The sequence below is a fragment of the Anser cygnoides genome, chromosome 5 (genome assembly GCF_040182565.1).
Source record: "Anser cygnoides isolate HZ-2024a breed goose chromosome 5, Taihu_goose_T2T_genome, whole genome shotgun sequence".
Classification (NCBI taxonomy): domain Eukaryota; kingdom Metazoa; phylum Chordata; class Aves; order Anseriformes; family Anatidae; genus Anser; species Anser cygnoides.
The window spans coordinates 59033685-59176097 of NC_089877.1; the positions used below are offsets into that span (position 1 = coordinate 59033685).

The following is a 142413-nucleotide window of genomic DNA, read 5'->3' on the forward strand; positions in this document are numbered from 1 at the left end:
TTTATTCTCCAGAAAAATCATAGTCCTGTTAAAAAAAAAAAAAAAAAAAAAGAGATATTTTAGAGAGTGGATGCATGGTTTTCAGGCACGTAAACCAGCACACCCCATGGCACCACCGTCAGGGGACCCCTCTGCAGCAGGGCTGAGTTCAGAAGCTTCCAGCACAGCTCTGCAGTGCTGGTGGGGCCACCAGGCCTGGGGCTTGGACCCAGACAGTCTCCCTTGCCCTACAGAACTTGTAAGCTCTGTGCCCACAGCCTCTCAGGTTGCCGTCTTTGATCCTACATAGCTTATGAACCCTTTTTGCAGCCTACATGAAAGCCCTGGAGGTGCATTTAGATCTCTCCAGGCACAGACTGTCATTGGGCAGCCTGAAGCAGTGGGTCTGGCTCGTTCGGAGACAGCACTTACTTCTCTTCAAAAAGGCACACGAAGCGCTTTTGGGATGGCCTCTAAACAGGAACGGCTGACACCACAAGCCTGTATTTTAAACCACTTCAGATCAAACGCTAAGGAAATGCCAAACCAAAGAGCTTTCCATTTCCTCTGCTTCCCCTGTAATCCACCCGACTGTCTCCCAGGGCCTGGGAGCGCTACAGGCCTAAAAGTTACCAGCCTCCTTTCACGCTCGGGAGAGTTGTTTTTATCTGTCCCATCCCTGATGGCCTCCAGCTCTAAAGCTTCCTGCATGACCCACCTTTAATAATTAGGACAATTACTCTGGGCTTCTCAAGGATAATTGCTAATAAAATTCAGCAAATTTTCCTCAAAAGACATGAAAGGGTTGGAAGCAGAAACAGATAGAAACTAAGGGGGGAAGAAAATGCAGGACAGAAATAATAGCCCATGTTCCATTCATGTCTCATTCACTACTGCTTAGTTTTTGTTCTTAGAGTCACATATTTCAGAGGTGAATACTCCCAGGCTGTCTCCAGTGGGGCAATGCTTCATGCCCACTGCTTTGGAAAACTGTTTTGTTGCTTTAGAGGTTGTCTACAAGATCTTCCTGAATCTAGAGCAAGCCAGGAAAACCCAAATCTTGGATTTACCCAGAATCAGAATAGCATCAAGGGAAGATAAGGTCACAAGAAGCCAAAGATGTCCAGATTCATGCTGTTTTTCTCTTATAGGAACTCCTTCTGACATAAGAAAGTTTAATGCACAGAAGCAATGACTTCATAAGCAAAGATGGTCTTAGATGTTTTCTTGAGGCTCTGTGCACATGAGTACTTCTACACTGCCTAGGTTCAAGACAGTTGAGCTATTCAGCCCATCAAGCCCTGTGAACAAAGCAGTCACAACAGATGAGTTGGGCATCTCTCACAGGCAGCCCAAATGGCAGGAACTCCAAAAACACCAACTAGGAGCAGGAATGAATGTTTTTTCTGCATTACTACATTAGCACACAGGGTCTGCAAGAAGAGCAGCTCAAGGACTGCACAGTCGTTGGATGTGTCCACCATACAGGAACATCAGGCTGCTAAAGGACTAGGCAGGTCACCAAGCCCAGTCTCCAAGCAATCTGTCTGTCAGCTTAACTCTGAGCAAATTATAGGTGTCACTAACCAGACACATGAAATGGTACCAGCGTGTCTTGCCTGCAGTCTGTCTCTACCTGTGGCACATAGCCAGTACTACACAGGAAAGCGAAAAAGCCTCTGAAATTAAATTACATCTAGGAGGAAGGGGAGGGAGTTTTCTTCCTGAAGAAACAACTAGCAACAGCCTTGAGCATGGGATTTAAGTGGGATAAGTACAGGAAAACAAATGGCTATGCAATCTTCTTTCACATCCTCTCAAATACATCAGCATATCACATACCCAAGGATTCTTATCACAAGTGTAATTTTCTGTCATTATGATTTTATTATGTGGTTAAAAAATCCCTTTCACAAGCTCACAGAGCTCCACCTTCAGAAAAAAAGTAGTTTTCTCCCCTGCCCCCATTACTTTCTAGTAGAAGACTATTCCAGAACTTTAGTCCACAGAAGGAAAAAAACAGTCCTTGCTACTACATTTGATTTGAAATATAACATATACCAATTTCAGAATTAGACAGAAACAAGGGGGTCTTGAACAGAGAATGAAGATGCAAAAATTTTTGGTAAATTTTAACATTAAGTAAGATCTAAAATTGACTTTTGTCATTTTATTTTCCTTCCTCGTATTTATACTTTGGTAGATCAACATCCTGACTTCCTCCTTCTGCATGGTAAATGTCTCTTCTTTAAGCTTCTCTGATGTTACACTGCATGCAGCTAATCCTGGCAAGCAAGCCACTTCCCTTCAGGGGAGGCAATGAATCTAAATAAAACACTGTTACAGAATTTTTCTTTGGGAAGCTCAGAGATGGTATATATTTCCCACCAAAAGGCAGCAGTCACTCTGTGAGCACTGCATGCCATAACACAGCAAAATGTCTCTTCTGGCAGAGTTTAACCAGTGTTTATAGCTGGTAGCTACTAATCAGAGCCCTCTTGACCCAGGAAACATAAATCTGTATGGCAATAGATCCAAACTCTTCTTTGTTTCAGTCTGTTTCTGTATTTGCCACACCAGCTGATGATACGAACCATGCTGAGATGCCACGGCCAGTGCAGAGTCCTCCTTGTCCTTTACCAGCCAAGAACAAGGGGATCATTCTGCAAATTTCAGCCCAGATCACTTCAACTGGATCTAGAACCTTTGTGTTCCAAATTATGTTTTTGGTGTTCTTTATTTATGAAATATTCCTTGCACAATGAGAACCTGTCAATCTATAGGTGTGGAACAAATCAGTTCCTTAAGGCCAGCAATCCTCCAGCAGTCTTTTCTTCAATCCAGATAAATCAGCCCCTGTGTATATCAAGGCTTCATGAATTGTGAAGTAAGTAATTATCAGGTGTTTTAATAAAATAGTCAATCAATTCTCAGAGACTATTAAAGAGTCCAGCAAATCATTAAGGTTTCTTATAATCATGGTTTGTAACTCAGTAACACTTTCTCCCAAGGCATAAAACTCTCTAACACAGCAGCTCCTAAACTGTTCCTCTGGCATCCCCACTTCCACTTTGCAAGGTAGCAAGTGTGGTCACACACCCTTGCTTGGAAACTGCTTTCCTAGCATATATTTCTCATGCTGTAACATGTCTCTAGCACTGAAGAGTCATCTGAGCCTGCCTTGCAAAGTATTTAGAAATGGAATCTTGGAGCAATGTGACCCACAGCCCAACTAAACGCCCAGCACACTCAGCTGTGATTCGGAGGTGCTCTGTATTGCAAGCAGAAATGACGGGATGCTAATGCTGTTATTGGGAAATGGAAACAGGGGATGGTTATTCGATCCAGGGCACCCACACAGATTTAACATTTGGGTAGTAGTAATGATTTATTCAGACTGCAGTATTATCCTGAGGAGATAAATACCCAGGGCAAAGCCTGGGTATTTACACACTTAAAGTCGGGCAAGCTCTGGGGACTCACAACCCTAATGTCTTGTACTCACGAAATCAAGGATGTGGTTTCCTTTTCCAGGGCAATTTTTTCCAGGTAAAAAGATAAGTAGAAAAGCAGGGCCATGAGGAACTCATCTAGTTTCTTATTCCTAAATGAAAGGTAGAAATGTCACTGGGAAGTCTGTAGGTCTGTAGATATAGACACCACCAGACCATTACAACAAAGAACAAAGTCTCTGCTCAAGGGCCTGCATTATACCAAATATCAGCTGTGTGGTTAAGACCCATTCAGAGTAAACACTCCACTCCACAATGGGACTTTGGAGGCTTTTAGAGAAATACTAGCAGTGTCCAAGAAACATGCTGAACAGTGGATTGAACTGGGTATTATCAGACTTACTTTCTGCAAGCACATTTTCTGCACTGAACATGCTGAAAAAGCAGCATTTGCATTCAGAGGAAGACAGGAAAACTGGGACAACTGGGACACCTCTCCCCTTGTCAAAGGACAGTATGACTAAGGTCCAACAAAGTCTACAGATACATTTCTAAATGAAAGGCAATGCAGCCAGTGTTTGGCCCTGGCAATCTCAGGGATACGCCTGAGATGTGATGCTCTGCCGGCTGCCTCCTTGCTTTTAGCATGTAGAGAAGTACCACTGATAAGCAGCGGCAGCAGTTAATGAGCTCTGCAGCTCTGAGTGGAACCGCAGCTGCACAAGAAGGTAGCCCAGATGCCCAGTCGTGTTAGGGACTCACAGTGCATGCAGTGTTGCGGATGCTCTGGCAAACGTGGAATTTATCTCAGTGTAAGATGAATAACAACCTTTGGACATTTAGGCCCAAGTTCTTGGCTCTCTTTAGCTAACAGAGTGGAAGGCTTCCAAACAAGCGATGGGATTATTTCTCTGAATGCCAAGGTTAAAATTTGGTGTTATTTCACACTAAACTCCTCTTCTAAGCCTCTGATATTTCATACTCTACTTCTCATAGACCGTAGTCTGTCCACTACCGGACACACACACATAATTCTTGAAACAAATTGTACATAACATACCCCATAACTGCTGCAAAAGGTAGCATGCGCTCTGACTTTCTTTCTTCTTCTTTCAAAAGTAAAGCAACATCTGAAAACACAGAGGAGAAAATAGTATATCCTCCAAAAAAATGCTAGCTGCTAGTAGAAATAGTTTTCTGATTTCTGTGGGCAATGCCTTGCTGATACAAGATACCAACATTTACTCACATTTGACATCATCCAACGTCACGTATTCATGTTGTACCCACTTTGAGAGCTTATGGATTTTTTCCTCTTTGTCAGCCAGCCTTTTTTCAGGGAGCGTTGCACTGCATTCGTCTTGGAAGATGCTAGTAGTTGACCAATACGTAGCATTTAAGGACACTATTAATTCCAGTCACAGAACAGTCACATTATCTACCTGGTATGCACTTTCCTCATTGCACACAATTTCAAAGGGCCAGGCAGTGAAATGTGTTTGGCAGATAGCCTGAACTAACTTTCAGCTATTATAACCACAAAACAGGCTGGGAATGTTAGGAGAAATAGGACATTTCACCTCCAAGCTTGCTTCTGAAGTTGCCCTTTTAGTTGCTAATATAATAAATTGCGACTATATTATTTAGATCAAAGAGGTTTTAAGTAATGGATGAAAGTCAGCTACACCGTGTTGTGAATTTATAAAATTAATAATAATAATAATACTTTAATCTTTGAAGTACCTTACAAAGATGAATTAATTACCTCACAATACTCTTCAGAGCAGATGAGAATTATTACCTCTTTCTGAGTGATCTGGAAACAGCAACAAAGATGCAGAACGACTTTACCAAACTCACAGCAGGCTAGTGCCTGAGCTAGCATTCAACACCAGGCATGTCTGGCCCTGTTTTTGTGTTCAGACCACTCATCCGCCCTATTGAAATGACAGGTGGCTCCCTGTTTCACGTGTTTTGTTCAGACATGATCCTCAGACAATGGATAAAAATATTCCCACCCAAATAATCTTGTTCCTTCTTGAGCTAAGTCAGTCGGCTTGACATACCTCTTTAATGTCTTGACACATATTTCCCGAAAGCAAGTATTTTTTCCTTCCTTAAGGTTTTCCTGAGATGTTGGACTGGAGCTGAAATAGAGAGTGTGAGCATGCAGTGGCATGAATTTACATTTTTAGCAGCAGTGCAAAAAGGTCAACATGCCATGATACACAAGGAATATATATTTCATCCTCTAACTGACACTAAGAAAACATCTGGGTCGTGCTGAGGTCCGCATGAGACATTGCTTTCAAGAACAGAGAAGCAAAAAGAATGGAAGGTTCCTCCTGCTCTGCCTCCTGCCATCATAAGCACTGCATCATGTAAACCCTTCAAGTCACCCATGTCTCAAGTGGCTTCACCCTCCTGCTCTTGTCCTGACAACGCCAATGAATAGGGACTTTCTTCTAGTTTCCAGCCTAAATGTATTCACAGTAGCTTAATGTATATACGCTCCTGACCTTCAGCTCAACTACTTCTTTCTCTTCTTGTAGGGAGACGGAAGAGGGTTTTATCTCAGAAAAGAGATTTTAAATGCAAACTGCTGAGTCCCAAAGCTTGTCTTTGGGTTCACCAAGGGCAGAGGCAGCAGACGTGGCTGGGAAACTCATTCCTGTCCCGGAGAGCACTGGGCAGAGTCAGCAGCATCCCCAAGCCCATGAGAGAAGCTGGCTGATGCTGCTGAGACTCAGACCATGAAAGGCAGCCACAACAGCCGTGTGGTCAGGGAAGAGGTGAGCAGCCCAGCTCTGCCGTGACGAAGGCTTGGAAAATGACAGCAGGGCAGGGAGGCAGCAGCAGGGAGAGGGCGACTGACCCAGCTGCCCCACGCTGCGCTGCACCGTGCACTGCCTGCCCTGCGTCTGGGCAGAGGGCAGCAGAGGATATTGTTTCTCCCCGGTGCTTAAATGTATGGAAATTTTTCAGGCCAGATGAAGTCTGAATCCACAGCTGCCACACAAATTCAAACTGCAGGTACATGAGCTTTCTCCCCTGCAGAGCTGTGGGTTCCCAAAAGGTTTGCAGTCCTACAGTGCTCACTGCCATGCGGGGCCAAACATAATGCAGACAGCTTCAGTCTGCGGACTTAGTGGACCTCCACCTATAGATGCCAGGGATGGCATTTAGCCCTCACTTTCAGCACTGCTGCTGCACTGCATGGCTTTCTGGCACAGGGCAGGACTTGCCACACACTTTTAGCAGTCCCTCTGAAGTGAATTCATCTTGAAAGCAGTACAGAACAAATACATATTTCTGTTTTTCTCCATTACCATGATGGGATAAATGCCACAGAGTAACATTTAAGAGCTCCAGTCTCGATAAATATATATATATATATACAAATACATATTTGTCATGGAGTTGATTTTCAGCCAAAGCGATGTTAGACTGATTTTGCCTTACTTGGAACAGCTGAATCAAGGCCTTAAACCTGCACAATCTGAAACCAAATAGAATTCTTTTACCTTGCAAATTCAAGTGTATTAGTATCATCTTTCCAGTACCACACGCCTGAAGTTAGTTTTATGGTCTGCAAGAAAACAGCACGCAGGTTACATGTCAGAAACACAATGCTCTTGTTCTCAGCCCGGCTCGACAAAATATTTAGAAAACGAGCATTGTGTATGTTGCCCATTACGTATCTTTCTTAAAACTGCTTTATAAATAAGATAAACACTTATAAATTTTATCTTATAAATAAGATAAAACACACACACACACACACACATACACACACAAAAGATCTATCCTTTTTATGTCTTTCAGGTTATTAATTAATAAAAATAATAATAATAATAAATACTTGAAAGTTTGCTAAGGAACATCAGTTCTTTGATTGCCAGCGAATTAATAAAGACTGAGAAATCAAATGGAGCCATGCATTACACAACACATCACTTTTATTTGGTTTTGATAACATTTATGTAATTATAGTGACTAAGCACCAGGAGAAAGGAAATCTTTGTTTAAAAATAAAGAAATGAATAAATGAGTTATGCACTTCACTGATGTCCTGAGAACTTTAAGTCAACACCAGATAGACCCGGCAGGAGACACTGAACAAAACCACCAATAACAGGATTTTACAGTATCCATACATTCAAAAAAATCTATACAAAACCAAAAATCCCCTAAAAAATAAATAGAGATTAATTAGCACCTTTCTTAATTAACAAAAGACACTTGCAAACTCCTAACTGTTTTTTTGCAGGTCACCTTTAAAGTAAAATCCATCTTATTGCTGAAATCCTTCTGCCTAAAACTTAAACCAGGTGAAAGCAGGCTTTCTGTGAACTTTTGCCTGGTGTCATTCAGACAGACAGCAATGCAAGTCTCAGCTTCTTGCTCAATCTCATTTGGTAGTAGAACGCCAAAATAATTTTATGTCAGCAGCCAGCAGCCCGAGCAATGGTTAAACCACAGAGAGGAATATTAGGAAACCGTGGCCATAATCCTTTGACAGAGTGGTTATTTAAACTTGTCAGTTTTAGTCTTCAGTTCCAGCTTTCGAATACTGGTTTACAACTCGCAGAAGAAAAGGCCCACACAAATGCAACACCTTTACATTAGACACAAGGGGTTATGAACTGTGAACGAAAAACAGAAAATGTGGTAGCACAGCAGAGCAGTGCCTACCACAGCAGGACAGCAGGAGGAGATACCACCCCCACGTCTTACAAATACAGCTCGGTTCTCACTGACATGATGGCTGAAGGGCTGCCCTGCCCACCCTGCTCCCTCCGCGGCCATCTCAGGGGGTTTCCCGCTGTCCCCAGGACCTGCTGCAGAGGCAGAAGTGGGCCGCAGGAACAACGTGGAGCTGGGCGAGGTGGGGACACTCACCGAGATCATGGTGCTTGCCTGGGATGTGGCCGGGGCGCTCAGGCCGGCTCTGTTTACAGCAGCGTCCCGGTGACGCCCGGCCGTCCCCTGGGAGCTGCAGATCCCAGCACACAAAGTGCCCTCCGGCCTGCTCCGTGCGCGGGGACTCAAGGTCCACATGCTCAGCTCCTTCTCACCAAGCATCTTCCCTGGGTAAATTTTCAGTCAAAACAGAGAAAGGAAGTGTTTCCTGTGCAGCGCCACCTCAGTGGCCGCTCGTTTGGGCCTACAGTGTCCTTTGAAGGCAGCGAGCTGCAGAGGTGCTCCTGATCACTGGCACAGGATGGCACCCATTCCCCCCGCTGTGGGCATGGATGTCTGCACCACACCTGGAGCATTACACATCCTTTAGCTTGGGCCTTTACAAGATAAAAAAGTGTATCTGCTAAGTCACAAGTCTCCAGTGACATGTCTCAAGTCCCTGTGCAAGCAGGCAGCTCCAGATTTGTGAGTTCCCCCTGCAAATAATTCCCATATGGTAAGCCAGGACGCTGAAGGTCTGAGGGAGGGTTTTTGATCTTTGGGATTCTTTGAAGCACTGCTGGGCAAGCAGAAAATCTCTCATACTAGACATTCACAGTGGAAAAGTGTTGTGTATAACTGGTACCGCTTAGCTAGCACCCAAAATTGGTATGAGTTATATCAACAAAAGTACTTCCTGCTGGTAGAAGGCAAGTCCCCAAGAAGGGTGAGGTTTTGTGTCCCCAAGAAGGGTGAGGTTTTGTGTTACAGCTAAGCCAGCCTAAAAGCTCGTTGTTGATGGGAGAGGCATTCTTGCTCCCATCTAACTTTTCCCATCATTTATCTTTGTGTTTATTCTATACCTTCTCAGGCCCCACAGCAAGGCGGCTACCTAAACTGTCAAAAGAGTAATCCAGCAAAAATAAACGAGAAGTTTTCTGTTGGGTTAGTGCTTCGCATCGGTTCAGTGCAGTCAGAGAGGGCCAGAGGAGATGCAGATAAAGGTAAAGGGGCAGGAGCACAGCTCTCAGTAGATCAGATCAGCTATGAGGTGAAAACCAGTCACAGTCTATGAAAATTTTCCCGGTACAGCTACGCTAAGTATGTACTTGGAAGCAATGAAAATACCTGATCTAGGACTTTTAGACAAATCAGCTCTGTAAGACAGAAATAACATTTCCTATGCTTTCAGCTCTTACAGGTGGCCTCATTCTTTTTTGTGATAGTTTCTAGCTATGGAAAATACTCCTGAAAGCAGCACTAAGATGTTTGTGAGCACATGGAAGAGCACAGGGACAATACAACGTGGGGGAAGAGAATTTCCATGAAACAATCTGCTTCCTGTCCCTAGCTGCCCCCCATTGCCACAGCTGTCCAGACACTGCATCTTTTCTCCTGTAGGTACTCTTTAAAGGCTTATCCATGCTAACAAAATTAGTCCATGAATAGCTAAGCAAGAATCTCAAATCATCCTGAAAATTCAGCTGACTCTGTTCTCTGCAGTCACCCCCCCATTATATATTTTTTTTGACAATCATATTGTGTATGTTGTGTTTCCAGTTGCTATTGCAGGCTGCCAAGTACATATCCATGACTTGGCAGCCAAGTTACATATTTAAGAGGATGAGAGAAGCAGGTTTGAGAGCGACCTCAGATCTCACTCACAGCAGCCAGACAGCACTGCAGAAATAGGCTCTCATCAGGGGACAGTGGGAGGTATGGAATTAATGGCTCATCATCAGACTGCTTGATAGAGTGGGGCTGTCATCTGCCTCAGGGGACCATCAGCCCACCTCTGTTCCAGTACAAGTCCTGACAAAAGAACCACCCAAAGTAACGGACAAGTAGAAGATTCTCAGGAGACAGGACTACTGCTTTACCAGGGTTGGGAGCAAATTGGCACAAAAAGCCCAGAGTAAATACAGGAATAAACTAAAACTGAGAACAACCTACAGGGAGCACAACTCTGAATGGGAAGTCTGGGGCTGAGAGCTAAAGAAAGAACTGGCTAGGCAGGCAAGGAAGGCTTGGGAATTGGAGAGGCAGACAGGTGAGGTAGGGGAGATGAAGACATCCAGGAGGGATTTGTGGGCAGTGGGACAGAACTGGCTCTGGACAAGCTATGAGGCTAGAACAGACAACAGTGCTGGGGGGACCCCGAGACTGACGGCGTTCCCTGGACAGGAGACTTGGCATATTCAGACACAGCACTCTACTTAATTGAGTGCTCACTGGAGGAGATCAGTTCACTGCAGCTACTTAATGCAGAGCTGAGCACCAAACATCCCACCCATGCTGATGGCCCAAATGGATATCAGTCTAAAAAAAATTAAAAGCCTGGCATCGTGTCGCAAAGGAGATTAGTGTCTGCTGGATCCCTGCTTCGGCTGTTGCAAAAGTTGGAAGCTATAAAGTGGGTGAGCCAGAAGATTACAAGAAGTGAAATTAAGGTGTAATGGTTGAAGCAGTTGAAGGCTATGTGGGAAACTGATTTCCATATGGGCTTCAGTCACAAAATTCCAGGCAAATCACTTCAACCCGCATTTAAAGCTAATGACCATTATTTGCATGCTCTTTTCTTTCTGAGCAAAGGGCCTTGGCAGGACTGAGTATCCACAGCTGTGACCAAAGCCAATGGGAACTGTACTTAAACCTACAAAAAATGTACTGAGCTGAGTGCCTTGGCATTTCCAGTGGAAGAGCCCATAATAGGAAGAAGGTGTTCTGCTTTTATAGCTTTATTTTATCCCGTGTCACATCTCAGGGATGAAAGCATGAAGCAGTCACATGTGATGGCGATGAGCTTCACAGGACACTCCTTCAGAGGTGGGGCTGGCCAACATATGGTAAAAAAGGTGTGCATTGAATTGGGAAATATTACTTTTTTAGAGAGCCCATGCTGCCCGTCCTGCACACTGACTGAGGTGCCCTATAAAAAACATAAATAAATATGTTACCATGTAATTAAAAACTGGGTTATGATACATAAGCAGAAAGAAAGCAAGAAATAGGATTGCTCAGATGGTCATAATTCCAGCACTTCATACTTTCTGAGCAACTGACTTTGCAGTCTTAATAGCCCTTCTTTTAATGTTGTTTCTTGTGGTGTTTGTGTCCATGTGCGTCTCAGTAGCTGCAAACACTCAACAGTACGCATATGTAACCATTCCTTAGGTATATCTAATGTTTAATTCAGATATCACACCCAGAAAATAAACACATGCATAAACTCAAGAAAAAAATCACTGACTCACCAGCCATTCAGAGTCATTCACCTCTTTTCTGCCTCTTTTTTTTTTCTTCTCGCTGTGTCAAGTCTCTGTCTTCCATAGCCACCATATTAATTTCCTCCTCTCTTCCCAGGGGCAGGTAAATGTCAGCCCTGGTTTCCCTGGGAATATTAGACTCTGTGTATGTGCAAGGCTGTTTGCATTAGACACAAAAGCATAGAATTCAATTTCACAGAAGGTAATACTTATTCCATGACTATGCCATTTACCTGCCAACTACTTTTGCCTGCTCATTAAAAAGATGATCATGCTATATGAATGGAATAATGTCCCTAGGCATAACACTGTTAGCACTGGTGTGCTTTTTCACGTCGTATTTGTGCAAAATTGAAGCTCCTGTTCCTTGTTTTCAGCAATTTGCAATGCCCCCCTCTATCAACGCTGCAGCCTTTAGTTCCGTAATTCAGACAACCAAAGCAAAAGGTGGTTAAAGGGCTATCCCGCAGCTCCTGGCGAGATGCTGTGTCCCCCTAACGTCCTGCTACACCACTGCCAGCCCTGCCCCAGGTTCCCAGCCCTGTGGCCCAGCTGCCTGCCGTGTTTGGCAGCGACCACATCCACAGACACAACCCTGCTGATGGTCAGAGTAAGAACTAGCTGTCAAAGCCAGGATGAACTTCTGAGGGAAATCAGACCACAATGACTGCCTAGCACGGCGTATGGGAATAGAGCCTGCACTTGGGAAGCCAGAAAAACCAGCTGCACATTCTTTTAATGAAATCCTCCTGCAATTACTCCCTCCGCGTGGTTTTATCAGATGAGATTATTGAACATTAGCACTTGTCAGCTATTTTCATGCAGCTAGACATTTGCCTTGTGCTCCTAACAATCAACCTTTTGTTACGAACACGCCTCTTACAGAAAGGAAGAAGTATTTAAATGTGCCTCATATCCAACAGGTATTTTCATAAATTTGATTTAGATTCAGTATTCTGAGGTGCTCAGAAATCTACGGAACTAAACAAAAACGTCAATAGCCCACTTTCTATTTCTTCTCCAGATTATGATAACCATCTCACTGCTATGCAAGGAGGAAAATATAGTGAAAATTGAATACAGTCTAACTACAGACAAGATCTTCTCTATTCAATACTGTGAGCCTTGAAATAATTATAATAGAGCACATTATTTTTAGTTTTTAGTTTATTACTAAGAATTTTTATTTCATTTAGAATTTTTAGTTTACTTCTCTTCCACATACAGAGCTGGGGACAGGACTAAGGGCTCGCTAGCATCGGTTGTCTTTAAACAGGCTGTCTTAGTACACTTGCAAACATGGTGTGAATGAGATCTGTAGGAAAACAAGGAGTCTGCCAAATGAGAAATAAACATGGTTTTGAAAGAAATATGTTTACATTTTTGGATACAGCCTAGCAAAAAGAAATGCTACTTTCAGCTATGACATATGATTGCTAAACTGTCAGCTCAGACTTGCAAGAGCTCTTACAGGGACTGATATTTAACGAATATTTCATGATGCTAGCCAGTGAAAAACAAAGAAACCAGGACCAGTAAACCCATGTGCTTTTTTTTTTTTTTTTTTAAATAGATTTTTGTCTGAGATACAGAGGTACAAAGTATTAGCACTTCTGGAAGTGTTCTTATTGCTATTCAAAACAGAGCAGTGGCATTTTAGCCTGTTCCAACAGATAAGGTACAGCTGTGTTGCTGCTAACTGCTGCCTTGGCACGAGCATAAATGAGTTCATGCCTTTTTGTCCAGGACACAACAGTGACCTGGCACTTTCTATACAGGCCAACGCACAAAAAGTAGTTCCTGAACAGTGGGAGAGAGTATCTTCAGCAATGGAAAAGGAACAAAAATTTCCTATACTACTTTTGATTTTCCTTTCAAAAAAAAAAAGAAAAAAAGACTTCAAAAATGTCCTGGTTCCCCTCTCTAAAATGGTGCTGTTATTGGGATGACCAGAGGAACCAGCTTTTCTGTGTCTCCACCCTACTGATGCAGGAGAGAGTAAAGACAAATGGGTCATGCAAGGGCGGATCAGGGGGTTTTAAATACTGCTGCTTCATATGTGGAAGTGAAGTATGTTGCTGCATCTGGAAATGCTGGCCTGCCCAACTATATAATCACCACACTGCTACAAGCAAAATCTACTCGAGAGGCAGGTCTATGCTATAGGCTGCTGCCTGCATAAATATGTGGATGAGAGTGGTGGAGAGATGTGATACCTGACCCACATAGGTGTGCTGGAGAAGCCTTACTAGCATAACTCGTTTTGCTGTGGGGTAGGGAGGGGTGGTAACTTTCCTGTGATGAACAACTACAGAGCGTAATTTTGCTGCTGTAAGAGCATCCACGTGCTTTGCTGGTTTAATATCACAGGATTCCCATCTACCAAGGTGCCAGCTTCCTAATGGAGGCAGAGATTACACCACTGTGTATTTTCCAAAGGGACAAAGCAGGAGAACCTCACACCAGGTGCAGGGTTGGGTAAAGAAGGAGAAATTTGGAATACCTTTTAAATCATTAGAGCTTGAAATGCTATTACGTTACAATGCTTTGGCAAGACTGAAGAAAAAAAAAAAGGCGCTTTAATGCTAAGTATGCAGGCTGAGAGTAAGTGCAAGCTTTTTAACGTCATACAGTGCATATACACACAGAAAAATGCCGAGGCTGGAGATGTGAATTCCCTGAGCACACTTGCCTTCTCTTCCTGTCCCTCCTATGCACCTGGGGGAGCGGCTGGCAATGTGGAAGATGAGATTTGCAGCGCAGTCCTGCAATGTCACATCTTCAGAGCTGTCACCCCTCGGCTGCGACCCACGGTGCCGCAGACCTTCAAGGAGAACCTCTCAAACAAATGACAGGCAGCTCCCGAGAGCAAAGCTGCCCAGCCTGCGGGGCTCTACGCGGTGTCTCCCGCGAGATAAAAGGCAGGCTGCTGGGGTATATTCACTCTGGTCTTTAAGATGCTATCACAAGGGATGAGCAGGGCTGCAGCCTGTCTGCTAAGCCCTCTGTGCTTCAGAACTTCAAACAGATGCTACAGAGGCGGCGGGGCATGGGGCTGAGTCACCAGTCACCAACCCGGCTGGGGGGACGCAGCCAGCCCCAGCACGTCCCAGCTTCCCTGCTCCCAAATGGGTTGTCTCAGGCATCCCCGATGTCCTCAGCTCCCTCGCAGCTCTCTTTCATGGCACGTTAGTTTAGTAATTTTTTTTTTTGGTTTTACTTTGGCTCTTTTGGCTCTTCCCATTCCTCTGCAGAGTGAGGGTGGGGCATTGCAGGATTCCCTGCATGGCACACGGGAGGGATTGCTTCACATTGCTACACACCTGGCTGCATGGCCAGTGAAGTGCTAAAGCGCTTAGGGATTTTAATTTGGGTGATTAAATTCTCCAGTATTAAGGCTACGGGTGTTCCTCTATATAAAATAGCGCCATTCATATAAACTCGATCAGCAAATACAAGGAGCCATCAGAAGTTAACACTGTAGTTGCACAAGTGCTACTAAGTTATAGCCACTTTATAACCTTCCCATGGGCTTGGTCTTTTGCACAGCCCTATTTAAGAATAAGCAAAATTCAGAAAGGCAAAGCCACAATTTTGGCAAAAGGAGGCGGCTTTCCCTGCGAGTCAGGACAGTACCGAGGATGAGGCACGCTGAGTGTGGAAGCAATGAAACTGCAGATTTTAGACCAGATTATTTTCCTGGCTTTGGCAAACTCATTTCAAATGCGCAACTACTCCACGGAACTACCTGTACAGATCAAATACTCCTATTTGCAAACGAGGAGAAGCATTTCCCCCCCCCCCGACACCTACTTTATTTCTTCAAGAAACCAGGTGGAAAAATTATACACACTGGAGTCAGTGGGGAGTTGCCACTAACTTCAGCAGGAAAAGTTTCTGCGGTAAGTTCAATACACTGAAAACCAACTCAAAATTCTTCTTTGTTTTATAAACCAAGTAGACCAAGGACGAGGAATCCAGCCCTGAGCTCTTCAAGTTTTCTGCCTCTTGCATTTTGGGGAGCTGTTTACATATTTGAAAGGTTACTTTGTGCCTTGAGACTTCCAATCTTTCCAGTTGTGCAAGCAAGCAGAAGTTCCTCATCCTTAAAACGTGCCCCACAATCTGTCCAGGCTAAAAAGTATCCCTTTTTCAGAAAAAAAAAAAAAAAAAAAAAAAAAACACAATTACTCCAGTGTTAGCCTGTGCACGTCCTCGGCCGCTTGGGTGCTTTAACTCCCAGCGTTTGGAGAGGTGCCTTGCTCCCGTGGTCCCTGTTACTCCTGCCTGCCCCTCCACCGAAATGCAGCCACCAGCACAGAGCAGCAGTGACCGAGGTGAGCGAAAGGACAGGTGACAAACAACCTGCTGCCTGCATTTAGCCAAATTAGCTCTGCAATACCTTTAAATAGACGCTTGGGAGAAACAACAAGAAATTGTATTTAATAACTGGGAAGCGACACTGAAGAACGCACACCAAGAACTGGAGAGCAAAGGAAACTATGTGGCAAGGACGATTACAAGTCAGTCAACAGAAAAAATAGTTAACCTTAATTTACAGCAACCACGGGTGCTACCTGACCCTTATCGGCGCCCCGTAGCAGTGGGTCCTGGGTTAGGAAGCACACATCTGATGCAGTATGACAGTTTGCAGCAACAACTTGTCTCTTACCGATGACCTATTGCTATTCATAAATGTATTTGTCTATTAGCTCCTAGGAAAAACTAATCAAAAAGCCATGGTGTCTTTTACATTCTTGGGGTCCTGTATTTGCTACAGTCTGGAAATCCAGGGGTTGAATGCCAGGAAAATGCTGTGTACCTAAACATCAAAAACACCCAGCCTGATTACAGCCTTCCGAGATTTTGCTTAAGTAGTCAGCAGGTGCTTAAGTTGCAGTAATGGACTTTTCAAGTCCTACTGTGATTGTACTGCCATTTACATATGAACCGTTCAATAAACTTTAAGTGGTTTTGAGTAATTTAAGCCAACAGCTGATCAAACAAGCTTTTTACAAGCCTCGCATTCCAGTAGCGACTGTAACCCCTCTCTGTAGCCACGCGATAGTGCGCACGAACCAGCAGCCTGCGCTTGGCAAGCCAGCCGAGAGAAATCCGCCTCGTAAACCAGCCTTTCACATCTCCGCTGGTATTAAACACTACGCAAGTTTATTTTAGCCTGCCCTCTTATAACAAAACGTCCCACAGAGGTGTTTTCTCTATCACCTGCAAGCTCACGGGATTTGAGCCCGGAAAGCTGTTGGAGCTGCAGAAGGCGCAGCGCCTGCCCCGCTCACCCAAACAAGAGCAAGCCTGCTGATTTCCTGCAACTGCCCGCTGCCGAGCAGTTTTTTCCCTTAAAGGACAAGGCAGCCCGAAATGTGCATGTCATCAGGCTCTTTCCACTACAGCTAATTAGCTCTCGGCTCCTCTGACTCCAAACACTGCTGTTTTGCTTTCTGAAACAAATCAAGAGCTCCAGAGACTGTTTGGAGAAGAGCTGGGCAAGTTTAACTACTACAGAATTTGCCTATTCTATCAGCTTCGGCATCCTGACTCATTATTCAGCATTTACTGCGCTCAGGATCCTTGGCAGCCTTACTTTCGATCAACTTAGGAAGCGAAAAACACTTTCAATATAAAAAAAAAAAGCTCAGCTTGCACGCAAGCAACCCAAGAATAACTCAGCAGTTTATATAGCTGGCCACGCACTGCATTGCCAAGCCCAGCTGTCCCCGAAGCAGAACTGCCTAATTGTGCTCATTTCCATGCCGCTCCACTCGGGGGGCACTTGCACAACAAGGGGCCCTGTGCCCCACACTCCACAGCTGGAGGGAGTCCAGCCCAATCCCCCCACACCAGCCTGAAGCTGGAAGCTCAGCCCCCCAGGGCAGCTCCGTGCCTGTCAGGAAAGGCACCCGCAGGGCTGCTTGGGGCTCCCTGTCACCACCCCAGCCCCGCTCAGGAGGTTGGGGGCATCTACTCACCCCTCCACCCCCCACCCACAAAATGAAGGAAGCTGAAAGACTTATGCTTTAAATACATTTTATTTATTACCAAAATTTCCAGAAGCCAAGTTTGGCATTTCTCATCTTCCATAAAGATATTTTTTTTTCCCCATGCATAACTTGAAACTTGTCAACTGCAACAGTTGCGTGGTTACTTTAGAAGAGACACTTAAACAGAGACAAACATCCAGAATACAAGTAGCTGTATCTGAATTAACAAAATTTCTCTATTACTAACCTTATAAAGCAGGACGTGCCTTCCCTTTTATCAAAACCAAGCTGATAGATCTGCCTTTATACACACCCAACAGAATAAACTCTGTTATTGGCAATGACGTTTTTCTTAAACGTTAGAAAAATATAAAGCAAAGAATGGAGTGACTGTCCATAAACCAGTCTATACTCAGTCCTTTTAATCTACTTCTTCGATAGTTGGGCCACCAGAGCCACCTGCCCCAGCTCCTCCAGCTCCCTGGTACAATTTTGTGACGATCGGGTTGCAGAGTTTCTCCAGCTCTTTCTGCTTGTGCTCGTACTCTTCTTTCTCAGCCATCTGGTTGCGATCGAGCCAAGAGATCACCTCCCGACACTTGTCAAGCACTTTCTGCTTGTCCTGGTCACTGATCTTTCCCTTCAGTTTATCATCCTCCACCGTCTGCTTCATGTTGTAAGTGTAGGACTCGAGCGAGTTCTTGGCTCCCACCCGATCTCTGTTGGCTTCGTCCTCTGCTTTGTATTTCTCTGCTTCTTGCACCATACGGTCAATGTCATCCTTGCTAAGGCGACCCTTGTCATTGGTGATTGTTATCTTGTTCTCCTTACCCGTGCTCTTGTCCACCGCACTGACGTTCAGGATACCATTGGCATCTATGTCGAAAGTAACCTCGATCTGGGGGACTCCGCGGGGCGCTGGGGGGATGCCTGTTAGATCAAACTTGCCCAGCAAGTTGTTGTCCTTGGTCATAGCCCTCTCACCCTCGTACACCTGGACCAGGACACTGCTCTGGTTGTCTGAGTAGGTGGTGAAGGTCTGAGTTTGTTTGGTGGGAATGGTGGTGTTACGCTTGATGAGGGCAGTCATCACTCCACCGGCTGTCTCGATGCCCAGGGACAGGGGGGTGACATCCAGCAGAAGCAGATCCTGCACATTCTCGGACTTGTCTCCCATGAGGATAGCTGCTTGCACTGCAGCACCGTAAGCAACAGCCTCATCAGGATTGATGCTCTTGTTGAGCTCTTTGCCATTGAAGAAGTCCTGTAGTAGTTTTTGGATCTTGGGGATACGGGTGGAGCCTCCAACCAGCACGATCTCCTGGATCTGGCCCTTGTCTAGCTTGGCATCACGCAGGGCCTTTTCTACTGGCTCCAGGGTGCCACGGAAGAGGTCGGCATTGAGCTCCTCAAAGCGGGCACGAGTAATGGAAGTGTAGAAGTCAATGCCCTCGTACAGGGAGTCGATCTCAATGCTAGCTTGCGTGGAAGAGCTGAGAGTGCGCTTTGCCCTCTCACAAGCCGTACGCAGCCGCCTCACCGCACGCTTATTGCCAGCAATGTCACGCTTGTGCTTACGCTTGAATTCTTCCACAAAATGGTTCACCATGCGGTTGTCAAAGTCCTCCCCCCCCAGGTGGGTGTCCCCAGCTGTGGACTTCACCTCAAAGATGCCATCCTCAATGGTAAGGATGGAAACATCGAAAGTGCCCCCTCCCAAGTCAAAGATGAGCACGTTCTTCTCGCCAGCCCGAGTACCTTTCTTGTCCAAGCCATAAGCTATCGCAGCTGCTGTGGGCTCGTTGATAATACGCATCACATTCAGGCCAGTGATGGTGCCAGCGTCTTTGGTGGCCTGGCGCTGGGAGTCATTGAAGTAAGCAGGCACTGTGATGACAGCATTCTGCACCTTGCGCCCCAGATAGGCCTCGGCAATCTCCTTCATCTTGGTAAGCACCATGGAGCTGATCTCCTCGGGGAAGAAGGTCTTCATCTCACCCTTGTACTCCACCTGCACCTTGGGCTTGCCACCCTCGTTCACCACACGGAAGGGCCAGTGCTTCATGTCTGACTGCACCGTGGGGTCATCATACTTGCGGCCGATGAGGCGCTTGGCATCAAAGATGGTGTTGGTGGGGTTCATCGCCACCTGGTTCTTGGCAGCATCGCCGATGAGCCGCTCAGTATCGGTGAAGGCCACATAGCTGGGCGTGGTGCGGTTGCCCTGGTCGTTGGCGATGATCTCCACTTTGCCATGCTGGAAGACGCCCACGCATGAGTACGTGGTGCCCAGGTCGATGCCGATCGCCGGCCCTTTGCCAGACATGACGGCGGCTTTCTGCGATCAGCTGCTCGTTCGCTCCCGGTTACGTCCCCGCCACCCGCTCCCGCTGCCTTCTGCGGCACGTTCTGCCGTTGCAGCGCCGTCCGCGCCCCTTTTATAGCCCTCTCAGCCTCCTTCTGGAACCTGCCAGAACCCCCCGGACCAATCCAGACACCCGCCTGCCGCGAGCGACCAATCGCCGCCGCGCCTCCACGAGGAGCGCCCGCCCCCTGCCTCCTAGCCAATCAGAAGCGCGCCGCCCCCCTGCCAGCCCCGCCCCTCCCCGCCGCGCGGCGGTGGCCGGCCTTCTTCCTGTTGTTTCTCGATCCGTCTCGCTTGCCAGCGTGCGCCACGGCCGCGGGCCAATCACAGCGCGCGCTCCCCGCTCGCCCCGCCCCCCCCGCCCCGAAACTCTGCTAGAAAGTTCCAGTGGACGTTAGACGCGAGGGCCGGGGATCGACGTCAGCGTTATCCAATAGGAAGCGGGCAGGAGGGCGAGGGGGCGGGGCAAGCGGGGGCGGGGCGTGGTCGCTACGCAACTCGCGCCGCGCTGCCAAGGGGCTGGGCGCGCCCCCCCCCCCCCCCCCCCCCCCCCCCCCCCCGAATCCCGAGCCCCTGAGGGGCGCCAGGGGAGGGGGGCCGGGGGGGCAGCAGCTCGCCTCGCAGTGTTTGTAATTCCTGAAAGTTCCGTCAAACGCTGCGTGTCACCTCCCAGCGGCCGGCTGGTGGCGAATTTACCCTTATTTGGTCGCAAGGCGGCAGTTCCCCCCCCCCCCCTCCTCGTCCCTCTCACGCCGCCCTCCTGCCAGCCCGCCCCCGTCTCGTCAGGGAGCTGCGGCCGCTGAGGCGCCCCCCCCCCCATACCCCCCCGCCCCGTTCCTGAGGAGAATTTTCCTCAGAGCTCGGCTCGTTCCCTCTATGGCAGAGGGACAGTCCCGCCGCCAGCGGGGCCGAGGCAATTTTTAGCCTTATTTCGGCTTAACTTGGCGGGCTGACAGCCGCCGCGGCCGGGCAGACGGACGGACAGACGGACAAACTGCCCGCCGCTTCTCCCCTCAGCCCGCCGCCCCGAGCAGCCCGCCCGCGGGGGGCTGTCACCTCCGGTGGCCGCCGAGGCACCTCGCTGTCCCCCTCTGGAAAAGAGCAGCGTGGGCGGCTGGGGAGCCCTGTTGCTGCCTGTTGGCCATTCTTGAAACGTCTCCAAATTTTTGTCGGTTGTGCTAATGTAAAATGTCGTCACGCCTACATTTAGCAAAGGCTTTGGGGCTATTAACTCGGAGCGAGGCGAGGGCTTTGATGAAAATATATTAAACATGAAAATCTGCCGCGGTTGCTCCAAGTTATTCCTCCTAAGTTTGAGGCAAACACTTCAAAATATTCCAATTATAGTCAGGAGACCAAAATGCCGCGTTCAGATCTCTCTTCCCCTGAGCAACTTGTGGATAGCTGCTTTAAAAGTGCAGCTGAAAGTCTGCTACACACAGACTTTTGTGTTACGTGAAGGAAGGATTAAACGCACTGTATGTTTAAATCATCTTTCGTTAATGTTGTCCCCAGCCTTTAGCGTTATGTTATAGCAGCCCTCATAGAAAATGTTACAGCTTTTACCAGTATGGCTTATGCTCATGCAGTTATTACACCCTCTCAGAAACATCCTTGTTTCAATTAGTTTGTTTTTGAAAACGTTTTTACATGACATGAAAATTCTGCCTCTTATGTAGCGTGCATGTATGTAGTTTGGGGACAGAAGGGCTTCCATTTCTGATGGTAAATAATGAACATTCTTAGGTAACTATTGCTCTTCCACACAACCCGGTCCTTTTTAACACAGCGGTTCTGACCTTGGAGAAATCCAGCAGTGAATGGAAAATGGAAGGTGTCAGCCTCCCTACCTCCAGCAGGAGGTTCTCTGTACCTCTCGTGTGCATATTTCTTTGATGGGAAGGGTGTTGATTTCTCTTGTAGTCAGACCAGTGACTGATTCATCACTGAAGTATCTCTTCCTGTAATTCCCTGCTACTTCATTCAGTTGATTGTATCATAGGGAGCAAAGAGAAATGCTGGAGAAATACAAAGAGAGTTGGCTGATAGATTCAGCTTCAGGTGAAAAATAGATGTAATTTGTTATTTGTATCCTTGTGAGGATTGTCTCGGAGGAACATGCATGAAGAATGCATGAGGACCCTTTTTTGGTAGATGCAATATAAACTCAGACACTGTTATTTCAGAGTAAAAAGAGGGTTCTGGCCTCTGTAGAAAGAGATGGAAAGAACAAATGGACCAGGAAATAATACAGAAATCTTGATCAGCACAATAAGCACATAATAATGATGTCTTTACATCAAAATTAATTCAATATCTCATTTAGATGTAGTTGTAATCAAACAGGTTCTATCAGCTTCAGAAAGGCAATTTCATGAATTTGGCCCAAAGCTTTTAGCTGTGAGTTTTGTCAGCCCAGGCACAGAATATGCACAGCTTCTCCAGACAAAACTTGTTTGGGGTGATGGTTGCCTTGGCCTAATAACTAATATGGCCCTGGTGTAGTTGTGCAGATATCCAGATGCGCTGATAACCCGCTAAAGAGCTGTTTGCACTGATTGGGATGACTGCTTACCCTAATAGTACTCCTTCAGTCCTATTTATTTAATTTTTTTAATTGTAGTTTTGCTATCATGAATTTGGAGAAAATAGCTGGGAGGAATGCATAAGCATACCATTTTAATGCTAATGGTGTAAATTATGGACAATCATGGACAATGTCAGGAAAAATCAAAAGGCCTGTAGACTCAGGCTACCAAATATTTCATTTAGCCTCCCTCTTGCAGAAGAATTTCTTTTCCAGCTGAGCACACAGGTACGGTTTTCTTCTTGTACAACAACACACATAGGTCTGAGCTTCTTTTTAAACTTTTGTTCCCAATCAAAATTTGACGTGATTTTCTTGCCGTCATCTCTCGTCTCCTACACATGTCCTTAGAGAAAGTCCAGTCTAACTCGAGGGAACAACCTCTAAAGCCTCATTAGACTTATTCTCTTTCCTCAGCAGAGCTATTACACGCCTGCTTTTTGTCAGCAGTTCTCTTAAGACTTGCAGCACAATTTGTGCACCAGCTCATCTCTACAGTCATCCTCTCATATGGGAAGAGCCACATGATTTTCTTTTATGTTGCTTCATATGCAGTCATGTTACAGGTGAGCCAAACAGACTGGTTCAGAAATTAGAGAGCGCGCTTTACGCTGAGGACTTTAGCACAAGTCTGATTTTCCCTTTAAAGAAAACATTTGCTGGTATTCCCTCATCCCGAATCTGTAAGACATAATTTGATACTTCCAGAACAGCGGGTCGGCACCTCTGGAAGCATGCGGGGCTCTTTCTGATGCATTTATTTGTGCTTAGGATCGATCCCATGTCTCCTGTTTGGCAGTTATGCAATACGCTGTAGGCTATTCTCCATTACACCACCCAGCCAGAACTGCAGATGATATTTAGATCTCTTCAGTGAAGCAAGAGCTCAGTATCTGGAGCAGAACTCAGCACTCAGCCCATATCTTTATCTTGATAAAAGTATGATTATTTTTTTTTTCCAACGTATGTCATAAAGCAATGTAGTATGGAAATAGGAGTGAACACTAGTTACTGTTTAATCAGATATCAGCTGCTTGGTTCATTGAGATGATAAAGTTAAAATGTAATGGCCTGTCATATACAGGAGTTCAGGTCATCTGATGATAAGAAGATCTTAGACCTTAAATTCTGGAGATTAGTAGCCACTTCCTTATCAAAACTGTCCAAAAATAGCATAAATCAGATTGTATTGGTGAGGGTAAATGAATTATTTTACAATACCCAGTTCAGAAAAATCTAAGCAACAGTTGTTCCAAGAACAAATAACGCATTATCTTACTACCCTTCCATTGCTGAAACTCTTCATCTCATTCCTATTTGTGAATATATATACAGGAATTGGAGTTCAGACAAGAATACCAGTGTTTGAAATGGCAACAGATTCTTCTGACAAGTTGCTGCTGTGTTAAAAACTGTAGTTTTAACTTTGTAACTTTTTCTGTTATTTTTCTAACTTGTTGTGTTATTTTGTCTTCAGATACTTCCACTTTTGCATGCAGACACTACTTGTTTTGAAAGGCAGCAATAATATATGTGTTTTTCTTAAATAAATGTTACTTTTTTGTGTGTGAAAAAAAAAAGAATCTGCAAGTCATTATAATGTGCTTTCTGCAAATTACACAAATGCATGATCAGTAATATGGAAATATTCAGAATAGCAGAATATAGGGCACAGTAATTTAGTATTGCCAAACCAGAAGTTCAAAAATCATGACTCAGATCTCCTAAAATTATAAACTTGTTTAAAATTATGAGCCTAAAAAACACGTAACTTTATTCACCTCTGGCTTTTTAATCTTTAGCATACGTTCTGATTACACTTTAAGGATTTTCCATGTAATTTTTAGAGTTTTGTTGGTGGTGGTGGTGGTGGTGGTTTGGTTTGGTTTTATTTTATAATTTAAGAAATAAACTATCTGATTACACCATTTCACAACTAAAAGCAGACTGTATCAGATTGATTAGACTCAATAAAATCAAGAACACTGGTAACACTGATTAAACTAACTCTTGATGTTTCAAGGAATAATGATTTTGTAATTAAGTGGTTTTAGAGCATCTTATTTACATATACTTCTGACAGTTTCTGAGGCATGATTAAAAGCTGAGGTTAGTATCACTAATGCTAAGTAGATAAACTGGTGTGCTGTGCATCTTAGGCATTCCTTTCTTGACTTTTTATAACTGCAACCTCTGTTTCTAACAGACAGTGCCAGCCCTACTGAAAGCAACAAATAAGGGACTTTAAAGCAGCTAGTTTGCAATTAATCATAGAATCACATCAGAAAAAGACCTCAGCAGGTCACTTGTGCCTAACCAAAGTCTCCTTTCTTGCAATTTATGCCAATTATTTTCTATTCCTATCAATTGTGGATATGAGAAAACATTATTCCATTTTTCTTTGCTGGCAGTTTTTATAGGTATGAAGATCATATTTCCTCTCTGCCATCTCTTCTGTAAGACCTAAAATCATTCGATCTATCCTCAAAGGCAATGTTTTCTAGACATTCACATTGCTTTCTCTTGCATTCTCTGCATGTGACCTGTATATATATATTTTTTTTCCAAGTTCCATAATCAAAACTGGAGACATTGGTAGCTCACACCCTAGTAGTTCTGAAGGAGCAGATTATGCTACAGTTTATACATCAAAATTTTCACCTTTACTTGCAACAGCGTAATGTTGCAGAGTCATTTTTGGAATTTGATCCAAAATAACACACATTCTTTTCAATGGAAATTAAGCAGCTGTTCCTTAACTTACACTGCTAATGATTCCAACTTGCAGTTGTTCCTATTAAATAACACCTTATGTTTTCAGATCATATCTGCACCTTGCCAAAATTATTTTGAATTCTAATGTTATCTTCTAGTACACTTAAAGACTAAATCTGCTTGGTCTTGTTTGAAGATAATAAAACAATACTGTATCTTAGGGGTGGTTAATAAATGAAAACAGAGAATTTTATGTAGAACAGCTATGAATGGCATTAAACATACTGTAATTATTGGCTGTAACTATAAAGCTGAACAAATGATGTCTTAAACAAGGAAAATGGTATACTGTAAACACAGGAAAGACCAATACTTCATACTCACAGGTCGATATCATTTGATCAATCTCTCTGATTCACTTAAATGCTTAGTGTGAAGAATTCTGGTGATAATTCAACTACAACAGTGCTATGGATTGCATGTATTTTTTCATTCCTGTGATTGATTTTTACTCATCTCGGTTTTCAACACTGTCACTCTTATCAGGTGAATGGGCAAAATGCAGGAGCAGATGAAGCAGGTGGTAACTGGAACTTCACCCTGTTGCTGCGACTGTTATGAACTTAGGTATAAGATGGAATTAAAAAAAAATAATAAGCAGACTTGTAAGAACATTTTATTTAAGATACTGTATCAAAGCACAGATTAAGCTTTAAAGGTGATGAAAACTAACCTGGAATGTCTTCACTGGTAGTCTAAATAGGCTACAAATAATTGCTAAGTTACAGAACAGTAACAGCCTGTTCTAGATGTCCTATGCTTAAGGATAAAAAAAGAAGAAGAAAAAAAAAAAAAAAAAAGGAAAAAGAAAAAGCAATATTTGTCTCAATACTTCCAGGCCTATCTTTAGGTGATGTTATAAACATAGGTCCCTTCTCTCCTCTGCTTAGTGGTGGTCCTACTGCAAGGGTGCTTCCTGTTCTCTATGGAAAGGATATCAGATTTTCTGTTAGAGTTCACAGCTGTGCTGAGCCTTCTCCCTGAGGACTCCCCAGTGGTATCTTGCATGTTCTAGATATTCACTGTCCTCCCCGTTGCTCTAGCACCACAACTGGGACAGAAGGGTCAGCGTTCCACTATTGTACTGAAGGCTTTTAAAATTCCTGTTTATGTTTAAGATGTTTTTTGTTAATACTGCTGATAACTTCAACACCTAAATGCTGAAATGTCTGGGGCTTCGTAATCAGATTAAGCAACCACATTCAAAGATATCTGAACATCTTTTCTTGCATTTGTATAGCAACTTTATAAACTCAAAAAGAGTAAAGCAAGCACAGACATATGCCCTATACAAGCTGCAATACAGACAATATTGTACACACTTCATAACAACAGTAATGAAAATAATGCTGATTATAAATAAAATTGTAGACAGACTTATTGAGATAACAGTTGTACTGAACAATGAAACATCCTTTTATAGTCATGAGTAGAATTAGTAAGATGCATAACTACAGCAGAATATAGATCAGCATGTTTAGTCTGCTTACATGTCTCAAACTGTCGTTTGGAGGAGCAAAAAAAAAATTTAATATTTTTTAAGCCATTCTGGCCCTAATTTGAAACATTCGCTGCCTTGTTTTGTTTTGTTTGCCTGTTTGTTTTCCATAAATTTGGCTGGAAATACTAGTGTTCCTACAATACTCAAATCTGAACACGAATGCCTGATTTTCTTCTTCAAACCAGCTTTTGCAAGGCTTAGATCCAGAACATTGTGCACACTGTGCCCTGTGAAGGTTATTTCCCGTTTACTCATCTCCTTGTTGGTCACAATTTTTCACCATTCTTGTAATAAGACCAGAGCACCATTTCTTTACTCTCCACATACAAGCACTGAGCTCCAGGGAAGGTCCTCTTCAGCTTGCAAATGATGATCATGGCAGCAAGGGGAATCTGGTCAGCTGGATCTTTCTCAACATCCTGGCCTTCCTCAGGGGCCCTTTGTGCTCAGTTTTTAAGTTTTTTTTTTGACCTTGTAGTTCAGACTAAAACATTTTTTCTCTCTTCTAACACTTGATAGTTTAGCATTGTAACTGTCTGAAAATGCGTAAGTTTTAGTTCGTGAGTATATACTTTTAATGTTTAAGCTAAGTCTAAACAGCTTTTGACAGAAATTCTAATAAGCCGCGTTTCGTATAAGCAGTGCTGCAGCATAAGAATAGCAAATTCTGCAAGCTCATTTCAGTGCAGCCCTCAATACCTGGCATCTGTCTCTTTTGACTGTCTGCTCCATGAAAGAGACTTCAAATTTGTTTTTGACAGGTGTAAGTAATAGTCACAAGGAAGTAATTTTTGTAACACAGAGAAGAGTCCAAAACAACTTTTACTGAATGTTCTAATTTGACTGCTTTGGTGCCTTTTGCGACTGCTGCAGTATGTCAAAAAAGCAAAGGTGGTGCCAATGCAGATCTGGCACACGTGGTTCTGAGTTTTTATGAAATCTTTTGCCGACCAGTTCTTCCTCATGTCTTCTTCAAACCTGGTTCTCTCAGTTGTTCAGAAGCTTAGAAGTCCCTATTTCACTACTGCCATGCAGAAAAGAAATGCAAGAAAAATATTAAAAGTCAGAAGCCCACACTCTAGTACTATATTTGCTAGCATGATGTGGTCCCTCCCACCTCACTGTGGTGTGGTTTTGCTCTAAATACCATCCTTCAGTTATATTCAGAGCACCCACCACAGTAGGGAACTCTGTTTAAAAGCCATATGGTTCCTTTACTTCAATCCCTACCCCACCAAAACACGACTTAACCTTAAACAATGTTCTGATCTTGTTTCAGAAACTTTTCGTTTGTTTGTTTCCTTCTCCTTTGCTTTTCATTTTCAAAACAAGTAAAGATTTTCTGAAGAAAAACTTCAGTTCCTAAGCCTCCCAGAGGTTATTTTTGCTGCTGTATGTGTAACTTTCCAGCAGTGGTTTACGGCTTGGCTTAGTGGATGCTTGAAAAGTTACATGAGTATTATTTCCCTTCAGCCTACGCTTCTCATAGCTTGGAACACCCACCGCTCTGGAACACATCTTACTGCTTCATATTTGCCTCTTCATTCATTTTCATTGCTTTTACTTGCCTCGTTCAGGGATGACTATTACGTATTTACTCAACCTCCCCAGTAGTATTATTTTGGGTTAAATGCAGCTAAATGATATAAATATTTGCAATTCCTGTGATATTTTTGGACCGCACTAATTTATGACACATGTGAGCAGCTTTGTATCCGATATGAACAGTCAAGAAATTGGAAACACGTGGATGTAACTCTTAAAGACAATCCTCTGGGGTTTTTTTCTTGGTATCAACTGACTTCTTTCTCTGGGTAGGTAAATCACGTTGTACAAAGTATACGATTGTCCCACTTTCACATAACCACCGGCTAATTAACACCTGACGTTCTAAGTGCACGATGACAGCACTGGACCCAGTGGTTGCATCTAAACTGCAGAGCAGGACGGGCTTCAAGGCTGCACAGGAAGCCAGGTTTATCAGCACTGCATACCTGCCAGAGCATCCCGAAGGCTGAATTTCCTGGCACACCTCTGTGCAAACTGCTAGCTTCCACAGGCTGCTGGTTCTGGCAGCAAGTACGAGTATAGTCAATGCCGCTACCCACTACACGCTTTGAATCTCGGGGAGAATTCATTGGACTGGTGCTGTTATCTCAGAGTGGCTCTTATGGGACTAGCTCGAAGGTCAGGAAATGCATTTTTTTGTTTATAAATTAACAAAGGAGAAAAAATATTGTAATTACGATATGCATACGAACATTATTTTTACCCAGGCAATATCAATGCTTAATATCAACGTTTATTAAGATGCTGGCCTACATTTTCCAGTCAAAGATCCCTGTTACTTGCAGATCACACACAAGTCGTGCGGCATGACTGAGCTTCTTTACACCACCACCCTCAAATACACCAACTGTGCTGTGTGGGACCACCCCTGAGTGTGGGAAGGTGGGTTGCCCGTGAATATTAAATTACATTTTTCCAATGAAACTGCAAAAATACTGTTAATTAGTGCCAACTGTGGTCGTGTGGTGTATGTACAGAGCTATGAATACCAAAGCACTGCTGGCATTGGTGATAGCTTGTAGCCCACAGTGAGCTACATTAGAGGTAAAATGTTGTGCCCTCCTCCCAGACTCTAAAATCTTCTAGCTACCCTAAAAACAGAAGTTGTTTTAGGAATACACAGAGGATCTTCTACACTCTTCACATATTAAACTCCGCTAAACTGCAGAAATAGTCTGCCTTTTAGGTAGAAATGTGCATGTTTTAAGTTAGCCACCAGATGGAGCTCATACCTCCCATCGCACAAGTCCATGAACATCTGCAAAGTTAACACACTGCATAGATGTTACAAAGGATGCAGTTTTTTCCACTTCATAAAAGTCAGAGGAAGTCTGTGATTAGCTGGATGTTTACAAATAAAAGGGGGATCTGGAGATAGATCAAAGATAACTCTCCAGATTTGGCATGATACCAGGTTCCTGTACTACTAGCATCTGCATGGGTTTCACTGTTAGATTAAGTGGTTGAACTCGGCCTATCTCATCACATACCAATAATGCTTTTTTAATGCTTAGCATATTTATTAGAAATCTGAATATTCAGCCAACTAAGGACCTGAAGAAGAAAGAAAAAAAATAAGCCACCACCACCCCAACTAACAATATCCTCCTGGCTCCATTTAAAACAGAAGCATCTACAGGGTTCTTCCTCACCCCGCTTTCTTTAACGTAAAGGGGATCAGGAAGGGAAGATAAGCCCTGTTCTAAAATCCGAAGGATGTAGTACTTCAAGCTCAGTAAACAGGAGCAGTAGCTCTCAAAGCCTGCTCTCTAATAATCTAAGTTAGACAGCCCATTCATACACGGTATGTTTTTTGCTGAGTAGTCTATAGCTCATCGAGGATCTCAGCGATTTTGGCACAGCCATAGCGAGTGGGGAGGAAAGCTGATCTGAGATAAAAGGTTGTGGTATATGAAAGACACTGAGTTAATGTACATGTGTTTTAAGGGACATCTTTGTTTTGACTCTGTGTAACAAACCAACATAGTTTATGAGGTCTAGAAGGCCACAGACTATTTCTACTTTTATAGTAGTGCGCTGTTTGAAACTAGTATTTTTATTTGGGGTCCAAGCCACACTGAACTCAATTAAATAAACATTCTACAAAGAAAAATGCCTTTGAACTATTTAACTGTTTGTTTGCACAGCAAAATAAAGCAGAAAGAACTGTAATAATTACTGTGAGATTTCTTGTGTCTTAACGCATTTTTCAGTTTTTAAGTTACTGTTCATCAGGAACTGTCTCTTGTGGCAGAATGACAATGTTAGCATCAGCCAGTGAAAGTTATGTGAAACACAACCTCACCTGAAAGCAGACTAGGTGGGGCTTACCCTCATATGTCCAGGCACCCAGACCGTAAATGGTGCTGGGCTTTACAGCACATGTAAGTGTACAAAAAAATAGGTTTAATCTATCTGATAGCAATGCAGCTCAGAGATCTGAGCTCTCTCCTGGGCTGTGGGAGGTACTAAGAGGTCCCAGGGACACTACCCTATATTTCCTCCTACAATACTACTGTATCTTTCCTTCTCCTGAGGGAAGGATATTCTAGATTTCATCTCAAAATACTTCTCCTTTGTATAAGTAATTAAATAACCAATGGCTAGAAACCAGAATCTCAGCAGGTTGTTAGTTGGAACTCTCTCATAGGATGTAGAAACCCTGTAGGCAGGGACAGAAGAGAAGCACCGTCTTTCACACCCCGAGTAAGTGCTCTAACAATGACTTTTACAAAAGAAAGGAGCATGGCAGACACCACAGGCATGGTATATCTATTGCCAAAACCAAAATTAATCTATGATATTCAGAACCCCCTATTTTTAGTCAATGTATTGGTATTTCCACAAACTTTCATGGTCTTGTGTTTTGTTTTGTTTTCCATGGAGAGAGCATCACATTATTTTTCCTAATCGTTTTCTGGGGACTCAGAAGCAGATGCTCCACTGGTAACCATCCCCAATGTAGTGGGGGGACAGTTACCTAAAAACGGAGAGAATAGGTATCGCTGAGTCACCAACTTGCACTACTTTTATCATTTATTTTTTAAAGCAGTAGGTTCAAATGAACATGTAAGAAAAAGGCAAAATTTCAGGCCTTGTCTTCGCAAACAGAAAAGCTGAAAGGATGACTCTAACATAGCAACCTTGTAACGGGAGAAAGTGAACAAGCCCAAGGGAAGGGCTGATTTTTGCATCTGTCATGCTGGCAACACTACTGCTGCAGAGACCTTGGCAATGCATTGAAATTGATGGCACTTTGCCTTACAGACAGGTTAGGAAACCAAGGATTTACAGATAGCCCTGGATTTCCCAGTGGATTTCCGACAGTCCACCCAGCTTCCAGGATTTTGAGACCTTTGAGGAATGCTCTCTTCTCATCCCCTCTCAGGAGTCTTGGGATGTCTATGGAACCACAAGGCATACTTGTCTGAGATCATCTCATTTACAATATATATATATATTTTATATATATATATATACACACACACACACACAAAATCTCATTGATGCAAATCACAGTTTGAGTAAAAACAACACCAGCATCAAGACTTAGTCATTGAGAGGGAAGTTCTTGAACAGCTCTGAACAGGCTCAATTTTTTTTTTCTCCCACAGGAAATGCTAGAAACAGCATTGTTTTTGTGGTTGTAGTTGCAGGAAGATTTACTATAGTTTTAATATGCCAGAAGGCATAGGAAAGGATTCAACTTTTTTTGTTTTCTCTGAATGGTAAAAGTTAAAGTTGTACTTTTTAATTCATCATGAGACAGATGTGTATTTTAGAAAACAATTATTAATATGGGGCACAAGACCATACTGCGCAACAGAGGTATCCCTCTGACTTGCAAGAAAATCAGAGATACTGGACACTTCTGAAATTCTAGGTTCTTGGGATGAGGCGTGGCAGGCTAGCTATGTGAAACAAAGGGGCAGTTAAAATCTGGTCTTTGTTTGCCCTTCTTATAATTTCAGTATGTTCCCTTACATACACTAATCTGAAACTTTAAAAATACATTTTCAACTACTTTTTAATAGGAAATGTATACTGGAAACAGCTTCTCTAAAAGCATGATGCCAGTATTGACTTCAATTAAAAAGATAGAAGACATTTGAGGACAAAAATGACCCAAAGAAAGATCTGATAGCATCTCTCCTGTTAAGTTGGCAGTGGTCCTTGTAGCACACAAGAAGGAACACGGGCTGTTTGTTTCAGGGCTGAACATTTATAGTCATGACAAGCTGACTCCTGAGTCATGCGGTCGGTTGCCCTGTATCAAATTAGGATTTGTCTTTCTTCATGAAAACATAAAATCACAGTTAGTTCCAGAATTGTAAAGTAACTCTGTAAAAAGTGTCAGAAGACATAATTTATAAAACGTGTCCTGGTTTTTTGGCATCTTACACCTTCAAAAACTCAGCCTACTAACTTGTCTCAAGAGCACATTGCACAGGAATTTTTTAGGAGGTATTTTGAAAGTTGGATGATAATGCAGAAAACTGGTTTATAGCCACTGAGAACTACAGAAATGTCAGCTTTTAAAAACATGTTCCTAATTTCTAGCCCTCGGCAGACTTTTATAAAGTCAAATTAGTCATGCTCCATCTTTTAAGTCGGTGACAAGCTTCAAACCAATTGAGAATATTTGATTTTTAACCCTTTCAGACCAGGAAGCACCTAAAATTCAGAAGCAGGCACATTGGGATATGAACAGATACTGCCAGCATCTCCTTAGCTTTAAAAGGAATTATCCCAATCTCTCAACATTAGACCAAACCAGACAACTGTCTCCCATTATCACAAGATACAGAAAAGCGTGGCAGCATGAGAGCAGGGTCCAGCTGCAGCCGGAGGGCACAGAGAGCAGAGGAAGGTGGGAGCAGTTCCTGGTGCTTGGCTGGCCAAGGGGCCCAGCTCATTCCTGGCCTCGGGCCCGGGCCAACCACACTAACCCAGCGCGGAGCGCTACGTCGTCTATTTCAAGAAAGACGAAGAAAGCTCCAGAGCATATTTGAGGGGTGAGCTGAACGCAGGAAGGTTTCCAATCCTCATAAAGAGGGCAGATAGCATAGATGTGTCTCATCTGCATGCAAGAGGCTGGGCTGCCTTTTTTCCTTATCAGGAAATAGGAGATGAGTTAAGAGTGCAGCTTCCACGAAGATGCTGGGGGGAGACAGAGACTTAGTTAAGCTCCAGCCACACTGCGAGTTCTGCCATAGATCGTGTAAGCAAACAAGCCCCCTCCCTGCCACTCGTTTCTCCCCTCGTGCCACCCCTTCTGTTGTGCTCGCACAAGGCTTGAGACAGAGGCGGAGAGGAAAGCGTAATGGGGAACCGGTCCAGCCAAAAAAAAATCCCCACAGGGAAAAAACCAAAAAAAGTCCATTGTCTACACAGCTCATCGTTAAGCGACATAGACACATGCTCTATGACAATGGAGAAGGTGGCACGCAAGGGTATGAGAGCTGAAACTAGGGGGGAGGAGGAAGGGGCCTGCCAGTGCCCGGGCTGGCACTGCCAGCAGGAACTAACTTGTATCCTCAGCAATAGCTGAGATGCTCACGATGTTTTTAGCACTACTGTGTTCAAATACAGTAGTGTACTCAAAGTATTCACTTTTCTGTATCTTTTTTCTATTGTATAACAATATTTGTTATACATTCTCCAAAACAGTAGTCTTCAGAACAGTGTCTTCAGCTCTGAATAAAAATATGCTGAACTGTATTTTCTCCATTAACTATGTTAAATAAAGTCCCCTAGCAGAAGTATAAATTCTTACAATTCTGTGATATTCTAATCTATTCAAATCAAGGTTTCTCCATGGACCTACTAGCTACAAATATTATTCTACACAAATGTAAATACTCTTTGAATTAGCAAGTTGCCAATAAGCATTTACAAGTATTTTACAAGTGTGTATACATGTATGTGTATTAAACATCCTCTAATATGAATAAGAAGCTTGGCAGCTTATGTTATATCCAAGGTCTTTATGAATTCCCTTTAAGTTTCAGTAAATCCTGAAATCTAAGAGCTATGCAAGCTGCTAATAAATTATTTTTCAGGGTTGCAACCCACCCCACTGCCAAAATGAGGAAAATAACAGAAAAGAGAGAAAACCTCTAGAAATAAGAATAGTAAATCACTTTAAAATATAAGACAGAACAACCAGCAAGCCCTTGTTCCTTTCTGGCTATGCTCTGTCCAATGTGATACGTTCACATGTCCACACTCAAGGACCCTTAAGTGCTTTAAGGGTTCTACACTCTGACACTCCACATGGTTCCTTTGCATCCCCTTCCTGCACTATGTTAACATGACTGAGAAGTACAAATTTGTTAGAGGAAACAGAACTCTAAATGAAGTATTTTTGCTTCCCCTTCATTATCTTTCAAGTAACAGTAAGACTTCTAGGATATTGTTACTGCAATTGTTTTTTCAGGTCTGCTTTCATTCTGTCTACACAGTGAGTGATTTTTCTCACAGCAGAAGGGCTGAAACACATCACTTCACTTTCCTGTGGACATTATTCCATTCTGGGGAGAACACCCCTGTCCCCAGGAGCAAACACCTGCCGGTGAGCTTGGCACCCACCCCTTCTCCCTGTTCAGGGCACCTAAGGTCCTCCTGGCACTCCAGACATTTTCTTCAATAGTCCAATGCTGTTCCTCTGCATACCTTCACATGTCACCATAAACGTTCTCCCCATCTATTTGGGAGCAAGGCTGTCTTGTTTTTGCCTTATTACTTTTGATTTGTTCTCATATACTGCCCAATCACTTTTTGGGCTATTTCAGTCACTCTTTTTTTCCTCTGCTTGCATACAAGTAGATCTCCTCTAAGCTTCCCTGCACTGCAATTCATGCTCTTTTTGAGCCTCAATCTAGGCATTCATACGTGTGAACTCCAAGGCACTGTTTTTGTTTCATAAGAAAAGGAAAAAACATCAATTCAAGTTCAGTAGGAAAGTTTTAACAAACTTTCCTTTGAAAGGATAGTACAACACAACTTATATTTGAAAAACAAAGGTATTTCAGAGTGTTTGTAGAGTTAGATATTACAAAAATATTCGCAATTCCTAGATTTAACTTCTGTAATTGACATTCTACCCAAATTAGGAAGTTGGGTTTGTTTGTTGGGTTTTTATTGTAGTTGTTGTTGAAGTATTTTTGGGTCAAGTTCAGATTTTAAAGGGCTCTTGACCCTGAGCAGGAGTGTCCACAAATTACCGTTAGACTTCCCCTGTATTCTGGAACGATCTTTTAGTTTGCACAAGTCACCTCCTCCTTTTCAACAAGATCCTTAATCTGCTCTTTGCTGCGCCGCTGCAGTCCTTCCAGCACAGGGCCTGGCCGTCCTTAGCATACGATCCACACTATGAGTTTGTGCCGTAGTGAGCTAATCATACAGGCCAATAGCTCTCCCAGCCAAGCTGAGTCATACTCACTTTGGTCTCACAGGCATCTACAGGACATTTTATCCACCCACTCCTCCAGGCTCCCCCTCCATGCCACCTTTGGGATGTTTTCCCCTCTGCTTGCCACTGTACGACTAACTGCTGAGCCCTTCCAGACTTTGCCAGTCCCTCCTCTCCCACTGAGCCTTCCCACTCCTGCAGCTCACCCCATACCACAAGGCTCCTCTGTCAACTCCCGTAGCACCTTCCAGCTCTCCCTCACTTCCCTCAGCTGCTTTTCCCGGTTCAGCCATATCTTTAGAAAGAACCTGCATGTCAGAGAAATTTTGTGTGCACCGCATTAGGCCCCCAACCCTCCTACAGCACTTGACTGACTGCTTTGTCTCTCAGATGATCATTACAGACAGTTAAATATTTTAATATCCTGCTAATCACCTGCTTGCCACTGATCCATAGCTACAATTGTTATAAGTGGCTATTTTAATTCTTATACACTGAGCTTCAGTCCAGCTTAGAAGCGTGGAACAAATCCCAGGAAAAGAGAAGCTCGGAATTAATTGAAACGCTGGAGTGCATTAACATCAGCAGTGTTTTTTGTCCCAGTGCTATTCAGGACTTGGTTGGCTTCAGATCTGTACAAGAAATGGCAAGATTGAGCAGTCACAGCAAAAATGCAAAAGGCCTACGCTGCAACTGAAGCAGCGTCCTGGGAGCCAGCTGCGAGCTCAGGGCTGCGGCCTGGTGGCTGGGCCCGTCGCCATCACCGTGCCTTAGGAGAAATGCTCATTAAACACCCGAGAGAAATTCTGATGCACACTTAAAACTGAGTAAATGCAAGACGATTGATACTCAGTTACAGTAGAGATTCTGAACTGTATTAGTTTCTCTGAATAGTCTAACATTAAAGCTGGATACCCCTCCTAATCTCCAAGAAACAACTCTGACAGCAACACGAGCATGGAAGCCCTGGACTAGGCCATCAGCTCCTGCTCTCAGCCCCAGCACTGACACACAAGGTGGTCAAAATCGCTTTCTTCTCTCCATGGTTCAGTGGGAGATAGTACTATTACCCTCTTCGATAAAGTGAGATCTGCTGGGAGAAAGTCCAGGTAGCCTTTCTTTTGTAACAGTTTTCTCTACCATTTCATATTACGATCCTATTCCCCCACAATTAAAAAACATGCACTTAATATTTAGACAGCTGATGCCTAAGAGTTAAAGCTGGTTGCTCTCTCAAAGGCCAAACTGCCTCACTGAATCATTGCCAGCTGATACTTAGTAGGATTTTTAAATTCAACTGAATTAAGAAACAAGCTACACAGATTGGGCTATACTAGAATCAAAAAGAAATCTTAAAAGGCATTAAATGTCTTTGCATTTATTAAGCAAACTCTGCAGTCTTTTCTTGTTATATTCTCATTGAAAAACAGAACATTCAGAAAATTTCATGAAAACAAGAAACAAAAAAAATCTAAGATAAACATGAGCCACGCTCCCCCTTCCCGCCCAAGCAATGGGACTATCTTCACGCCCATCCCACTTAACTTCCCAACAAAAGCAGCAAGGCACCCATGTACAGCCAGGCTGAGAAATGCAGTCTTCAATGCACATCACAATTCCACATTCCTAGCAATCCACCATAGCCAGTCTTCCCTTGTATATTACGATAAGCAGGTTATATAGACCCACGTGGGTACAGATAGACAACGCAAGGTCAACATGAGTTGTACAGCAGAAGTGCCCGTTACAGTTCTGCTAGGATTTCAAGTCTGGAAAATGACCACTCTGCAGGGAACTCCTCAGTTATCACAAGTCATCAACTCCCTTTCGCTTTGCGCACGCCAGTCCAACTCTGCAAGGTTTAACTGAGCCTATGCGCTCTGACCACTGGGATGCAAATTTCAACAAAGCCAAGAAGCAGAGGATCAGGACAGCCAGCTCTGCCCTTACAGCAGGGTCAGAGAGCAAAGGATTATTTCTTGTCGTTGTTTTTTTCATTTTGAAAATTAATTTGGGGAGCATGAACAATTATGCTCTTGCATGTTAATCACTGTGATCTAAAATTTTCACATGAAGAAACAACACATGGAAATATTGAAGCACTCATCTTATGGACATGGATCCGAGAACTGTTTAATAGCAGTCAGTGAAGGGGTAACATTGTGCTTTTAATCTACAGTTTAAAAATAATGATTTGTATATCTACTTAGTAAAACAACAAAATTAAGAACAGAAACTGGTATTAGGAAACAGTGAAAATGTAATAATTAAACACATGATGCTTTTCAAAGCTATATACTTAATGAGCCTAAATAGACACCTATGATTAAGAGGGTCTTAAAAAAAATAATAAAAAAGACTTATTTTCAAATTTTTTTTTTTTAATAATTTTTGTCTACTATACTGTATGCCTTGCTTTGGTGTTCTCTCTGCTGCCAACTTAATGCTTTAACAGTATGGTTACGCTTATGTTCTTTTCAAATGCTTGGCATTATAGTGGGATCTCATATCTTTTCTCAAGTTAAATTTTGCTCCACATACTCCACATGTATACAGATGAACATCCATGTGCTGCTCCAGTTGCTCATTATTTGGGAATATCTGAAAGCAGACCTGGCATATAGTCTCTCCAGCTGATAAGTGAGATATCATATGCCGTACATGGTCATGTTTTCTGAAGTTTCCTTGATCACAAATGGAACAGACATACCTGGCCATTCCTTTGTGCATATCATTGTGGAGCCGCAACTGGCGCTCTCTTAAGAACTGCTTCCCACATGTCTGACAAACAAACTGTTTTTCCTTGGTATGAACAGTATAGTGTTCCCTCAAGTGACAACGCTGATAAAATCCTTTCCCACAAAGATTGCAGAAATGCTTACGTCTGTGATCTCTCTCATTCTCTTCCATCATGGAATTCTTGAACAGATCTTGCTCTAGGCAGTTTGACATATGTTCAACCACTAGGTTTTCAGTTTCAAAACGTTGACCGCAATTAGGACATCGGAAAGGACAGGCAGAATGCTTATATAACTGTTTTTTTTGAAGGCTGTTCATTTGGAAATGACTGTCCCTGAAGTCCTCTAGCATCTCTGCAAACATCATGTCCCTTATTTCCGACTGCTCCTCAGGGTTTTCTTCCAAGTCCATTTTTTCCTCAGAATTTCTGATACCATTCATGGTCAGATCCTGGGGTTCTCCACAGGTCTGTGCATGATCTTGTAACTGTTTGCCTTTGACCAGTATTTGACCACACTTGCCACAGGCACATATATTTTCTATGTGTTTGGATAAATAATGAGAGGACAAATCTTCCTCGGTGATTGTTAGCCCACAAAGTTCACAGGGAGCGTTCTCCACGTCTTCCTGTACTGAAGGAGCTTTCCTGTTAAGGTGCCGTGGACTCTGTAAACACTTTCTCTCATCGTCATCCATGGATAAACGGGGTTTTAAAGTCTTCCGAGCATTTCTTTTCTCTCTGATCTCTTCCTCAACATAGTACCTGTAAAGCGGCTCTTCCTGATCATCATCTAGGTCATCGTTGTCAGAAGACTCATTGCAGTCTTTATCTGTCACTTTAATAATATTAAAATCTTTCAGCTCGTCTGCAGGACTGTCCTCTGGTTCCATCTTGATAATAATCCTCTTCCTCTCAGAGGCTCTACTTCCTTCTTCACCTGAGGTCTCTGACGCAACCGTGCTGCTTTTCCTACTTGTAACGTTGGACACAGGAGACGAAGAATCGTCAGCAGCTTGGCTCGAGTCCCCTTTGTATTTTTCTGTTTGCATAGAAATTATTTTGGAAGTAGAGTCCTTTTCATTAAAGTCTAGTTTTTCAGCACCGTAGTACCTGGCACTTTGGTACGAATGCCTGTTAGTGCACGTTAACACATGCTCATCCAGTAACTTTTCACAGCTAAAACTAAACCCACAGCTGTCACAGGTGAAGCTTCTTCCAAAACGGCGCGAGTGGGACACACGCTCTTTTGTGTGAGAGAATTTGGAGGTGGTGCTTTTTTTGCAGACATCAAACAGTTGTTCGGGGAAACTGCCTAGCTGCAAAGCTTCTTCATCGGGCTCTTTGTTATGGGATGTATTGACTGTTGAACTTGGCGGCTCCATGCCCCACCTGTTTGCTTCGCTGCCATTTCTAGTGAGCGTGTCTTCATACATTCTCACGCCAAATATCATTTTACTATTCTGGGTGCTAGAAGCAGAAGATGAGCACTTTAAACTAGATGAGTCTGTATCCTGTATATCTTCTAGACACTCAGGTACATTATACAGCTGTAAATAGTTCATGGCCACTTTAAATTGCTCAAAATTAGCAGGGGCTGTCATAATTTTTCCTAAATACATGAACTGTAAAATAAGATCAAAGCATTCAGCACTAATCTTCATGTTGCTTAGATTCAGCTGGGCTGTAGTGTGTTGGTGGTTCATAAAAAACATCCTAAAATAGGAGCTGCATGCAGCAAGGACTGCCTTATGTGCTTGAAAATAAATATCATCAATAGCAATACAGCAGTCACACAGAAAACCCCACTCTCTTTGGTTGTTTAGCTGCTGAAGGACATAGTTGCTGTGGCTGGTTCTTGCCATCTTGCACTTCGATTATAGCCCTGCATAGAGAAGAAGACATCTGTTAAACCATGAGCACAAAAAGCAGAATGTATTTAAATGCAGGGACGAACTGCCATCTCTTTCCTCTCCCGATCTTCCTATTCTCACACTGTTTGTGGTATAATTTCCTGTCTGGAGATCTTTGCTGGTAACTATTGTTGATGCCAGTGAAAACATCCATAATTCCACGTTCTCACCACTAGACTTACAAGACTAGCAAACTAATAAACATAACCACCACACGTCAGTCAGAGCAACGCTGCTAGAATATAAATTAGCAAATATATCTCAAAGTCCTCCAGCCAAGATTTTCAGATATGAATTCTGGATGCAGAACTTCAAAAACTTCATAGGGCAGACTTCTGTAAGATGGCCCCAGGACAACAGCTATACGAGGTAAGCCGACTGTAAGAAACCACCTGTTCAGTCTCAACTTGCCTTTTTCACCTGTCAGTCCAAGGGACATATGATGCAACGCATTACTGGAAACCAGGCTGGGCTCAAACTGGTCTTTCCCTCCCCATTAAAAGGCGGCTGAGAAGAGACACCAGCGCAATACCCACACTGGCTTCATCTGCACACTGTTTGCTCTTTAGGGCAGCCCAGGGATCTTCTCAACCTTATCTGCGAGGCATCTTGCAAACCAGGAACTGTAAAACTGAAGCGGGTTCTCAGAAGCGCGGGGCTGGCTAGGCCCCGCAGGCCCGCTGCCGACGGTCACTAGGCTGGCTGTGCGGCAGCACGGGGACGGCACAGGGGCAGGAAGTGGTGCACGCTGTGCCTCCAGCTCCTCTCAGAACCGCTCTTTCAGAGCAGTATAATGCAGCCAAAACATTTAGATTGGAGACCGGACAAAGTAAAAAAAAAAAAAACTCAGCTAATGGAGAACTGTAAAGGCCAGCAAGCCAGAGATGGAGCCTCTGAGAGATGAAGCCTCAATGAGGAACTGCGAACACTTGAGGGAAAGTTCTGTGAGTGCTAAAAGCTGGTTTAAATGAAAGGACTAATAGGTCTTAAACAGAAAAGAGGAAGAAAACGCGCTGTTTTATGTTAACACAAACATCCAGAAGAAATATATTGCACACAGGAGGTGCGCATTCAATTTACAGAAGATAAACTGTAACCAAGTAAGGCCAAATTCAATGGCTAGTCACTACTGACTTTGGAAAAACCGATACACAAAATCAGTAATAAATACACAGAGAGCAGGGTGGGACAGATTGAGAAAGCAAAAAAGTATAAAGAATACCCTAACTGAAAAGAAAAACCTAAAGCAATAATGAGCACTCTTAACATCTTGAAAGATTATTGCAAGCAATAGAAATAACTGCAAGAGATTTGTATACACAAAGTACAGGCTAGCAAACAATATAAATCAATCCATGCATTTCATTGAGTCATAAACTGAAGTTTAATATGTTACTGTTGTTTCAACTGTTCAACATTTAAACAAAATACACGCAAAAACACTCCCTGGTTTCTTCTTATTCCCTCCCCATCATCTGCCTGACAGCTTACAACTCCCAGAGGCTGCAAAATGAGCAGAGAAATTAAATTCCACAATTAGCATTGAATTCACAAATCAGAGGTGTTGCCTGGGTTGTTAAGTAGCAGACCTAATGTTTGTCACTGCTCTCCTTCATTCCACGAAGCACTGCCACAGAAGAAATGCATTCACGCTCTCTAGATGAGGAAAGGCTCACACCTGGCCAGCAATATTCCCTGCTGCCACTTCTACCGCCGCGCTCATGGATCGCTGCCAGCAGAAGACTGTCTGGCAACAGGAACCTTAAGATCTGGGTTGCAGTACACTGATGAAGAGCACCTGAATGACAGCTGCTCCTCTCCCCTCAACCCAGTCCTCCAATCCCAAAACTCAAGGTAAGCACCCTGCCATAACAATTCTCTGACCAGTTTGGCCCACTGACATCCACTACAGAAACGCAACTTGTAACATTAAATTCCTTTGATGGTTTTCTCACTAACTAGCAAAAGGGTGGCTGTAAAAGTAGAATCTCTGAAACAACTTCACGTCTTTTCTACAGAAATTTGATTATTGCCTAAGTCACTGGGTAACTTCAGTTATTACTGAGAAAAAAAAAAAAAGCTCTCAACATCAAGAACTATCAAAGGGCACTTCATTCTTCCAAGTGCTAAGGTGTTTTGTATTTGAAGTAATTCATTACATACTTGATACTTGATGAAGTATGCTTTATTATATTCAAGAACAGCAGCTGCATAATGACAAAGAACTGACTTCAACCTCCATATTATGAGACTGACCACCAACAAGAGACAGCGAGAAGATGCAGCCTAAGACACCACTAGCCTCTAGGTGTGAATTGCCATCAAGACAAGAAAAGGCTCAGGACTGCTAGAGGAACGTGTTTTAATCTCCTCATCCTCATAAAGTTGCAAGTTTAAACTTCTCACTTAAATTTGAGAGGTTTTGTGCACTATAAGTATTCCACTGTGTTTTGCAACAAAAAAAGTAGTGCAGGTAGCAAGCCTGTACCAAGAAGTTCACAAATATCTGCACACACCTGCAAAGAGAGGCATTGCAAAACAGTGGGAGTGATCCAGCAGTCACTGGAGCGATGGCACAGACTCGACTTCTCTAAGTTTCTTTCTTCTGTGAAAAAGGTGAAAGGTATCTCCTCTTTTGACAGGGGAACTATTGCAGAGCTTTCAGCACTTAAGTCCTGATATGCAAAAACAACCCTTTGGCAATGCCTGTCTCCTACCACCGCTCTGTAAGAAACCAGCCTGAGCATGAGTTTGCTTGATCAGAACAGCAAGGTGTTCAGGTGTGTACACAGCCTCTATCACTGTAGTACTATATGTAGGTATTAAAATAGAGAGCGTTTGAAGTTATCTATGTTAATGAAAGTACTGGCAGACTTCCTCTGGATGCTGTATTAACCTGCTGTATATAACTATATATTTACAGCTGCCAACACTTCCCACTACGAGAGCCTGTGTTGGTCTATTTAAAACTTCAGCACATCTCAACCAGCAAAGGCAGAACTTTCATTGTGAATTGCCTGCTCTGGCTTTTTTTTTTTTGCCAGAAAATTTCAGCTGAAACGGTTACAAAAAATGAGGTTAAGAAAAAGTTTCGTATATCTAAATTACTACTCTTTAAAATTCAAAAAAGTTTCTCTTTCAAAATCTTTAAATAGAGACTTCACACTGGAGAAAGCAGTATGTCTTGGACAAGTTCTTTGTCACAATACAAAAATCTACCCGAATTTAGCCAAACTAGAAGCTTATAGGGGAAGAAGGGGGAAAAGATGGTAGAAACGATAAATTTGTTCACACTTCAGACAGTTGTGAGTTACTAAGATGTCAGATTATAGCCTTGCTGAAAACATTTCATCCTCAGGTAGCTCCTTTGTATACGGGGGCCTGCTGGAACCATCCCACCCAGAGCAAGGACACCCTTTTGCTGCTGCATGTCACCTCCACAATGCCACAAACTGGCAGCAGGGCTTGCTGCAGTTTGCTCCCCACCACGACTCTCCACTGGGTTTTAGAATCCCACCTGGCAGCCATAAGGGAAAGATACCTGGTTTTGGTTGAGGAGAGCCAGGGCAAGGAGCAGGTTTAGTGGAACTGTTTGGAAATTGGGAACTATAAGAAGGAAGCGAGGGGAAAGAGTGAGGGTGAAGCCCTGGGAGTAGGGAAGGCAGGGTGAGACAGGCTGGGAGGGAAATGCTGAGCTGAGAGAAGGGGATTAGGAACAGCAGTGGGAGGAAAAGATGGTGCAATGAGGATCTAAATGGGGGAGGGAAGCTGCTTGGGCAAGAGACTGGGAAGAGCCAAATAGGTGGGGGGGGGGGGATATGCTTATGCAGGGGAACAGACAGGAAATTATCATCGCATGCACCCGTTCAGAGCTGAAATTCAACCCTGGATTCCTGATTCTGCTATTCCTTTGCCACCTGCAATTATCACAGGTTTGCTGACAAGCTCCCTCCCAATCAAGAGCAAGCACTGAGAAAGTCATTTATTATTTTATTTTAATTGCTAAAACGTCAGGGATCTGCATTTATCACCCACATGAATGATTCGATGCTGAAAACTATTTTTCTAGTTTTCTCTGGAAAGAAAGCAGGCATTAGAATAAAAACATCTTTTTTAAAGGAAAGCCAAGGTTTCAAAGTTAAGCGCATACACAAGAAATGAGATAATTAAGCTGAATTCCAATGCAGTATTAATTCAGTAGCCTTTTATGTATATATTGTAGTCTTCCAGCCTTCCCCTCACCAAAGGTTCCTTTCCTTACTCAGCACACCCAGGGATCTGTCCAGGGATAGATCCAAGCAGCAGCGCTCTTCGTGCAACACCACAAGATCCCTGCTCATTTGGCATAGGATTTGGAGGATGTGAAGCGAATGAAAATGGGGGAAGAGGAGAATCTCGCGACAAAGAACACCGCTTTGGAGAACAGCACCCCAGCTCTCTCAGTGGCAGGACAAGTCGTGCTAACCTCCCTCCCCCCAGCCTTTGGTAAGCCTGGCATGTATTTTTTTGGATGCCCAACTTCTTCACACAAGGAAAACCGATCATCAACAGCTGATACCAACTGGAGCTACCCTCTGTGTATTAAACACTAAGTATCTTGGCAAATTAAAGCTCTAGGCATGTGAGTTTGCCCATCCAAGATTTGTGGGTTTGATCCTCTCTGACTCCATTTCCTATTTCAAAAAGAGGAGAAACGCGACCACTTGCCTGACTAGCACACTGCATTTGTGAAGCACCCAAATACTGCAGTCACAAGGATCGCAGCGAAGTCCACGAGGAACCTAAGCATCTCCATCTTCAGCAACAATTGATTTGTGCAGTCAGCACAGCAATAGGCCTCGCCATGAGCAATACTGAACGATGCAAGAGGTGTTCTGAAAAAATACACTAGAAAAGAATCTGATACAAAAGCAAAAAGCGTAGGTATTTTAGTCAGGTAATTTCAGTCTGATCTTCAAACTCACAGTCTCCATAGCCATCTTATATTTCCAGTAAATGTTTAAATTTACACTGCAAGGCTTTGATTCAAGTTGTTTGTATGCTATCAGGTTTTTTTCTTCTTTTTGAGTCACCACTCAGGTACAATTACAACTCAGATGTTATCAAGAACGAGGTGAATTGCACCACTACGCTAACCAAATATGTTGTTTAGAAGTCTAGAGCCAGAAAGAACAGGCATTTACTAGAGCTCCATACTTTCTGTCATTTCCTCAAGTTCAAAATTTTTGCTTTAGTTTTAAAAGATTTCAGAAAAAGTCCTCAAGCTTTTCCTTTCCAAACCTTTTAGAGACACTGGTAAAGTTCTTTTGCTAACTTCTCCGTTTTTAAAAAAGAAGTACCACAAGGTTCACGATTTAGGAGCCTCTCGGCTCCTAAAATTAGTAGGTGGTTTTCAAAACCCAGCATTTCCACTGCTGAGCAGGCAAAAACAGAGTGCTTACACGCTTAGTCGCTGGCTGCTTTTCTTTGGAAACCAAGAGCGGGCTGGACAAAAGTATAATAAATGAGTGGAGAATTCGGTGCTAATAGAAAATGAGACTGAAAAAACCTCAAGAACACAACGCCCAGTTATCCAAAGAAACAGGAGCGTGGGCAGCAGAAAGCAAATTCCACATCCCATTCTCACAACGCATCTCGCTCTAATACAGGTTGCCAAGAACTCTCCTCTCCAAAGTTAAATTATTTTGCCACCATGGGTCAGATCCACCAAAGAATCCAGATTCCTAGCTGGCAGCATCTAGATGCTCCGGAGAAAATCCTACATGACAAGTCCAAGCTCTGCATACGATGCCTGAGAAAACTGCGCACTCAGCTAGTGCACTGACCATGGATGTAGTGGTCAAATAGCAAGGATTTTATCTAGACATTATCAAGAGGGAGCCACCGAGGTTGCTCTAGCACTGTAGAGTCCAAGAAAGTGCTCAGCTTACCCAAAACTTGCAAAAAAAAAAAGCAGGAGCCAGGTGACCCCATTCACCTCAACAGCAGGTATGGGTAAGCTACAGTTTGTGTTGTAAGAGTAGGCTACACAATCATGAATTAACAGTGATGGGAATTCCACATACTGCCAATGAAAATCTAATTAAGCTCCATTATTCGGACTATGAAGGACTGACAGTATAATTTATCCTCCCATGGTCCTTCCAATCAGCTGCCTTCAGGCATGCTAGTTGTGAAGCTGCTCGAGACGATGTAGATACTCATCTGCATACACATCCTGATGGCTGAATCAACTAATTTGAAACAGCCTCGTTGCCAATGCATAGAAACAATTTTCAGCTGATACCTGGGCTTGACCTGAACCAGGGAAAGCTAAGATGCTCCAGCCCCCAAGTGAGAGCCGTCAGAGCCATTTGCTCCGTCTGTGCACAGAGCTCTCCATTGATTCAGCATCCACGTGCACAAATGAGGAACAGCCGTGGAAAGTTAACAAGTTACAATTCTCAGCTGCTAACCCAGAATCAGTTAAGGTGCATTACACATTCATAGGTAAGAACACTCCTCAAAAGATAGGGAATAAAACATCAGGAAAACATGAGTGGCCAAATGAAGAAAACAGCAACTTTTGGAGCTTTAGTTCAAACTACCTCAACTTCAACTTTAGAACTGGTCTATGAAGTAAGAAGTATTACAGAGAGCTTTGTGCAGTCTTTTAAAGTAACTTGCTAGCCACAAAAGATTACTCTACAAGTTCAGAGTCATCATTTATCTGACACCTCTGCAGTTGTAAGAAGTGGTCAGGCAAAGTGGTAATGACATGTTTATAAGATTTGTGGAAAAACATCCTGACACCAGATTTAAGCCTTGCAGCTGAACGATGAGTCTTCCTACCTGGCCTCTCCAACTCACCCCCTTAAAACTTCAAGAGGCATCTTAGTGGTTTCTGGTCATCTCCTGAGACCCTCAAAGATAAGCACGCCTTCCAGAAAAGCATCTTTGGCTAAATGCAAGCTGTGCTCCAGTGTGAACAGGTAGGGTACGCATGAATGAAGCGGAGTAACTTATGACACACGGGTCAGGCTACATATTTCTTTGACGCTTTCCTGTCCTAGCTGCTTCAAAATTTACTTGCAGCACATAACAAAACAATAAGCTGCTAAGATCTCCAATAAATGAGGCAGGCTTACGATGGAAAAAAAGGCAACTGCTAGCTAACTCTAGAGAGTTTTGCAATGGCAAAACATGCACAAAGAAAAAATTGCCAGACAAATTTGAGGATATAAATGGTCTTCATGCAAATTATGTCAGCTGTTGTGCCCACATACTGTGTCTGCAGCAGAACTCTGTGTGTGGTGGTGTTTACCATGCCTAAGCAGAGGCAGGGAAGATAACCCAACTGCTGGGAAACCACTAGTCAAGCTTTTTAAAAAACACACACTGTTTCTCACACTATGTGCATGCAAGGTTCGGAATAACCCTAGAGAGAGGGCTAGCTGAAACCACCGAGGGGAAGGACTCCAGGACTTTTAATCAGGAAACTTTCATTATCTCAGGTCTGAGCAGCTTTCTTTTTCCCCATACAGCAGATAAGTAGCTACTAAGGCTTTGTCCACCCCAGATTTTCAGAGCTTTCCACCATCAGCAACAATGGAAATCTGTGAATAAAGCAATTAACCTCACACACGCAAGCAAGAAAGCATCTAAAACCCCAAGTCACTCCCTGATACGAGTACTCTCATCACGATCACTGCAAATCCCCATGCCAGTGACAATGCTGGCTGATTCTGATGAAGAAAAGCCTCGTGCCAGCAGAGCTGAAGCATCTGTTAAGCCTGCGATGTTGCCCCACACAACTCCAAGCTTTCTGGCTGGGTGGAAAAGGGGGTTTCCACTTCTCCTCCTAGCTCCTCGAGCTGCACCACCTCACGTGTTTGCTCCCTAAACCCTCCTGCAGCCGTCCCTCACCCATCCAAACACCCAGGTGTATCCCAGAGCGGACCGAAGCGACTTCTTGTTACTCCTTAGGTTTTCTGGCCGGTCCCCCAGAAATCACTCCTCAATCTCACCAACTCAGTGCCTGGGAAAGCCTCTGCCCGCACTGCAACGGGGCGCGTTTGGCCAGTTTTCTCCGTGGCCATATGGTTTCAACGCCTCTCCCCCGCTCGCCACGCGAGCTCCAGCTCTAATTCGGTAAGAACGAGAAGCCCATGGCCCCCCTGCTCACGACTGCCGTGTGGGTTTTTCCAAGAGCTGTAATGAGGAATGTTAAACAAACACCTTTAATTAAAGGAATGTTTGTTTAATGTAATTAAATGCCTACAGAACGCAAGACTGCTTTAGCCCCAGAGAGTTTTGCAGTATGCGCTGTACCTTGCGAGCGCGTAGCGCGGGGGGAATAACATGAGCAGACGATACAATCTGGCAGTAAACATCCCAATGCTCGGCAGCATCCAACCCGTGCTATCCCTCTACCCATGCCTACGTGTCAGGAGGAGCAGGCGCTCGCTATCAGCCGACAGACGGGCCAAACTTCGGATGCGAGTTACGAGAGAGGAATAAAAACCCAGCCCCAAACCCCCGGCGTTTTCAGTCCCGGTTCCTTCGCTCCTTTCGCTACCTTTCTATCCAAGGAGGAGAGAGGAGTCCTTTGAGGAACGAGCCTTTCAGCACCGCTCCCCGAGCAACAGAGGGCTTGTTTTTTGCGACTGAGCTATTCCTTCCTTCCCCGCCGCCTCCAGAGCGAGCCCGAGCGGTGCCAGCCCGGGGTGAAACCCAAGTCTCCCGCCTGGCAGGGTGGAGCATTCCCTTCGGGCTCCAGCTCCCCTCCGGTTTTTCACCGAACTACCGCAACTCGCTCCAAGTTTGGCTTTTAAAAAAAAAAAATCTTTTAAAAAAAAAATCTTAAAAAAAAAAAATAGAATAAAGGGAAAAACAAATAAATAGCTCGGAAGGCTTGAGGCACAAGGCGCTGCGAGCACGGCGCGTTGCACATCCGACGTGACCCCAACCCCCCCCCCCCCCCCGCAGAGCGATCGCAGCAGCGCCCAGCCTCGGCACCTCCCCGGGCCCCCGCAGCCCCCCGCCCGCTTCCGCACCGCGCCGTGCCGAGCCGTGCCGAGCCGAGCGAGCCGTGCCGAGCCGTGCCACAGCCGAGCCGGGGCAGGCCGCCCGCCCAGCGCAAGGTCACCGCGGCGGCTGCTGGCCGAGAGCCGTGCCGAGCCGTGCCCAACCGAGCCGTGCCCAACCGAGCCGTGCCGAGCCCCCCCCCTACCTCGCAGCGCCGCTCCCCCCGCCCCACTATGGCGGGCCGTGCCGGGCCATGCCGCGCCGGGCCACGCCGGCCGCCCGGCACTTCCCACCTCCCGCCGGCGGCGGAGCTGCGGCCGCCGCGCTGCCTGCCTGCCTTCCTCCCCTTCCTCCTCATCCTCCTCCTCCTCCTTCCCCCAACCCCGACAACGCCGGGCCGGGGGCCCGCTTACCCGCGGGGCGAGGCGGCGGCGGCGGCCGAAGGGGAGCTACCCCTCCTGCTGCTGCTGCTCCCACTGCTAGTACTAGCGCTGGTAGTGCTGCTGGCAGCGCTGCTGCTGCAACAAAGGACTTCCGCCCCGCCGCGCCTGCTGCTGCCGCAGCGCCGGCTCCGCCGCGACCGCACGGGGCCGGACCCCTCCCTCCCTCCCCTCGGCCCCGCCGCCGCCAGCGCTGCTGCGCCGCCGCCGACAGCGCCGGGGCCCGGCGGGCGGCTCCCTGCCGCGCTGCCCTCTCCTCCCATGCCGCCGGGGATGCTGCGGCCGGGGGCGCCCCCTCCCCATGTGCCGCAAGCCTCGCCCCCTCCTCCCCCCTCCTCCTCCTCCTCCCCCTCCTCCCCTCGCATGAGGCGTCCTCCCGCCCCGCAGCCCCCCCCCCCCGGCCCCAAGGGCAGAGCTGGGGGATGTCTCCACGCCGTGTCCCCATCCCACGTTGTCCCGTCCCTCACCCCGCAGGATGCCCAAGCTTCGCCCCCGCTTCCCCCTCCCAGGACGAGCCGTGAGGTCCCCGGGGGATGGCCCATGTGGGCGGCCGGAGATGGGGTCGGGCAGCCGCGGCCTCCTCCTGCGTGGGGGCAGCTTCGTTACGAGGTGGGAGGAGGGGAAAAAAAAAGAAAAAAACAAAGAAAAAAAGCACCAAGAAAAAAAGCAACTCCAAGTTGCACGAGGAAGTATTTGCTCTCTGCTGAAATTTCACATGTCCATGTCCCTGCCGCCCCACTTTATGCATTGATGCAGAGAGCGCAGGAGCTGGCAGCCGCTACCACGTTTAATCACAGATCCCGAGCAGAGCACTTTTTTTTTCTTCTTCTCTCTTTCTCCCTCTGAGCTTTCCCAGGCCCTCCTCCCATCACTCTCCCTGAACCTCTCCAGCTCCACTTGAACTGTCCCGGGTGAGCAAATGGGATTTCCCAAAGCTGCGGGCGGCCGCTCTGCTACCTGCCACAGGGCTGCTAGGAAACATCTGCCAGGTCAGGCTTTTCTCCCGGGCCTGCCACTTGACTTTTCCACCTCTAAACTGACATCGGTTGTTCCCTGCATGCATCATAAGCGTTAATTTGCAGAGCTCCTTCGTTTGGACACGTTGTCTAGAGACGCCATCAGTTTTGTGTCAAATGCAAGTATCCAAGATCCCTTCTAGCTCTAGACAAGCCGAAGGGAAAAACCGAGTGGTAGCCAAGTTAAAAGATGTGATTGCAGGTTTGAAAATGGCAAAAGCTACAAAAGAAACAACAGAAAGAATGCACCAAAATAGCCCCCTACAATGTTTACGTGTATCGGCATTGCTCCCTGCTCCAATGACCCCAAAGTTTCCCCAAGGCATCTTACAATGGGACAAACCAAGTTAATAGAGCCCTGATTTCCACATGGGACACCGCCCCTTCCCCCACGCACGTTTGGGGATTTTCTAACCACAGCTGAATAAAAGTGGAGCTTTCAAAATGGGTCCCAAAGATGCCCTCATTTCTCTCCTCGCCACATTGCAGCCTGGCTCCGGGGGGTGATGCCCGGAGCGGTGCTAAGGGCGAACCCGCACACCTCAGTCGGCCTTTTTCCTGCCTCATAGGCCAAATGGCCTCCATAAGCCAACCCTGTCATGTTTTTCAAATCACACTGAAAAGTTTTTCTTCGTTTGTTTGTTTTTTCCATAGTTGACCAGTCTTTTTCCTTGCAGCTCCTTGCACAGGGCAACACAAAAGGCACCCATGCAGCGCTGCTGCGCCCCAGCCCTCCCCACACGAGTCACTCCAGGAACCTCTGCCACCTCTGGCTGACACTTGGCACATGTCACCCTGTTTTTCACTCCATCCCCAGGCTCTCAGCGACCTCCCACGACATTTGCCTTCCCGATGTATTTTTTTACTATTATTTTCTGGCCACGGAGGAACAGCGAGCGCACACGACCATGGAGACAGCTGCGATCACGTCCTGCTTCACATCCCAACCCAGCAGCACGGGCTGTGTCGCCTCATACCCACAGGGCCCTGGGATGTTACAGCCGAACACCAGCTTCCGTTTCCCATCGTCGCTCCCATCATTTTGGCTCCAGCTTCTCCAGAGCTCTTCAAAGCCCTCTTTGGGCCGGAGTCAACCTAGATAACACGTAAATTATTAATCATTTAAATAAATAGCATGCCGTCTGCAAATAGCCACTCGCTCTGCACATGGCTTGATAAATATGTTAAACAACACGAGAGCGGGGCCCGAAACCGCCAACCACTTTCTGCCAGCTTTTTTTGGGGGGGGTTGGGGAAGAAAAGCGGGTGTTGCTGCACGGGAGGCAGCAGGAGCGCAGCTCCGTCACACCTCGCCCCGGCTGCTGTACGAGGGAACGGCGGGCCCTTTTCTTTCACCACAAGAAGCCAAGCACGGGCTGATGGCTCAGGGAACTTTTCAGCCAAGGGCACAGCTCGAGGCTGGGGCTGCGTGGTTGCTGTTGCGCTCAGCTCCGGGCCGCGCAACAACCGCGCAGCCCCCGCGGTCATTTTTTCCACCCGGAGCCGCCGCAGCGAGGCGGGGGCGGCCCGTCCCGCCTTGGCCCGGCTCGGCCCGGCTCTGCCCGGCCCGGCCCGGGGGCAGGAAGCACGGGGGGGAGCAGCGCCCACCCCATCCGCCGCGCAGGGAGCGGGCGGAGCCGCGCAGAGCCGGGGCTGCGCTTCCGCGGGTAAGAGGTTGCGCGGGGGGGGGGGGGAGGCTGCCCAGCAAGCGCTGCCACCTCCTCATCCTCCTGCTCCTCCTCGTCCTCCCCTCCTCCTCCTCCCCCCCCCCTCCCCCGGGTGTGATTTTCGGGGGAAACAATAGGGAATATCAGCGTTTGTTTGCACAGGGGCCGTCGGCGCGGCGCTGCACAATGAGGGCTTTGTTGGGCGGCACAGGGCTCCCTCTGTGTGCGCGCTGCCGGGCCCCTCTCCTCCGCTCCGGGCCGCGGGTGTAGCCGGCTCCTGAATGGCACCGGTCGTGCCCAGCCGAAGGTGTGTGCTGGGGGGGGGGGGGCGAAGCGGGCACCTGCACGCTGTCCCCGTGGGAGAAGCCGCCGTGCTCGTGGCAGCAGCGTGGCAAAGCCGGGGAGAGTTGGTCAGCCCCGGGACGTGGGATTTGGGGTGTCGGTGGGAAAGGACGGGGCTCCCCAGAGCTCTGCCCCCGTGTTCAGCATCGTTTCGGCGCTGAGAGACCCGCGGCCGAGCCTGCGGGAGCCCAGAGGTTTCTTGCAGAGATGAACGCCTTGTGCTCTTCCCCGCAGACACGCCATGGACACGAGCGGCCACAGCGTCCTCCTCCTCCAGCAGCTGAACATGCAGCGGGAGTTTGGCTTCCTGTGCGACTGCACAGTTGCCATCGGAGATGTTTACTTCAAAGCCCACAGAGCGGTGCTAGCTGCTTTTTCGAACTATTTTAAGATGATATTTATCCATCAGACAAGGTAAGGATGTGCACATCTCTCCCTACCCTTTAACCACTCCTACCCTCTCACCTCTCTGCTCAACTTTTTCGGCTTTTTCCCCTTTCTAAAGGTGTCGTGCAGCCCATAAAACCACCCTTGTTATCCAGCGTATGCCGACGTTCAGGCCCTGCATCTCAAAAATGAGAAATTTGTGTGAGCAGAAGGATTAAATGCGTGGGTGCCCTGGTCCTCACGCAGTGACACCTCGCAGGCTGGCGTTGCAGGGATACGCATCGCCTTGTGGCGACGCATCTGTCACTTTACATTGGCCTTTGTGCAGTCCCCTTGCCCGGCTCCGGTGGGTCCAGACTTTGCGTGTGATGGCCGTTCGGCTGCCTGGAGCCAGACGCTGCAGTTGGCTGCAGAATAAGCCCAGTGACAGGACGCTGCTCCTCCGCGTGCTCGCTGGAGCGCGGAGGCTTCATGCCTTTCCAGAGAGACCAGCAAAGCCCAGTTTCGGGTCCCGCTCAGCAGGTGTCCGTGCCGCAGGCACCGCCGCGAGGCTGAGCACTCATCCTGCGCTTTCATAGCCGCCGCGGGCCGGGAGGGAGGCGCAGCCCTGCCCGCGCTCTGGCCACGCGTTCCCACGCAGCCTCCCTGGCACCAGCGTTGGTGTGGCCTCAGGAGTTACCCCAGCAAAGAGAGCAAAACACATTTGGTTAGATGGCTTTTCCGGCCCGGCTTGCTGGGTGGGACTGTCCCTTTTGGCAGGATCCGCGAGCTTGAAGCAATCAGGGAGCCGTAGCCTTATCACAGGTCTGCGCCTCAGACTCGTGCAGATAAGGGCCGGGACTGCGATCACCCGCTTATTTCAAGCTGCTGCTCAGATGTTTCACCTGGCCGGGTCCTAAGTGGTTCTGCAGGTATAACGACGTCGGTGCTGAGTTCTAATCTCACCTCAGAGCTGGAGTTTGCTGCTTGTAACTGATTAATCCTTTCTCTGTTCCCCTTCCTGCCTGTGCTGGTGAGGGTCGCGGCCTCCAGCACCTTCACCAGACAATCATCATCCACCTGCACGCAGCCCTTCGGCTGGGCGTGAGATGAACGAACTTCCTGGGTGATAGACGTTGTTTGCTGACACTTAAGTGCAAAGCTCATAAAGATTACGCAGTGATGGCAGCTGAATTTATTACTTTAACACACAGACGCTCTGTGCCTCCTGTCGTTGGAGCGGCGCACATGGGCGAGGCGCAGCTCGCACAGCACCGCTGCAGGTACGCGCCCTCACAGCTGGCTGTGCATGCGAGCAAGGGGGTAGATGGAGGCTAGCTCCTCGCTGCACTTGTGCACGCAGTCGTTACAGTCCCACAGGTAAATATATGCTCAGGCACTCTGCTCTACGGACAAGGCATATGCGCTTCCGCAGGTCTTGGCAAGGAGTGCTGCTCGCCCTGATTCTGGAGCCAGGCAGCAGTGCCCACGCTCTAAAAGCAAACAGCGGTGCAAATGAATGGGCAGATAATGGATCAGGGCTGTAATTGGGAGTCGAGTATGTACTTAATCATCTGTCTTGTTTCAGTGAATGCATAAAGATTCAGCCTGCAGACATCCAGCCTGACATTTTCAGTTACTTGCTGCATATCATGTACACTGGGAAGGGGCCAAAGCAGACTGTCAACCAGAGCCGGCTGGAGGAGGGCATTCGGTTTCTCCACGCAGACCACCTCTCCCATATTGCCATCGAGATGAACCAGGTGTTCCCCTCAGAAGCCGTGCAGTCTTCAAACCTGTACGGGATCCAGATCTCAACTGCCCACAAAACAGCCAAGGAACATCTGGGAGCGAAGGAGACGCTGGCCAAGCCGGGCAGCAGGTCTTCTGCCCAGGGCGATCACCCGCAGCTGCAGCTCTCCCTCGCCATCGGGCTCGACGACAGCTCCCTCGACCAGCAGGTTGCTCGCCCCGCCGCGCAGCCGGCTGCTCTGGTCAAGCCAGCAGAAGAGCTGCCAAAGCTCTCCGTCTCCGTAAAGCAGGAGAAGTGTGACTCGGAGCCCGTGGTGTCCCAGAGCTGCACCCCTCCTTCTCCGGACGTGGCCAGCCCCATCTTTGCCAAGGCCAACCTCAGGGTGCACTTGTGTCACTACTGCGGGGAGCGCTTCGACTCCCGAGGGGGGCTGCGGGAGCACCTGCACACCCACGTCTCGGGCTCGCTGCCCTTCGGCGTGCCGGCCTCCATCCTGGAGAGCAGCGACCTCGGCGAGGTGCAGCCTCTGGCGGAGAGCAGGGAGGCCGGGGAGGGTCACCGCCTTGGGGCCTTCCTCCTCAAAGAGGACGAGCATCAGCTGGAGCATCCGAGCTGCGGCGACCTCGAGCCGCTGCAGATCGGCCAGCTCTCCCTCATCTCCAAGGACCACGAGCCGGTGGAGCTGAACTGCAATTTCTCTTTCTCGAGAAAGAGAAAAATCAGTTGCACCATCTGTGGCCGCGCGTTTTTCCGGAAGAGCCAGTTGCTGGAACACATGTACACACACAGAGGGAAGCAACCCAAGTACGGCCGCTGCCAGCGGCTGGAGAGCCCCGCCACCCCCAGGTTTCGACCTTACGGTGACAGTGAGAGCGTGGGGAAGAGCCCCAGTTTATCTCAAGACCACCTGGACGAATGTATATTGGAGTCTGATCTTATCCAAGAAAGCGTGGATACGATCCTGGTAGAGTAGTCCTTCCTCCCCCTTCAGGCGCTGGATATGTGGGCATTTTCAGTGCAGTGGGTGGCTGCTCTCTAGAACTGTCTTCAGCCATCGTTCCCGTCACCACTGAGCTAGTGAAGAACTGTGTTTGGCCTGTGTGTGTACTTTTTTACTTCTCTAACTTTTAAACTCAAGGTAATTCAAATCTAAGTCCTTCTTGGAAGCCTCCATGTAACTCGGTTACATTTTGATAAATGTGAATTTATTCTTGCTGTGCTTTACTCCAGTTCTTATTGTGGGCGTGAGGTTTATACATCCCCTAATACACTGAGTGGCATCAAGGGATATTTGTATCCCCTAGAATTGCTCTTCTGAAGCTAGTTGAGGGAAGTGTAGAGGGACATATATATTGCTCTTTCCCAAATAGTTTGTTTTTAATTTAAATAAATATCTCAAGGAGATAAATCCTGAAGTTTGTGCTGTATAATTGCAGTTAATAAATCTCTATATAAATACATGTGGGAGCCCTAAGACTGATCTTTTCAAGGGAATTGGTTGTGGTGTTGCTGCAGGGCTGGCAACCTTGTATTCAACCAGCCCCAGAGTCCTCGTCAGTAGAATCGTTTACATTTACTTCGAGACATGAGCTCAAGGGCTTTGCATGCATTTTTCCTCTTTCCTGCTCCCCCTTTGTCAAGGGCTAGTGCATGAACGGAGACGTGTGGATGCCCCTCTAGGGTTGCCTCCCAGTATTGGGCTGTCTTCTCTGCACCGAGGGATGAAAGCTGCAAGGAAGTGTCCGCTCCTCACTGAGCTTCTCTAGGGACCACATCCTGACCTGAGTCAGGGGATTAAATAGTGCACAACGTTTTGCTAGGAGCAAGTAAATGATGTGCTATTTCTTCTCCGCTTCTGGAGCCACCTTAAAATGGTAAAATGGACTCTCTTTACCTTTCATTTATCATGACTTGATTTCTGAAAAGTAATCTCATCCAAGAGGGATTTAAAATTGAACGTGTTCCTCTTGGATTGACGTTTCACCCCTACGTAGTTTTCCACCCGAGGTACCCATGCCTCCTGCCAGACGGGCTCCATCTCATCCATCCCTCAAGAGCAGGCTCGTGAGCAGAGGGTCCCAGCCAGACTCACGGCGCTCTTGTGACACAGATTTCTTCTGCAGCGAAGGGCTGAGGCTCCCTCCCTGCCCAGTAATCCCATTATCCAGCTCAGGGGGAGCAGCAGTGTGCTGGGGGCGTCCTGCCAGCCCCTGGGGACTTGAGTCATTGTCTTAGGAGAGGGGCATCTGAACAATGGTGAGAACAGCTCGCTGTCAAAACACCAGGTCCTCATCTCTTTGTAGCCAGGCCCCTTGAGCTGTGGTCTTTGAAACAGTCCTGGAGCAAGATGTGCAATTAAACCACAGCCAAACTAAAAGCCCAGCCAAGCTCTTTGTGCGGGCGGCCGCTGCCTCTGCCGGGCGGGGAGCTGCACGCTGCAGGGGACAGAGCGGCCACTGAGGGTTGCCAGCTTGTGTTTTAAGACAAAGGGAAAAACCAAACAGCCTCTGAGCCTGCACGGACGATGTCAGGCAACGCAGGTTGCCGTTCGCTATGTGCTTGCCTGGTAGGCGAGCGCTCTGCTCGCTGTGCGCGCCCTTTAGAGCTGCTCCGGCTGCTCTCGTGTGACTGCACCCAAGCTGTGGAGCCGGGCTTCAAAAGCCTTTTTTTACGGCTGGCAGACAAACGCAGCCTGACCCGCGGGGCTGCTAGCTCCTGCCAAGCCCCTGGCACATCAGCGGGGCCGCAGGCGGCATGCAGCTGGGGCCTCGGGCTCCCCTGGGGCTCCCCCAGCTTCCCTTTCTGCAGGACGGCTAAAAAAATGATATTTTATAACAGCCCACCTTTGTGTGTGACACCGTTGAGTGTTGCTTGCTTCAGTAGTCTTCCTATACTTGATTTAAGCCCCCGTAGCATCACCCGGGGGGGTCAGCTGGGTAGGGACAGAGCTGCAGGGAAGAAGTAAAAGCTGCAGAAAAGAACTAAAAGTGGCAGCTTTCAGACTCTTCAGGGGGAGATGGGCACCTCGCTAACTTAGCTGCGTGCCTCAAGTGCCTGAACTCATTCGTATTGGCAGTGAAATGGCCCCTGGTGCCTCTGCAAACCCCTCCGAGATCAACGAGACATAAACATATGGCAGGCATGTTTCAAGCAAAGGACAGTAAACAAAGGACTCGCTATTGAGGACAGCAGGAAATGGGTTTGTTCGCTTTTTGGCCATTAAAAGGGAGCTGTAACGACAGCGGTGACCGCGGGCAGAAGTCAGGTTCAGGCAGGTACCTGCTGGCTGCCACAGGCACATACAGGTCCTAGGGTGCAGGTCCTAGGGGTGATCCTGATCTGCAAATAATGCCAACAGCCGAAACATATTGTGACCAGCACCGTGGGGTGCAAGTCTTTGAAAACCTAGGAGTGTAAGCGACTTTTTTTCACCAGTTCACTCCTTTTTAGTGTATTGTGGCTCATCTTTGTGGTGCCAAGCATCTGTGTCATCAAACATCTGGGAGAGGCATTTTTTTTCATCATTTGCAATACAAGAAATGTATTTTCAGCATTTTTCTTCTGAAAGTGTTAAAGCGCTGTTATAATTAAAGCGGTAGAAGAAGCCTGAGACAGAAGCCTTGTCAACGCAGAGCTATGCTAACTGGAACCACCCCTCGCAAGCATCATTCGCTCTCAGCCTTGTGAATAGGAAATAATTTTAGAAGGCAGTTATATTTTCTAAGCAAGGACAGCAGCTGCTCCTGGATACAGCAAGAAGTTTTAGCCCTGCATGTAGAAGGCACTCGGATTACTTAACGTGAGGCAGGAGCATGCTCGAAAAATCTGCCTGACGTGCAGCTGGGCTTGAAAACTATTCTTTTTTTTTTTTTTTTTTTTTCCATGAAAACAAGAAAGTTTTGTCCCAGTATGCAGAATAATGATCCTGGTAATTCCTTTCGGACATCTGCCATTGGTTGGTCAATGCCCATGGGCATAGGCAAAGAAAAACCCAGGGTGATGCCACCTCTAGCTTAGGGCTTACCGCCCAATGCATGCTACACAGTTCCCAGGTGGGCACTCTGAAATACTTTTCCCCTGCCAGAGCTCACACACAAATGTCGCCTTCTCCCTCTTCCACCCTGAATTTCTGGGAGGCTGGCAGGGAGTGGTGCCAGCTGCCCAGGTGATGGTGCTGGCGGGCAGATGGCCTCTCCTGGCTCCTTGATTCCAGGCAGAATAATAATTAAAAAAAACAACAACAACAACAAAAAAAAACCAACACCCCAAACCATCAACTCTCTGGGGGCGGCAATTCAAGGTCATCTTCCATTTCAGCCTTCCCATGAAGGAGAAGCAGGCCTGGACCATTCGCTACCAGTGGCCAAGGAGGGAGGTTTACCCCGGGCTTGTCACAGCCCCCCCGGGAATCTACCAGCAGCAGGTAGTGACACACTGCTGCACTCATCTTCAGCTTTGCTGCTGGATAAAAAGCAGACAGGCTTTTCTTTCCTGCTCCTGTCTGGGTATGCCAAAAAGGAGCGCTCTACGTGGGCGTCCCAGCAGTCCAGCACTAGGAAAATCTATTCTGACTGGTGAGAAAAGGGGAGGATGGACCTGCCCTGAATTACATGCCGGCGAGGTATTTACAGTTGGAGCTGTGTCAGGGCTGAATTCCCTGAAACGCAATCACAGCGCGTACTGGATTTGCATGTTTCATTAAGAAAAAGTAATGACACAACTTCAAAAGCAGCCTAATAGAGGAAATGCTCCCACTGAATATTCCAAACCAGGCACCTCAGCCCTCAAAACCCAGGCGCAGCAAAGCTCAGCACCTTGCCTCCTGAATTTCACCTGAGATGAAACACCCTGGGGAAGCCGAGCAGCCGCCCCCCAGCCCGGCTGCCGGGGCTGCTGGTCCATGCCCCCCCAGCCCCGCAGCCTTCATCCCACCCAATTTGGATCGCAAAGTGGGCTTTCTTAACATCTACTCCTCTCTTTTATATCCAGCATGTTTATCACTTCTCTCTTACGTGATAAAACAACCCCTGGTTTGGGGCATTTTTTGCTGAAAGCCACTTTTCAGCTAAATGTACTCTAAAAAATCCCAACGTTTAGCAAAGAATTTCACTCTTCGCAGCGTGCTGCAAAAAGAAAGAAACATGCAAGTGGTGGCTCCTGAAAATGCTAATCTATATTGTTCCTTAAATAACCGTATAAGCAATAACATCCTCTCATTAGTTAAACAAAAACACATTTAATGTAAAGATTTTTATCTGGCTGCAAATTAAAATATTTCATTACTTTAATACCACCCAACAAGAGCTAACAAGAACCATTTCTCTGGGAAATAAGACTGCAGATGTAAAATGATATTAAAGCAAATTGTTTAAATCAATCTGTTCTCTTGGAGCATTTCATTATTTTGAATTACAGAGGTTGAAGCCCTGTATCTATAAGACAAGCAGCATTACGGCTTTGCTACCGCTAACACGTGAGTCCACCAGCAGGGTCCCACTTCCATCCATCACTCCCCAGCACAGAACGGAAAGGTTTCCATGTATTTCACAACTTTTCCCAATTTCTTCTATGCATGTGTGAAATCTCTCTCAGATTTTTAGTTTATACGTAAGCACGCATGAAAATATCCATCATTTATTTTTCAGGGAAAGCATCTTAAATTCAAATGCTGGCTTCCTGCTTGCTGTAGATTTGGTCGATTGAAGTCTGTGTGGCAGCAGCAACCTCCAGCAGCTGGAGGTCTGGCCCTCAGCAGCCTGAGCATCTCAATGCTCTTCGGGTGCCGCAGGGCAGGAAAGAAAATGCAATATTTGTTTGAGCCATCATTGTCGACCAGCCATTTTCACAAGGAATGTTTCAGCAAATACACTTGTTTTCTGCTGGGCTCGGTGTTGACATAACAGAAAAGCTTTTTATCCCTCTGGAAGTGTTCCTGGGCACGAGTTACACTATTTAAACACTCTCTTCTTTGCTGCTAATAATAAAAAAAAAAAAAAAAAAAAAAAAAGCTGTGGGAAATGAAAATACTTAAAGTGACATGGCAAAGCACGGAGAGGGGACTTGTTGAATAGAAAGCTGGATAGTCCCTGCCAAGAGGAGCACTGGAAACATCTGGGAAAAAAAGCAGCGGCGCATACTGTGGGGTGAGCAGAACAAATTAATTCATTACGATGCTGCTACAAAGCAACACTTCTGTAACCAAGAGGTGCAGCAGAGCAACGAACTCCTGGATGAGAGGGCAGGTGGCCCAGGAGCAGCCTGAACTGGTCTGTAGGAGACCAAGGTTACGCACCATTCCCGTTTCTTGCAGCTGCCCATGAAGAAAACAGTCCTAAACCCAACCTGCCCGTCGGTGCTCTCGCGCAGCCAGGCAGTCACATGCTTCTCCAAAAATTTATTCTCCAAAAGAATAAAGTCCTTATGTTTTATTAATGTCCAATTCTCTAATCATAATGAAGGAGTGAAGAGTCTTAATTAAGTCATTAGTGGCTGTTAGAAGTGTATATTTTGTTCTGCAAATAACACTATTAAAAATGTATTTTTTTTTCCCAATTTTTTTATATTGTATAAAGTGCCTGGAGTCCTTGCATGAAAGATGTTACGCAAAAAAAATAAAAACAATTAGGGTGTGGGACCCCCCTGATGGTAGCAGAAAGGTCTGGGACACGGCGGTTGCTGCTCTCCCCTCTGCCTCCCGTCAGCGCGGAGCCGCCGGCCGGGAGATCGCGGACCCGAGGCCTGCCAGCAGGAATCCTGAAGCCAGCAGCCTCGAGAGACAAAGCCCTTCGTGCTACATCGACAACAGCTGTCCTGAGCCATGCTCTGCAGGGCTGGGCTCTCCTCAGCCCGCAGATGCTCTGACGAATCTGTGAGTGGAAGCGACTGACCAACAACCAAAAGGAAGCCTTATAAAAAAGAGCAAGCCTCAAAACATTTCAAGTCTGTTAACAACATTGCGATCTCTCTCTGCTCACCGTACGGCCACCTGAAAAGGCTGGACACAACCAGGTGCCATCAGGTGGGTTCATCTCCTCACGTACAAATCTCTCCACAGCTGCCCAGTCAATCACAAGGCCAGAAAACAAGAGGTACACTCAAATTTAATGAAGCAACTGCCTGTTATATGTACATCTTTTGCATTTCTTGATGAGAGTCCAGGCTTCCCCCTCCGCAGCACATTACGGGGCTGCCGCTGCCCTTCGCCAGGCGCTGCCCGTCCCGGGCCTAGCAGGGCCCCGCGCGGCCTCCATCATGGGCACGGCTCCTGCGGGCACTGCGGCAGTTCCAGAGGTATGTGCCACCCTAAAACAGCCCCTTTCAAAGTTATGGCAAAATGCCTGAAAGGCGTGGTATGAAGTACAAAGCCATTAATATTGTACACTCTGAATTATCGATAGATTATTAAATAAATTCACAGAAAAAGACGACACTTTTTTTTTAAACACCCTCTGATTTTTCCTGTTGTACTTGTGCAGAAACAAGTTGTGGCACCCACTGCTAGCAGTCCTCTAATAACGACGGAGATCCTTTATCAAAGTTTAAAACGTGGTTGTGCACCGGGTACCAGGAAGGTTGTCAGCCCTTGTGTTTTAACAGGAACCCAGATACTGCACCGGGGAGAGAAACCTCCGTGTTCCCACTGTGGTCAATGAGCAATCGCCAGGGGAGGCTGCTATTTCTGTACAGGCTGAGAAACAGGCAGGAGAATTTTCTCAGCAGAACAGGCGAACGTTCACGCAGCCGTACGTAAATCACAACCACACAGCTGCACTCCAGAATTATCAAAAGGCCCCTTTCTTTCTGAGGGCTGGCAGTGAGAGGTGACGCATGCCCACACGCACCACGCGTGTGCACACACGCTGCAAGCAAGCCCTCTCGTAGCGGAGCAGCTTGTATTTTTGGACAGCACCTGGCCTCTTTGGGCATTTCATGGCAGTGTCCCCAGGCCCTGGTGTCTGGGTTTTCCCTGAGGACTTTGGTGGGGTTGCTCCGGCGTTTCACCACCACGGAGCCAGCAGGGAGCCCGGGGGAACAAGAGGGGCACGATGCCAGGTTCGCTGCAGTCAGGTCAGGAGGGATTTGCAGCCAGGAGAAGGGACAGACTGCTGCCCGCACACAGGGACGCCGCCAGCAGCCTGACCAAATCTGCTCCTGACTTAGAGCGATTTCACCACCTGCAGCGCATCACTGCTGCCGAGCTATTTCAACACCGAGGCAAGAGTCGCATGCAGCTCACTGCTATTTATATTACATGCCACATATCAGAAGTATGCTACATCCACGGACAGCTTCACCATGACAGACAAAGAAAGGCAAAGTTGAGGGGCTCCCTGCGGCAGGCACGCTCCAGACTGGCCACGGGCAATCCTGCGTGCTGCTCCTGGCAGTGCAGGAGCAGCCCCCGGCAAACCAAGCACTGGCATTTTCTTGGCATTCACACAGCCTGGGGTCAGCAAGGGGAGCTGACAGTGTGCTGTGCCATGCCTGGCTGTGCACAGGCTGCTTCTGGCAGGGGATCAGGAGGGACAAGAAGCGCCGCTCGCTGCAGCCACATGGTTTCATCTGACGTGACCGCAGTTTCTAACCCCTGCGTGCAGGAGTGCCTGCGTGCAACGCTGAACACCAGCCCCGGCCTGCTCAGCATTGATACCTTCATTGCACATCGCAGTCCCGTATCCCTCCTGTGATCCCACTGAGCCCCATGCACCCAACTGAACCCAGGGCAGGAAGGTGCTCGCTGCCCCTCAGACCTTTCCCTAAACGTACATACACCACTAACAGCGGGGAAATATGGAATGGATGGAGGCAGAAACGTAGCCTCAACGTAAAGATGCCAATAAACGAAAACTCTGTAACGCCTTAATTTTCCTGCAGCTATGCGCAGTCGTGCTGCCTGAAGCCCCAGGCCCAGGGGACGCGCTGTGCACAGCAGGGCCTGCCACATGTCCCAGGACCCGTTTCACACACACATATACACACAACTTCACGGGCATGCAGAGCTAACTACACCATGGCCCCGGGAGCCCTCCTTGCTCTCCCCCTCAGGCCACAGCAGCTTGAAAACGCTCCCCCTACTCCTGTATTGGAGGCGTCACCACCGTCACAGGAAACTGTTGTGTTTGTTCTGTTCCAGAGCCATCTCGTTGACCAGCTGCTCTATGGATGACTGGATGGCCGCCTTCACGAGGGAAGACGCTGTTTCTATGAGGAGCAACTCGTACTGATCCGAAGTCCTGTGCCCCTGGTCACCCAGGCCTTTCTCCTCTGCCAGAGCACTGCTGCCAGCCTCAGGGCCCTCTTTTTGACCAAAATCAAAGCTCCCACTTGATTTTTTATTCCCTTTTTGCTTATTGTGGTGCAAAACCAGGGTCGGCTCATAGTCCTGGTCAGAGTCGTTGTTGTCAGAGTCCACGGCTTCGGTGACGGTGATGACGATGCCGACGCAGGTGCCCATGTTGACTTCGGGTTTCTCCTGGTGGCTGGAGCTGCTCTGCACGCTCGCTGCCTCATCTTTAAATGCTGACTGACTGAAATCCATTACGGTCTCTTCAGCTTTGCACTCCTCGGGAAGATTTGTGTTCCTCTCTGATTCATCCCCTTCAGGCAGCTCTTTGCAGATATTAGCTATTTCCTGCACCTCAGTGATTTCAGGGGTGCTGTTGGGCTGCTCTGTGGAAACCGGTGCTTCGGCAGGGACTTCCCTCTCTTCCACGTGCACTGCAGTTTGCTGCGGACTCCCCTCAGGCAGCTGTTCCTGGACGGGTTCATCAACTGCCACTGAACTGGTGATTTCTGACTGAGTGGTGTGTTCTGCATGTTCATCGACTGCCTCTGAACTGGTGATTTCCAACTGAGTGGTGTGTTCTGCGTGTTCATCAGCTGCCTCTGAACTGGTGATTTCCAACTGAGTGGTGTGCTCTGCATGTTCATCGACTGCCTCTGAACTGGTGATTTCTGACTGAGTGGTGTGTTCTGCATGTTCATCGACTGCCACTGAACTGGTGATTTCTGACTGAGTGGTGTGTTCTGCCTGTTCATCAGCTGCCTCTGAACTGGTGATTTGGGACTGAGTGGTGTGCTGTGCGTGTTCATCAACTGCCTCTGAACTGGTGATTTCCAACTGAGTGGTGTGCTCTGCGTGTTCATCCATGTCAGGCCTGGACTCTGCCAAGGGCTCACTCTTCCTACCAGCATCAGCCCCTTCTTCTACCGTACCCTTGTCCTCCCGGTCCTCCTCCGCAGGGAGTGGGCTGGAAGGCTCAGCTCTGCTTGGCTCCTCTGCCGGCGCCAGCTCCTCTGTCTCCTCAATGGCTTTATTCGAAATGCCCATCTCTTCGTTTGCCTGGACACTGCCCTCTGACTCCTCCACTACCTCAGAGGGGCTACGCTTTTTCTTGCCTCTTGAAAACCGTACGCAGGGCATCTTCACACCTGAGCTTGCCTTTTTCCTTGGGAAACCTTGTGTGCAGCCCTCCTCGGCATCTACCTCCAGCTGCACCTGGGAATCAGAGGGCACCTTCTTCCGTGAAGAGGATTTTTGCTTTCTTCGAGGTCTTGTGAGACTTTTTATAGCTGCCCAGGCTCCCCTGGAAGATCGTGGTTGAGCAGAAACTTTTGCCTCCCCTGGGTCTGTGCCGATGCATTGGCTTTTCTCCTCCGAGGCCGCAGAAGCTCCTTCACATGCATCCTTTGAGGTCAGACCCTTCTTACAGGACTTCTTCCGCTTCTTGAAACAGAGCATGGAGGGTTTTTCTGCCTGTTCTTCTGACGGGGAACACGTTGTCCCTGCGCTCTGGGTCTCCAGTTCTTTTGGGTTCTCCATTTGAATTTCCTTAGCTGCCTTCGCCATATTTGCACCTCTCTTTGTCTGTGCTGTATTATCGGTTTTCTTGGTTAATGCATCAGACATAAGAGCTGCAGAGATGCTCAAAGGGCTTTTTTTTCCATACTGTTCTCAAAACAATGGTAGTTGTTTTTTAATGAGCTGATGTGGCAGTGTACAGAGAGAAGTTCTGATAAAGCTATTGCATCCACTTTATAACTCCCATTTGTCTTCTTACTCACTTTATCGCCTCTCCAAGGAGTTCTGGGCAGACTTTAAGAACCAGCTCTCCTTTGCTTCGCTGGCCAGAGTCACTCTCACCTCCAGGATAACCCACTTCAAGTTGTGCGTGGTCTAACAATATGACCATGTAACAGACAGTCTGACACTGTTTTTTATTCCCCCAAAGGATGACAAATCAAGCCAAGAGTTAACAATTTTTATTCACCCCACGGACTTGGGAAGAACTGGCGTTGGCTGAGCCACCTGCAATTCACATTGCACAAGGAACTTGCTTGAAGCAACAGTAAAACGGCGGCGGTGCTCTGCCCCCCAGTGACAAGGTCAGCTGCTACTTTGCCTCTGCTTTCTGCTTCAGTTCCCACCGCAGGTTAGGTGAGCTTTGCCTCGAAGTGCAGCCGATGCTTCCATCTCTGATCTGTAACATAACAAACAAATGTTAAGAACCACAGGGCAAAAATGAAAGTATTGAAAAGTATTTTTTAGCATAATATTTTAGTCTGAGATGCAGACGAGGGATGGAAAAGCAGTTCTACCTCAGGATGCACCACAGCATTTTTTTCCACTAATGAGCATCGGTACGCACAGGCAAAATAAAGCCACTATTATGCCAACCTAGTGATGTTCCACCACAGAAAATACTATTTTGCGTGGCAGAAGCAGCTATATTTTTTTAATTGCCCACATTATGGCAAATATATTACACACGCACGCATATATTTTCTTCTCCTACGGTTAGCTAAATCTTTCCCCCACAGCTCCATATGCACTCATAGTTCCAGCTAGGGAAATTACACTCTGAGACAGCAGATATTTTTATCTTTAATGCAACATATGACAATATGCAAAACACAGAATACAAGAAGAGGCTGGTGGAATACAAAAGAGAAATCACATGGCTATAAGGAAGCATATTTATACTACGTGCATGCCTTCCATGGCAACCTCAATTAACACTGCATGTGTTCATCAAAAGAAAAATGTATGTAACCGTTAAAAAAAAAAAAAAAGCCTCAAACCGCCATCAGAACGCTTTTGGAGGTAAAAACGCATATTACAGCGAGCAGCCCAACTTCTCGGAGGCTGTCTCGACTACTTGGGGAAATTGTTGACGAGCGTTTCGCGCCCCGCCGCGGGTAGCGGAACAATTCCCGCGGCCGCTCCTGGCGGCGCCGTCCGGGCGCTGGGGCCGCGGCTGCCGGAGCGATGCCGGGGCCGGGGCCCCGCCGCCGACCCCATCGCGGGTTCCGGGCTCCCTCCGGGGCTTTCCCCACCGCGCCGCTTTTCCTTTCCCCCGCTCGTTCCGAAGCGGAAAAGGCATCCAGCGGCCAGAAGCACGTGTGAAGGACAGCAGCCCGGTGCTCCCGGCACAGCCCGGCTCATCCCGGGAAGTTTTTTTTCCTTTTTTTTTTTTTATATAGGTGGGGGATTTTCAGCAGGGACCAGGAACCGCCGTGCACCGCCGCATCCCCGCCAGCCCCCCTGTCCCTAAACCCCTCGGAGGGGACGTGAGGATGCTCCTCGGGGCTGCAGCGGCCCCCAGCGGGGGGGGTTCCCCCCCGGGACCCCCGCTCCCCGTCCCCGTCGCGGTGCTCGCCCCCCGGCCGCCCTCACGCCCCTCACCTGCTGCGCGGCCCGGCCGCGGCTCCTGCGCGGCTCCTGCGCGGCTGCGCTGCCGCCGCCTCCCGCTGCAGCCGCGCCCCCCGGACCGGCGGGGAGGGCGCTGCCGGCAGCCCCCCGCCCCCCGGCCCCCGCCCCAGCGGCCGCCGGCAGCCCCCGACCCGCCCTCGGTACCGGGGGTGCTCGGGGGGAGCCCCCTCGCAGCCTCCCCGGGAGCGTGGGGATGGGGAAAAGGGGACAGCATCCCTCCTCACACCGGGCAGCGCCCTGATCTCCTGGCAGGCGGCGTCCCTGGCTCTTATGGGAAGCATGCCCTCGTCTTACGGGGAGACATCCCTCCCTTCTGGAGAGGCAGCATCCTGACGCTTGCAGGGCAGCAGCCCTCACCCTCTCCCCGAGCATCCCTTCTTCCCCTCCCAGGTCGCGCACAGCAGCAGCAGATGCACAAACCGCAAACTACACCGAGGCCAAGGTCCTCCCAGCGCCTGAGCTGCGGTTTCCAGCTCGGAGCCCAAGAGCAGCAAAAGGCTCGGTGGGAGCAGAGCATGCCCAGGAAGAAGGGGCTGCTGGCGTTTGCAGAGCAGGTACGTCCTGACAACGTAGGAAGGAAAGGACTCTTGCTCCTGGCAGCTGTTTTTGTCCCACCTGAAACCTTTGCTGGCATCAAGCCCTTGCTGTTAGGGTCACTGCACATTTAGGGCTGGTGGTAAGGGCGGCGAGGTCTAGATTTAGGCCAATCCTTGCCCCAAAATTGACAGATAAGTACCTCTTTCACATGGGCCTTTTTTCTTCACAGCTACTGAGATCTGACTTTAAAAAATTGCATCTCCAGCTGTTATGATTGATGGGAGGGCCTCTGGAAAAAGGACTACCCAGTGCAGTGGAAGAACTACATGAAACCATAGTTTGAGATGCTTGAATGTCCCCATTCATCTCAACGGGGAGCTAACTGACGCCCACAAATGTTTCAAGGATGTTAACTGCTTCACAGCATGCTTGCACATAAGAAACCAGGCGAGGCAGCGTACTTGGAACCTGCAAGTGGCTTCCAGTGTAGGCTAGCCTTAGAAAAATATACGTGGCCTCCCCCTTCCCTAGCGTGCTCATAGAAAAAAAAGTAGAAGGGGTTCTTCTGGCTGAAATTTCAGCCAGTAGGACAGAAGTGTGTATCACGTAACCACGAGGAATTGACATTTTAAAAGCTCCCCTACGAGATGTGTTTGCTTGCGTTCACTCAGGATAATAATCTTCATTTGGAAACAGCTCCTCTCCACGGGGTGCGCAGTGGGTTCTAATTACAATACACTTCTGCGTTAAAGCTGAGCAAGGCCCCTCAGCGTGAGGATATTTCCCCTGGTTCCAGGCGGAGGCAGGCAGCGGTAATGAGGATTGCTAACGTGCATGCACTACCTCCGGGGTGGCGCGAAGGAGGCAGGTTCTAAACAATCGCCTTTGAAACTACCTCACACAGAATTCAATCATTCCTGTCGTTTCAGGGGAAGATGGTAGCACTGAAGGGTATGAGACAAGGGAAATAGGTAACAGGTTCAGCAGCAAAGGCAGAGGATCTGCTCAGTAAGCTTTCATACTTGAAAGAACCTAGCCCCTCTGTAGGCTATGATGGTCTTTCTGGGTGCACACCAAAGCACCAGTGATGTGCAGCAAGCCAGCCAAGTAACACCTCCTCCTTTTGTCCTTACTGCTAGTCAAAAAATCTGTGTTGTTTCTTACATGAAGTGATGCAAGACTCTCATTACAGTACAGCTAGGGGAATGGACAGTCATACCACCAGCTAAGGGCTCTGGGCCCACAAATAGCCTACAGAAAACAAATTTGTACATAATTAGTTTTTTCTCTAGGCAACAGGAAGAGAAGACAACCTTTCAATATTCAGTTAAAAGAGATTTAAGTATTCTTTGTGTCCAATTTGATAGGGCAAGAACGAACTGCCATACTTAGTCACAAAGGAAAGAGTTAAAAACTATTTATGAAACAGTCCTGCAAGATGTAGGGTAGGGACAGTGGGGAATACACTTCCTACTAGGCTTAAAGTGCAGGTTAGAAAAGCATCTGCCACTCACCTCTAGAGATGCTGAGGGCTGTTTTCCATTATTTGCTGCTGGCCCTTACACTTTGTCGCCACCTGTCCCCCCATGCGTAGCAAACCCTCCAACAGTTCTGTGCCTGAGCCGCTGCTTTGCCTCCCTGCAGGATGCAGACTAGCGACCTCTTGAACCGTCTCTCTCAAGCACATGTCTGTGATCTCATGCTGAACTAAAAGGAGGCTAATCTTCGCATAAATTTGCACTTATCCCATCTTTCATAAGCATCAAACGAAGGTGGAACAGAGCACTTGCAGGAAAGCAGTGCAACAGGGAAGCCTCTGCAAGATGAGAGAAGGAAGATGAAACGTAGGAACTGACAGCAGTCTTGGCAGCATCAGCTGCGGCAATCTGCTGCAAAGGAAGGCTTCGCCAAGGTGCTGCAGGTGAAGAGGCACTTTCAGCCAGGCAGTTGGACTGGTGCAATAACTGGGGAATGTCCCCTCTGACCCCAGGGCCTTTATGCACTCTAGAAAACCTGACTGCCAGTAACTTCTCAGCTGAACACCATCAAAAAGGAGATTTTAGGGGGCTGTGAATGTCTCTCAAATGCTCTTACGACAGTTTAAATTACTCTGTCTCTGCTTCTGTGACAACCAGGTAATTTTTATATAATTATTCTCCCCTCTTGAATAACTTGCTCTCTCTATATATAGCATCTGTGTACTACAGATGCACCCTTACATTGGTGCACACCTACACCACTAATCTCTCAGTTCTCACCAAAATCCAAACGCTTTTAGATTCACTCCTGATCAAAGTAGATGGACCTGGCAAGTCTATAAAGAAAGGGGAAACCAAAAATATTTAGCTGCAAGCAGGGCAGTCAATAAAAATAGCATCTTAATTCAGATATTTTGCAGTCAACTGCGAGTAACTCAAATCCACTGAATAATTCAGGTAGTTTATTTCCTATAGATGACACACGCCATATAGGAAAAGAAACAAAAATAAACACAGAAAAATAAACACACAGTGCTGCATTGCAGGCAACTTATTGCTGCAATAATCACTTATAATTGTCAATACTGGGACTGCCGCGGTATGCAGTTAATCACAGAAATAAATTCTCCTCATTAATCTCAGCGCGTACATTAAAACCCAAGAAGCACTGGAAGTATTTACCAATTTATTTGTATTAGTTAAAAATCTGGCAGCAACTATATTTTTGTTACAAAATGATTTTTGGCCTGCTGACAAAGCCTACTACAAATGACTTGATCACTACTCACATTGTCTTTGTTCACCAAAAAGGTACCTTAGGAAACAAGGCCTGTCGATGGTGTAACCGTACTTACTGTTGAGCATAAAACGGTTCAACAGACACATTTGGTCAAAGCCACAGACATGGCCTAGAGATCCAGTCTCTACAGATCTGATATCCAGGGATTCAATTTCCAGTAAAAATACAATCTGGTAGTCATAGCTGGGCTTTCTTAAAGAGAAATTTGATATAGCTCGGGTGTCTGCAGAAATAATTCACAGCAGAAGCCAGGGCGAGCACTTCTGGAGAGAGTTGACATGCAGAAGTATTCTTCCTTGTTCCCTCTTTTAAATGAAATTGGTGCAATTTCATAACACGGCCAATTCTCTCACAGTGTGAGACAGGGATATAGAATTCAGTACAGCAAGTAGGAATATTACAGTGCACAAGACTTCCAAAGATAATACATTCCACAAAAACCCTACCGCTAAGGCAACTAAGTCGCAAGACTGTTCCAAAAAGCACCAGAGCTTTATGATTTTTAATTATTAAAATCATCTCACTGAATCAAGAGGTCACTAAACCCAAGTTTCTGTATTCTGCTTCAGCTACAATTATGAAGCAGGAAGGTTGTACAGGAAGTATATTTTATATACTTAGTTTCAGCTAGCTTGGAACACAGTAGTTTAAAAATTATTATGGATTAAAAATAAGTGTTTGATCGTTCAGTACTCCTCCTTCCAGTCACTTCTTGCACTGTAAGCTCAGTCATATCTTGTTTTGACTTAAAGATCAGGGCATAGTTCCGTTTACATGACTCATCAGGTGTTCTTCTGGGAGCTAAAAAGAAAAATAAATTTAATTACTATTATATAGTCTGCAGGCAACTTTCAGGCTGAATTATAATCACATGTCATTTGGAAACATATGGCATAATATGAGATTGGCTTAACTCCATTATCTCAAGTTGAGAAATAAGCACAAACACTGAAAGCCTTCTAACCTGAAGGTGGCACCTACCTTTGGTTTAACAATTCCTTTCAAAAGAGACCATTTACTTCTCCTGACAATGGGTCCAAGTCTATATCATAAAAACAGGGTCTTGTAGGAAGTCCTGGCATAGTGCTCATCTGGACAACAAAAGATAAACTGTTAAAACAGAACCAGCGTAGCTTTACACAGATCTAATACTTAATCTCTGCTGAGAACTGTGTTGGCGACAGCTCCTTGCACACCTACATACTAGCTGGGTGATGCTCATATACCATTCTGAAGCATACTGCAAGAACCAGGAACTGGCTTAGTAGACAGATGTGGTATACAGTTCAACCTCTGCCAGGGATTGTGTCCAGGATTTGGCAAACCACTTAAGCATCCAGCTGACCAACCGTTACATGACTGTTCAGGGACTTTGCTGCGAGGAGACAATAATTGCTTGTGGCAGCTTGCTGGTTATTGAAATGATGCATCTTCTAATAAACTTTGCAGACTGTAAAGTCTCAATTGATTAAAACTCTAAGATTCTAGAACTTTAACTGTAAAATAATTAGGGATAATTATTGTTGAGACAAGAGCTTTAATTTTTACTTTTTTAAACTGCAATAAAGCTTAAGTAGAAATGGACAGGTCAGCTTTCTTGATTGGAACATTTCTGAGGTATGCAAGTCAGAGTGGTTGTGCAATGGCAGAACCAAAGCTAGCAGAACAGCTGCCTGCACTATGCCTGCCTCAGGCCAGTCCTTTCAAGTTGTCCCACTGTTGAATACCCACTTTCAGAGCTGCAAAATGCGAAGCCAGCAGGGACTATGCTTGGCCTGATTTACTAATGCAGATGACAATTTTGCCTTCCCTAACTCAGTGTTTAGCCCAGCAGCGCATGCAGCGCTAACATGGGCGTCCTACAAAGGTGGACAATTCGTGACCATGCTTGACAGTTCGTGCCAGTGGTCATTTACCCCATAAATAAAAATTCAATGTCTCACTTTCCATTTACATCACCCAGCCTCAGCTTTCACAACCAGTAATTGTTATGCCTGTCTCCATTAGGTTAAAGATCTCTTTAGCAACCTGGTATTTTCTCCCTGAGCAAGCATTTTGCACACCAATCAAATTTTGATAATAAGCTCAGCAGCAAGGTTAGGCATTTTCTGCAGATCTCAAAACTCTGGGAGTTTTTGGAATCCCATCCCATTTTCCTAAGCCATTTAAAAGTGCTAATACAGTCCCATATGTACTATACCACTGCAGGATGTACATGCCTTATGCAAAGGTAAAAGCCACTTCAAGGTTACCTTTTGTAATGAATTCTAGGACTGCACTGACTTTTTGTCATAGCTGTTCCATTCCAGGACAGGGAAGAGTGGACCACAGAGAGGAGTGGACCTCATACATGGCTCTCATTTCTAGTTGTACGAATACGTCACTCTCAAGAGCCAAAGCATTAAGAGATCCAAAGTGTCTAGAAGGGTTTTTCTGTTCTCACCACACCTTCTCACCTTGAAATTATATTTCCTTTTAAACCTCAAACTATTTAATTAAAGAACAACAGATTCAACTCTGAGCCAGAAAGGAAAGAAAAACACAAAGCTCAGAAGTTGAGAAAATTTAGAAGTATGATATACCTTTGCAATTAACTTCAGAATAACAAGAATATGCATGCACTGTTGATTAATTTCACCTCAAATTTCACATAGATCTTCCAGAGAGCAGTGTTTTTACTGTGTTTTCAGCTCACAGTTCAATGGCTGCTGCCAAAAAATTACTCTGAGGCTAACACATCTCCTGTTGAATGGGCTTAAAATAGTGATCTGATTCAAAATGCCCTGGGTTGCTTCTCAAAATGACATCTCTTCCCTGGCTTAGTAGACACCACAGAAGAGTGATCTTCATGTCCCTAACCAGAAGGCTTACTGTTAATTCCGGCAGAATTAACATCATGATTAACTGCATGTCCAAGAAAACACTACAAATTTGTGAAGGGAGCAGAGAGGAGACTCCAACTTCATAGAAATGGAAGACGTCAGAAAAAAAAAGTCAAAACATTAATTTCTCTGTCTGTAAACATCTTTCTATTGTGTATCTCATTAGTGCTGTGTACTCTTTCCTTCTCTAGTACTTATAAATACCCAAAACATCATCGTTTGGATTAGATCTTGGCTTGCAAAAAAGTCATTAATAACAGGAATGAGCACACTCTCTCTCATTTTATCCCAACACACAGAGTACTTCTTAAAAAGATGTATGAGCCAGACTTTACTCAGGATGTGGTTATTTTATTTATGTTGGGTAATCTGGAAACCCCTTATTTTTCTTACTAAAAAAAGAATTAAAAAAAAAAGATATTCAGTATTTGGCTCTTGGAGAGCTAGCACTTGAAGGAGGAAAGAATCCAGCTCTTAAATCAACAAATTTCAGCATCTGAGCCATTTGCCCTTAATGGTTTTGAAACAAAGCTCATTAAAACAAACACGTTGCCAAAAAAAAAAAAGGGGGTTAGGCTCAAGAATAATAAGAGAAAGACAAGGCTAGTTGCTCCAACTGCTCCTGCAATAACCTAACAAGTTAGTTAGCATTTACCCAGAACAGATTGTGCAGGTAAGATATCCAGTGGAGCCTTTCATCCTAACATTCCTTCTTTGGACACAAACCTGAATGTTAGTTCATTTTGCAGGTAGCTCCTCTTTCTGCCAGCCCATTCATATCAAAGCTATTCCAGGATCCTGCTTCCATTGTAGCTACTCTCTCTCCTCTTGGCTGACATTATGCCAATCATCTCAAAGAACAGAAACTAAAAACTCAAGGGCATAGGGAAATAAATTGTTGGAACAGATGGTCAGCAAAAAATCAGCAAAAAAACCAAAACAAAACAAATGCAAGGGGAGACTGAAAAATTATTAATAGTACAGGTCAGCTTTGCTTTGGAGGTGTCTCAACAAAAACTGTTTGCTTTGTAAGCTCTGGAAGAGTTGTTTTGTTCTACACTGACCTGCAGATGCACACTGCTGCAATACTGCAAAGTGCATCCATCAGGAATGCCAAGTCACACAGGCAGTTAGGGGGGCGAGGATTTCTCCTATCCCCTCCATCAGTCTGTAGTACCTAGAATTCCTTAGATAGAGAGCTCGCTCACTCCTCAAAATCCAGGAAGACAGAGATGTGGGACCTGGGAAATACACTGGGGGCTTGCTAAATATCTGAAGGGTCTATTTTAGCTTCCCTCTTCCCCCTGGAAAACCCCTATTAAGGGCATTTAATACACTGGACTGTTAAATCATCATCTGTAAATGACAAGGACTCTGTTCAGTTAAGATACCTTTTGTAACTGGAATGCACATGAAGGTTTTTTTTCACACCCCGCAGTTCAGAGGTTTTACTCAATCACTTACTGTTCCTACCAGTGGATACAGGAATCCAGCACCAACACTCGCCCGAATATCTCGGATTGGCAAGATAAAACCTGTAGGTGCTCCTTTTTGTTCAGGGTCATGAGACAATGATAAGTGAGTTTTAGCCATGCAGATCGGCAGGTTTCCAAATCCCTGGGCAAAGCAATCAAAAGGGAAAGAGAAAGAGGAGAAAAAATAAGTGAAAAAAACAGTAACCGTTCCTGTATTCAAATGTAATTACACTATTCTGCCATTCTGTGTTATCATGTTATTTTATGCTTCACCAATTGCTTCGTCCACAGCCTGTCAGATCCACTGACCATTCTGCATCCCCATTCTTTCTCCCAAATTCTGCCTCCCTCCCCAGTATTAAGGGAAGAGCAGCCAACTGAGGAAAAGGTTAATGGTATGGAAGCGGTAGATATCTTGATATCTGGCTTACTTTCTACTCTCATCCCAAAGTGTTAGTTTAAACAGCTCAGAACTAAAGCTCTTGCTCAGCTGAGGTTGGTTAATTAGAAATGTCTGATCAATATAATTGCACATTGTGAGGAAGTAGCAATTACACAGCTATGGTATTTCAATAGAATTGTAAAGGAATGTACAAGAGATACAAAAGCAAGAACCTATGTACACCAGTATTTAAAGGACTCCAAAAGCAAAATTATCCAAGCACACTGTAAACAAAGCATGGCTTGTTCTCAACATTGCTCTTCTCTTCAAAGCCCTTTACAGATGCAGCCCTTCACTAATGCAGAACCTATCTGAAAAGCTGGTAAATTCGTAAGAATACCATGCTAAAGAAGAAAACCAATAAGACAACTAGAAAGCATCTAATCAACAACCAGACGCCAGGTTCTAAATTTATAAAAGTAGTCATGTTTTCACAAGAAGTATTATATCAGTTGTGGAACTCTTCCCCCAATACAGCTGGGGCTGCCAAAAAGGTATACATGTTCAAAAACAGTTCAGACAACTCAGTGGGACATGACAAAATAAATAAATCAAATCAGAGACTGTTTAGAACCAGTCTGAGCATTTGTAGTTCCCTAATTCCCAAATTGCTGAAGGATTGGAAAGTAAAGATCACTGAATTCTCCCACCCATCACACAGTATTAGGGACATATGGCTGGGCCAGAGGAGTTGTGTTTCTTCCTTCTCACACCACCTTCTCATACTCTTTTGCCATAGCAGTATTCAACAAGTCCTGGGCAAGGACACGTTTTGAGTGATGATTCCCTTTATACAGAGTTTGAACACCACTGTTCAATACAACCATTTTAAATGAAAAGCATCACTGGGTAGCAGATGACACGGAAAAACTAACCTGCTTAGTGTACAAGGTGACTTTCTCCTGTGCCTCTGGAAGTAGCTCAATGTCACTTGCCCCATAGATCTGCTGTGCAATAAGTCTGATCTTATCTATAACAGGGAGCTGGAAAAAAGACAGGTAAGTCAGCATGGCCCAGCTACACAGAGCCATAACATCACAGCAGCTTCACAATCCTTCATGTATGTTGCGCTCATCTGCAGCTACAGGAGGTATTCCCATTTGCTGTAAAACAAAGCTAAACAATAATTTAAGGGGATTCAAAACAAGTTTCATTTATCTTGTTGCAGCTCTTGTTAGGAGGACAAAACTAATTTACTACGGTCAGAAACAAAAGATACACATCAATTTCTTATGAGTTGTGCTTACATGTTAATTACCACCCCCTGCAAGAGACATCGGTATTTGCTCTCAAGTTTAAGTCAAAAAGCAGACAAAAATAATTTGAGGGAATACAAATTAACTGTTAAATAAAAGCACAAATAAATCAGGTTAAAGAAGAAAAATTGAAAGCATCTGTTTTAGAAGCTGAAATAGACACAATGACATAACTGTACCTCGTTAGGTACCTCATTAGGTGCCTCAATAGGCGCTTGCTATTAAAGGAGATTTTAGGCCATAACCTAGGAAATAACAGTGACTTCATTACCTCCAAGTCATTTGCCAAATTTGCTTAAGTACAAAGTCATTAGAAACACACACACACACACACACTTCCACCCAACCTGTAGTGTGACTCCATAAACCTCATTTGCAGAGAAAGAAACAAGTTAAAAAAGGATCTTCTGTTCCACAGCCTCTTGTATTCTCATCCTGAGCACCAGGTGCACCCAGAAACTCTCCAGTAAGGTAGCAAGTGTGTTCAGGCTTGTTCCAGTCCATGCTCTGACAGGAATGCATGTCTCAGATCATGAAATAAACTTCCCCCTAACCTGGAACGTGGCTGTCACATTAGAAACCATCTCTAGCCAGGTCACAGCAGCATCTTTCAGCGTCAGAAATAAACTATATGTCACTTAGTAATCAAAAGAACAAGAACTGACAAACTGGGTCTTTGAGACTGGTGGAATAAAGGTTGTATTCTAAAAACAAGTTTCTTCTCAGTTTCTCAGAGCAGACTTTCAGGTAACTTTCAGCCACCTAAGCTAGTGAAACCAGCTAATCTCCACCTTATAAACAAAGTACCTCCGTAATAGCGCAAGCTCTTACCTCCACATTATAGAGGAATCTGAAGTTGCTGGGTGTCTGTGATGCTCTCTGAACAGCCTGGGCCAGTGCAACAGCTCCTTTACCTCCCTCTGCCCAGTGAGTGCACTCGACAGCATCAAACGCTCCTGCTTCCTTTGCCAGTTGTACTACAAGGGCCAGTTCAGCCTTTGTATCTGTTCTGTAAGGAGAAAAGTCTGTGTATTTGTACCAGAATGTATGCACAGTAAATGAATAGCTTGTTCTATTTCTCATTCTTGTCAACAAGAATCAAACTCTGCCCAGAGAAATCACAGGATGCATCCACCCATCAGGGAGCCATTTTTACTGAGGGGTTATCCACAGGAAGCCTTCTCCACCTTAGTGAAGGAAGTTACTCCACAGAGGAACAGACAGCAACAAGTAGGCCTGAACTACATGCAGAAAGCCAAGACAACTGACAGCCATTTCTGGATTTTCTGCTTATATCAGCAATGCAATTCCCATTTTCAGAAGCAAACTCAAAAAGGCATTAGCACACCAGTTCTGAACCCTTCTGCTCTTATGAGGGAAGACCACACAGATTCTGTTTCCTCTGCAGTACAACGCGCAGAGCCCTAAATGCTTCCTGGCATGGCACAATTATTCTATGCAGCAGACCACTGAACACAGTGGGGTTTACAGCGCAGGCACTTCATCATCTATTACGAACTTATATATTAAGGATATTCTATATCCTCACAGATACCTTTTGTCCACAGTAATTTGGCCACTTTTTTGTAAATGATGGCAGATAAGTCACTGATCATAAGATCTTAAGCTAAATTTAACTAGTGAGTGCACGTGAAATGAGTGAGCAGAGCTCCTCTATTTATTCAGCATCTTCAAGCAATGCAAAATGTTATTTTCTGCAAACAAAACCTGGACAATACTGAAGAGAGTTTGCATTCAACATAGCATATAAAGCATCACCATTTTATTCCCATGCATCAATTCCAGTCCCTGGATCACTTACTTGAAAGCATTGACAGCCACTACTACTGGGACACCAAACATCCGAGCGTTTTGGATTTGTTTGCTTAGGTTACTACAACCTTTTGCCAACAGCTGAAGATTCTGTAAAGAATACAGCAAGCAGAAAGTGCATTTTATGAGGGGCAGTGAAACCTTTGCCCCAAATCCACTACATCCACAGCTCATGATGAAAGTGTCAGAAAGGGAATGAAACCACCACGGCAAATTTTCAGAGCTGCTTTCTGAACACTCTGGACTAGTACATGATCTCAAATGGAATGCTAGAAAAGGATTGACTGTTTCTAATGATTGCTGGTTTCAACTGCCAAGTCAAGGTAGGAGAAATTACCTTTTATCACTTTTTGTTATTCTTAAGTCAATACCTATGACTATTAATTCCTCACAGTAAAGTCTCATCTTCGTCTGTGGCACATTCCTCTTTAATTATTAAATATCATTAGCAGTGAATTTCACGACATTTGTTTGAAGTTTGTGGTAACAGCTTTCAGTTTACACACATTTGTTTCACAGCATCAGAGATTATTAATGGAAATCCAGACATTTCATCCCTTCCTATCATTTTAAGGAATAATCCCTACAGAAGCTCTAGAAGTTAAAAAGCTGAAGCCATATAAAGGGAGCCAGACCAATTATCTAAGTACACACAACCTTTCAAGGCACGAGGATAGAAGCATAGACTTTAGTTCATTTTCCTTGCTGCTTTCAAAGGAAGGTCAGAAGGGGAATAAAAACTGCTGCTGCTGCTAAGAAGAGAGTAATTAGACAAGCACTCTGAATATTTTCAGAGACAATATTTCAGCCAAGCAATTACTCTAATACTGAGAGGGTCAGGGGACACTCAGCAGACATTACTATGAAAAATTGAGCACACAGACAATTGTGGGAGCTCAGGAGAAACAGAAGGCTCTGGCTAGGTCAAGTACAATAAATGCTTGAAAGAGCAGAGCCAAAGTAACATCATTATAAAAAAAAAAAAAAGGACATTATAGCTTGTGTGAGGAAGCATTTCCCTGGCAGCTAAAGAATTGACACAGACTAGCTATCCAGGCACGCACTGCATGACAATATTGTGTAATGACTGCAAATAGGTGGTCAACTGTCACAACAGCTAAAGAAGGTTACCTCTTCCGTGTACTCCTTTGGTAAAGGTACCCCTGCAGTGACCTAGGGAAGAAAAAGAAGAGGGTACCCCATAAGATTTTTATTCATGATGGCAATATGTACTTGATTCTTCTACAACTGCATCAAGATACAACACTCTACTTCAAGCTTATTTTCTTTCTAAGAAAAAAGAAATGGAAAAAAAATGGAAGCTGCACTCACAATGTAACAAATTAAAGACTGTGATAATATCACTAGTGGCCTGGCATATTTAATTAGGACAATAAAATAAGCAGCTATGTATCTGTAACATACTACAAAGAAGCAGATTACAAGTAGCAGGGACATATGGATTCCCTTTACAACAGATCTCAGCAGATCTCAAGATAATTACAAGCAGATCAAACTGTACAGGGCTTCAAGTGACTGGACAGGAACAAGTAAGAGCTTCTCAGGCCTAAGTGAAACCTTGTCTGGTACTTACTGCAGGCCCTCCTCCATGCATTTTCAGAGCTCGGACAGTAGCAACCAACACCACCACATTAGGCCGGAGACCAGAGTAACGGCACTTAATATTAAAGAATTTCTCCATTCCTATGTCTGCACCAAATCCTGCTTCTGTAACTAGAGCAGAAGAAAAAACAAAAGGAAAAAAAAAAAGAGGAAGCTCGTGAAAGGTTGCTGGGTAGAGAAATCAGTGCTCTGATTATAGAAATCAGAAGCTTCTTCTAAGACAAAAAAACAACAAAGACAGTCATGATAAAAAAAGCAGATCCTTCCCTGCAAAACCAACAAAACAACAAGAAAAACATACCATACACTTACCAACAAAACCCTCTTTACCCACAAGCTTCAGTGCTATTTTGTCTGCCAACACTGAAGAATTTCCATGTGCAATATTGGCAAAAGGTCCAGCATGAACAAACACTGGTGTTCCCTAGAAAATGGAGGGTGGGATAGGGGAATGGCAGGGAGAGAGAGAGATAAAATCAGAAGGTAAAATTTAGCAAATCTGTAGCTTTTCAAGAGCTAAGTACTACAGTATTTGAAGTTAAAGAAATTCATTCTTAAAAGACAGATCTTAAAGCCCTCCGATCAAACATTCATTATCATTACTAAAGAAAGATTACAGATTATAATAATCTTCAGAAGTGGAGATATTAACCCACTTAGGAAAAGGATGGCTAAATCCCAGCAACTCTTTCCCATTCTCCTGCGCTCATGCTATCTAGATTTTCAAAACATTTTCTGACACTGGAGTCAACAAAAGAGACACAGTGAAGTTTAGTGCATTTCTTCAGTGTCATCACACACGCCAGTGGCATACAGACACTAGTCCTGAATCTTTGATAGGAAACCATGATAAACCTCCAGCTCTAAGCAGAGTAAGTCCATGCTGACTGTGATAAATGAACCAAACCAGTAGCTCTTTTGTGAACACACACAGAGCAAATCACCTGTGGCTCACCTCTAGTGTCTGCATGAGATTTGGTTTAATAGCATCTTTCATCAAGACAGCCAGAGCACCAGTCACTCCCTAAAAGGAAAAAAAAGAGCTATCAGTTTCCAGATGTAGAGAGACATCGAGACAGTTCCTAGGCAGTTTCAAGACTCTGTTTTTATCCCGGTGAGCTTTCAGGAGCAGAACCAGCAGTTGCTCCAGATGTAACTAACATTACTCAGGACAGGGCAGAATAATGCCTTTTACATCCTTGTAAAAGGATTTCTGCTGGGTGCAGCCTCTTGGTTTTGACCTTGTTTGGCCAACTTGCTCTGTGGTGCAGGCTTAAAAAACAACTGCTGTTTCAGCAGGTTAGTAAACAATAGTAACTCTTAGGTATGTATAGTTTATTGCACCCCATCCAGTAGAACAAAGCAGGGAGAGTTTTTCAAGACAAATTTCATACATGATAAAATAATGATAAAATACTGCACCGCATTCTTCACCCCAATACCTCAACTATAGCATTGTTGTCTTTCTTTTGCAGTACCTAAAGACGTGTAAAATTTACGCATGTCAACGTTCTTGGGTTTTACAGGTAGAATCACGTTGGATATTTTCCCCCTCACTTCAGCAGCTATGCTCTACATAATGGCCTGAATGTGTCCCTAACTAGCTGCTACATCCTGGCCAACTCCCTCGCACAGATATAACTTTTAAAGTGAAGCCCTTTGTGAAAAAAGATCAAGCTGGCATCAAACAGTGGCAAACAGCAGAGTCCATGTTCCTTCTGAGGTGCAGCTGTGTGCCCTGCTGCAGTTCTGCTTCCTGCAAAGTGAACACTTGTGACTTCACATGTGTTCCAGGAAGAAGAAAATAATGGTTTGGTCCACCTTGTAACGGCCAGAGTCCAGTGAAAACTGAACTCGTTGTCACCCAGCTTTTGCTAAAGTAACTAGAATTATTATCATGGCTACTGTACCAAACATTCAGAGCAGTTACGAAAACCTTGAACCATTATTTCCTTTTCTTCCCTTTTAATTTCAATTGGATTGCAGCATTCAATTATATGATTTTTTTTATAAGACATTCACTGCTTTGTTTCATTATTTCAGTCTTGCCACATGAAAGCTTAGTTAACATTTAACGGATAAGCTTTAAACTTCAGTCATCTCCAGAATAATGAAAGCTACAGAGCAAGATTTCCATGACATTTCAGGCCTGTGTCAGTCAGCAGTGCTTCAATACATCCCTATCTCTAAAAACCAGTAGTCAGTTTTTGATTCCACATTTCTTCTCAGTTCCTTTGAGCTTCCTGGTAATGCACCCATGACATTGGTTATACTACAGCAGAAGGATGTGGACATCTTATTGTGCCAGTCTGGTCTCTGCAATCACCATGTTTCTGCCTGCACGAGGAGCACGTAACACACTCCTAACCACGCAAGCCAATGGCCACCATCTGCACAAATGTGTAAAACTTGAGAACCTGTTTGACACATCTGATATCATCCTCCACTTCGCAGTTGCAACAAACAAAATTAATTAGGTTCAAAACAAACAAACAAACAAACCCTATCTTGAGATGAAAAGACTCTTATCACCTAGACTCCACATAAAACTCACAAAGCAATTCCCTGCCCAAGTTCCATCTGCCTCCATTGATTGGCAGCAAAAGAAACTTTTGTTTTGAAGAACAGGGGTTAACTCAGGTGTTTAATGTTAAAACTTGGCAGCACATTAGCAACAGGAACTAAAATCTCAAAACTGCCTATAGAACTTTGGCACATGCCCTTCCTCATGCCCAACAAACGTCTCACATCAAGATACTTAGAGATAAATAGTTCCCAGACCAACCCTTTTCCCGCAGGGCCAGAGTCAGGACACACTGATAATCTACTGCTTCCCAGACTTATCGTAGGATGAACGCAGAACAAAAAAATAAAAAAATCACTCAACCAAGCAAAACTATCTCCCCAAACTCACAGACAGCAAGAGCTGGCTAAGCCTTAGTGCTGTGTTCCACCTTTGCTGGAAACAGAGACCAGGATACCCACCCTGTGGAGTCTTCTGTCACACAGGAAAAGTTTATTCAAAAAATGCAAGACAAACATTAACACTGCACCATGTTAATTTGTAGAGCTCTTTTTGAGTCATCTGCATAGCAGGTTGTGAAAAAAATCTACTATACAGGACAGCAGTAAGACCAGTATCATGTCTCTGCAGACTAGAGCAACAGTCCTGAACCTGTTCTGCCTTGAGGCCAAGTGGCAGGGCACAGTTCATATACAGAACTCAATTCCCCTCCTCTCCTTCTCCAGACAGAGTTGCCATCTCCAAAGCACTTACTGGAACAAGTGTCTGGGGCACAGGCTAATCCCTGAACCATGCTGAAGCACTGTCTGGTAGAGTTCCAGCTGACAGACTCCATAAAAACACCAAGAACTGCGCTAATAATTATTGTATGGACTGTTGCAAGACAGTATTGCAGCTTGCGATTGTTTTACGTACTGGTAACAAACATCACCAGTGTTATATTCAGCATTTTGTTCAGTGGAAATATGGAATTTGTGCCCCTAACCAAAGACTGCTTTATGGAGACCTTGCACTTATTTGCAACAAGGTCAGCTTTTATAGCATTCACAGTCTCCCAGCACAAGACATTTCATCATCTGTAATTAAATTTGCACCAGGCTTTGATCCTGCTTAATGTTTTCCTCGCTCCAGGGAGCCTGAGAAACAGGATGGCCAGCAGGATGCATTTTGAATTCTTCCCATTTCGAAATATGCTTTTTATCTAGAAGCCACCATGTATTCCTCCCTTAATCCTATGGTGCTAGCTTCAATTTGACATGCAGTACATCACATGTATCACTTTGTACATCACTTTGTCCCTGCCCAGAACACGTGTACACACAGTCTCTGGGTTAGGAGTTAGCCACACTGAAATAAAAAAACTTCAGTAACTCCAGAGGCCAAAAGTCCTTCCTGCACAGAATCATCATTCTGCTTTTCAATCCAAGCACTTTCAGAAGTGCTAAGAGATAGCATTTAAAGACTGTGACTCTCTTACAAGGTCATCTGTTGTAACTGGTTCTCCTCTCTTGCTGGAAGCTACTACCATTCTGCCCAGTCGCCTTTTCATGTCATCCAAGCTATCAGAGAGTGCTAGAACTGCCATGATTTCACTGCTCACTGTGATGTCAAACTGAGCCTGCAAGAGATGAATAAAGAACATGAATTCATCAAGATTCCCTAGCAGAAAAAAGGCCAGTCATCTCCATTATAATAAAAAACAAATACAAACATATATACATAAGAATAATTTAAAGTATTACTTTCAGAACATACTTAAATCATAAAATTATTTAAATTGACAATTTTAAACCTTTTTTTCCCTGCAAAATAAAGTTAAAACTACTTATTCCACTGCTATTATATGACTCTCTCCTGGCACATAAACTAGTGATTCATGTAAGAACACTTACACAGAATATATTTTAGAAGACTGAGCTTACTAACTCATCTAGCCATCACTAAACAGTACAGCACATGACAAAAAAAAAAAAAAGAAAAAACCAAGCCCAACAACAACAAAAACCTAACTGATTCTATAGGAAATGGAGGGTAGAATTCATATCCATCTGACATAACACAGATACCTCCGTTGAAGCTAGGCACCCTAGAGACCTTTTCAAGTAAATAGAAAAAGGGTTTTCTGGACACAACTCATTTGAACTATTAATTTGACAGTTATTAAAGGATGAGAGAAATCACAGTCCCAACTGACCATTTTTCTATGTTGATTATACAACGAATCCAGACAACAAGCTTGTATACTGTGCTGGGTTTTGGACAGATGCATCCCAATCAAAGCATGTTTAGCGGCTAAGATTAGCAATCTCCAGGCATTGTATTTGCAGGGAGCATTTGTGTACCACTGTAACTATGCCACAGTCATCTCAGTTCAGGAAAGGGCTGAAGGGAACAGATAGCAAAAAGTCCCTTCAACCAAGCAGTTCAATTCACTACCAATACAAAGCTTAGTTTTATTTTCTCCTTAACAAGATATTGGTGTAACAAAAAAAAAAACATCTGGAGTTACAGAAATTTGCTTTGGGATCATATTTTTCAAAGTACTTTTTAAAAGATGCAAGAAAGGAGAATAATTACCGTTCGTGAAAAGCCTTTTTCTGTTGGAGACTGTCCAATAGTGATTTTCCTGAGGAACCTGTCATTCGTATCCAGTACTGTGAGGATGCAGAGAGAAGGATGAGAAGTCACACTGCAAGCCATAAGTCACAGTTATAGTTTGTAAGAGACAAACACTCAGCTAGATCAGCATGAAGAGAGGATGGCAGTTTGGAAAACCATCTTCTCCTACAGAATGACAAGCACTAATAATCAGCACGATTCTTCTCCAAGACACAAATGCAATGCTGTTAAGATGGACTACAGTCACATGCAGATTCTGCACTGCGTTCAGAGGGAGTCTACCTACCTGTGTGTGCATTAACCACAAGTCCAAAGCCTCTCTGAAAAGCAGAGTTGCTAGCATAATTCCAATTGCTTTTTCAAATTTTCATTGCTTTTTCACCATTAGTTAAAATGAAATCAGAAAATTACTACAGCCAAAAGGAAATAAAATTATCATTTTATAAGTTTAAGGACAAAATGGTCAGAATCTACCATCTAATGAGAACAGTTCCATAGAGACCCACTAGCTCAAATTATCTTCGGAACACAAACTATCAAATACCAGCTTAAACTTGCTGTTTCTTACTAGTTGCTTGAAAAATTCTAAGTATTTTATAAAATATTTCCCATGAGGCAGACTAATTTAGCTCCATTATAGGATATGAAGCAAATTTTGGAGAATACATTTCACATTGTATTTTCATAAAAGGAAAAAAAAAGCAATCCTCATGGGACCTAAATAAAATTTTTCCTTATCTGAAATTCCTTTTGTTAACACAGCCAGACCAGAGACTGATCTTACTTTAGGTATCTTTAAAAACCTTTTAAAAATCTGGCATTTATTTTCTGTCATTTCCCAACAGAGCAAGTGGGCAGATTAAAATTGAGTTTAATTCCAGAACAGTACCCTCTCCTGCTCACAATGCTTTCTCAGATAGTCAGGTAAAAAGACTGTTGGCTACAGTTGCTGAACTCAAAACTCTCAGTGACCAACAAAAGCACAAGCACAAACTTGCACCAATTAGTGAGGTCTACTCCGAATCCACAAAGATTAGGATTTAAGCCCCTGTGTCAGACCCTGTAGAAATGGGATCTCAGCTGCACGCACTTATCCCACCAAACACTCAGCAGAGGCCAGCCCTGCTGTCCTTCCCATCTTCCCAGGAAAACAGTTCCTGCTACACTTGCAAACCTCTTTTTTAAGAAGGTTTGTTTTTTACTAACTCTTCCATTTAATGGCTCTTGTACCTCTTTGCCATGTTATGGTGGCCGGGTCAATGTCCAATCTCACAAATAAGTTCACTTCTTCCTTTGTCAAAGCAGTAGGATCAGTTTTGTTAATGCCCAATTTCTGTGGAAGGAAAGGACACATAAGAGAAAAAAAAACTATAATGAAAAGATTCAGGGAAATGAACATTTCACTAGAGCAATTAGCCTTTGCCAGCAGCACATGCATATTCAGAAATAAGGAGGAGATGTCCTACTGGTGTCCCTTTTCCTAAGTCCCACAACATAAAGTGATCTGTATCAGCGTGCACCTGGAAGCAGAGCTTGCTGCTTGCTAACTTGTAAAGGGCAATGCAGAAAACAGAGCTCATCAGGGCAGGTTGTCACAAAGTTTTGTGTAAGGCATCTACGGAAATCGTTAAGAATGAAAGCTCTGCAGTTTCTTACACGCCTTGTTCTAACCGTTAGTCTCACATGCTTACAGCCATTTCTCATTAGTTTGACTAGGGTCACTGCACACAGCCATACGTATTTAAAGACACTGCTTTCAGCATGCTGGTTAAGCAGCACAAAGGAGGAATTAAACAATTCAGTCACAAGGCTGTCAGCATCCCAGAAAGCTGATCTTGAACATACTGGGAGGATGGGCAGTTTGCCAAGTTGCTTAATTGAGAGAAGAATTATCTCAAGAAGCCCGATATGAGTGCAAGCTTAGAAATGAGGAAAAGGATTGAGCTGATTTATGAACAAGCTTTTTTTTTTTTTTTTTTTTTTTAAATTAACTAGACAGCTAAGTCCTATTTTCTCCAGGAGAACAGCAGGGAAGAAGAAAGTCTGTTCTCTCCCTCTTCAAGCATAGCATTAAAAACAAACAAACAAAAAACAACAAACCCCACCATACCATCAAAAAGATTCGCTTTTTGAGTATTAGCATCCCTTCTACATCTCAACAGTTAATAACCAGAGGGGTGCTTAGGGTAGAGTTCCCTTGCAGTCCATCAAGAACACCAAGCAATATGACAAAGCTGCTTTGCCTGGCAGTGGAAGTAAACCGCACATTCTCTGACGGTTGAGACATTATAGCCAATTAATAAATTAGAGTTTCAGCTTCCTAAGTAGTCTACTGGTCCTGACCTCCCTATGGGCAACTGATTGAGCATGAATATTGGACAATCAGGTTTGCGCTCGGAATAAGCTTAGCAGAGCCCAGCCTGTTTTCATAGCCAGAAGGTCCAAGCGCAATGGAAAAACTATTCCCGTTAATCCTAATTTTTGAAGAGGCCAAGGACACATGTTGGTATAAGTTTATTTCTGTGGACTGGAGGAGCTGTGATCTCCTCAGGGTCTGAGACTCAATGACAGGTGCACTCATTTAACTGGGAATTCTTTTCTTGGGGGAGAAGAGAAGTAAAGGATGTAGGGGACAGGCATTTTTTTCCCTTCTCTCCTGTTTGCTGAATCAGGCTAGGACAAAAAATTCACTACCTTCTCTTTTTGCTGAATTTTGTAAGTTGTCTTTTTTGTGCTGCATTATCTATATAGCTGTCACATACAACTTATTCATCTTTAGCTTTCACTGGCTGTGACAGACAAAGATTGGTTCTGGTCTTAAACTACATTAAGGACACTAAATTGACACTATTAATAAAGGGCACTAGTCCGCTTGTCTCCTCCCACTGCGTTACTCACACAGCACATAATAGATTTACATCAATGGTTCTTCCCCTTGGAGCTTCAACTCATTGTTATCTGTGCTGTAAGACAGACTGCCGCACTTTTGTACACTTTGTGTAAAAAACAAATGCTAGTAGAATGATCTTATCATCGGTTGGTTGGCCTAGTCAGCCTCTTATCTCAACTGACAAGTGATAGGACACAAAGAAACGGTCTCAAGTTGTGCCAGAAGAGGTTTACATCGGATATTAGGAAGAATTTCTTTATGGAGAGGGTGGTTAAGCACTGGAATGGGTTGCCCAGGGAAGTGATAGAGTCCCCATCCCTTGAGGTATTTAAGAGATGTCTGGACATGGCACTAAGAGACGTGGTTTAATGATTGGACTTGGTAAGTCATGCTGATGGTTGGACTTCATGACCTTGAAGGTCTTTTCCAATCTAGGTGATTCTATGACCTACAGTGCAACATGAGTAGTTTTGTTAGCTAGCTCTGCATATATAAAGGAGGAGCAAGTGGAACAGAACCAGAAACCAATGTGAAACCAGTGAACTTACCTGTAACCTTCGGATTTGAATCTCTGAGAACTTCCTAACACCATTGACGGAAGGCACCAAACGGTTATAGAGAGCCTTGAAGAATGAAACATGTAGTTAGTACTGCTGGCATACCTACAACATCCTGGCCAGAGTGGGTTGGGCATGGTAAGAAAGGATCCTACCTGGTCATTCTGAGTTAGCTCATGGAATATACGTGTGTCCACAGCAGCAGCGACCAGGTTGTTTGCTGCAGTAATAGCATGGATGTCGCCAGTGAGGTGAAGGTTAAACTAGAGGACAGAAAACATATCGGTTACCTCATCCTGCTGCAATTTTCATATATTTCAATACATTGTAGACAGATGGAAAGAGACATATTAATAGCAATGTTAAAGTGGGTGAGGGTGGAGGGGGAAGAGATTGCTCAGAGCGGTATGTGGAAGAGAGGAAAGAATTTCTCTGAAACAGAAAAATGCCTCCCCCACATTTATGTCATTTTACAAACTTCCAGAACAAAGCTTCCAAATAAGATTTTTGCATGAGAACAGTTCTGCCAGGCTCCTTGATACCTGAGAACAGCATGGTACGGCGCATCTGCATTACTCCTTCTTTCACCTTCCTTTTGACCCACTCACATTATTTGCACGTTCCACACATTAGCTGAAGTTCTGGCTGCTCCCACAGAGGTATCTGAACTAAATTCAAACTAGCAACCTTATGTGGCGCTATCAGTAGAGCTGTGACTGCACAGAGCTCTGCATAAGCTAACCACTCACACAGAGTATCGTAGGCAGGACTTGTAGACCACGTACTACAGTGACAACGCTAGTAGTTTTCTCGGTTCTATCTCATTAAACGATAATTTGAGTGGGTTTGTCTATGTGAGTTTTCTTGCTGCACTGGAGCTATACTGACAAAAGATTTTGGATATATAGCTTACTTGATGAACTTGCATTAGGGCAGGGAAGGGAAGAGTGTCGTTAAAACAATCCGTTTCCTCTGTAGCAGTGCAGCACAGGAGGAAGATGAAAAAAGGACATTAGAAAAAGTGATATGACAGAAGCCTTTATGATACCACTTTGCTGGAGCCTTGCTGCTGTGGTCTTATAAACCAAACAGCAAAAAAAACAGAATGGAGCCAGTCACACAGTGATCATAGATCCTAATAAGGAAATGCTAATTGTTCTCATTCTACTTGTATGCAACAAGCAGCAATTATTACCACCTCAGTTCTACAGTCCTCATTTAAAAGTTATTTGCTTGCTAATCATTTCCTGGGATGAAAGCTGCACGCAGAAACATCGAATGGTGCATCAAGGTCATTACTACGTCTACTGACTCCAGGTACTTGTATTTTCTAAGACATGCATTGATAAATTAAAACACTCCCAAAAGACTACAGTGTGTTTTTCTACCATGTGGGTCATACTGAGAGTCCTTTCAACCACTTTGTTTCAAGACTGGGGCTGCTTCCCACTGCTACACACACTGAAGTCTTTTAGCTCATCTTATTAACGCTCCCATACAGGAGGAGATTATTTTTCCTGTCACATCTATCATTCACACATGTTCTTGGCACCTGAGTAAGTCAATCTTCTGCCTCCTTAACAATTTTTTTTAAGATCTTTTATGGACTTGCTGCATCAGTTGGAACAAACAGCCCTTTTGATCTTTTCTGTTTTTCCTCCTGAAATTACCGTTTCGATCTGTAGTGCACAAAAGTAAGATTCTACATGCAATTACAGGAGAGTTGGAGGAAGCATGAGAGCACGTGCTACACGTGCCTTTCAGTTCCCTGCCCCCAGACACGGGATTTTACTCGTTGCCAAGTCACATCAGAAATACACTGCAGTGTCAGTCACCCACAGGCTGAGGTCTTGGCATTATTGATTCCCATTTTCCCTTTTCACGTTAGTAATCCAAAACACAAGTACACCAAAATAGCTCACAGAAGGAGTCAGTGACCACTGTTGCTGAGAGAACTATTGAATATGCTTCCAAAACGTATTAGGTCATTATAATCTTAATTTCAGCACTAGGAAAAAGAGGCACTGGATGTACTTTGCTCAAGGGTACGCAGCAATTCAGAAGTAGAAGAGGGGAGGGAACAGAGGAACTGGGAATTCTCAGTTCTGTAAAATTCCTTGACCATGCAAATGCCCTTCTGAAACAACAAAAGAAGTGAGTTTTCTAAAAAAGCTTTGCTGAAATCAAACGCTCATTCTTGGAGTGATACACTGGGCCATAAACAAAAAAGATTTCATAAGTTATCTGACTGCAGTGTCTCTTCAAGGTCTGTAAGCTATATGTGCAATGAAGTTTTGTACAAAAAATTACCTCTTCCATGGGAATAACTTGAGAATAGCCACCACCTGCAGCTCCACCTACAGAGAAACAGACAAATCATGCAAATAAAGGTCTCCCTAGCCCAGAGTGATAATGCATGTATTTGCTTAATGACTCTAAGAAGGCAGCTACTGTTGAGCAGCTTAGTTAATATCCCAGCACAGCACTTGAGAATAACACTGAAAAACTTACTCAAGGTTTTTCTTCAAGAAAGAAATGCAATCCTAACTGGGAATTATGTAAAACTACAATGTAGCAGAATAAAAATCTTCAAATGCCATCTTTCCCCCTTTAGACTACCTGCAATCAATAGAACAGCACATACCCTTTATACCGAAGGTTGGCCCTTGAGAGGGCTGCCGAACACAGGCAAAGACGTTCTGATGAAGGTGTGCTCCTAAGGCTTGAACAAGACCTATGGTGGTGGTGCTTTTCCCCTCTCCAAGTGGTGTGGGAGTTATCCTGCAGTGACAAAGCACAACAGACACAATGAAACCCTTGTAGTAGTTGAGCCTCAAAACACTTACAGTGATAAAACAGGTACCCAGTGACGCAGCTAATGCCGATCAAATTCTGGATTGTTTCACACTTTAGCTAATCTTCAGCAACTGACAACAGGAATAAGATTGGCAAGTTACCACATAGCTGCCCAAGACCTTCCTCAGAAGCATCTTGCAGGTTACTGTTGAAAGCAAGCAGCTACACTAGAACACCGTGATCCAGTCTGCCCCTCATTAACCTGACCTGCAGAGCAAAACAATGCACCTCCAAGAGAAAAAGGCTAAACCACGTTCCCACTATTTGCTAGAAGAGGTAATTCTAGTTCCCAAATCACTGGATTGTCACAGTGTGATTTGCTAAAACCCAGAGCACTCCGTACAGTCAACTTATGGAAAGACAACACAACGACAAGCCAGGCTAACAAAATTTCTTTTTATCTTGACACCACGTAAGTGATGCCTCTTCAGCTAAGGAAATACCTACCCAGTAACAACGACGTATTTGCCATCTGGCTGGTTCTTCAGCCGTTTCAGAGCTGACAGTTGAACTTTGGCTTTAGTTTGGCCATAGAGTTCCATCTCATCAGGGAGCAGGCCAACTTCTTTTGCAACTTGATCAATGGGCTTGGGTATGCAAGATCGCGATATTTCAATATCACTTAAAGAAAGAGAGCAAGATCAGTTTATAAATATCACAGACTTCTCACAAATTCCCTGTTTCTGGCAGCATGACTCAAAAGCATCTGATCTACGTTTTAAAAGGCAAGCTTCAATGTTTTTTAGTTAAATGAATCAATTCTACCAATATTGGCTATATTAGAATACACACATCTTCAGAGGATAACAATAAAATTAAAGATAATACAAACAAACAAAAAACACCAAAGCATGTCTTTCTATAAATACTGGGTAAGACTCCATTATGGTATTCTCTGTATTTTCAACTGCTCCTTGTGGGCTCTACATCAAGAACTTCTACTTTAAGGTGCTAAGTTTTTGCCAAGTCAGATAGAAAAATTTCCAAAATATAAGTGTCTTTCTACTTGCCGAATCAGCAACTACCTAGACTCACCCAAAGTATCTCTGGAAAACCATGTTTATGCCCTAATATTATAAGAATGACCCGAGCCTACATTTCAATATACATCACAGCACCACTGAAGGTTAGCTCTCCTTCCTTGGGGAGATCTCACATTGCTTTCTCACTAGATCTCTCCAAACTTAACCCCAGCTACAATCTGCAAAGTTGTATGCTCTACGTTATATAAAACTTGGGAATAGAAGTGAATACTACACTGCACGAACACTCCCAGTGGCTTCATTGGGGGCATTACCTTGGAACAGGCATCTTCAGGGTAAGCTGGTTATATTGGATGTTCCATTTTCCAGGCTGGAACTTCTCCAGAAAACGTTGTGCACTCTCCACTGTACTCTAAATTGAGAATGAGAATGCATTGTAGCGACAACCACTGCATGAACTTTGTTGGTTAACAGAGACTCAAAGGCTTTCCCCTCCCCTCTACCTCAGTTTGGGATTAATCAACAAAGTGCTTTGATTAAAAACATGGCTAACACTCCAGAATGAGATTTTGTTTGGAATTTTCTTAAAAGGAATACAGATAGATATTTATCTGTCTATATCTAGATATAGTACAGTCCAGTGAAGATGTTATTTTTATATATTTATAATACCTTCTACTCCAGCTTCCTTTAAAAAAAATAAACAACGAAGGAGCTGTTTTATACTGTTACTCTGCTCCTCTTTATCCCATCATTGTGTGAACAGTTTTAGAACTATACCCAGAGCTTTGTAAGACAAGCTAATTTCTCACTGTTTTGAGAGGCCACAGTTAAAAAAAATATATATATATATATTAAAAAATTGTTCTTCTGTCCTAACATTTCATTCGAGGCCACCTTCTTCCTCAGTTTGCAAATCCTAACTAGACCTCTGTAAGAGCAAGAAAGAACCACCAATTGCTTTTGGTAGCGTGCTGATGATCAGCAGCAACATACCCAAAGGCAAATACAGAGGAGATGGGCTGAGAGATGTCTCTCTCTCTGTCCACATACCTGCATTAACATGGCCACAGTCATAGGCCCAACGCCACCAGGAACTGGGGTGATGTAGGAAGCTTTTTCTTTCGCTGTATTGTACGCCACATCTCCTACAACTCTTTTTCCACTGGCCTTTGTGCTGTCTGGAGATTCAATGAAAAATTAAGTTACACAGATCACACGTCACCAAAACAACAGAAAAGGCAGCACCGACTGAAGCTGAAGCCCTTTCCTTTGCTGGAGTAACCAAAACAGATGCTGAGTACCTAGGAAGCTGCAAAATAAAGCAACGCCACAAGATGAAGCATACTTCACTCGCAGCATCAGGGCTGATACACTACGTATTCTCATTAAGTGCCGTCTATCCTCAGCCAGACAGATCAGTCTCCCTTTCCTTGAAGGTGCAAGTATTTTCTCAATGGCATGTGCCCCACAGGGCAGTCTGAAGACCCCAAAACAAACGCTGCTTCTGGCAGCAGGGGTAACAAAGCATACACCTAGTCTTACATCTGTGCAAGTATAACACACAGCTGGAACATACAAAATAGATGTCACCTGAACCATCCTCTCACAAATCCTACTGTATTGCTCTTAAGGTATAGTACAGCTTCCAATTTGAAGGAGATATGAAACAATGATCTAGAAGATGCAACAGGGCTGTCTTGTTCCAAAACCCCAGATTTACAGTTGCTTCATTCCACTTTGGAAGAAATCTAGGCCTTTCTATTGATAAAATTTATCTACCTTTGCGGAAACTGAAAACAGAAAATGCTGGGCTTTTCAATTACCTACTGCCATTTTCATGATGTACTGGTACTGGTAAATACTGCAGTTCATAGATACCAGACTTGTCAAAACAAACCTCACAGGTGGCTTAAGAGAGTTCTAGCAGAATAACCTCCTTTCTGGCAAAAATTTACTATCTCCTGCTGTACTACATGACCTTTAAGATCACCGGTAAGGAGAGAAAAGACAAAATGCATTAGCAAACTAGCAGAGCCATTTAAGGAACTCACCAATTACAGACATGGCTTATAAAAAAAAGCAAATTTAAGTTTATCCTGGAATAGCAGATCTTCATTTCATGTATAAGGCCCTAGGCAACTTTAAGCAGTGTGAAAAAATGTATGATAGATTTTAATATTGTTATGCTAAAACATTATCTTGTATACAGTAAGTATATGTTTGTACAGAACATAATCAATAACTTTAATGTACATTTGATGAGGGGGAGAAGTGTAAAAGAAACCAAACTCATGAACAGCTGATAATGGTAGAACTAAAGAGGGAAGAAAAGCAGCTCCTGCCAACACTAATGTCTAGCTGCACTGGTACTGACAATTAGCAGTTTAGATGTTTTTCTGCTGCATTTATGTTTCAAGCAACACTTCTTTTTCCTAAAATTCAAAGCTCGACTATCACAGCTGTTAACATTGTTTCTACAGCAACTGTCAGCTTTGCTGCCCAAGCTGCAGACCAATCTGGCCTTCCAGCCCAGACAGTAGTTTTAATTAAGTTTGCAAAAGGCAAATAGTATAATTACATTTTCCTCCAAGGATTCCAAGCAGCCTTACCAACCACCCCAGCCAGGAAGACTCCAGGCCTCAAAATGAAGAAAACAAGCGATGAAACATGTGACTCCAAACACAAACAGCCTGATCTGTTACACAGACACAGCAATGAGCACAAGCCAAATAACCCCCAGTCCTTGCCCCTGCGTCCACACCTCATGCCAAGTGCTGCTGAGCACAACTTAGAGGCTACTGAATTACCTTGAAAATACCCTTTTGAAGGCAAGCTCATACACAGCACTTTCTGCTTCTCCCTGTTAATTTTACCTTCTTAATATTCATCATTCTGCTTTTAAAGAAATAGTTACAGAAAACATCAGTGACACTATAACCATTCCCAGTGCCTGTCTCTTCTTTGGTACAGTAGGTTTTCTAGCCAGCTGGAACATATGAGAAACAACATCCAAGGACTCGGAGATCCAAGAAATGAAGGACATACCTACACATATGTAATGAACAGCTATGATGATGCAGCAGTAGGGAGAGAAATACAAATACGATACAGTCTGGAAAGGGAATAAGACACTTGTCTGCTCTAGTAAAGGTTTCAGGCAATCCTCTCTTCCTCGCTCTTTACCCAGAGACTCAGAAGAAATTCTGTTCAACTGCAACACAAATGCAAAAACAGATGCGCCCAAATTATCCAAGGTGGGAGCCTTGGGAGCACACAGGCCAGGCTCCATTCAAAAAGGAGGTTGTAGCGAGGTGGGGATTGGTCTGTTCTCCCACATGCCTGGTGACAGGACGAGGGGGAATGGGCGAAAGTTGCGCCAGGGGAGGTTTAGGTTGGATATTAGGAAAAACTTCTTTACTGAAAGGGTTGTTAGGCATTGGAATGGGCTGCCCAGGGACGTGGTTGAGTCACCATCCCTGGAGGTCTTTAAGAGACGTTTAGATGTAGAGCTTAGTGATATGGTTTAGTGGAGGACTTGTTAGTGTTAGGTCAGAGGTTGGACTAGATGATCTTGGAGGTCTCTTCCAACCTAGATGGTTCTGTGATTCTGTGAAAAGCACAACAGCTACATTCTCATGGTGCTACACAGCTATAACACTTCTGGATCCAACTTTGCAAGTCTGCATGAAGCTACTTGTACTGACATGCCAAATCATATTGGGATTTGCCCCTACAGATGCAAAATATAGGCACATCCGGAGATTTCCTTTTCCTTCAGCTACTATCACATCTACACCTAGCAGGCACCTAGCTGTGTGCACTTAAAGCTCCAGGAAGATGTATGACAACTGTGGCAGAGTGCTCAAAGTACCATCACAGCTAACACTAATACTCTATCTGGACAGCAGTGTAGCTGCTGGCAACCCAGCTTCTCTTCTTTTTGTAGCATTGCAATTCCCACAATACTGCCACTGGTTTTCCAAGATTCATCTGAAATTTTTTTCCACAACCTATCAGAAATGAAGGAGGAGATAGAAAAAAATCTCAGCAGCTTTAGAAAGCCACAGAGAAGTCTGTGGTACACATCATTTTGAAATTGACAATTTCCGTGGTACTCTATCAAGCCTTGTCCACTGAGCCTTACACAACACCTTAAATAAACTGGCATAAAACTCTGAGTAGGCTGGCTGTACAAGAAACTCAGACCTCAGTGCACTGCCCAAGGTAGATGATTTGCAAAGAAACTGGGATGTGTCCACAGAGACGCAGTTTACGTCAGGCCTGAGAAAAAAAAAAAGGCCATACTATCATATGTCACAAAACACACCGGTAGTTTTATTCGTAACATGTTAGTGGGGGAGAGTCCACACTGCTCTGCTTCATGCGTATCAGCAGTGACCCTGTGTTTTTTTGGCAAGTTGCCTAAGTTTGGGTAGCTTGGCACAAATACTTCATCAAACAAACAGCAACAGCACAGAGGTTTTTTTAATTTTAATTAGACTGCGGATTAATGTTTTTAAATGCAACTCAATGTCATCTTTGAGGAACAAGATCGTTGAGCAGAAATTTCTTTACATTCCTTTAAATAATGGCAACAAAGTGACTGATTAATTATGAAAATTACCGTTTAAAAACCCTGTGGGTGTAGCACAGAGATAGTTGGATGGTGACTAATTTTCCATATCATTGAATATCTGCAATTTGGATTTTTAAAATGAGGTGAAAACAGAAATTGCCAGACTGCCTGTTCCTCAGCTGTTTGACACCCTACCTCAAAATCCATTACATTCAAGCACTTTGTTCTGTGCCAGAGCCACTGTCACCAATACTCTTGCAGAAACTGCTTTGTTTCAAGACAAGAAGCCTAAGAAGTTAGATGTTGTGATTCCACAAATCCACAGCTACTTTAAGAGATTGCTTGCCATTTACGTATTTCAAACAGAACAGCTTAATGAGACCTAACTGCAAACTAATGACAGCAAAACTCCGCACTCAAGAGTGACAACAGCAGCAGGATTTCACTGTGTAGTTGTGGCAAATTACATGGATATTCTGTTGTAATACTGCATAGACCTCCTCTTTTCTCTACAGATAATCAGCCTCATTGATGGAAGAAACGAAACTGCCACTGATCTGTTTCAGGGCAGTATTTCAGAGCAACCCTTGTTTTGTTCTGGCATCTTGGGGGGTTGCCATCATTACCTAAGATAGACTTCAAAGAAAAAGAAGTCCATATGGACTAGAAACACCAAGGAAACTGTATCCATGTACTTACATAGCAACATATACAAATAAATCCCCAGTCTTTATACATTACCCACGCACCTGGCACGTGGTTAATTCCGCAGTCTATTACGATCGCACCAGGTTTGATCCATTCACCTTTTACCATTTCAGCTTTACCAGCTGCAACCACCAGGATATCAGCTTTACCAACCTATAAAAAAAAATCCAAACAAACAACTTCATGTCACACCAGCAGTAGAGAAAGGCAGAGCTGCTTCAACAGCAATTTAAATCAGCTCCAATTGCAGTGAAATTGTGTGCTCACCCATTGCCACTGGAGGAATGTGAGGGCATCATTAGTGATGACAGGTAGCTAACGGTTCCTTGGCAAGGACAAATTCCCACAGCCAGAAATTACAGCCTATTTTCACACTCCTACCCTGAACTGTTGCTAGTCAACACGTCACAACCTCCACTGAACTCTTCCATGATTCCCAAGTGGATCATATACGATACTTTTAGATGAAAAACCTTCTGCATACTCTTATCTCCCTTCCTTCAAACTTCCCTGCATATTGAGCTGCTCTTCTCAGTACTAGAAATACACCCAACACCCATCAGACAGCTGCCAAGAACAACCCCTACGCACAACGGTAAGCTGTAATTCATTTGTGGCAGCACTGTCTTGTGTTTTTTATGTCCAGGCCTGTGTAACAAGCCACTCAGGGGGAAGTTGATTATAATTCAGCACTAGTATTTGTTCAGGCAGTACTCAACAAGTTTGAAAGATCTGGTCACAAATCTGCTACTAGAAACTCGGACTAAAGTTCTTGTCACGTCTCGTGCTGCTTCATTCACGTCAGCTGAGGAAGCTGCTATCCCTTGGAATTTTTTCTTTTCATTTTAAAGGGTGATAAGCTATTTTTAAGATTTCATTAAGAATTAGCACTTCAGTTGTTAATCAAACTAACAACAGTCGTACTGAACAGCAACTTTATGAAGCACTGCAGTGTTTCTGATCTTGCATTTGAGTTACACTCAAATACACCTACCCCCTTTCCAGCTTTGATACTTGCCTACATAGCCTGGCAGTGTTGATTGCTCAACAAAATTCAAGTAGGTGGCAGCACAGCAACACACTATTCCTGTCACTCTCACTGCTAAAGAAAAAAATGGCACCAACTCCCAGTCATAGAAAATAGACTGGAACAAAAACCTGGAGAAAAGAAAGTTGGTCTAGCATTCCCCAGCCATTAAAATGAAAGACCACTGGGCCTTTCTGGGAAAACAAAAACAAAAACAAAAACATATATTGTCTTGCAGGCCACTGCTTGGAGAGCAGGAAAGGAATATGAAATTCTCACTACTTGCCCAAACAAAACAAAATTAATAATGTTATTGTTTTAATCATAACCCTCCAATTAAGGACCCTATACAAGCAGAAGAATTCATGCAACCATCCAACGAACAGGACTGGGAAACCATTTCAGATGGAACAACAACCCAGACCCATTGATCTACACAACGTCAGGCAGAAATGTGCAGCTGGTAGCACTGACTTGCAGCAGATAACTACAACCACATGCATCCATCCTTTCCTTACCTCCTCAGCCAGTGTTGAGGTCTTTGAATGGCAAGTGGTTACTGTTGCATGATTCCAGAGCAGTAGGTCATGCATAGGAGCACCAACAATCTTACTGCGACCAATCACTACAGCTCTTTTCCCTGCAACCTGGATGCCTGCACCACAGGAAGTTAGAAGAAAATAAAATCAGGCCATTGTGCATCCAAACACAAACTAATTCAAAGGGCTCTGGAGTCTTTTGATCAGTTTAAGTCTTGACACTATTTCAGGATACTATTTTTCTTCTGGGTCATGTATGGTAGGGAACTGGAGAGTTGGAAGGGAGGGAGGAAAGATGAATCACTTTAAAACTAGCTCTTCTTCGATCTGAGGAGGCAGAGATGAAACATGGCAACACAACAGAAGTTTCAGTGCGAGACAGCCTCACAGCATGCAGTTTTGCCTCTCATTGAAGATTAGTGCACTAATGAATAATGGAAACCCCTTTACCTGTCTGACTGATGAGTTCCATGCATCCCTTTGGTGTACAGGGAATAAAGCAGTCTCCAAGGTCTCCTCTGGAGAGTTTCCCAGCATTGACGCTACTCAAGCTGTATATTGAAAGAATAAAGGCCAAGTAAGATTCTCAGACTCATAACCACCAGTCAAAAGAAAGAGGTTTCATTCTGGAGTAGCTGTCATGTTCTCCAGGGGTGATGTCAGCTTACCCATCTACATCCTTCTCAGGTGCAACAGCATTGGTTATTTTTTCTGTATTGATGGGTTTATCAGAGTCAAGTGGCAGCTGCACTATAAAGCCATGAATTGCAGGGTCTCCATTCAAAGAGGTGATGCACTTGAGGACCTACATGTAAAGACCAAAAACCTAATGGCCGATAAACTGAAGCAAGCCTCATGTAAGGAAAAAACACAACCCTATCTAGATTAAAAGACGCAAACAACATACTTTGTTTTTCCATACAGGTGTATGAATGACTCATAGTTTTTATTTTGAGAAACATACCTGCTAAATTTCTAAATTTTATGCAGTTTTATTTTTTTTTAGTTTTATTTTTAAAATAAAAAAATCTCAGCAGATTCGTTTCCAGTTCTGTTTTTCAAGAGTTAGTAGCTACAGAAAAGCAGACTTTTTTATAAACCATGATAGCAAAGATAATTTCATCCCTTTAGCTCAATTTCAAAATTATATGATTTTTCTATACTACTTACCTCAGCTTCTGTTGCTGTGTTTGGCAGTTTTATGTGATTGGCGCTGATCCCAATCTGCAAATGAGAATACCCAGAAATTATCTGATTTCTGAAATGACACCAGAGATCGATCTGGCTGTTCTCTCAATCCAGCTCACCCTCATCTGCATTCTGTCACGCTTTCCAGGTCTATCTCCTTTTATTTGGAAATACCATCAATGAAAGAGAAGATGAAAGATTAGTGCTTTGCCCGTTTAGACTGATCCATATTTCGACTGTCCTGTTCACCTTTTAACACGAACAACATCATCTTGGCTTGACAGCACACTGCTGTGAAATGCCAGCAAAGACGCCCGCTGTCCCCTAGGAGAACAGGGACTCCTAACATTCCCAGCCCTGCTGTAGCACGTTGTGTACCTCGTGGTGACAGATGCCGATGCGTGCCTGCAGTTGCCTTACAAGACACTGAGAGAAGGTCAGCACATGGCCACCGGTCAGCAAAGACAGAACGTCAGACACATGTAATCTAGGAGCTGATTTCACAAAAGGTAGCACCAACCCACATTATTGCTATGGGGTACTCCAAACAGCTGTCAGATTACACATCTCTATTGCTTGCGTGTATCAAGGAATTCAGGCTAGCACTGGTTTCTCCAATACAGGCAGAACTTAGCTATTTGACTCAAATCTGTAATTTCACATTCAGATTGGACCTACTGTAGGAATACAATATTGAAAAAAAAAATCAACCACCAAAAAACAGTTTGGGCATTACCTCAGCAGCAGCTTTCAGCTTCATATTAATGTAGAGGTTCGAATCATCCCGATTTCCAACCTAAAGTCAAAAAGACAGTTGAGTCACTCTGCAGAGTAGAGACCCAGTAACAGACTGAGAAGGGCTTAACCTTTAGCTTCCTAGAGCTATACCAAGGAGAGAGAGGTACTCTTGAATAACTGCAAAACAGGCTGTAGGCAGCTGGAGCTAACCAAGTGTTCTTTCAAGTAAGAGGCAGCTAAAGAGAGGCTGTCTGATCTTCTGTGTAAATATCATTTACATCTCTTGGAAAACCCTTAGAAACACAGTGCTCTCCAAAGCAGAAAATATTGCCTGCCATCTCATCTGAGAAAGTTAATTAACATGATCAGCAGGTGCTGATAACATCCAATTATCTGATTGAGGCTTTCAGAAAAGTTGGGCCTCTTTGATACCCAGGAATCTTAATTTTATTCATGTGCGCCTTTATGGAAAGATTTCTTCCACTGTTATTTTGTACCTTGAGAATTTTCAAGTCTAACAAAAAAAAAAAAAGAACAAAGTGATGCACATGGAGAAAGCAGCAAATAGAACAAATGCCCATAGTTTTTTGGCAGTACTGGGTAACTACAGTGCCACTGCCTGCATCATCCAGTATGTTTTGCTAAAGACAATACTGCTTGCAACCGTAAGAAAATGAAGGGCAAATAGGAAAAAAAATGATAAGCAAGTTCTTGCAACTCAGTTCTCCCCAAGACCTGGGAGCTATAGCTGGTTTTCACACTGACCACAAGACGAAGGGGTGACTATATCGCCCAGTCACCCAGCGTGCACTGGTTCTTCTTCCCTGGGCTTATACAAAGTGGCTGTCTCCCCTGCAGAGTCTGCTGAATTTAGGGAAAGTTATGCCTCACACAGGCAGAAGAGAAGGAAGGGAGATGTTAGCAAAAAGACCACATACAGTGTGCAGAAGAGGACATTTTTGACTATGGGACAAAAATAAAAGTTTAACTGAATTATTCTTCCAGCCAAAAGGTCACCAGATGCCTCCCAAGAAAAGAATACGTACTGCATCTGGTGCAGTTTATCAGAAATAGCTAACTGCCCTGACCTCACTGAAAAACAGACAGTTGAGAATATCTGTATTTGGAGATGAACTCCTCCAACTCCAGCCTGTTCGGTAACTTACAGAAGTCTCAGAGAGCCAAAGAGCAAACAGGCTGTAAAGGACTTACAACTGAGACAATTCAGGATTGAAGAAAACACAGGCCAGCCAAGGAAAAACTCCAGTAATGCTACAGGGCAGCAATTTCTGAAGTTAGTTTACAAGGTCAGCAGTTCAGAAATTTCCATCAAATCATCTCTTACTAAATTTTAAATAAAGGACCTTCCCCTTTCCTTCTAAACAACTGAAGACAAGTCTTCTGTAAAGCTGATTTTCTTAAAGCTAATGGAAAACAAAACCAGAAAGAAAAAACATGAACAGATTTGTTCCTGCCATTAAAGATGAGCATGTTCTTTGTGTACTAAAGTTGTTTTAGCACTGGAAACCAGATACAGCTCTTCAGGAGCCCAAAATACTAAACAAGGAGAGAAGCACCTTCTCTAAACAGACATTTTTCATCCATCATTTCTTTGTAGCCACAGAGTTCTATCCTGTTTCATGACAATTGCTACTGCTCATCGCTTTCAGGTCTAAGCGCACCAAAGAGTTTCCACTTCTTACAGCTGCCAGGAAAAAAAAATCCACTTAATTCTGCTAAACACTGACCCCAAACCTGCACTGAGTGCTTTGTCCATCCACAAGCATTTCTATGTAGACCCTAGCACCTACTCAAACTTCTGACAGATACCAAACTCAGCAATGGGATTTTGTTCCATCCTCTGCACTCGAGGTCTTCTAGGACAGGAATTTTGTCTCGTTTCCTTCTGTCTCCATGTTCTCACATAACAGCAGACCAAATCTTTTAATAAAGCCCCCATCTCAGAGATTTCTGGTACAAAGCTCACATCTCTGAGAGCTAGCACACTTTGGGGCTCTGACAAATCTGAAGACTGGGAAAGTCTACTAGCGTTGCTTCCTGTTAATAGACAAGAAGCTTATTTCATAAATACAACACACAGAATGGCAAGGGTCTGAAATACAAAACAAAAACAAAACCACTTTTTCTGGGCCCCACTAGCTGGGGAAAAGACACCACAGAACAGTATTAACATCCCACATGGAGCTCTGCACTTCTGGTCCTTACAAAATGTTTCCATTTTGCAAGGCAGTTTTGGTGATGCTCATCAGCTGTCCACTTATCACTGCAAAGCAACGAAGATTTTCCGTAGTTGTCATTAAAGAAAACAATACCTGCAAAATTGCAAGCCCTGGTGTGAAGCCTGGAAATTTTTCTTTCATCTCAGCAACTTGCTTCTTTAATCTCTCTCTCACTTGTCTGAGGAGGGAAGAAAAAACACACAGGACAGAAGTTAACCATAGGTCTGAATTCTCATACAACAGTAAGACAAGGGGCTGAAACACAAGACGAGGGGACGGGCAGACTGGCAAACACACACTTAGGCCTTGAGTACACCAGTCCCAGAAATCTCCAAATAAGACTGATGTCTGTAAATTACTAAGACATTCTGGAAGTTTTGCGCAGCCTCCCCCTGCACCCCCTCCTCCCCCCAGCCTTTGAAGTCCACGCTGTGCTTTTTTACCACCCTCTCCACACAGCAGCCTCATAGGACACAAGGGAAAATGTAGTACAAAACATGGCGTGGAAATTCCCAGGATTTCCAGCTCCCTACTCAAAAGCAAATCCCCTTTCCATACGTGCTGTATCAAGTCTGCCTGTCTTCCACAGGCACCAGTCAACGTTGCCACACATGGTGTCTTGGCAAAGGATGACAGAACTGCAGTGGTAAGACTGCAAAAGTGCTAAGCAGGGTATCCCCGAAGCTACACCTCTGCTACAGATGGTCAATATTATTCGTTTCCCTGCTTAAGGCAAGGCTGGATAAACTACGGTCCCACACTCACCTTCCTGCTTCTCCTCTGCTCCTGTGCTTGCCAACAAGCACACGGAAAAATGCCCCCAGGCATGGAAGCCCCCAGGCTTCCAAAGAAGGCAAAGGTGTTGCCATGCGAGCAAGAGAATGGGAGAGAAAGAGAAAGGAAGCAGTGAGGAAAGATGAGCCTTGGTACACAGCTCAGGTTAACTCTTCAGCAAAGACAACTTTAAGGATACAATTATTAAAACACAACTTCAAGATGGGAGCAGGAGAGGATTAGTTTATCTAGCTCCAATGTCAGCTCATACCCAGTCTATATACAATGTTTTAGAGATAACAGGTACTCATTGCCAATAAATCAGCTGCAAACAGCTCAAAATCCATTGTCACCACTCTCCCTGCCTTGCACTCCTCTCTGATTTCTCAGTCACTGTCTGGTCCCACGTGCATGATCCTTCATCAGGTAAGGCGGTGTGGAAGAGGTGTTGGTGGTGCTGTTTTGTTAAAAATGCCAACAGCAAAAACCTGGGACAGAGCAGGTAGTTAATGCCTGGGAGGCTGCAGTTCCTGCCACATAGCCCCTAAATTGCAGGATGACAGATAGCAAGCGAAACCAACTCTATCCTGCAACCGAGCTCCAAATCGGAAATGCCAGAGACAAGAAGAAAGGGAAATGGGAGCAGCACATTGCCCATCAGCACCGTTCCCAGGGGACTGCTGCAGCTGGCCCAGCCAGAAGCAGCCCCGAGGCCAAGTCCCACCTCGGGGAATCACCCAACCTCCTGCTGCATCCCAAATCAAGCTCCTCTCCTGCCGCACCGCAAATCCCGTGTCAGAGCTCTGCTGAAACCAAGCAGCAGGTTCAGAGTGTGTATAGGTGTTTGCACCTGGTCAAGCTGTTTGAAAGGCTTTCGCCAAGCTCTGGTAAAAGAGGTTGTTTTCAATCTTCCCTCAGAAATAGTGATTCCTATCTTTCCTTTAGTTATCACCTCTGTAAAAGACTTGACACTAAGGCTGCCTTGCTATGACACTTTTCTGAACTCAGACTTGTCCCAGCAATTCTTCATGCTGAAGCAACAAACATCCATCTGCGGGGTGGCAGCGCCTCACTTCAGCTGTAAGTCCCCTAGGGGGAAGGCGCTAACTGTACACGTGCCGACACAACAGGGTCTGAATTCACGCAGAGCCCTTACCAGCAGCGCAGGGATCACAGGGAGTGTCTGAAACCCACTGCTAAGCGGGTGCTGTAGGCCAGCTCTCTGAAGGAGCTATTTCTGAGAAGAGCCTCTGCTGCAACCTACAAGCAGTTTAGGCAGTAAGGAAGACACAGCACTGGTTTGTGGCCTGCAAACAAAAGGGAATGCAAACAAACACAAAACGAGTCGTAGTTCGTGAGGCAGTAAAGCTCTCAGAAGGGACAGTCAGCTGGAGAAGGTCTCAGATCTCGGATTTAGTTGGAATCCAGTCTTCTCAGTGGAAGAAGAACGGTCCTACTTGAGGGTCTAGTTTCCCTGTCTGTGAAGTAGGGCTAAGGCATGCTTTTACACCTAGCAGCCACGACTGCTCAGATGTCTCAGATGCTGGATTGCTGTAATTTTCTGTAATTAGGCACTCGCTCTTTTCCCCGTCAGCTACAGAAGAGAAGTAACATGCACAAACACAAAGCGCTGCTGCCAGCGTTGATTTGCTTTAGGAGCCTTGATTCAAGGAATCACTTGTTAGACAGCCACCTAGCGTTAACTACCGTTTCTCTCCAGTTACCAGAAGAGCCACAGGTGCAAAGGTTAGAGAGAAAATTAAGTTTTTAAAAAAAGAGAACAAAAACCACAGTTTTAATATGTGCACTTACAAAAAAGTTACAAAATAATCTTTGCGAGTCTGCAGCCATTGTGTGACACAGTTTGCCAAATTCTATTGTGGACTTCAGGCTTTGGTGAAGATAAAAAGTTCATACTGATAAATTAGCAGCATTTTTATTACTAGTATGAAAACACTTTCAAGTTTTCAGACATAAATTGGCAGCTGTATGTGGCTGTTTCTCCCAGAGCCTTCCCTCTGGCACTAAGACCCCTTGAGTGTAGCATGTTCTTCCATGAACAAACTCACACTGCAAACAAGGGGCCAGAGTCCAGCCAGGTTAAGGACAGCACGTGGCTCGGGGCGTACAATGACAAAGCCAGCGCCAGAGATGAAATAAGCTGTTAGCCTTTCTTCCTCTAGACTGCAGCAGCGGGCAGAATTTAAATTCACGAAGTGAATTTCCCAGAACAGCGAAGGAAAAAACACCCTCCACAAAGCAGGGAGAGAAGCCCAGCTCCCATGCCAGCACCTCCTCAGGCAGCCCCCACCACCACAAGTACGGGATCTGTACACATGATGGCTGGGGTGGCTGTGCTGTGAGCGTACACAGCACCGAACTGAAGATGACACCAGGCAACAGCAAGATGTATTTCCATCCCTCTTCTGTGCATAAGAGGGCCCAGGGTCTACATGAACACTGCCAAACATATCACAATACCTCCTTCAGAGACGACGATGCTCTAGAAGGGGCCTGGACCAAAGAGAAAGGTTTGGCTTCGCTGCCTGGGTCACAGATTCCCCAAAGGTTTCAGAAATGTGCATCTGAACTGCTCTTGCTGCAGCCCTCCAGAAACGGTCGTGTAAGGCTGACGATCTCCCCAGGTCCCACACCGTCTTGGCCAGGGCTGTTGTCCCTACAGCCGTTCCTCCTGACGGCTAGCAGCACTGCCACTACTCACCTCCTTCTGTCCCCATAAAAAAAACAACTGCAGAAACAACAACCTTCCTCTTCCCTGAACAACCATGGCACCACGCACTAACTAGCGAGTCAGTTGCTTCATCTTCAAACACTGTGACGAGGCTGTAAGCGAGCATGCCACAAAACAACCTGCTGGGACCCCAAAGAAGAGAAGGAAAAGAGCTTCTCCTGGGGGGACTCACAGGCTCGCTGTCCCAGTGCAGTGGCACCAGATGGGAAATGCCCTAGGAAGGTCTATCTGAACACTGCTGGTAATTCAACAGATGGGTCCATTTGAGGGAAGCCACTGTTGAGACAACAGATCTGGAATCAGTTCACACGTCTCCTGCCCCACGCTGCATGATCCTGGCACACTGTCGTCATCTCCTAGGAGAACTGTCTGCTTCTTTCTACCACTTTCATACTCAGGAGTTGTTTTTTTTTTTTTACCACTCTTTGGTTTTGTCAGCTCAAATACTTGCATGAGCACTCCTCAGGCCAGATAAATACATGGACACGCTTTTGCTTTTCTGCAGACTTTTCATCATGTCCAGAAAATTCATGCAAGGAAGGCCACCCTTAGATACGGCCATAAGGCCATCCTCCAATAGATAAGGACTCAAACCACATTTGTGGAGCCGCAAGGACTTCAGACAATATTCTAGGCAATATCTACAATGGCCTTTCTTCTCAAAGAGTGGTGATAAAGGTTTTTTTTCCCTTTCACAGGCTCTGAAGTGGCGGCCTCTATATGTGCTTCCCTCAGGACTCTTTCCATGCCACCTGGTGCTGATGTGCACAGACCACAGCACTGGCACCCTGCTGCCTATCAGACAACGTGTTCTCACCTGCAACCTCGTCAGAGGAGGGTCCCATTCTTTCACTGTCTGTACAGCACCTATCAGAAAGGGTTCTTGCTCATATTTGGGGCTGCTCGGTGGTACGGAGCTGTACTGGAACACACAGTTCACTTTAACTTAGTGCATCCACAGTGCAATATCTCTAGTGCAAGCCTGAAACCTTCTGGGTAGGATCTGGTAAACGAGATCTCATGGGTGATTCTTTTTTTCTCCAGTTTGGACTAGATTTAGCTGTAGTTTCTAAATGAACTTCGAAAAGCCCTTTTAGACCCAGTGTGTAAAAGCTGAAGTGTTGTCTTATTAGTGCACTGTTTATCCCCAGTTAAGTTTAGCCTGATCATTGCTATATCTATTCCTTTATATACATAAATACCACACACTTTTATTGCTACTTTAGCTCAAAGCACTACCTGCCCTAACCCTAGGGACTGGGAGGGATGTTCAGAGTTCTCCCTGCCGTCACAACACATCAGCTGCTAATCCAGACAGGCGACGCTGGTCTGTTCCTGGTGCTAGTCATCAATTCAAGCCAAGTCAGGGGTTTCCAAGCGTATGGGCCATTTTCTAAACCTAGGTGACTTCAGGTGGCACAACTGAACACACGGCTCACTGCAGCAGAAATAAGCGGCAAGGAAGAGCCACTACAATGGTTTCCTCTGAGCATCTATTTCAGATACAGAAACAGTATTTTTGTTGTAAAGATATAATATTAATTGAAAAAAAGGTTGATAATATTGTATTTTGATTCCTTCCAACTCTCCACATACTGCATACTTAAAGCACTGTTTCTCCACCTCTTACTAATCATTTGTTTACTGTACTGTTACACAATAACTCATCTTTTGCAACTTATTTGCCCATGGGGCAAATTTAAGTTGTAACAAAAATCTAAGGCTCAGTTGCTGAGAAAACACCCAGAGAAGTGGAGGAAAGCCACCAAGAGATAGCCAGCCAGCTCAGGTTCACGCATAACCCATCCAACATTCAATATCTTTCACAGACTGTCCAGGTATAAGAGTTTGCTTCTACTGAAAGAAGCTGTCTTATTCAGAGAAGTATTAACTTAAACACCAAAATCCTACACACACTGTGATGCCCGCTGCTCTGCATGTTCTCTCCCCGACCTTGCCAACATATTTCACTAAATTAAGAATGTCGCTATTTACCTGATCTTATTTTTGTTTTCTTTTTAAGTAACTGACATGACTGAAACAGTTATTTTCTTCATCTCTCTCTAGGAAAGGGGTGGTTGGTGGTAGGAGAAGAAAGTTCACAACACTTTGAAAGGTTTCATTTAAAACACACATGCAAACCCAGAATTACCTAGCTGGTACACTACTTGATTCATTCACCTCATTTGTTAATAACTGACTAACAACCAGTTTTCTTGATTAAAGTGTAAAGTAATAAAAAAAAAACCGTATGGGACAGTAATTGAAAAGACTTTGCATGTGATGTAAAGCTAGAAACACTCCCTTTCTACAGTAGACAATTCAGTTGAAAATTCTTAGAAAAAGCACACGCTTATCACTTGCTTCTTCTACTGACAGACTCTTGGCTTGGGCTGGGTTCTGGACACTGAGAATTCTCTGGATCAGCACTTCTCCAGAGGGTCTGGAAGAAAGAGACAGATATCTGCAGGTACCCATTTCCTCGTACCTTCTTAAGTACTCCGCTAGGAAAAAGCAGAAATCTGTAAGGCCCATCCCTATAGACCACACTACAGTTTGCTATGTTGGACATAAATCACATCAGAAAGGAAATCTGAAGTGGGCAGATCCCTAGGTAGTACCAGCACCACACATTATGCATGGAGAGCGCATGGGGTTCAACACTGACAAAAGCGTAACATCTAGTTAAGTACACAAGGCTGAGGGACTGAAATGCACAAGTTATCATCCTAATAACTGCCCCCAAAACTGCTCATTCAAAATACACCAGCAGCCTTTTGCCATGGATATTTAGATTCAAGACAAAGAAGGCCTACTTTTCAGAAATGCTGCACCATCAGTTGGATGTAGGTGTGCCACATTCAGCAATACCTAAGATGAGGCCCTACCACTTTTCAGAGATTCCTTTAGACCGTATCAAATTTACGCCTTCTATCCGAATTCCCTGGTTACAGAGAGAATGTACCTAATGAACCTAACCAACCAAAACCCATTAGCACAGAATACCACAGTAAGTGTTACTCTTTGCTAAACACTGCATTTTCCTAGTACATGTGTAGGAATGTGCAAGTATGTACAGTGTATGTATAGCAGTGTTAAAGTACCAGTAGGAAAAATAGGTAAACTAAGACACAAGGCTAACCAGCTGACTGAAAACTGAAAGCAGAAGGAAGCCTTTTCCTGTAGGGTCTGACAAGTCTTTCAAATAGGGTTTGCAGGACATGTGTTAACGCACATCCTGGTGTTCTCCAACACACAGGTTGATTTATTCTGCTGTAAAAAGAAGCAACCGATGCTTGCACAGTACGAGAACAGAGACTGAAGCACAAGTTCCCAACTCCCGCTCATAAAAGCATCCTGGCAGCAGCGAGTAAATTCACAGCAGACCAGAAGCTGTCGAGTGGTTTCAGCTCGGCCCAGGCCTTATCTCAGGGCAGACGCTGAGCTCTCCAGGAGCACAGAGCCCAGGGGCAGGCTGAGGCTGTGGGCAGCAGCACAGCTGGGACAACACTCCCAGTTCTTCCCGAGGCCCTCGCTGCTACTCTCGTTTAACAGCGCACCGTTTGCACACAGGAAGAAGCCAGCTTGAATTAATCCCGCGTAGTGAAAAAGCTTCGAGGTGTCTTAAAACCACCTCACTCCGGCAGCAAAGACCCCTGCAGCCCCATGCCGAGGCCGGACCCCCCGTGCACCTCCCAAACCCCAATTCCACACAGCCTCACGGCTTTCCTCCCCGGTCACACCTAGCCCGGGGGGGCAGAAACCCTCACGGACCCACAGCGGGGTCCGCCCGCCCGCTCCCTCCTTGCTTCCCTCCCTCCATCAGGAAGCGTCCCCGGGGGGCATGGCGGGCCGGGCGGGTACGTACGCGGAGACCGCCTTGCCGCTGAGGATCTCGGCGGGGGCCATGGCGAGGCCGAGGAGGCAGCGAGCAGAGCTCGGCGGGGCTCGGGAACCGTCTGTGGGACGGACCGTACCCAGCGGAGCCCTACTCCTCGCCCCACGTGGCCCCAAACTTGCGGCCGCCGCCGGCCCCCCAGCGCGCAAGCGCTGCCACCGCCCCGCCACGGAGGAGGAGGAGCGGGGAGCCCGCGGGCTCCTCTGGGTGCTCCGGTCCCCCTGTGGCGGCCGGGGGGTGCTCCCTGGGTCGCCGCCTCGGCTCTTCCCGCTACCGCGGGGAGCGGGGCTGCGCCGCGAAATGGCCGCCGGAACGCCTCAGGGGCGCCGCTGCCGGTCCCTGCCTCCTCTCGGCGGCGTTTCCCGGCGGGGAACGGGCCTTTTTTTTTTCAGGTTTTTAACACGCTTGTCCGACATAAAGTCACCATCTCTGCTGGCTAGCCATCATAGAAAGAGGATGAAGAAGAAGATGGAGTTGAAGATGGAGTTTTGGCTCGTAGGAGTTGCCATGAGCAATAGAAACAAGTTCCTAACAGTTGCCTCCAAGGGATGTACTTTTAAGTAATCCCATTGGGACTAATGAAGGTGCGGTTTCCTGTCAGGCAGGCTGCTCTGCTCCATACAATTCGCCATGTGTACGATTTACATAGCCAACACTTCATCTTACTCTGCAGGCAAGCGCATGCATTTTAGGGCCTTGCCTGAGAGAGTCGGCTTTCAATGATTTTCTCACAATGAAGATGGGAAAAGCAGTTGACTATCGTTGCTGAGGCTGGCTTGTTAGGACCCAAATAAGTTACAAAATTCATCAGTTTGTCCTGCTGATACCTAGCACAAGGTCAGAGAACAGCCCCATGACTCAAGAAACCAATGATAAAAAGATCAGGATGGTGGTGGGGTGGACCCATGGTGTTAGGTTAGATTTGTGGAGGGGCAGCGCATTTGTGTTCAGCAGTAACGCATTATTTCTGTTACTGCTGTGGGACCTAACACAATCTGCTCCATGTGGTGCCAGTACAGCAAGAAAATATGATCCCACTGCAGATTCACAAGCTGTGGAGAATAAGGGTTCAGTGCTAATGCAGCAGCAGTCTCAATGAGAATTTAGAACTTAAAAGACCTGTTTGAAGTGCTTTCACATATGTTTTTATTTTATTACTTAGAATGCATAGGTTTGGGAAAGTAAAGTTCCTGTTATAAAGAGTTTAATGAGAAAGCATTCAATCCTACTCTGTTACATCATGCTACTCCATGATATAATTAGTTCAAAAAGGGATTTTGGAGCCTGTCAGATTTTGAGAAGGGAGAAGTCCAGGCATCGCAGCTTCCACCTAGAGCACAAAACTATGAGGATGGAAATATATAGGCCTGTCTGTTTTAGAAACTCAGAAGCTTTAGGGTAGCTTCTCTGGAATTCTAGCAGGGGAAAATAAACCATACATAGTTCAAAACTTGTCTGAGGATAAGGTTTTTCTTTGTGTTTCCTTTCACAGTCTAATGAGTGATGTCTTCTATTTTTTTTTCTTTTTTATTCAGGAGAGAGCTAGTTACCTTGAGTGGTTAAACCACCTGAAGTTAACGTCTTTTGATTGTAAGAATAAAGGGCAGACATTTCTCTTTAAAAGTGACTTGGAAATAGAGGGAAAACTTTGCATTTGGAGGCTTTTATATCCAAAATATAAAAAGCTAAAAAAATACTTTTTTTTTTTTTTTTTCATCTTTCATTATGTATTCCTTTCCTGGAATGTTCCAACAGACAGTTGCAGTATTATACAATCAAAATGGAGATTATACAATTAACTGAGAGAAGGGGTTTTTCTAGGCTGCTTAAAATTCTGTGCCTTGTTTGTTTCTTCTGTTGCTTTTATCTGAGGCCTGAATGAACTCTTGGGCGAAAAAAAAAAAAAGTGTTTTGAAAAAAAATGCACGAGATGGAGTCTTTCAGTTAAGGACAGCAAAAGCATACAAAAACAACTTTTGCCAAAAAAGATTTGACGCTCAGGATGATAATGTAAAAATGTCAACAGGAAAAGAAAAAGAAAGGTAACTTACTTAAAAATATTCAGACGACCTTATTTGCAGAGTGAGCTGTGGATTCTTACCCGGAGTTGCTAACTTGCATAGTTCGCATGCGTGTGTCTTTACCTCACGTGCTACTTTTTGTAATGACCTAACTCTTGAAAAAAAAAGATGTCTTATGATGACACAAAACTTTGAAAATGACCTGACTTTATTGTAGAGTAAAAGTAATCCAAAACAGCTTCTTTTATTGTTTCATTACTATCGAGCCAGATTCTCTATTTATGACAGAAAATCAGACTAGCTAACCTCCTTCTACCACAGCAGTAAAAGCTGTTTTATTTCTAACTCGTCTCATGTGGCAGTCAAGTACTAAAACTGAGATTGTTACTCAGAAGCTGTGTGGGTCATACATTTAAGTAATAACATGTTCTTTAACATTCAGTCTTAATTGTCATCCTGAAGTTGAAATACTGGGAATGGAATGGGAAAGGAACAGAAAAGGGAATATGTGATGAGAAATGGCTGAACAGACCCTTCTGCTCAGTTCTTGTTAGAGCCATATCCAGCCCTGAAATGCAGTAATAAAGCTAGATCTATTATTCATGTAAAGGAAACCTCAGAGAGGCACAGTGACAGAAGACACAAACATGAAAATATATACACGGTTGAGAGCAATGATCAATGTTTTATGCTTTCAATACAATTCTTTTGACCACATTAACACAAAAGAATAGGAAAAAAACCTAATGCCATGGTAAGAACAGACGGCTCTGAGAAGAGTGAGTGCAGTCTTGTATCAAAGCAGGCTTTTTTTTTATTTTCTGACATCTGTTAGGATGAAGAAAGATAAAAACAGTTACTTCAGGATAACTTGGAGCCTCAGAGTAACAAAGACATCTCTGCTCTGAGTGTTGCCCCAGAGCACTTCTACCTCACTCACCTGCCCGTCAGGCATCCCTGGGTTTGATTTGGCAACTCACACAGTTTGATTGTTTACCTTTGTATCCGCCCCCTCTTTCCCAACATGTCAAAAGTCATGTAGGCTGCTTTTTAAAAAAGCCACGAATGCTGCAAAATGCATGCCAGAAAGACTTTCAATGCTACTGATGAGCTAACAGCAGTGCCCCTGACTGCCCAGGACCCCAAAAGGTGCAATTTATATGAGAAACTGACCACTGTATCAGCAAACTAAGGCAGAACATCGGGCTTTGCTTCACCCACTAAGTGGGACAGTCAAGACAGGCCATCACCTCCAGTAAAGGAGGAAGAACAGAAAAATTAGATTAGCTTCATAAACTTAGGTAAGAAAAGAGATTTTGAGAAAGCCTGTTTGCAGGAGCATACCAGAAAATCAGTGTTAGACTGATTCTTCAGACGCTTGTGGAGAACCTCTCGTGAGCAAAGCAGGATTGGACAAATGATTGATGTTACTCTGGAATGTAACTTGTCTACCGCGATGGAGAGCACAGCTTAGTAATGGGGTGGCTGTGACATTTCAATACATGCTATTGGTCAACTCTCCCTTTCATCAGATGACGGAAATTTGACTTAAGGCTTGTGATTGACCTCAGTGTACATGCTTTGAAGTAGTCCTCACAGCTAAGCTGTGTTAATGTAATACTAGAAAGTATGATCTAATATTTCTTTCATCATAAAGTATTTCCTGAGTGTAGTTATCCCCTCATTTGTTTAGCTATCTCATGTGCCCTGTCCATCTTAGATATGTCACAGAAATAACCTGTTGGTGATGCAGTCAGCGGTTGGACAGTCCCTGCAAAAATGGCTGTCCTGGGTTAAGATGGTATTTGCTCCCTGGCATTCAGAATTCCTGAGCTAGTGCCTGATCTATCAGAACAGGGACTTGGACTCTTCCTCATCAAGTTTGATACAAGAGCAGCCAGAGTAATCAAATTGCTTCCAAGAGCAGTTTTAACTAAAATAAACTGATTTTCTATTAAGCAGGTAAAGGGTACTTTCGTTGTAGATTTTTCTGATAAGTAGGTAAAGCTGGTTGTGTCCAAGACAGTAGTAATAACAAACAGGTCTCTAATGTGTTCTGACCCGTCTCAAGCTTGCCAGTCCCTTGCCTACCATGTAGGAGTTTCATATGAGTCATAGCTTATCTGTCACTCTATAGACAGCAACAACTAGGTCAGACTATCTCCGAGCTTCCACTTGCATTTCTATGCCAGTGACACAAATTGGTACATACTTGAGTGTATTTGCCATTGGCTGCTTTGTGTTGGTTTCTTTTCTCATTGCTCTTTTTAGCTAACCCCCTTTAGATACACCACTTTACTTTCATACAAAAATCTTCCAACACTTCCCGCTGACCTCTTAGGAGTCCTACAGAAAAAAGATGTCTCATTAACAGCTTGAAGAATTTTGTGTCACAATTGATTCTATTGAGAACAGTGCCAGAGTGCTTGGTAAGGCTGTCCTGACTCTGATGTTAAGAGACAATACAGAGCAAAGAAAACATTTCCTAAGTAGTCCTCTAATATAATAACCATTCCTAATACTTCTATGGCATGTTGTGGCACTCCATGCAATAAACAGCATCCTAACTCACTGTCCCAGCCTGCTTGTGAGTAATGTATTACCACATTTTCCAGATAAAGTAACTGAGAAAGAAAGATTAATTGTCTAAAGCAAAATATAAACAGAAGCACTGGAGCCGTGATTAACTAAGTTGTCATTTCCAACTCTGCCTTACTCTCTTTGGCTAGTAATTTTTAGTTAGTGGCTTGGGGCTACATAGCACTTTTCCCCCTTTTTTTCCAACTGCTATGAAAAATTCACTTCACATATTCTCTATAAAATAATAGTTATACCAATTCCAGCTTTCTAATTGTGTATGGATTTGTAGCTGCCACACTGACACGTGCAGAGGTAGGCAGGGTGAGAGGTGCGTTTCAGGAATGCAAGTAGGAGGACATCCAGAAAACAATCTTTCCATTGCAGTTTAATCCACACAGCCTCTCAGCTAATTCTCCCAGCCTAAGCCAGGTTGTCCCTGGCAGGGCAAGATAGCATAGCTAGTTTTGTTGTCTCTGCAAGAACCTTCACAGGGTGCTCTCTCAACCAAGCAATTCCTCTGATGCAGTGTCCTGCAGAGCCAGGAGGAAGCTGAACAGATCCTGAGAAATCTATTGTAGGGGAAGTCCATGGCTGGCATGATACGAGATTTCCCACAGATCATGGTTTTAGCAAGTGGGGTATTCATAGATAAACACACATAAACAGAGTTTTCTGCTTCAGACTTCGGTAACGCAGTCATTATACCTGTCTGAACAACCATTTTGCAACACTGAGTAGTGTCTGATGTTGATGCATGCCTATAGTTCACAATAAGAAAAAACAGGCTTAAGACATTGTACCTTCAATACACTTTTCCATACAGCATTCCTGATTCCACAACATGCCTTTCTTTCTGTGTAATTGCCTCTAGGTCATAAGACTGTACCAGATCAGGCAGAAAGTTGTCCTGGCTCAGGGTTATAGCTCTGATGGTGGCCAACTGCAGGTAGGCAATGAAGACTATAGGAACAGAACAAACAGATGATATTTCTGGTCTCCAACCATTTATAGCTGAGAGAATTTCTGGGATAAATGGTAATGGAAGTGGAGGAAAAATAGGATTAAGTCAGGGACAAACAGAACAGTTTGCCGCATGCCTTCTGAGATCTGTGAGAGACATAAGTCATTTCCTTATAAAAATTTATATATATCTTATCTATATATATTATCTTTATATATATACAACATATATATAATATTATCTTTCCTTATGCAAATGTATATAAATAATAATAATTAATGCATATAATCTTATATATTATCGTTCCTTATATAAATGTATATAAATCTTATAAAGAATGTCTAATTTTTTTCCTCTTATCACAAAGATCTTTGTATGATTCTTCTTTTCTGTAAACACCTCTTAACCATGCAAGTCTGTTGGTTAGATTTTATGGAATCAGGATTGATAAGATACCTATACATGCTGTGTGAATGATTTTTTCCCTTATTTGATATGTTCATATTTCTTCTGAAATACAGAGACAGAAGATACATTTACCTACTGTGCTGTTTCTTATCTACCTGTTGGTGTCGTTCATAATTAGACTGTATTTCTTAGCATTAAAAATAAAAATAAGTATTTCCCATTGCTTGTGTTTGGTTGTGCTGCTTGAAATTAGAAATGAGCAGATGATTGGAAAAGCAGACCCTTGTGTGAGGTGCTTCTAATATGAGCACCTGCACACATATCTATGAAACAAAAAGATTTTTCTTTTTCACCTAATCTACATATTTGGAGATGAGTTTTAGCTTCTTGTGAGCAGAATTTGGAAAGACTTAAAAAGTGGTGAGTGCACAGAATATTCAAATATCTCATTCTTTTTCACTCTGAACAGTATCAGAATAAGAGAGCACAGTGTAAGCTTATTCTACACTCATTTACAATATTAAGAGCAGTAGGAAAAGAAAAGAAAACAAAACAAAAAAAACTTTTTCTGGAATCATACCAACATAAGCCTATATATATATGTGAGCACCTCTCATTTTACATGCCTTATACTGCAAACCTTTGAATCCCAAAACTTTGTCAGCTTCTTGCTGCAGTAATCATATTTTTGTCCTTTGCTTTTGCCTATGAGCTATGTGATTTGTCTGATATTTTAAAACAAGAATTGCTCAATTTATAAATAAGGCAGAGCCTGGCAGAGGCAGCAGATTCAGAGATGCATTGCTAATATTTGCCCTGAAGCTATGGAGTGTGTCCGCTTTCACATGCTCAGCTGCATCAGAGGAGAAAAACAGTAAATTAACCTCACAAGTCTACAGAGCTCTAGCGTCTGTCCTGCTCATCTCTGGGAGAAAGATTTCTCAAAAGAACAGCAGGGCTTGCTTGTGTCTATTGCTGGCTACTCTTTCTGAGCTTTCCAATTCATAAACAAGCTTGAGATCTGATTAGAAAGTCTGTGCCATGAAATGGCCCACGCTTTGCTGCTGTATCTGAGAGCTTTAAATAATCTAGCAAGGCAGTCTAATGTTTAGTCTCATGGCTTGTGTCAGCTGTAGCAGGCAAAAAGCACATTAAGAGCTCATCTGGTCCCCTCCAGCCACCATTTTGAAGCTAACCATTTTGACATCTCTAGCCTGTGCAACCCCAGTGCAGTCGCTGTGGTTGTACATTGAATAGTTTTGCTTTGCAGAGCTAAATATGATTGCGTGGTTAGATACTGGGCCTAGGAAGGAGACAGTGACTGACACTTGCCTGAGAGCACACTGTGCGGGTAGTGCTCACTTGGTGTAGAACAGGAAAATGGTGAGCACAGCTGGGAAAAGTCTGCTGGGCCTGTGATACCTCCTTATGGCCTAGATGCATGGAGAAGAAAATGAATAATCTTTCTAAGAGGAGCTTTCTGAGCAGTGATGTTACTGGTATCTCCTATGCCTGCCGTAGCAGTGTAGGAGCAGCCCGGGGATTCTGGAGGAGGCTGATTCTTCATGTTGGTCATAGAGGATCAGCAAAGAGGGCATTATAAAAGCAAGTCAATTAGACAGACAACAAATTTGGCCTTAAGGCCGTTCCTGTAGCATAATATTGACGGTAGGATAAGCATTGACCCTGTACACCTGCGTGGAGAGATGTCAGTGCAGGACAAGTTAAGCAGTATGGTCTGAGCTGCTGCCACTGGAATGCAGCTGGGGCACAAATCTTCCTTCCCTTTCCATTTGATATTTGATAGCATTTGTGGAGCTTTGTGAAAGGATCTGGTGAAGGACACAAAGTGTTTTTTCTCTTGTGAACAGTTTTTTATTCCCAGTCCCTCTTATTTCCTATGACTTTTACAAGTTACAGGATGATGGAGCTTTTATGCTGCAGGCAGCCAATGTGGCTTTCAGAGGAATGCTGAGAAGCTGCTTTCCTGGCTGTCCTGGGATCTGAAGAGGGGTGCCTTGACATTTAAGAAGGAACATTTTCACACAGGACTCTCTGGCAATTTGGATTTTCTTTAAAAATGTCTGCTTTTGAGACAGCACATATAGTGTCCTTCACCAAGGAAGGTGCCCTTCACTCAGGCACAGCAAGCGTGAGTGCTCACAACAGAGAAGCAGTAAGGCTTCACATGAAGGGTGATTTCTAAAGCCTGAAGAGTTGTCTTAAGTTGTGCTCACTGATTGGGAAACAGAGCTGACACACAGACAAATAAATAAGTGAGTTTCTTTTTCAAAGAGAAGTGTGACAATTCTGCAGCATTCATATTGATCAGTATTCAAGTGTCTTCTGTTCCAGGGAGAAGAGGGATTCAGATACCACCAGCTTATGCGCTGGCAGAGAGAAGGAACAATGGTTTGCTTGGGTTCACTGCCTCACTTTATGCTTTCAGATTGGGGCACAGGCTGTGGCTGTTACCTGGTGTTGGTGATCAAATGAGTTTGATCGGTGCACCACACACAGATGACAATGACAGCACGTATGCATACAGCCTTGCTCCTGTAACTGGGAGAACACTGAGTGTGAAGGAAATAGTCTATGGAAAATCCTCAAGTGGCAATTTTTGGTATACTATAAACCAGATCGTTCCTTTGTTTAGCTCCACCATCTCTCCACAGACTGACCTGACAGGAAAGCTGAAATGAAATAAAGTATATGGCTTCTGAAAGTGAAACAGTGGGGTCTGGCAAGGTGGACAGGCACTCATCATGGCCACTGCTGAGAGGAAAGGAAGAGCAGCAAGATCTGAGGGCCTTCTTTCAGGGTGAAAGCTGTTAATGTGGCTGCTGAAGTGAAGCTGCCATGTGGTAATACATATTATCTTGTTATATACATGGGAAAGCTGTAGGGTGGGACAGGGGTATGATTTGTGAGGGGTTGAAGGTCTGTGTGGTTGCAGACGTGAGCTGTATGCACACCCATATTGCCCTCAGCTTGTATCTCAGCTGCTACAGCTCCTTCCCCACCTTGTTGCACACTGAGTGAAGTTTCGTGATTACCTCTAAATGTAAAAACTAATGCTGGTAGCTCTCATTGCAACGTTTATGATGTCTTATTTAAGTGGGATCACTACAAGTGTAAGAATATGCATATTATTATCAAAAACTGCTTGCAAATGCAAACATTCATTCACACTTTATTTTAGTGTCTGTGATTTATCATTTTCAGTTGCCCCAGTGCTGCTCAGCGATCAGGAAGAGTGGTTGGTGCATAGAGCTGAGCTTTTGTCCTGGCTGTTTCCCACAAGTACCCTTTCAGATTATGCAAGCTTAGTCTAGGAAGATTTTTGTCATATTATAAAGAGGACTGCTATGAAGGAACATGTGTAATTTGTCTGCCTGCAATTGGCCATGTAACATCCCTTGAATGCCCCTGGTAAGTAGGGGATGGAAGAGTCTGGTGGGCAGCTTGTGTCCAAACTGCACTGCAGGACAGATGTGTCAGAGCCTGGACTAAGCATCGGAGTGAGCTCAGACTTACCCTCTAAAAGTCCCAAATCTCACCATGACATAAACAGATGCCCCTGAACTTGGAATGGTAAACAGGTAGCTTAACTGAAAAATTAATTTGGGTTTAAGACTGAATAGGCCTATTTAGAGTGAGTCAACAGCAGTACACAGGTCCACACAAAACTTTCTAGCCCCTGGTATCTTGTACTAATCACCGTGGACATAGCACACAGGGGAAAGGTACCTTGTGTAACTCTGTCCATTATTGTACTCATGGCAGCAAGATTTCCTGTGAAGAGACACCAAGTTTCTGTTTGTGCAATGGGATGTCAAATATATACAAGCAATTGCTAACTGCTGATATCCTCATTGTGGATCAGTTTTCCCAATGGGCAGAGAGAGTGTTAGACCCATGGGTTCTAGGCATTAGGATGGTGGTCTCTTCTTCCTATCCATTTATTGAATGGCTTGTACTTCTGTCTCGTTTACTTCAGCCCTCTACAGCTTGGGCTCCAGCTAATTGTGTAAAACTGGCAAAATAAATAAATACATCTGAAATTTCTTTATAGTCATTTTTCAGATTGGAAGAACAAAAACGATGGAGGCAAATGGGCCACTCTTGATAACCAAGCTTTGTTGCATCTTTAGAGCCAAAGAAGTTGTGATGGGGGAAGAAAGAAGAAAATTCTTACAGGGTGGGAGACATTTGGGTTAAGCACTTTCTACAGTGACACGTTCAAATAGAACTAAGAAAAAAAGAAGTATTTTTGCTCAGCTTTTGGGTTGTATTATGCTAGCTCTTGCAAAAAGTGACACTAATGAGGAGGAGATGCTCTTCTGTTGACTCAGTGATGAGTGTACTCTGGGTTAATGGAAGATGTGAGAACAATTTGTTCTAATAACTGACACCTTTGGCTTTGGTTTTTCTTTTATCTAAAATTTAAGGTGTTCAGAGCCTCGTTAGGAGTACTTTTCAGGTTTTCCTGGGAGCAGTTCTCGCAGCTACCTACTGCTGCCCCTTCATTAATCAGTCAGGATACTCCAGAATGGAAGGAAAACATATGAACATAAACCGGTATCCTATTTCTACAGTGCTCCCTTCAGCTATGCATTTGCTAAAGTCTGAAGGGGAGTGCCTTCACGTGTTATGAAATCAGCAAATGTGGGCATACTTCAAGTGTTCATGCCTGCTTGATACTCTCTAAGGAAGACTCAGTGAACTCTGGAGCCCTTAGCACTACTGATGCAGAGATGGCTGTTACACATTCTCCTACGAAGAAAGGCTGAAAGAGCTGGGATGTTCAGCCTGAAGAAGAGAAGACTCCAGAGTGACCTTATTGCAGCTTTTTAATACTTCAAGGGAACTTATAAAAAAGGTGGATAGCAACTTTTTGCTCAGGCAGACAATGACAGGACAAGGGGGAATGGTTTTAAACTAAAAGAAGGGAGATTTATATTAGATGTTAGGAGGGAATTCTTCACTCAGAGGGTGGTGAGGCACTAGAACAGGCTGCCCAGAGAAGCTGTGGATGCCCCATCCCTGGAAGTGTTCAAGGCCAGGCTGGATGGGGCCCTGGGCAACCTGATCTAGTGGGTGGTATTCCTGCCCATGGCAGGGGGTTGGAACTGGGTGATCTTTAAGGTCCCTTCCAACCCAAGTCATTCTATGATTCAATGATTCTGGTCAAAAAAATAAAAAAAACTACAAAACCAAAAAAACAGAACTTGTTTTGTAAACCAAGTTTGCCTATCAACTGAGAGTAACTTCCATGCTTTTTCACTCACATGCAATCTCATCAAATTCTTTAAATTAAGCTAATCAAAATGTTACGAAGACAAAAAGTCAGTTGAGGTTTGTGAGTCCTTAAATAGAGGAAAGCTTTTCTGATTCAGTTTTACAGAGACGAATGAACATTTTATAAGTACATAAAAAGGACTACATAGCTTGTGGAAAAGTTTCTATCAGTTGTTTCTTTAAAACTTTACACTTTTTCAGCACTATGTTTTAGGAATTCCAGAGCATTCTTTTGTTTTCTTTGTAGGCTTTGTTACAACAAGATTGCTATCAGCAAGGAAGGAGACTAAACCCAGCCCAGCCTGATTACTTTTTAATCTGGAATTTACTGAAGACTTTCAACACCCATGTTAAACGGCCAGTGAGAGCTAACATTTATGATGGGAGGAAGAGGTAATTTCCTGAAGATACAGGCATAAAATACCATTCATTACAGTGCTGAAGTGACAAAATTGTGTCCTATATCGAAAAATGAGTAGATCCCAAATACTTCTTTATGGCAGGATTAATAATCCAACAAATAGAAAGTTGTGTGGTACAAGGAGTTCCTGTACTGAAATCCATACCATCATTCAAACTGGATGTGCACAAGGTAAGCTAAAAAGTCCCACTTTTTGCTGTGTGCTATGGCACCCCAAATAGGGTCCTAATTTAGTACTGTTCCTGCTGTGGTGTTGTGATGAAATCTGTGAAATCCCAGCCCACCAAAGTTAGTGGGAATCTTACCATTTGTTCTATGACTATGTCAGTGACATCTGTTATCACAGGTGAGGCAATACCCATGGTACAATGATACAAACGTCACAATGTAGGTGCTTGACCCTGTGATGTAAAAGCAAACAAACAGCAACAGTGGTGGCCAGCCAAAGCAAACAGAGAATTGGAGGAAGATAAATTGTTAAGGACTTTTTTATAACTTTTACAAAGTGTCCTGGATACACAGAGAATTTCTGTTCTTGTTAATTAACAATCACTTTCTGAATTTGGCCCTTACTCTAGATCAGATATAGGAGATACTCCGTCCAGTAGTGGTGAAGGTGAGAGCAAGTTGAAAATCTGCACAAAGCAGAAGGGACGTTTTAAGCTGCACGTAATGAATATCACAAGTTTTCTCTCAGTGCTTTTTCTACAGAACACCAACACCTGTATTAAAAAAAACCCTGAAAGACTGTTTTGGTAAAAAGCAGTGCTGTCATTTCTACTCCTGAGGGAGCAATGGGTATGAACTGAACCTCTTCCCCCACCCTCTCATGACAAACAGCAACACAAGGACACGCTGAACCCATTCAGACGGTGGCAGAGCTCCCAGTGAAGCATGTGCTCCCCTGAGCTTCAGGAGTGGAGCCGGCTAGGCCTGACAGCACTTTGCCTGAGGCTTTTGCAGCAGCACAAGCCTTTCCATGCCCCCAGTTCTAGTTGGAGGGAGTCAGTTATTTATAGGAAAGCAATGGGATTTCTCCTGTGTCAGTCTTTTCCCTGTAAACCATCGTTTTCTCAATAAATTTTTGGCATTGCTGTACCCTACAAATGGTAAAATAGACAGAAGTCAGTTCTGGAAGAGTTTAGATGTGCTTTTGTTGGAGAGTCCTCTGAACCATTCAAAGAAATAGGAAATATATTAGGCCTAATTCAACAGGCCTATGAGCACAGACCCATCACTCCATCCCGTTTTGTGAATATTTACATTTTTTCATTAACTTGAACAAGAACTGCAAGGATCCAGCTGTGTATTTGCCATTTGTGCTAGTACCAAAACTATTCCTGGAATAAATCCAGTGAGATCCAAAATGTTAAAAGACAAAGAAGTTTTCCTGTGCCTGGTGTGAAACCAGGAGACTCAGAAGAGATAGTAGAGTGGTTTTCTTGCTATATGATCTGCCTTTGTTTTTTTTTTTTTCTCGGAAATATATTTGTATATTTTTGTATGTAAAGTATATTTGTAAAACAGGAATAGGAAACGTGCATTTGCACCTGAGTACCTTGGTACTGCATTTTCACTCCAGCATGTAGTAAATATGCTCCATTGTACACTCACGTTAGTGACCATGTGTGGCTCTCGTGCGGCAGAATCTGGAGGGCTGAACACACTGAATGCAGCACAAACTGAGCCCGTTGTGCAGCTGAAGCTGTTACACTCACATTTGACACTAAGGGGAGCTCTTGTAACAGAGAAGATAATGCCATACGTCTTTTGTAGGCACTGAACAGGAAAAGATAAAAAGCAGGCAGTAGTAATATTAGGCTAGCCTTTTGGCCTTATTTTGCAAAAACTAAGTGTATTTGCCTCATTTGGTTAAAGAAAAAAAAACTCTTTTAGTTGGGCAGCTAAAGTTCACACAGCTAATGAAATAATAGAACATGATTCTGTGCTACTGAGCTCCTGCTTGTCTGCTGAAGACAAAAGTTTTCTTTCTCTCCTTATAATCTTTTAGGTTTCAGTCTACAAATTAGTTCAGTCCCTGTGACCTCTTGCTTTATAATGAGTCTAAAAAACAGGGTACATGCTTCATCTGAAGGCAAGAATCTCTGTTATAAAATAATATCATACGTATTGCCCCATTATTATTACCAAAGGAAACAAAATACTAGCATTTTATTCATCCTCTTCTGTTTTATTACAGACAGGATAAAGGAAGAAGGAAGGTTAGGACTAACTTAAATATTTTTTGTTTACAGAGTCATTGTCAGGGAGCAGCAAGGGCTGTCTGCTCCCTGAAGGAAGGTGAACCAGGCGCCAAAGGTGACCACAGCATGTGTAGTGCCCATGGATGCCCTCACTGACAGGTGACCATACTCTGTCTGAACACAGGGAGCAGAGCGAGATGGGTCTGTCCACAGTCCCAGACCAGGCAAGTGATGAACCAGATCCAGGGTCCAAACAGGGAGTCCAGTCAGGAGCAAATGGAGACTGGGCCATAGATTACTTGAGTCCAAAGTCTGTCTAGGAGACAGTCAGAGACGGGCGTGGAGACAAAGCTGAAATGTACATCCATGGGGTCATCCAGGAGAACAGCCACCTGTGGTATATCTCTAAGGTCCTTCCAGGAGGCAGGGCCTGAGACAGGACTGGCAACAGATTTGCATACAACTGCTTGGGCAGAGACTGAAGTCCCAAAGGCTCTTCAGTCTTTGCCCAAGGATGTGGTCAAGGCCATTAAGGCTTATTGTAATGGGGGCAGCATCCCCTCTCAGCAAGGTGTGTTCTCACACCTCACAGGAACTGGGGCTCAGAGGAGACTTCCTGTGGGGTGAGCTAATTGCTGTGGGTTTTCCTAGGGCTCTTTCAGTGGTCACAGATCCAAGACAGGGACAGGAAACTGTGAAGGGGACATGGCAAGAGTGATGGAGTTTGGCCAAGATTATGACAGGAACATGGCACAGGCCACTTGGAGTTGGGAGGTGGGTGTTTCAGGCTACTCCTGATGAGCCTGGAGGCCACAAAGGACTGGGGAAACAGGTTCAGGCTGTCCCTGAGGTATCCTGGAAGCCAGACAGGCTTGCGGGGCATTTACTCAGGGCTAGGTAGGGAGTGAGCACTGTGGGGAGATCGGAGCACAGGGCCAAACCTGTCCTGCTGGGGGAGCCAAGGGAGCAGAGTCCTGCAATCACTGTAGAAAAGCAACTAATAGGGCATGTAATTAATAGTCAGCCCTGCAGGTGAAAATTAGCGGCCTTCATATTAAGATATATAAAATAAATATTGTTATGTTACAATGTGGATTACAGATCCTTCAGAGTCATGGTGAAGTAGGGAAATACAAACATCATCTGTTGGGACTAGCCACGAGAGTGAAAAGTCTGATTATTAATCATGGCTCCTCTGGCTTTTTTTCATGGCATCACAAGGATTTTTAAAATGTTATAACTGGCATTGCAGCCTTTTCCTGGCTGCAGCATGAATCGTAGAAATCGTTTCCTCATTTACAGCCTAAAAGATAACTTGCCTTATTATGTACTATTTGCTTTTAACCTGAACAGCACAATTCATGAGAAACAAACTTGTGTGCTTTTTGAAGGAGAAGCACTTAGTCCTTTTACAGAAGGCAGTTTCTTTTAATTGTGATAACTTTGCACCTTCCTTCCAGCAACTAGGGAAGTTTGTCTGAGCAAGATATTAACTTTTTTACATCTTGATAGTATAGATCACTTCTTGCTTGCTCACTTTCTATATGCTTGCATAACAGATTGGCTCGAGCTTGAGGAAAAAAAAAAAAAAAAAATAATCTTGTTTTGGCTGCATTTCCTGTTCAAATCTGATAAACAGCCTAGATTCTCAGCAAGATTTGTATTTTGGCTGCAAACTTTCACAGTCTCTGTTATCTTCTATAGCATAGCATCTTTTATTTTATAGCCCAGTATACTCCCCTCCTCTGACTGACCAGGTTGTTTAGGAAAATGCTGCTCAAAATAAGTAAAGGTATTACCATCTGGGCCAAAAAATTTATATCTGTGAAAGATAAGTCTAGATCCTGCAATCAACAAGATGCTATGTTTTCTTGTTTAATTCATACTGTCTTCTATGTCTTTGTCTACGTCTCTGCCATTCTCCTGTGGTTCTCATACTCCTTACATTTTGTCAGGTGAAACTGTGTGGTCTGACAGGTATTGTGGTAGCAGGTAGGGAGATAATGGTGTCTGCATGAAATCCTGGTTAGTTCTTCTGGAAGAATGTCACCTTCAAGTAAAATGTCTTGTGTCCTCCCCAAATTAGATTTCATGCATTTCCACTAATACACCTCTTGTTTCTGACACTAAAATCCCATCCCTGGAAGTGCCCAAGGCCAGGTTGGACAGGGGTTTGGCAACCTGGTCTAGTGGAAGGTGTCCCTGCCCATGGCAGGGGAGTTGGAATTAGATGATCATTAAGGTCCCTTCCAACCCAAACCATCCTGTGATTCTGTGATTCTATGATTCTATGATGGCACTAAGCCACAACTGCTAGCTCCTGCAAAATGGATTACACTTACACTTCTTAGTCAAATGTTTCGTTTCCCCTGATGATTTTGGCTTTTCTGCAGTGTAGTCATGCTGTTGATAAGTACATAGTTACATTGAGATCAGGTGGACAGTTTCAAAGCCCCAGTCTCCCGGATGAAATTTTTTATCATTGATGTGTCAGAATGTCACTGTTTTACTTCCTGGGTAGCTGGTTGGCTCATCTACTAGATTAGCTTATTCTAAAAGATCCCATAGAGTAGCAGATTTGTTTTTGAAACTGAGAGCTTTTGTAAACTGAGACCAATATTGTTTTTCAGGCCAAAAATAATATAGATCATTTGTAGCTGATTGCCTTTCCCCTTTCAAGTGCTTCCTAAGGAGGGTATCAGAATGGCTAAGGCTGGTACAACTCAACCAAAACTGATACAGAAATAGTAATGAATTCAGGATACTTATAAGTGACAAAAGCTACTCTGTTGTGGTATGACTCAAGTCAACTTTATTCAAAAAAATTGAATTCAGTAATGTGCTAAAATAGAATAAAATTTCAAAATAATTGTCATAGTGCCAGCAGATTCCTACCACATCAGTTATAAGACAACAATGATAATAATTGGTAGTGTTACCTGGAGACTGTACCAAGCACAGCAAACAAATGCACAGATTGGAACTCGTTAGCTTTCACTCTGATGATTGCACCAAGAGGATAGCAAATGGTAGGGAAAACATCTACCAAAGACCATATTAAAAAAAAATAAGAAAAAAAAAAAAGGAGGGGGACACACTCATGCCTATACCTAATCATGGTTTCTCAAAGGACTTATTTTAAATGAAACTGTGATTAGTTTTAAGTACCTACTTCTGATACCTGTTTCCATGAGAACAGGAACAGCAGTTAGAAATCACGTCATCAGAGTTCTTGTTCATTGTACAGACACAAAAAACTGCAGATATTGCACATAACAGCATTAGGACCAGTCAGCATAGTGTTGTGAGGAGAAGAGGAAGGTTTACTGATGTTTTAAAATCCCTTAATACACTTATGGGAGAACTCCTTACTACGAGTATTACTATTATTTTTAACAACAACAACGGCATTTTTTTTTAAAGTAATTTTTTATTTAAAGCTAAAATGAATAATAAAGAATAAATTTTATTTTGGAAAACTGCACCTCTCAGGCAGCTAATAGCCTGAGACTTGAAAAAGAGAAACTGGGTGTAACCACATTTATGTATTATTCTGGTCCTGCAAAACTGTCTGATAAGCATTTATTAGCCTTACATTACATCTTTTTTCTAATGATGTTCTATTGCATATGATTTTAAAATGTGATAACAAAACATCTTTTTATGTTTTACTGAATCATATGTTTACTTTGAGTGAGTTGCAAAGAACAGCCTTAGTTTTACATGCCATTTGCCTAAATATTTTCTTGGACCAGAAATGTTTTGCAATAGAAATTCAGGCATGCATATTTCCTAGTTGGCTGGACTATACTGTAAAATCTGGGAAGAGATACCTTTTCATGAAAGATGATGCCATGGTTTTCTCTTTATCAGTATGAATGATAAAGGAATGGAAGGAGTGGAAGTGAGTGGTCTCCCAAGGAACCTCTATGCAAGATGGAGTATTATACTTCAAGGGAAGTTGTTCTTCAGATGTCTTTTATGTAAAATGGAAGTATGGTCGTTTGTGCAGTAATTTAAAAAATCTATTTCTTTCATGGGCAGGGAACAACATAACCTTAAGGTGCAGGCAGAGACCCACAGACTGCATCTGCAGGTACATGAGAAACAGCTGCATCAAAATCTTAAACCATCAAAACTCACCAGATTTTAAATTTGATTATGAACCACATATTCACCAAAAATATCTAAATGTTTGCAGAATTTGCAGAACTGAGCAGTCCTGAACTAAGCATGACAGCTTCTAACTCCTTCCACAAGTTGATTATTTCTTCTAAGAAATGCAGGATTTTCCTTCCTTCAGAAAGTGGAATAAAAAATACAATTCATAATTAATAATACCTATGAATTAACACATTTTAGGACAATGTTCTACTTACAAAAATATCTGATTTCTAATAGTGATCGGTAACAGATATACAGGTAAGAGTATAAGGAAAGGCTCATGTGTGGAGTGATCATTCCTTTGTATGCCTACCCTAATTCTGGCACTCAGTAATCTCAGTTAGATTTTGTGTTTGAAGGAATAAAAAAACCACCCTTTTCCCATGTCTGGATGCAGGGACTTAATAGTGCAATCGGTTTTCTCAAGCCACTTCTTCAATAAGCTATTGCACGCCATAACCAAAAGTATTTAGTTAATTGTGTTGAGCCTGTCTAATAGCATTTTTTTCCCCCAAAGTTAAAACCCACAGTAAAACAAGGAACTGAGCCTGGAGCCTGCAGGTAACTTGTGTGCATGTTACTTTTGCAGAGAGAGATTGGACAGATCATAATTGATGCAATTTGTTGCAATAACAAAATGTCCCTGACCTTTTGTTGATCACAAAGCAAATGGGCTTTTAGTATGGCAAGTAAAATCAAATTTCTTTCCTTTTACCCTCCTGCTAGTTCTCAAGGGTCGTGTTACATACTGTATCACTTAATAAAAAATTTGAACTGAGTAGATTAAAACAGAATGTTGTAGTTGAAGACCCTAATGGCCACCAAACAGCTACCTCAATTTTCCTATTTCAGTGTTTTCCATATTTAAAATTAGAACATGTATGTATGCGTGTGAGAGTGAGGGAGCTGTCAGCGTGACATTGAAGAACACAACATTTTAATGCAGGGAGATTTTTGCAATATAAAGACATAGGAAATGGTTCACAGCCGATTTCTTATGTTAACTGCCAGGCAGATCCTGCAACAAATGCTAATGGCCCTGTCAATAAATGATACTGCTACTGCAGGAATTCAGTACTTTATTCTGCTTATTGGCATCTGGGGGTTCTGGTTAAGCAAAGCACAGCTTTATAAGATATAAAACTAGAGACAAAATCTTCTGTTTCAGTAGAAGAGAGCTTGGGGAGAGGCAGAGGTCAGAGGAGAGAGGAGCAAGAAGGACACAGTACTTAATGAAGGAGGTCGTTCCTATTTTGTGCTCCCTTCCCAACTGGGAGATCAACAAAATGATAAGTTTTATCAGATGATCCTGCTTTTCTGCTTTGCCTGTAACATGTCTCCTGTGGACTCCTCACACCAACAGATGAGATAGCTGTGGGCAAGCTAAAAAAAGTTTATTTTAAACATAAATTCTTTAGCTTGACGTGGAACTTGGGCAATGATTATGCAGAGAACTAAACAATTGATTAAGCTATGTTTGCAGTGTGGTTTAAAAATGGAAATTTGGACTTTAATAGTGCTGTAATGTTGTAGGGGCACTAAACATCTCAGTTTTGTCTAAAAGTTCTTTCAGACCATTTTACTTTACCCACCATAGAAGTTATTTTAAATGGTACTGAGTTTTGTAGCTGTCAAGTACATTTGGGGTGTAATTTTGCTACTGTTTGTTTATTTTTTTCCTAGTTACCATCACACAAAGCATAGCAATATCCAACAGTAAAAAAGTTTTTCATTTCTGAGCTGCCTTTTCCCAGACTGCAGGTATAGTGCCAAGTAGACCGTAAGATAGTGGAGCTCAACATCCTAAGAGGAGGGAACAAGGCAAATAGCAAGGTCATAGCCCTGGACTTTGGAAGAGCAAGTCCTAGATTTTGGCTTGTTCAGGGGATCTGCTTGGGAGACTCCCATAAGATATGTTCCTGATGAGAAGAATGGCTCGGGAGAGCTGGCTGATTTTCAAAGATCACCATAAACGATCCATCCACATGTACAGAAAATTAAGCAAAGGTGGCAGGAGGAAAGCATAGATCAATAAGTGAGTAAAAAACAAAAATAGAAAGGAAGCATAAAGAGCAAGAAGCAGGGTCAGGTGATCTGGGAGGAATATAGAGATATGTTTATTATATACACCGTCAAGTGTACAGAAATGGGCCTAGGAAAACTATCTTTTTCTATCTTTTTTTTTTTTTTTTCCTTTGGTATGGCTTCTCTAAAGCCAGTTGGTTAACCAAAAAGGAACCTTTGCAAGGAATGAAGTCAGAGTTAAGAATCTACAAAAAAAAAAAAAAAAAAAGATAATCATTCTTGGCAGTCTCACATGCAGTCCTTGAAAGCTCATGTCAAGTAACTAAAAGAAGTTGCTGCCCCTGTAACCACTGTAGAGTCACAGTCAAATATCAGGATTCGTACATTCAGTAGTGAAAGAGTCTGAGAACTGAAAAAGTGTCTGAAGTAGAATTACATGTCCTTTTCACAACTGTCAGTTGTACAGCATTATGATTGTTAACAATTTGACTATAGCATTAAGACATGTGATGCTTTAAATGAAAGGGAACCGTGATAACCTGTCTGGATCCAGCACACCCATGAGGTATCTCTGCCAGGAGTTAGGAGAGAGTTCAGGCATCATTCAGCATATGTTATGGGACTGAACAGAGTGGCCAAGGGATGTGCAATGTGATGGCATTTGGAATATCATTATTCCTGGAGTTACAAGATGTGGATCATCCAGGCTTTTCCTGTGCTTACTACCTTGAATGCTGTGAATAGTAATTATAAAAGATGAAATTTATATTCTTTCATGATCGATGGTGTCACAGTACCATTAAGCAGATGTTAGTGTGGTTTCAGAGTAAATAATTGTGGGTTGGAAAGTCTCTCAGTAGGAGTCTGTGAACCTTCCTAGGGACTTTATTCTGTGTTGGAGGTTACACCGTGAGGTACAACTGGGGGCACTGGGACTCTCCCATTCTCCTTGTGGTACAGAATTCTTTACCTGATCACAACCCTTCTTGCTCTCTTCGCCACTTATGGAGTGGTGGGTCAACACAAACAGTGCAGGCATCCTCTGGACAGAAAGACGAAAAGATGGTATGACTGGGTGGGTGGTACTGAACAGTCAGAATAAGCCACGGAGGGCAGCACAGGTAATATACAAGGATACTCTTTCAAATAGCATTGGAGTATGACTGCCTCATTATTTTTGCTATTGATTGCTATCATGTTCATTTAAGAAGTTATGAAGCTGACAAAATACCTGTGGGTTGCCTCTCACTAGCAGTAATGACTGTGGAAGCAGTATGCAAGCAATGTAATTGCTTCCTCTGAGGAGATGCAATTTTAACAAGAATATTAAAATCTTGACACTACACTGAAGCCATGTCTTAACAAACATTTTAATGAAAAAATAACTGTTATAGACTGTCATATGCAGTCCTGTGTCCAATATATAAGACTATTTCAGTGTTACAAGTATATATATAAGACTATTCATTGTCTTCATGAAAATCTATGAAAATCACATATAGCTGCAGCTTTTTAGAAACAGCAGTAACTACTGCTGGAAAAGTTTTCCTAACTTAAACTGGCTTGTCTACCTGAGAAGTCAAGAAATATCAAAGAGAAACCTGCAGCTGTAACTTTCTTGACGTTTGCTTATCCCTTGATTCCACTTCCAGCCGTTTTTGTTCTGAAGAGTGCTTGTTAATATTTTATTATGGATGTGTCTATGGAGAGAAGGAAAGAAGAGTATAAACAGCCTAGAGAAGAAGCTGAGAGGCCAGAGACAGGTTGTCCTCTTATATGACATTAATGGCAAGAGGATCTGCTGGGATTTCTACTAACAAAGGTAAGGGTATTCAACTCTATCTTTATTTGCAAGATAGTGAGGGAAATCATCACAGTGGCTTCCATGATAAGGTTTTCATGGCTCCACTCCTCTGTGCTGCCAAGGGAAAGAATCTTTTGTCCCATCTTTCTAGAGGGGACACTTGGTTTTGCTGTTTTCTCTGGTCAAATCCATCATCACTGATTTAATAGGAGATGGTGAAGGAGCTTGTCTGCCCTTCTCAGCAACTCCAGCACGTGTGGAGCATATTTCTGGGTCAGTGGATACAGCTGGCTCTCAGCTGAGATAATTCTCCTTCAGGGTGGTGAAGACTAAGCACACTACCCTACTGTGTGGTTTTAAAGTCTAGTGGCTTAGCTAATAATGAGGTGAGTGGTGATATGCAACTGTGAGTTATATTCAGGTAGCATCACAGGTGAATTTAAAATCTTGTGTTCCAGCTTTGTACTGAAGCAGAATAAACATATCCACAGCCAGTAAAAGCTGAATGGAAATGTAAAAAGATGCACATAATCATCTCTCCAGTATTATTATCAAATCCCACCTGAGACCAGTACTTACCCAAAGTGCAAGAATGGGCTTAGTTAAGAGCTAATACATCAGATTTTTTTTTTTTTTTTTTTGGTATGTGCAGCAGCAGATCACCAGACATGCTGTGTCTGGGACCAATGCCTCAGTGGATGTGATTAGAGTCTACAGTTCAAAACAGAACTGTAGTTCAGTTTAGTCTGTAGTACAGTTCAGTCTACAGAGAAACCAGTAATATCACTATAAATTTGAAGCAACTTCTCTCTCTCCATTGCTGACTGAAGTGAACTCTAGCTAAAATAGTGATAGAGTAGCGCTGGCAGAGCATCTGTAGTTTGTTTTGTTGTTTTTGTTGTTGTTTTTGTGCTGAAAGAAAAGTTTCTAGGGAGACAAGGTGTCCTCTTTGAAGCGTTATATACTTGGGTTCCTCACTGTAACCAACATGTCCTTGTGCAGCAATTTCCAGCTGGTGAAGAAACATCCTCACCAGCTGTTCTCGGTCAGTGTAAGCAATGGCATCTCAGAAGCAAAATAATTCCTTTGTTGACTTGCCATTCACTTGGTATATCCACAAATACATAAAAGGTTTGTGTAAATAATGAAAGGTGTTTGCTGTTGAATAAGACTAGTATTCCCATATTGCATTATATACGGTTCAATATTACTTTCATTCCTAGACTTGAGCCATAAGTAGGACAGAAAACTGGCACTTCCACTAGGCACCTGCCCTTTTTAACTACAGAATTCACAGTGCTTCGGAAGAACATTGACTGGGGAAGACCAGCACTGCACTCTGGAAAAACATTGACTGCTCAGGAAATTACATTTAAAATTAGTAGGCAAGCTAAAGTGACTTTACCTTGAGAAATACAGTAAAGGGAACAAGCAGCAGCAGCTGGCTTCATCAACCAACTAGTGATACCAAGAAAAGGTAGGGAATTCTCATTTACTTATTCTGACAATTATCAATTGGCTAGCATCACTGTGAAGAGCTATGTTATTTAGCAAAAAAGGAAATCAAGATGTCCTTTTTACATTGTTGTGAGAAAAAAATACATTAATTTATGGTACCACAAACTGCTACTGTGCTAAGGCACAGTACTTGCTGTTCTCAAGTTCAACAGCAGGTCACTTTCTCTTGTTGTTGGGCTTTAGTGCCCAGGTATTTCCTTGTTACTAAGTTATGGGAATATTGGATAATGCAGAAGGGTCTTGAAAGTAATTCCGCAGTAAAGAACATAAAGTACAGGTGCTATCCTTGCTTCAGGCATGAGAAGAACATTCGGGTTTTGTCCTGTAAAACAAAAAGTCAAAAGGTAATGAAATATAAAAGGTTTTTATCCATTTTGGTGGTGTACAACTTGTAAGGAAAGGGAACAGTGAGCATCTTCCTGTGAAAAGAGCACTATGGGAATACTGGTGTATTTAGGTATCATAAAAAGACTTAAAAAAGGCAACAAAGTCATGGTCTTTCTCTTAGAAAACATCAATATATACACTATTTAATAGGCAGGAAAAAATCCTTGCAGTTTTTCTGAGTGAAGTTGGTGCTAGTCAGTTTTGACCATCTTCACAGCCTGAGACATAATGCCTTGATGTTATTTTGTGGCTTTGAGAGATGTGAGGCTGTACTGACCACACAGAATACTGAAAGGAACAATATTATTTTCCTAGAGACATCCAAAATATTTGCCAAGGTCTAATCCCACAAACTTCCACATAAAGAGGGGGAATAAAAGCACTAAGTTAAAACTCTGTTTGCCTCCAAGGACAAGACTAAAACTACCCAGAGCCTGCCTTGGTTGGCTGCACTCCTGAGCAACAGCTGCATGACTGAGTGATACAAAACCAGCTAAAAAATGATATAATAAATCTGTGCAATGAAGATTCTGGAAATGTGCAAGCATGGATCTGTCTAATTTAAATACCCATTTCCTTTAGGATTTATCATAAATCTTCAAATGTAGAATGTTTTAGCTTCCATCCTAGCACTGGGTACATTGCATTTCATTGAATTCTGCAGTATAAATTATATCCCATGGGAGAACTTGAAGTGCTTCAGCTACATCAGTTGTCAAAATATGGCATACAGAACCACATGTGTCCCAAAAAAACCTTTTGTTTCTGTTATCTGCTTCACGTCAGCATCCTGAAAATCTGCAAGCATTTGGAAAGATTTGGACTGCCTTTTAGACCTGTGCTTTTGAGAAACATTAAAGGGGAAGGTTGCATAGAATATGTGAAGTTTACCTCAGTGAAGCTTTCTTCCTTTTCAGTCTTTCCTAACACCTGCTACAGCACTTCTCTTACTTGCTTTTTCTTCACATGCAGGATAAAGATTGAACATAATGACTTTGCATAGATGTGGCAGACATCCCTGCTGCTTTCCAGCCTTTCTGATAAATCTGAAAGCAATATGTCCTGCATAATTTATGATTATGTTGAAAAACGTTTAGTCTCCAAATGTCTGCTCTATTCATATTTTGAATAAGTCAGACTGACAATGGCTAAATTTGTCTATAGTGAAAATTCACAAATTCTGAAGAGAATGTGACATGGATGAATTTTCCATGAAAAACTTTTGTAAAATTGTTACAATAAAACAGTGTTATTTGGATTTGTACTTCCACTATCCGTATTGTAGAAACAGCACTAACAAAACCAAAAACAAAACCAAAAACAAGTCAGTGCAATTTATAGCAAAGTGATGATACAGAATTTCCACAAATATTTACATCTCCTACCAAATGTTTTTCTCTAAGTTGACTGTATTATAGGAAGATGTCTCATTTTAAGATGTTTTCTTTCCATTGGTATATGCTGCCAGCAGACAGAATTGGCAGAATATTTTTCTGAGCACAAGGAGTTTTTTGATCTGCATGGGAGGGAGCACAAACCAGAGAACTGTAGAATCCTTTTCTGCTCTCTTCAGTAATTAAGCTCAAAGTTGGCTATGGGTTCCCTAAGCCAGATAGCTCAAGCCAGCTGCGTCTATTCTGTTCTTTGCCTCTGGTATACAGAGTATTTTGATAGGAGCACATCACACAAGCTTGCTGTCCCACACAGCTATGCCACCACTTCTTGGCAGGCTCTTCATACATGCCCACTATTTGCATGGGTCTTCCTTACAAGCCTCATTAACTCTTTCCTAAATTTTCTGCACAAGTGGGTTGTTCCTCCTGATGGCAAAGACCAGTGACAGAGGCACTCATCGCTTAGGGTCTAGGGCCAGTGAGGAAGTGGAGAGCTGAAAAATTCCTTATTCTTTACTCTTGCTTAGTTCCCAGGGCCTTGCAGTTTTTCTGGCTGAAGGCTGCTAACTTCTTTTCCCAGCCTTATACTACACATTAAATTAGCCTGCTTCCTGAGAAAGAATGGTACTCATTTTGGCCCATGTAGCAGCAAAATGCACCACAGATTCAAGAAATAATGCATGTGTATTATGTGGCCCTATGTGTACTATGTGGCCCTATCCAAGATCTTCTGAGTTCCCCCATTTTGCTCTGTTGCACAGGAAACCATTGTTAGTTCTTATTTCTTCCTAGAAACCAGGCAATTTCTCTCTCCCTTCACATCATTAGTCTTTTCCCTTTTGTTGCTTTTCCGAAGTGTCCTCAAAAAATACATTATTCCCTTTCCTTGAAGTTTTTGGAAAAAAAAATACACACACAAAAAACCAGTTGTAAAATGTGATCGTAGGATCATATGGATCCTATGTTTGCTCTCAGAACAGGTAGGTATAGTCATAAGCATGTCATAGGATCATTTTGCTTGAAAATACAAGTTATTTTAAAAAATATTTTACTTTGTGACTAGAATAATAAATTTCACACTTGGTGAAATATCTTTTTTTTTTTTAGTTCTATCAGATTATGAAAAAAAATCCCTTCATTAATTACATTGTACTTGAAAGTACTTGAATAACATTTTTCTTAATATTTTTTTAAGATGATTTTTCTCCCCTTCCCCACTGTATTTTAAAAGCAGATGTCTACTTAATATTATTTTGGTGGAACTGCAATAGAGCTAATAATACACTTAGCTATATTTTTTTTCTATTTACTCTATTACATTTACTCTTGTTCTCAAAAAATTCAAATTAAAACGAACTCATGGTCAATTTGCAGTGAAATTTTAAAATAAAACATACTCCTACACAATTTAACATAGCGTCTGTTTTTACTTGATTAGAAATAATTATGCAATGTTCAGAATTCACAATGTAAGTTATTGGTAACCAGAAACATACTGGTCATACTGTTTAATGTTGGACGTCTCAGCTGTATTGTTGTGAAGGTTTTTATTTTCCTCAGTCTTTGTCTGCATTGCAGTGGGCAGCTTCATATAGACCTACTGGAAGCCATCGAGGCTGTGGCATCAGAGAGGTAAGAACTTCTTGACAGAGAAATTAAGGCTGTATGAAACACTAAGCTGTCATAGTTATATGCTCCTGGTACTTGTACTTAGTAAAGACATCTCAAATATCTCTACAGTACAGGCATACTTTTTGATATAGTCATGACTGTTTTGATAGGAGGCAGAATAAGTAACAAAATGGACCATTGATTTCCCAGGCTACTGCAGTCCACTATTCCTGAACTCCCTGACTTCCTCTGGAGCGATATAGGAGTACTCTGAGTATTCACTTCCGCACACTACAAATGCAGATTAATAAAGGCAGGGCACATCTCTTTTATCCAATGTTTTTGTAGGAGAGCATTCTCACTTTGCTGTTAACCAAGAATATGGAAGGAAATGGCCATCAAATTGCATGATGAAAAAAATTACGGTCTCAAGTGGGAATGATTATTCAGCTGGCATGTGTTGCGATCCCTTGGTCATTGAGCTGTCTAGTTTTGGAAACACAGACTGGATGCAAGTACCCATGGGCATGTCCTTCTGCAGAGCATCCTCTGCACCACCCTGTTGGAACATTATCTCTGGTGGCTAAGCAGCTCTCACTGGCCTCCATTCTTCCTGCATGGATTTGCCTACAAGGACGATAGTCTGTAAACACTTTTAGAAGTGAACAGAGTGAGAGATACCAAGAAGAAATGAGTGTGTTCAGTGCCAGAGATAATTGTTGAATTGTAGTAGCCATTCTTGAATAAAAGAAAAAGATTAATTGATCTAATTGAAATACCTCAATAAACACTGGCTAGAAAACAGAGCCAGACTCTCCATTCATGTGAACAACAAACAAACAAACAAACAAACAAAAAAGGGCAAGAAGCAACAGAAACAAATTGCAGTAATGAAAATTTCAATTCCAAAATTCTTCACTATGAGACTGAATCAGCACCGGTACAAGTAGCCCAAAGAGGTTATGGAGCCTTAGTCCTCGTAGTTATTTAGAATTTGACTAGAGAAGGCTCCAAGAAACCTAATTTCAAATGTACCTGCTCTGAACAGTGAAATTCAAATGACCTAAATTATTCTGTTATTCTGAAACATTCAGTTGCTAAACTGTTGTCTAGAGTAGCGGTGAGATTCTTACACAAGGTTCTGAGGAAGACATGTAAAGTTGGAGATGTACTTCAAGCATTTGAAACAATTGGAAAAGAAAGCTTGGGGAGGAAAGTTTGCATGCAGAAAGAACAAGAATCAAAAGAAAGAATAGTGGACATCGTTGCAATAACAGCTCTGATATCCTGCTGTCTCATTTAAACTGTGTTTAGCCTTCACGAGGCAGTGGCACTAGATATTTAGCAGGAGAGGACAACTCTTAAGGCACAGGCAACTCTCAAAACAGTTTAAAATAATCAACACTTTCAGGGAGAAGAGGCAGGTATTGAAGGCAAAAGACAATCCAAGTGATTGAATCAATTGGGAACTGTATTACAATTTCCTTTTACTACTTTTTCCCCTGTAGTGCTTTTTTTCATTGTTTGTCATGACTTTTCTCATTTCCCTTTCCTATTACTTTCTCTGATCCTTCATCCAATTACACACACTCACTTCTAGAGTGCTACACATTGGTCTGTGAGGAGGTTAGGAATAAATACAAATGGTACTTCTGCTGATTTCTGGGTCATCCTACCTAAATCCATCTTCTCTGTTCCCTTTGCTGCTGTACAGCACATAAAAGAACACCTGACTATATTCTTTATGCCTAGGCACTTCTATAACTTAATTTAATTGAATAATCAAATATAATAAAGGCAATTCCATTTTAGTGTAATATCTTGGTGTTAAAACTTTGATGACATTTCCTATTGATATGCTAGACACCATCCTTGTCTTTGCCTAAAATGTATTTGAGATAGTATTCCTTGAAGAACAAGAATTCAAAAAGGAAGGCAAATACTAAGCAATTTTTTTAAAAGACAGACACTATTAATTAATTTCTTAGTAATCTGGGCTAGAACAATAGTAAAATTAATTTAACGCTGCTTACATTCATGTTTCCTGTAGAACACACATGGAGGAAAGGACGTGGATGCTGAGGATAAAGCACTTTAGTTTAACAGAGATCTGGATTCTTGCCGTGTTCTTGTAAGATGTGGAGCAGCTCAGTGAATGAGAACAAAATATCTCTGCCACTAAAAATTGCACATCTGACCTACAGGGAAAGGCAGTGTAAATATTCATGTTCACCTCTAAAAGCCGGTTGATTGATCCTGATCTGTTCATGGTGGTTTTCTTGTTCAGGGCAGCAGGTCAATCTCACCAGGCTGCAGTAGTCTTGTGTCAGGTTCTGTGATTCCATAGGAAACCATGTAGGAACCTGATGAGCAGAAATTTAATACATGGAGAACCGGATTATGAATCTAATGATTACTCACTAGTAATAATTAAAAGTATAAAAATATATTCCCTTTTCATGTACAAACCCTTCCTACAGAGTACAGAAATCCATAACTTCAATCTGCTTGTACTTCAGACATGCTATTGGTTGGCAAAGTACTGTTAAAATAAAACGTATTCCACATATTACAGCAAGTTTTCTTGAAGCAAACTTCAAATGAAAAATCTCATCAGTAAAGCTGAAAAAAAGAACCTGTCTTTGGCAATTTATCTAAGAGCAGAGAAGGAGTACATCACACATGCATCTCAGACAGATCTCCAGCAATATTTTTCCTGGTGAGCCTCATCATGGAGGAAAATTGGGTCCCTTCCTAATACTTTACAAGAAGAACATACTCCTTTTCTCACTCAGGGATTGCTAGACCAATAAAACATTTTCAGTGCTCAGAAACAATTCTAGTTTACTTTCCAAACATCATATAATCCAATAGCTGTTACTAAATCAGTAAATTCATAAATGCATCAAAACACTTTGAACTAATAATGTATGTATGTAGAGAAGAAACTGTGTCACCCTGCCCTTACTTTCAAACCTGTTCATCAGGTTGTCTTTGTTTTAGTGAAGAAGAGGTGTCAAATGTTAACAGGAAGAATCCAAGTCTCTTATAGCATGTGCTGTATAAAATTAATAAGGGTAAGGGTTCCAAAGGGGGGGAGATAAATGTGAAGATGGCAGATGAACAAATACAAGAGGAGATTTAAACAGCCTGAGAAAGATGAACAGCAACAAATTTGTTTGAATGCTGAAAGTTCCTCAGAACTCACAACCAAGCTGAGAAACTTCAAAACCAGCTCAGTGAAAGGAAGACACCAAACCAACAGTTACAGGCTCAATTTACTATCTGAAATATGAGTACAGCATACCCATCTTACTGACCAGGTAGGGGACATTGCTGCAGATTTCTAAATACAGTAGCATGGAGGGAGACAATTTTAGGCAGCTCTTTGCAAGTCATGTGAATGCACACAGTGTTGCACAAGTTATAGCAGTGAGCACAAGAGATTAGCACATGCAGATTTAATGTTTTAACCCAAACCTCTATCAGCTGGAACAAGATGTCTCCGTTTGACCCTAGGTGTTTTATGAAAATCAGTAGGTATATATCTGTTTTTTTTTTATCACCTACATATTTCCCAAAATAAAGATAATTGCTTGACGATTTGCCCTAGATTATCATTTTCACTTTAAACTGTTTGTTGAATCGCACCGAAGATATGTATTACAAAGTCTGGGGAATTTAGCTCCTTGTTTACATGAAGAATGTATTAATGAAATTTCTGATCTATTTCCTGTCTTTATGAAATATACTTTGCAGGAAAAAGTCACAGGAGAACCCCAAATATTTTTGGAAGAATTCTAGATGACTAAAGATAAAGAGGTACTTGGAATGGTTGTCAGTTTGAGAAGAGAACAAGTCTCTGCAGGCTGTGAAACAGAAAGACAAAGACATCATATGTTGGAAGCAGTCACTAATGAGCTGTGCTCAGCCAAAAGACCACTTGAAGAAATAGCAAGACAAGGAAAAAAAACAGCCAGGTACTTTTTTTGCTGCCTATTGCTATTAAAGCAAATCATTAAGCTCTCAAGAGACTCTTAAAAAGATTATTAAACCGATTTGGGTGCTCTAGCTAATTCAAATTGACTCTTTGTTCATACGATGATAGCTTAAGGAGTTTTTGAGAGACTTCTTCAGCAACCTGTTAAGAATGAT

General features: G+C 43.8%; 6 protein-coding genes across 18 annotated transcripts in view; 1 reads left to right on the top strand and 5 right to left on the bottom strand.

Annotated features, from left to right (window-relative positions):
• The window catches only part of PPP1R36 (protein phosphatase 1 regulatory subunit 36), a 42311-nt gene extending 28842 nt beyond the window's left edge, over positions 1 to 13469 (bottom strand). Inside the window, exons 1-7 of one of the 4 annotated variants that reach the window (XM_066998467.1) lie at positions 8334 to 13469; positions 6956 to 7020; positions 5498 to 5578; positions 4681 to 4802; positions 4492 to 4561; positions 3485 to 3583; positions 1 to 25 (exon numbers count right to left, since the gene is read on the bottom strand). The exon at positions 1 to 25 is cut by the window's left edge and continues 116 nt beyond it. In XM_066998467.1, the coding sequence (XP_066854568.1) occupies positions 1 to 25; positions 3485 to 3583; positions 4492 to 4561; positions 4681 to 4802; positions 5498 to 5578; positions 6956 to 7020; positions 8334 to 8516 (645 nt within the window). In that variant the 5' untranslated portion in view covers positions 8517 to 13469. The remainder of the gene's footprint in view (positions 26 to 3484; positions 3584 to 4491; positions 4562 to 4680; positions 4803 to 5497; positions 5579 to 6955; positions 7021 to 8333) is intronic. The other 3 variants (XM_066998464.1, XM_066998466.1, XM_066998465.1) reach the window with 3 other exon arrangements.
• A 4158-nt stretch (positions 13470 to 17627) lies between these two features.
• On the bottom strand, positions 17628 to 20021 carry HSPA2 (heat shock protein family A (Hsp70) member 2). Its single transcript, XM_013183105.3, has one exon. It carries the CDS (start codon positions 19922 to 19924, stop codon positions 18020 to 18022), a length of 1905 nt encoding a protein of 634 aa, XP_013038559.1. The 5' UTR covers positions 19925 to 20021; the 3' UTR covers positions 17628 to 18019.
• A 6525-nt stretch (positions 20022 to 26546) lies between these two features.
• ZBTB1 (zinc finger and BTB domain containing 1) lies at positions 26547 to 50394 on the bottom strand. 7 transcript variants are annotated; one of them, XM_048080579.2, is made up of 3 exons: positions 49879 to 50186; positions 38692 to 40431; positions 26547 to 27850 (listed from the first exon to the last, which is right to left on the bottom strand). In XM_048080579.2, exons 2-3 carry the CDS (start codon positions 40409 to 40411, stop codon positions 27840 to 27842), a joined length of 1731 nt encoding a protein of 576 aa, XP_047936536.1. In that variant the 5' UTR covers positions 40412 to 40431; positions 49879 to 50186; the 3' UTR covers positions 26547 to 27839. The 7 variants fall into 7 exon arrangements, with proteins under 7 accessions (XP_047936536.1, XP_047936535.1, XP_066854561.1 ...); XM_048080578.2 differs by having other exon boundaries at positions 38520 to 40431; positions 49879 to 50185; XM_066998460.1 differs by lacking the exon at positions 26547 to 27850 and adding an exon at positions 27857 to 33555 and having other exon boundaries at positions 49879 to 50187.
• A 1812-nt stretch (positions 50395 to 52206) lies between these two features.
• ZBTB25 (zinc finger and BTB domain containing 25) lies at positions 52207 to 56509 on the top strand. 3 transcript variants are annotated; one of them, XM_048080582.2, is made up of 3 exons: positions 52207 to 52588; positions 53165 to 53344; positions 54885 to 56509. In XM_048080582.2, the coding sequence occupies exons 2-3, from the start codon at positions 53172 to 53174 to the stop codon at positions 56020 to 56022; spliced, it is 1311 nt and encodes a 436-aa protein (XP_047936539.2). In that variant the 5' UTR covers positions 52207 to 52588; positions 53165 to 53171; the 3' UTR covers positions 56023 to 56509. The 3 variants fall into 3 exon arrangements, with proteins under 3 accessions (XP_047936539.2, XP_047936538.2, XP_013038575.3); XM_048080581.2 differs by lacking the exon at positions 52207 to 52588 and adding an exon at positions 52616 to 52895; XM_013183121.3 differs by lacking the exons at positions 52207 to 52588; positions 53165 to 53344 and adding an exon at positions 53532 to 54579.
• Positions 56510 to 61062: 4553 nt separating this feature from the next.
• On the bottom strand, positions 61063 to 70798 carry AKAP5 (A-kinase anchoring protein 5). Of its 2 annotated transcripts, none has more exons than XM_066998463.1 (2): positions 69813 to 70798; positions 61063 to 66529 (listed from the first exon to the last, which is right to left on the bottom strand). In XM_066998463.1, exon 2 carries the CDS (start codon positions 65956 to 65958, stop codon positions 64150 to 64152), a length of 1809 nt encoding a protein of 602 aa, XP_066854564.1. In that variant the 5' UTR covers positions 65959 to 66529; positions 69813 to 70798; the 3' UTR covers positions 61063 to 64149. The 2 variants fall into 2 exon arrangements, with proteins under 2 accessions (XP_066854564.1, XP_047936537.1); XM_048080580.2 differs by lacking the exon at positions 69813 to 70798 and adding an exon at positions 67735 to 69799.
• Positions 70799 to 70942: 144 nt separating this feature from the next.
• Positions 70943 to 111749, bottom strand: MTHFD1 (methylenetetrahydrofolate dehydrogenase, cyclohydrolase and formyltetrahydrofolate synthetase 1). Its single transcript, XM_013183082.3, has 28 exons — positions 111430 to 111749; positions 104129 to 104213; positions 101794 to 101853; positions 101040 to 101093; positions 100538 to 100674; positions 100320 to 100420; positions 99849 to 99985; positions 98345 to 98456; positions 94070 to 94197; positions 93331 to 93428; positions 92481 to 92654; positions 91822 to 91958; positions 91488 to 91534; positions 89333 to 89440; positions 89169 to 89243; positions 86961 to 87063; positions 85689 to 85765; positions 84589 to 84729; positions 81543 to 81611; positions 80900 to 81011; positions 80559 to 80698; positions 80096 to 80137; positions 78954 to 79054; positions 77963 to 78140; positions 76751 to 76858; positions 75423 to 75575; positions 72058 to 72167; positions 70943 to 71877 (listed from the first exon to the last, which is right to left on the bottom strand). The coding sequence occupies exons 1-27, from the start codon at positions 111468 to 111470 to the stop codon at positions 72078 to 72080; spliced, it is 2808 nt and encodes a 935-aa protein (XP_013038536.2). The 5' UTR covers positions 111471 to 111749; the 3' UTR covers positions 70943 to 71877; positions 72058 to 72077.
• Positions 111750 to 142413: the final 30664 nt, after the last annotated feature.

What these genes read in the sequence shown, in the direction of transcription:
- HSPA2 (XM_013183105.3), bottom strand. Translation starts at nt 19,924, where the DNA reads ATGTCTGGCAAAGGGCCGGCGATCGGCATCGACCTGGGCACCACGTAC.
- ZBTB1 (XM_048080575.2), bottom strand. Translation starts at nt 40,411, where the DNA reads ATGGCAAGAACCAGCCACAGCAACTATGTCCTTCAGCAGCTAAACAAC.
- ZBTB25 (XM_048080581.2), top strand. Translation starts at nt 52,870, where the DNA reads ATGGCACCGGTCGTGCCCAGCCGAAG. An exon ending in CCGGTCGTGCCCAGCCGAAG is followed by an intron (nt 52,896 to 53,164) that starts GTGTGTGCTGGG and finishes TCTTCCCCGCAG; the next exon opens with ACACGCCATGGACACGAGCG. An exon ending in ATATTTATCCATCAGACAAG is followed by an intron (nt 53,345 to 54,884) that starts GTAAGGATGTGC and finishes GTCTTGTTTCAG; the next exon opens with TGAATGCATAAAGATTCAGC.
- AKAP5 (XM_066998463.1), bottom strand. Translation starts at nt 65,958, where the DNA reads ATGTCTGATGCATTAACCAAGAAAACCGATAATACAGCACAGACAAAG.
- MTHFD1 (XM_013183082.3), bottom strand. Translation starts at nt 111,470, where the DNA reads ATGGCCCCCGCCGAGATCCTCAGCGGCAAGGCGGTCTCCGC. An exon ending in AAGTTATTCCCATGGAAGAG is followed by an intron (nt 89,441 to 91,487) that starts GTAATTTTTTGT and finishes TCTGTCCTCTAG; the next exon opens with TTTAACCTTCACCTCACTGG. An exon ending in CAAAGGAGTACACGGAAGAG is followed by an intron (nt 79,055 to 80,095) that starts GTAACCTTCTTT and finishes TATTCTTTACAG; the next exon opens with AATCTTCAGCTGTTGGCAAA.